The sequence below is a fragment of the Oncorhynchus kisutch genome, linkage group LG9 (assembly GCF_002021735.2).
Source record: "Oncorhynchus kisutch isolate 150728-3 linkage group LG9, Okis_V2, whole genome shotgun sequence".
NCBI classification, from domain to species: Eukaryota; Metazoa; Chordata; class Actinopteri; order Salmoniformes; family Salmonidae; genus Oncorhynchus; species Oncorhynchus kisutch.
Window position 1 is genome coordinate 1,415,558 of NC_034182.2, and position 112,391 is coordinate 1,527,948.

Sequence of the window (112,391 nt, forward strand, 5' to 3'; positions counted from 1 at the left end):
CATACATCAGGGACAGAGCAGAGAGGTTGGCAAATAAAGGCGCCACATGACTTGGTACATGTAAGCAACCCAGCTGGAGAGAAGTCAGACTGCAGCATAAATGCATCATCATATTTACAATATGGTGCAGGCTGTACATAGATATCCATGTACTGAACCTGGGTAGCAGGGTTGGGGGTCATTTCCATTTCACTTCAATTTCGGTAGAATCAACTCAGGAAGTGTCCCCTTGTCTCCTTTCAGTCGTCTGCACTGATGTGGAAGAGTGGTAGTGGTGAATGCTATTCTTTGTTTTCAGATTAGTGCAAATTAAATAGAGTTGACAAGGAGAGGATGCCAGTTAAGACTATTGAGATGCAGCCCCTACATTTTGTATTCATAGATGATCCTCCATAGCCTACTTTCTCACATTGCAACTGTGGTTGACTAGAGCCCCCCAGAGGTCATTTGCAGAACTGCATCTCTGCTGCTTTGGGCCAGCAGTAGCACAACAATCTGGAGTATAGAAACCAAAATCAAGGCTTTGTTCTTAATTCATTTGAAAGCAATGGGATGTGAAATTTCAAAAAGCTTCCCCAGGTTCCTTAAAAGCATCAGATCAGATCCATCCGGTCACACTTACAAAATGATGTCGTCCCAGTCCCGAGGAGAAGTTGTGCCCATCGAAAGGAGAGAGAGCATGAACCACATCAATTCTATCCAGTTAGGCACCATTGAATTTGTCACTCAGTGCCAAGACATTAGATGCATTGACCCCTGTGCCCACAGTGCTGAAGCAGAGAGGCCATAACGTTTCACATCACAAGGTGAGTTTACTGTCAAATGCACATTGAATCTTGAATATCCTCTAACTATTACCAGTCTTTGAAGATCAGAAATGGCAAAGTTGGTGCCATGCGCTGGCGTACCACACACCCCACGGGCTCTGGGAGCATATGAACATGGCATAAACCATGGCAACAAAACATTAGAATGAAAGGAAATGAGTTGTAAAACGTCAACATTTTCTTTCAGCCATAAGGCAAAATGTGAAGAATAGCAGGAAATGTACTATAGAAATGTGTGAAACTGTGGCGGTAGCCCACTGGTGCCCTTCCACCCATTTCAACGAGGTTTGGATTAAAAATAACTAATTTATGCAAACACTGATGGGAATGAGCTAGTTGTTGTTGTGCCTCGTGCTTTAGGTGGAAATCTACTGCCTTCCATGTATCCCCTCCATGTGTGCGGTTTCAATCACTTCCAGATGGAGATTGACGCAACAATAGCGACTGTCCAACTCATGTTGCAAGAGAAGGCGGGTGCCTGCGCTGACTCTGCACAAAACAATCCTCAATTGTAAGATAATGAATAAAAGCTGTCCATCTTTTTGGGAGAAATTGACATTCACTGGTCAGTATGTATAATAGTGTTCGCTTTACATCAGGTAGCCTACTAGTCTACTAATGTTTAGTAGTTCACTATTTATAAAACACCTTATATATTATCCTATTAATCATGAATAATTAATTAATAATTAACATTAACTGTAGGCGTAATAATTCATAAATGGTGAGAAAAGCTGGTGAGAAAAGCTTTAGAAATGCCTTGTCAAAAACAATTCAAAGTAAACTCTAATCTGTAAACTCCCAATAAGAGTATGTGTATTCCTGTTAGCAGTTAGTCCCTACGTTAAATTGATTTCTTATGTTCATGCTAGCCCACCCCCACAGTGGACTAAATGTCCTCACTGCATTACCAGCACCAATCCTCGTTCCATGGAACCTAAAGACTCACCATCCGCTCTGAGGACAAATTGGAAAAATAACTGCCATAAAACACTGATTTATCAAAGGATAACTGTCTAAAACATTGAAAGGACCATGAACAGCTTCTATCCCCAAGCCATAAGACTTCTGAACAAGACTACTAAATAGCTCATCAAATGGCTTCCCAGACTACCTGTCCTGCACTGTCCTGCACTGAGTCTATGCACACACACACGCACGCACGCACACAAACACGCACACACACATATAACATGGACACACATACATACTGATGCCACAAACACACACACACACACACACACACACACACACACACACACACACACACACACACACACACTTTCACACTCACCACATACGCTGCTGCTATTGTCTATTATCTATCCCGTTGCCTAGTCACTTCAACCCTACTTATATGTACATACTCTATTTTCTACTCCCTGTATATAGCCATGTTATTTTCTACTCCCTGTATATAGTCATGTTATTTTCTACTCCCTATATATAGTCATGTTATTTTCTACTCCCTATATATAGTCATGTTATTTTCTACTCCCTGTATATAGCCATGTTATTTTCTACTCCTTATAAAGTATCCCTAGACTTTTTCGTTATTTTGTTAGGTTACAGCCTTGTTCTAAAATGGATTATATCGTAGCTGTTGCCTTGGCAGGAACTAATGGGGATCCCTAATAAATACAAAATGCTGCAGACATGTTTTGGTATCCTTCCCCAGATCTGTGCCTCAACAAAATTCTGTCTCTGAGCTCTATGGACAATTCCTTCGACCTCATTGCTTGGTTTTTGCGCTGACATGCAATTTTTTCTACATTAGTAGAAACATTCTAAAAACCTGTTTTCGCTTTGTCATTATGGGGTATTGTGTGGATAGCTGAGTATTTTTTTTATTGAATCAATTTTAGAATGTAACAAAGTGTGGAAAAGGTCAAGGGATATTTTCCAAAGGTACTGTATAGCCATGTTGTTTTTATTCATTATATTTGTATTCGTTATTTGCAGCGTATTTATTTGTCTTGTCACTATTTCTATTTTTATTTTAACTTCTTGTTCTTTAAATTTGCATTGTTGGAAAAGAACCCCTAAGTAAGCATTTTACTGTCGTCTACAAAGTATGTGACAAAATTTGATATGAAATTAAACTCAAATTGCTCTCCCTGGGTCTATTGCTTTAAACCAGCCTATTCCTGTTAAAAGTCTGGCGTTAAGCCAAGTTCCTGTGCTCGTGCTAACCCACCACCTCATTATTAACAACACTATGCAGTTCTTGTTTAGTCATCTAGCCTAAATCAGCTGGGGGTATTTTTAAACAGCTTCATGACATTTTAATCCATCAATTAAAAGTAGGGATGTGAAAACCCGGATTATATTAGGCCTGTGTGTGTCCCAAGTCCAACCTACCTCATCACAAAATAATGCACCTTTGGTCTCATTAAAACCAGTTGTTCCTGTGCTGTAACCAGGGCGATCAATAACGCTACTGGTCATTAGATACATATGGAGATTGCATATGCAAATTCTTATGATACATGACAAATGGTGAATGCTATGGGTGAAGGTATGTAGCTACACCACAGAGAAAGAGGGGTGTAGGTATGTAACTACTCCACAGAGAAAGAGTTGTGAAGGTATGTAGCTACCCCACAGAAAAATAGGGGTGAAGGTATGTAGCTACCCCACAGAAAAAGAGTTGTGAAGGTATGTCGTGACACCACAAAGAAAGAGGGGTGAAGGTATGTAGCTACACCACAGAAAAAGAGTTGTGAAGATATGTAGCTACACCACAGAGAAAGAGGGGTGAAGGTACAGTATGTAGCTATCCCACAGAGAAAGAGGGGTGAAGGTACAGTATGTAGCTATCCCACAGAGAAAGAGGGGTGAAGGTACAGTATGTAGCTATCCCACAGAGAAAGAGGGGTGAAGGTACAGTATGTAGCTATCCCACAGAAAAAGAGGGGGGAAGGTATGTAGCTACCTCACGTGGTAAATGATTCCTCACACACAATGTAAGTCCAGTGAAGCGGGGAAAAAGAGGGGGAAAGTGAGAAGGGTTTACACTTTTTAATGGACGGTACTGTATGTCATATCAGCTTGACTTTACTGGAAATGGCTTGAGCACATATTACCATAAATGATGTAACATCATTATCAGGCCAAGTTTGTGAATGGAAAAAGCCCCCCTTTCTCCACCCCCCCCCTTCTCTTATACTCCACTCCATCTTCTCTTGTTTAACTTTATCCATCCCCCTCCCTCCCTGCAACTCCTTTATCCATCCTTCTCTCCTTCCCTCCAACTCCTTTATCCATCCATCCCTCCCTCCTTCCCTCCAACTCCTTTATCCATCCTTCTCTCCCTCCCTGCAACTCCTTTATCCATCCCCCTCCCTCCCTCCAACTCCTTTATCCATCCTTCTCTCCTTCCCTCCAACTCCTTTATCCATCCTTCTCTCCTTCCCTCCAACTCCTTTATCCATCCCTCTCTCCTTCCCTCCAACTCCTTTATCCATCCTTCTCTCCTTCCCTCCAACTCCTTTATCCATCCCCCTCCCTCCCTGCAACTCCTTTATCCATCCTTCTCTCCCTCCCTGCAACTCCTTTATCCATCCTTCTCTCCTTCCCTCCAACTCCTTTATCCATCCTTCTCTCCTTCCCTCCAACTCCTTTATCCATCCCTCTCTCCTTCCCTCCAACTCCTTTATCCATCCTTCTCTCCTTCCCTCCAACTCCTTTATCCATCCCCCTCCCTCCCTCCAACTCCTTTATCCATTCTTCTCTCCTTCCCTCCAACTCCTTTATCCATCCCCCTCCCTCCCTCCAACTCCTTTATCCATCCATCCCTCTCTCTTTCCCTCCCTCCAACTCCTTTATCCATCCCTCTCTTTCCCTCCCTCCAACTCCTTTATCCATCCCTCTCTCCTTCCCTCCAACTCCTTTATCCATCCATCCCTCTCTCTTTCCCTCCCTCCAACTCCTTTATCCATCCCTCTCTCTTTCCCTCCCTCCAACTCCTTTATCCATCCCTCTCTCCTTCCCTCCAACTCCTTTATCCATCCATCCCTCTCTCTTTCCCTCCCTCCAACTCCTTTATCCATCCCTCTCTCCTTCCCTCCAACTCCTTTATCCATCCATCCCTCTCTCTTTCCTTCCCTCCAACTCCTTTATCCATCCCTCACTTCTTTCCCCCAACTCCTTTCTCCCATCCTTACCATATTTCCCTTTCTTTAATCAAACACAGTGCAGCCTTCCCACTGGACAACATGTATTATGTCCCAGTCACGTCTGCTGCATCAGCCATTTCTCACACATAACTGGGTCCCGCTGTGGCGTGAATGTGTCTGTAACCAGTGGATTGTTAGACGGCGCGCCAGCCCGAATTACTGTAACACACAACCGGCTTCCAACACTGGCCTATTACTCAGCCAGTTCCCCCCTTCCCCAAAACACACACACACAGACACACACACACAGGGCAGCTGCCATCAATTAAAGCAACGGAAGTCACATGCTGCTGCGTATTCACTGAGAATCAAGCACCAATTAGTGATACACACACAGCACGTACGGTGCAGGTCACATGGAGTTTTACTCATAGGGAAGCAGTTGCACAATTGTGCCCCAGAGACGTGCTCCGGGGACGAAGAGCTTGGATGTTGTGGGGACAGTGCATGTGTTTAATCTGTGACACCTGGTGAGCCTATGGAGGCAGAGGAAACTTTAGAGTACTTGGTACGGAGCATCCATTGGCCCAGTGGGCCATCAAGCAGAGGAAGTATTATCCTGATGAGGATGCTCTGAGAACATACAGCCATAAACCTGGCTTAACTAGTCTAACTCCATGTCAGCCTTGATAACGGGGGAATTCCACAGTCGCTTTTTGCAGCCGCGCTGCACAGATTATTGCGAGAAACGGAGAAGCACTTAGCATCCACATGAACAATCTTCTGAGATGTGCAGCAGAAAAGAAGATGACATGGAACCACCATTTAGCCTCTTTGTCCTCTGTGGACAATCCTCTTCTAATCTACAGTACATCAATGGAAACCAGTGGCTTCCAGCTGACCAATTCAAGTGAGAAACAGACAGCAGAAGACGCAGAGACCCACGTAGAGTGTGAGTTGTGCATTAGAACATGACATTGCAGCACAGACACTCAAGATTGCTGGTCTGCAAAATCATAACAAGCCAGAATGTCTCCAGCATGTCAAATATCCATGAAAACTCACAACACACACAAACACAACGTTTAAACAGACTTTCACTAATCCAGCTTTTGGGTCTGTTTGCTGGTGAGCTGTTGTTGAACTCACCTTCTAGACACAGGATGTTCCAGATAATAACAGGTTTTAATAACTGGTTGGCACTCCGTTTAAATGGTCCCTCGTCGGTATGGCTGGCCCATTGACGTGTGCTGTCGTGTGCTTTGTTGTCATTGGCTGATGGGGTTGACAATGCCTGGAAGTAGGCTGGGTCTCTGTTCACACACACACACACACACACACACACACACACACACACACACACACACACACACACACACACACACACACACACACACACACACAGAGAAACAAAAAAAACAGCCAAAGACATGTACACGTGCACTCACAGAGACACCCAGGCATTGACAAGTGCTAACACAGACACACTTACACGAACCCGAACACAAACACACTGCAAGTGCACACAAACACACATTATGCATAAACACACACCTGTACGTGTCACAGCCAAGATCTAAACCCGGGTCACCCATGGGAGATACCAATGTCTTATTCAGTAGACCAAGAGGAAATGTCCTATTGTGGCTGGAAGGTTTCGACAGGTATACACACACAGTACAGCACAACCTAGAGCTGAACCAACAGCTGAGACTAACTAATGAAAACACAAAGCTTTTATCTGAAATGATTTTCCACCCTGAAGCAAATTCAAATTTCTTTAAATCAGGGGTGTTAAACTTCAATTATGACCTAGACAACCAGGTGAGGGGAGATCCTTACTAATCATTGACCTTAATTCATCATTCAAGTACAGGGGAGGGGAGAAAACCCACATACACTCAGCCCTCAGTGGAATGAGTTTGTTGGTAGCAACATTACAACACACAATAAAGTAATACAAATAAAATGTATTACTGTGGTAACTAGTTGTGATAACTTGCGGTTTCTCATAATTACCCTGGTAATAGATAAGTAACTACATCACAAAAACACAACAAATGAGGAATGACATTTCACATTAATTAAATTAAATCATGGCTGGAAAATGCAGTTGACCCTATATCAGTAGTATTATCATTAGGTTATTCATCAAATCAAATTTATTGGTGTCACGATCGTCTAAATGATTGGACCAAGGCGCAGCGTGCGTAGAGTTCCACATATTTTAATTAATAGAAACTCACCAAATAAAACAAACAAGCACAAATAAAACGTGTGCACACAGGCAACTATCTGTAGACAAGATCCCACCAAGCACAATGAGGAAATGGCTGCCTAAATATGATCCTCAATCAGAGACAACGATAAACAGCTGACTCTGATTGAGAACCATACCAGGCCAACATAAACCAGTAATCACCTAGATGAACCACCCTAGTCACTATCACGCCCCAACCAACAGTACCCCCCCCCCCCCCCCCCCCCCCGGAAGGTGCGGACTCCGACCGCAAAACCTGACTCAATAGGGGAGGGTCCGGGTGGGCATCCACCATCGGGGGGCGGCTCCGGTGCAGGACGAAGTACCCACTCCGCTAGCAGATACGACGTCTTCCTCCATGGCTGCTCTGGTGCGGGGATCGTTGCAGGAGGAACCGGACCGCGTGTCATCGCCGGAGGCACCAGACCGTAGATCGTGGCCAGAGGCTCCGGACCGTGGATCGTAGCCGGAGGAACCGGAACGTAGATCATCGCAGGAGGCTCTGGACTGTGAACCCCTGCTGAAGGCTCTGGACCTCCGACCGTCGCTGGAGGCTCAGGACCGCCGACCGTCGCTGGAGGCTCTGGACCGCCGACAGTCACTGGAGGCTCTGGACCTCCGACCGTCGCTGGAGGCTCAGGACCTCCGACCGTCTCAGGAGGTTCCAGACTGTAGCCCGTCTCAGGAGGTTCCGGACTGTAGACCGTCTCAAAAGGTTCCGGACTGTAGGCCGTCTCAGAAGGTTCCAGACTGTAGACCATCTCAGAAGGTTCCGGACTGTAGACCTTCTCAGGAGGTTCTGGACTGTAGACCGTCTCAGGAGGTTCTGGACTGTAGACCGTCTCAGGAGGTTCTGGACTGTGGACCGTCTCAGGAGGTTCCGGACTGTGGACCGTCTCAGGAGGTCCGGACTGTGGCTCGGGTGGTTGACGTCCTTGGTGATCTTTTTGGCCTTCCTGTGACATCGGGTGCTGTAGGTGTCCTGGAGGGCAGGTAGTTTTCCCCTGATGGGTTGGGCAGACCGCACCACCCTCAAGAGTGTCCTGTGGTTGCGGGTAGTGCAGTTGCATCCATTGTCTGATAGAAGGTGTGAGAGAAAATACTATACAGTAGCAAACAAACTCATCATTTTAAAGCTTAAGGCTAATGGGTTTCAAAGCTGCATTCAGCATTATTTGTATTTTCTTAAGAGAAGTAGCTAGCTAACTAGCTACTAATTGTAATGCAATCAGCCAACTATGGCAGTTTCTTTCAATTCTATGAAAATAATACTGGCAAAATTACATTTTACTAGACTGTCACAATAAACACTGAATCAGCTTCATGTTCCCAGGATGCCCATGTGAAAGGTGAAAGGTTAACATTCACTAGTTCTGGTGATTTACTTTGCACATTGCTGTAAGAAACAGTGCTGCATTGAGATACCAGTGACTTCAGTAAAGGTAAATGCATCCTTCGGTTGATTATAGTCTTTGGGACTATAGTGCCCTTTCATTTTTCATCTTCTAAATTGTGCACCACGTGTCACAGTTTAATCCACAATTCAATTCCATTTCACTGCTAAATTACACAATTACCTATGGCAATAGATGTATTTTTATTGAAATTTGAATTATGGAAACACACCATTGTAATGTATTTTCACATAAAAGAATGAGTCATCATCTACTTCATTAGTAAAGTGATCTATAACTAGATAATTGCCATCTATTATGGATTACTTCATCACATGGTCTCTTTCAATCCTTACAAACAATGAGACGTTGTTAATAGGTAAAAAACTCAACTTAAAACATGAACTGGCTGTCTGGACATGAGCTTAACATTTCACCGTGCAGTGTGTTGGTTCTTCAGGGAGCATAAATACATGTAGGTGAATGTCCTGACCTGCACCATGACGGGCTGGGTGTGTCTGGGCCCATGGGCTGGGTCCGGATGGAGGAAGAAGGTGGGGGTTAGGGGGGGTAGGAGGAGAGGAGCTGCCCAGGACCTGGGGGTGACACAGTGATGATGATTCACCCAGGCTGTGAGTCAACCGGACAGGGCTCCAACCAGCAGCTATAAAGCCAGAGAACCATGCATGGAGGCATGGATGTTTCTGGTTATCACACATTCACCACAGCCTCACAACCACCAGGTAAGACTTGACTCCAGCACTGACTGGGGGTGACGGGGATAGAGCTCTAAGGGACAGATGTGGATGAGGAGATAGGACATGAGATTCTGAAGACGAGTATTTTTGAAGAAACAGACTAATGATGCTTGCATTCAACTTTAGACATATTCAGTCATTTTATTTTTCATGATTTAACAGATTATTTATGATTTTTACATGAACGCAAATGTAATAATTTCAACATTGTAAAGCACATTTTCTGTGCAGTATCTTTGTTGTGGTGAAAAAACTTCATAGTCTTTAACCATGTTTTGAGGCTATATACTGTTTGTTTACATGTATGTTATTTTCGAACACTGGAGTAAAACAAGCTTATATTTTGGGTTCTGATGAGGTACAACAGTTGGACTAATGCATTTCTAAGTTATATTCTTCAATGGGTACATATCATGAATTTAATGCAACTACGGATTGCCCCTTTAAATTGTATGACTTGGTTGATTTTGAAAAACCGTCTGCTAAATGTTATATCTTATTTTATTACCATATACTAAATAGCGTGGTATTTGTATTGTTCTCCAGATAAAACAAGATGCATGTCTCTTTGGTCCTTCTCTGCCTGGGCCTGGTGGTGTCTGTGTCTGTGTGTCACCCTCAACGCGGTCGGCCCCTCAACGGGGACGTCCAGATGAGGAACAACATCAAGTTGCTGGCCATGATCACTTTGGTCCACATAAAGAATTATCTGACCGAGGTACCCCACACACCTCTTACTCAGCTACTCTGTATGAGTGATACGACGTCAAACTATTCTGTGGTCAACGGACATGAGTAGGATCATTTTGTTCAATAGAAATATTGTTGGGTGTACTACAGACCTTTGCTTAATAGCAATGTGTGGGCGCATGTGTATGTGCATGTATGAGTCAAACATGACTGTGGTTAAAGAAAACATGAGGGTATATTTTAATGACTGACACGCTCAGGATAGTATCATGCAAGTCTACTGATTAAAATGTCCATAAAACTATTTCATATTTAATAAATGCAAAGAAAAGAAAAACAAATATACAAATCCCTCTACTCTCCCTCCATTACCTCAGTTTGACGTTCCCCCAGAGATGGTGTTCCACCCCATGAACCCCCCCATCGAGGGCCTGGCCTCCATCTGGGTTCACCTGGGGGGCCTGGAGGAGAGTCTGCAAGACAGCAGGTGTGGTCAGGTGTATGAAGACTTGTCCAGCATGCGGGGGTGGGTGCACTCCTTGTCCCAGGCCCTGGGCTGCCCTGATCTGGCCAAGCCTGGTGGAGAGGCCCTGAAGACGGTCTATCAGAGCCTGGTGGAGGGGCAGAGGTACATGGAGAAGATCAGTCTCAACCTGGACAAGCTCAAGATCTGCTGAGAACCCACGCACGTGCACAGGAGCAGTCAGGCAGCCGGATAACCAGGCACACACAGATGCATAGTTTCTACACACCACACACAGATGCATAGTTTCTACACACCACACACAGATGCATAGTTTCTACACACCACACACAGATGCATAGTTTCTACACACCACACACAGATGCATAGTTTCTACACACCACACACTATGTTATTCTAAATTATGTTTTTTTATATACGTTTTTTTCTCTTAATGTATTTTTGTCTTATCATTATTATGAATATATTGTTATTCTGTTCATAACTATTAATGATTATTTGTTATAATAATATTTAATGCTTAAAAAGTCATATTTAAAGTTTATTGTTGTAGCACTGATGGCTCTTCATGCTCTTTTTGACAGAGGTGCAATACATGTATCTAATGAGTTGTTTGAATATATTGAAAGAATTGAAGCTTTTGTGGCACTGAAGAATGAACAGTTGTAAAAAGGTTTTATATTTGAATCGGAGGGCTCAGGCCAGGGCTCTCCAACCCTGTGAAAACCGACAGGAGGGCTCAGGCCAGGGCTCTCCAACCCTGTGAAAACTGACAGGAGGGCTCAGGCCAGGGCTCTCCAACCCTGTGAAAACTGACAGGTGGGGTCAGGCCAGGGCTCTCCAACCCTGTGAAAACCGACAGGTGGGTAGCTTTCCAGGAACAGGGTTGGAGAGCCCTGGTCTAGGTCAATGTGTTTTAGGGATGCTATTTTTTAAATGAAATAATTCAGCTTCTGTAGTATTGTTACCTAAAGCTTTCAAGGATGTGTTGTTTTGTAATTTTTCAATAAATTATTTTAAAACGAGAGCAAAAGTACCCTATCCCTTAAAAAAAAAATGTAGGCCGATAAATTGTTAATTCTATAGCCTCAATTATCGGCAGCAATGATAGCCACTTTTATTCAAAAGTTCAATTAAAAAGTGGAACTAAAACTCAGCACTATCTTCTATACATGTTGTGTTGGTATTTCCTTATAAAAGCAAGCCACTACAAGAGTAGCCCAGACTACAAATGAAAAGATAACATCATGGATCCATTTTGTAGGTAAAGTGAACTGTTCCCAAATTGGTCACTTTTCCCATTGTCATGTTTGAATAGGCCTAGATATCAAAGTGAAAACCGTCCTTAAAAGTAAATGAAAACAGCGGGTGGACCCGAGACAAACTGTTAGGCAACCTTTCCTATTTCCAGGCAAATCCCTTTTCAACAGAAATTAATCACATGCTACAGAACCTATTTTAAGCTGAGGTTTGAGCCGTTTCAACAGAGCTGCAACCACCGCATTTCATATAGTCTGGGAACTTCAAAAAGCAACCTGGTCTCAGAGTATTTCGTAGTATTCTGTACGTAAATGCGAACCACTCCAATGAGTATCATATGTTACGTATATATTATTTTGTGGATGTTACGAATGGCAATTCCGTTGATATGTTTCGAATTTGCAAAACATTCAATATGTACTGAATTTGTCAAATGTACGTTACGAACTATGATATGTTACAAATTCAAATTTCTTGTGGCTAACGTTAGCTAGGTAGATAAGTTACTAAGGCTAATGTTATCTAGCTTGGTAACGTTGGCTAGGCTAGGGGTTAGGGTTAAGTTTAGGAGTTAGGTTAAAGGGTTAAAGTTATGGTTAGGGGAAGGCATTTGTTGATCACAGACACAGACACCTTAAAAAATAAGGGAAGTGGATCATCAAATCAGTCAATATCTGGTGTGACCACCTCATGCAGCACAACACAACTCCTTTAGAGTTGATCAGGCTGTTGATTGTGGCCTGTGGAATGTTGTCTCACTCCTCATCAATCCCTGTGCAAAGTTATTGGATATTGGTGGGGAACTGTAACTCTCTGTCGTACAAGTCAATCCAGAGCATCCCAAACATGCTCAATGGATGTCTTGGCTGGTGAGTATGCAGGCCATGGAAAAACTGGTACATTTTCAGCTTCCAGGAATAGTGTACAGTGATTATTATTATTTGACCATGCTGGTAATTTATGAACATTTGAACATCTTGGCCATGTTCTGTTATAATCTCCACCCGGCACAGCCAGAAGAAGACTGGCCACCCCACATAGCCTGGTTCCTCTCTAGGTTTCTTCCTAGGTTTTGGCCTTTCTAGGGAGTTTTTCCGAGCCACCGTGCTTCTACACCTGCATTGCTTGCTGTTTGGGGTTTTAGGCTGGGTTTCTGTACAGCACTTTGAGATATCAGCTGATGTACGAAGGGCTATATAAATACATTTGATTTGATTTGATTTGATTTAATCCGAAGGTCAATCCTGTTGCGACGGTACAGTGATCCATTCACTTTGACCAAGTAGGAGTGTGTTGCAACTTTCTGTACACAGGATCCCAGTCTCCAGAGGCCCGTCCGGTCCCCTGGTAGTGGCTTCATTCGCCCTGTTTCACCCACCCTGAGCTCAGATAAGTCTTTGATGATTTGTCGAAGATGAACATGGAGACCTTTCTTCTGTGACCTAGCTTCACCAGCACGTCTGCCATCACACATGGCTCCAGGAGAGTGTTGGCTACCGGCAGAGCTGCTTTTAAGCGCCGTGCCATGAGGCGCTGGGCAGGGCTGCATCCATGCCTTTTGTCGGGGTATTACATCACTGCAGGATTTCTTTCCAGGCATCTTTGCCCTCTCGCAGAGCTTTTTTGCACAGGTTCTTTGAGATTTTGACTGCCGACTCCTCCTTCCCATTAGCTTTTGGGTGTCTTGGTGAGGTGACGTGCTCGAATTCCCATTCTGAATTCCCATTCCAATTCTAAGAATTGGGGTCCATTATCTGAAATTACCCTATCAGACTGGCCGTAGCGGGAAAACTGAGCCTTGCAGCGTTTGATCGTTGTCTCTGCTGAGAGGACGGGGAGGAGGTCAATCTCCCAGAAGTTTGAGTAATGATCAACTAACCAGCAGAAAGTCTTTGCCACTGTGCTGGAAGAGATTTAGACTTACTATCTGCCAGGGACGCATCGGTAGCTCGTGGAACGTCATCGTCTCTCTCTATTGCTCAATGGCATATTCATTGCAGATTGTGCATTTATTGACATAGTCTTTGATTTCACTCTGCATTCCTGGCCAATACAGTGTGTCACATTCTTGTCTGTAACAGGCCTCACCTCCTATGTGACTTGAGTGCACGCGCGCCAACATCTCAGGGCGCAGAGACCAGGGAATAACAATTCTCGGACCCTTGAATATTACTCTGTTTTGAACACTGAGCTCCTCTTTGACTGGCCAACATTCTCTGACGGCTAAAGCAGGTTCTTCCCTGCAGTCGGGCCAGCTCATCAGGATCACAGACCTCAATGCCTCGAGTTGCTCGTCCCTGTCTGTGTGCTGTCTGATTTGTATAAGGCGCTGGTCCATAACATTGAGGTAGTCAGCCTGGTTGATGTTTTCAGAAGTAAGAGCTTTGTTTCAGATACTCAACTAGTCTAAAGAAGGCCAGTTTCATTGCTTCTTTAATCAGAACAACAGTTTTCAGCTGTGCTAACATAATTGCAAAATAGTTTTTTAATGATCAGTTAGCCTTTTAAAATTATAAACTTGGATTAGCCAACACAATGTGCCACTGGAACAGTGGAGTGATGGTTGCTGATAATGGGCCTCGGTACACCTATTTAGATATTCCATAAAAAATCTGCCGTTTCAAGATACAATAGTCATTTACAGCTACAGCTATCCGTCCTGGCTGGATGCCCATTCTAGCCCGGCCGATGCGGGGAGCTGGAATAGAGCGCACAGAGCTATGAATGCGCACTGGAGACACAATGCGCATTACTGCGTAACACGGTGCCTCACCAGCCACACGCTCCCCATGGTAAGCACGGGGAGTTGGCTCAGGTCTAACTCCTGACTCCGCTAATGCCTCTCGGGCTTCCGTGCTAGCCGTGACCCCTCGTATCGTCGCCGTTCCTCTGTAGCTACCTCCGCCTGCTTCCATGGAAGGCGATCCTTTCTGGCCATGATTTCCTCCCACGTCCAGGATCCTTTACCGTCCAAAATCTCATCCCATGTTCATGATGTCTGCTCCTCTTGAACACGCTGCTTGTTCTTTTTGTGGTGGGATCTTCTGTCACGTTTGTTATAAGAATGTACGTATACCACGCTGCACCTTGGTCCGATCCTTATAACGAACGTGACACACACACACTCAGGAAACAAAAACAAACACACAAAACAAACATTATTTGGTTAGGAAAATCTTCCTTTCTTATCATTTAAAAGGAGTAATTTCTTCTCCGTCAAAATATTTTTTTATTACTCTATGTCATTTTTCCTTTTATACACACATGGTAGTTCCTCCTATGCAAATTTCCATGTAGGTTTAAAATGTATAGCTGGTTTCCCAATCATAACCAACTGTTTTACCACTCCACTGATTTATTATTATTATTATATATTTTTTTACCTGCAGGAAAATGTATATTATTTCTAAATTAGGATCTCGTCCTGAAATGTCATCTCATGCATTTACATCTTATGATCGTAGACCATGTAATGTCATGAAATACCCCCAATTCTCTGTTCCAAACAGAGTCTCAGTCCCCAGACTGAGTGCACAACCTGTTCCCAGATCAGGATTTTCTGAAAACTCCCAGAGCTTTCCCCCAATTGTAGGTTGTGTTTAAGAATATCAGTCTCACACTTAACTCTCAATTTCTTTGGGATGGCATATCCATCCAATGAAGCTCCCTGCTGGGTACGAGGCGGGTCCCTTTACTGTGTTAACCTTGGTCTCCCCGGGAATGATCAGCAAGTGGAGTTAGCCATCCCATCCTCGTCGCCAAATTGTCGTGGAAATTCTAACAAAAAGGAAGAGAGACTGTAGATTCTTCAAACAACAACTTTATTATAAGATTTACTAAAATGGAGCAGTTAATTAACAAACACTCAATGGTGCAGAGTTAAGGGCCCAATGAATAGAGTTGCATTTCAGCTTTTATAGAAAAGTACAACCTCCTTATCTATTGTGCAGCTAGCAGATGTGTGGAAACAATGGATGGGTACATAGTTACACAACTAGTGATTATCGTTTCTTTGCACTATCTGCTGACACTGGGTATAGTCTGAATGATTAGATCATGATACTGCTAATCATGCTATTCTCTGTTCTCCTCAGTTTTCCACATAATTGGGATCCTGTAGATGCTGAGTAACAGGATGTGTCACATACTGTGGTTTCACCCAGTCTTATGACCAGTGCTGGATTTAGGCATTGCCAACATGGGCAGCCGCCCAGGGCGGCACCACGCCATGGGGCTCCCGCACAAAAATAATAATAATAAAAATAGAAAACAAAAATAAAGATCAGAATGGTGACATTTACGCAAACTGTTTTTTATCGCTCATTTGCGCGTCACGCCAATGATATCATGTCACCGTGTGGGACTGTGGGTCAATTAACCTTGTCGGACTGAACCCCCTGATTCTAGTTTGTGAGCTAGGCAGGCTACTGCCTGGGAAGGTCTCCCACTTAGAAGTACGAGTTGGGGAGGAGGCAGGTGTAGATTGACCTCAGGTCTCCCCACTGGAAGCCCAAGGTAGGAGGAGCGGGGGAATCTATCAAATAGCACACCTCTAACAGTACAGTACCAATGCAATTAGTAATGCAATTAGTTGTGCAATTTAGTTTGTGTGTGTCACACCCTGACCATAGAGAGCCTTTTTATTCTCTATTTTGGTTAGGTCGGTGTGTGACTAGGGTGGTGATCTAGTGTGTGTATTACTATGTTAGCCTGGTATGGTTCCCAATCAGAGGCAGCTGATTGGGGATCATATTTAGGCAGCCATTTCCTACTGTGTTTTGTGAGATCTTGTTTTTGTGTTGTTACCTGTGAGCACTCCAGAACGTCACGTTTCGTTTATTCTTTATTTATTGTGGAACCCATATCACGCTTTGGTCCGAGTATGCTTCCAACGACGATCGTGACAGTGTGTTTCTTGGTTGAAGTGCAATAGTGTAATAATCAGGTTCTCTTTTTTATAATTGTGTTATTCTATTTGTGTATTTGTGTGATACTGTATAGCAATAGGGTAATAGTGTAATAGTTTGATTCCTTTTTTTATTTGTATTTGTATACTACAATTTGTTTGTTGTCTTTGTTACTTCTTTTTGATATTTATGAGTCTTATTTTTGTATATATATTTATATAGTTTTAAATGTTATGGTTATTTATTTGTGTTGTTCCAAATGTCTGAATGCAGAATGGTGCTGTTTTTTTGGTTCGCCCAGGGAACCATACAAGCTAGAACCGCCACTGCTTATGACTAGAACAGACATGGACAGTCTGTATCGGTAGAGAAACAAAGAATAGCCAGTTCTATAAGTTTAATATAGAATAGACAGAGCCTAGTTAGTAATTTTCCAGCACAGCACACACTGGTTGAATCAAAGTTGTTTCCAAGTCATCTCAATGAAATTACGTTAAACCTACGTGTAATAGATGTTGAATTGACGTCTGTGCCCACTGGATATTATTACATTTGAGAGACTTTTGATGATTTCTGTCCGGGCACACAGAACTAAAGATTTGGGTCTTTATGTTAACATTAGAGGCCTTGGCAGCATGGCAGATATGGACTAAATTGAGGGTTGCACGAGTTAGATAGACTGACAACTGAATCTCTAACCAATTTATTGCAGTTGTCATGACGTTGGTCTGGGGTTAGGTTTATGACAGTCATAAATACCTCTTCCCCCCTTTTTCCTCTCTCTACCCTACTGATGTTACATTTGCAAAACCCTTGGTTAACATAGAGATTCTGGGAAAATCAGAAGGTGGGGGGAAATGAACTATATTCTGGTATCTGACCAATTGAACATATGCGGTGGTACTTAATGAATATGATGTCAGTTCGGTTGTCATCTGAGACATTCTCATCAATGATAAGATGACATTAACTCTACAGTGGAAAGTCTACACATCAGAGTTATCGGATTCACATGGAATTTTGTTCAATTTAAATGTTTGAATATGAAATTATTTGTGAAGGGATGAAATGTGATTTTAGCTTCTAAAATGTGAGATTTGGGTTTTCATAAGATAGGGCTCTGCTCAATCAGTGGCCCGCCCCTGTGAAGGGACATGGGCTATAAAACTTTTCAAATACGCCCTCCTCTCCCTTCCTATATAAGCCCTTGACGACAATATAACCTCCTGTTCCGAGGATGTAGGACGTCGGTCCGATGTCAGAATGTTTCAGATAATAACTACAGAACGAAGACAACATCAGCGTGAGCTTTGGTTGCGAATGGTATGAACTATGAACTCTTATTCACTACAGAAGTGATACCTCCTAGCAGTTGAGTTAGCAACAGCAGATGCAAACGAGGGTTAGGAAAGAACAGACAAAGTATCCCGTCTATTACCCAACGATGTAACTACAACGTATCCAATTGACAACCAGAGACATTCTTCAAAGGACTCGGTTGGGCAACACGGCCTTCCATCTACCACCAACCTACCGAAGCGCAGCTCAGAGTAAATATTTATTGCATTTTCCTTTTCCAAATGGGCGGTAATTTAGAATGCATAAGATACTGTATTTACGACAGCACAGCTTTGGCCTTTGTTCTTCAGTCTTCCCGCTCCTTCACTCAAACCTAGCCCCTTTTCTTTTGTGTAACAAGCTGTCGTATCTGTTCCGCCCGCTAGGGACGTTTTCCTTTATGACGTAATTTGTAATCAAGTTATGATTTAATTATGTGTATGTGTAATTCTGTGTGATTAGTTAGGTATTTAGTAAATAAATTATTAAACCCAATTTTGTATTTCTGATTCAAATTGTTAGCTAGGGTTCGTGCAGATAACCAAGGATTTACAACTTTCAGATGAGACTGAATTAAGATGACGATTAATATTGACTGCTATTGATGTAAAATATTACTAGGTCTTTAAGAGTTTATTCGGAAGATAACAGCTCTATAAATATTATTCCGTGGTGCCTGGCTCTCTAGTTAATTACATTTACATGATTAGCTCAATCAGGTAATATTAATTACGGAGAAATTATTTTATAGAATAGCATGTCACTTAATCAGACCTATGGGTACTAGCAAAAATACAAAACAATTTCTCATGCATGTCGCTTGACCAATGAATCCCAGGAGCAAAACAGTGAGCTATTAAAGGTACAGGGGGAGCCATTGGTCCAACAGAGAACCCCACTGCCTTCTGGAGATAGATGGTAGCAGTACCTGAGCAGACCGGACTACTGGTTGATTTTGAAACCCAGCTTATTAATGTAGTGTCCCCTTCAACATGAACTCTTCAACACGACCATCACAAGTTCATCACACCAGCAAACATAAAAAACGTGGCCAGCTTGTGCAACAAAATCTCAAGCATGTGTAGTCTAGACTTAGATTAGTCCAGAGCTTCTGGTTTTGGATACACACAATTGTGCAAGCAAAGATGTCATTAGCATTGACCACAACATTGGAAAAACGAGGCATTCCTCAATATCAGAAATATCTCAAGGAAGTAATTGTGGATCAGAACACATCCTTTAAGAGGAATAATATACCACAGTTTCAAAAGTATAAGGCAAAGTCAGTCACAAAACAGGCAAAGCAATTACAGTATCAGACTTAAAAAGGGATTGTATACTTTTCAGCCAACTACATTGCAAGCAAGTTATGTCATGGAAACCTGGATGAGTTTCTCTCTCATGAGAATAAACAATTTCCTCCAACCGTTTCAAATACCAGAATGCCTGACCTGCCAACACAAAAATCTGATCTGCTAGACTTGATCGCTGTAGATTCCTGTGCCCTCTTCTTTTGCTGCCAAAATCATTAATGGAGCTGTTATTGTCCTACGCACCAAGTTTCCAATTCTGCAATCAAATGTCTTCCTGCTTTTGGCAGAGCGCCAGTTGAAAAACAGCAGTAGAATCGATATTGAATGAGATACAGATAGTCTAACAGACTCAATGAGAGAGAAGCAGGGAAAAAACAAGCTCCAATGTAAATTCTCTGACTTTCTCAGAAATCCTACTAACAAACAGGAGCTTTTCAGCATGTTGACACAGAAGGTGTGTGCCAAGAATATGCCTTCATAGATGACCTTAAAAAGGGTGCACAGACCATTATCATTGGAACAGTGGATACAGACATCACTGTCCTTGCTTTTCTTCCATCTTACCAAGGATTAGCGAGCCATAGAGCTGTGGGTTACTTTTGATATGAGTAAAAACTACTAGGAGATTTCTATAAGCACCATTTGCGAGGAGTTTGGAATGCAGAAGTTTGGCTTCGCCAGCTTTCAACGCATTCACAGGTTGCGACACCAACAGGTTCATGAAAGGGTGACTGAAGCCTTCATTTCCATGTCAGCTGAACCATTTCAACCCCTGGATCTGGAATCATCCACTTTCCCATTGATTGAGAGAGACACCTGTGTTCTCTATGACAAGACAACCAGCAATCAGGAACTCTTCTCTGAGAAGTCATTCTCAGTGAAGAACATCCCCTCAACACAGGCTGCACTGCTGCAACATTCAAACAGAGCAGTGTACCAAATTAGCATTCGGTCAACAAGTGTGAAAACCATCCAATTGGCACCTTCACCAGAAAGTTTGATTTGGATCTTTGGCTGGGCTAAAAAGTAGATTCCTGGACACCTTTGTTGACACTTACCAGAGGCTGCCAAAGCTTACAGAGAACTCCTGAGGTGTGGCTGCAAAAGTTAGCCCTTCTGTTCTCAGAAGTGTCAATGCCAGGATGCTGGACTATCATGCACTGCATTATGCCATTATACTGGTACATGTTGGCCATGTTCCGAAGTCTTTTATTTTCACCACTAATCAGAATTTACAGAATACATTTGATGTATTATGACTCAATTTCATGTTATTTTATGAGAATTTCACTGAAGTCATTTTAAACATGACTATGGATTAAGTAGCATCTACAGTACATTGGCAGTCCTTCCTGGTTAAGTTTGCAATGAGCAAAGCTTCTATGATGTTTTAATGTCATCTGAGGAATGTTTGTACCAACTTGCATGCTTTTATCTGCAGTATAACTGTTTCTATGGTCAAATAGCAGCTATTATGGCAGCCATTTTGAATTTTCACAAGTTTGAAATAATGCGCATCCATATCACCTGAGGAATTTTTGTACCAAATTGCATGGTCTACCATGTCACGTTTTTCACTATTAAACCCCGGACTATAGAAGTGCCTGGTCTGGGTCAAAGCTTGAAGTCTCCACTTTACATGAAGTTAAATAGTTAGAGGAAACAGAAGTGTTGGTTGATGGCTGCCGCGGATCATGGCAGAAGTGGATGTCAAGAGTAGGCACTCCATGAGGTTGAAGTGTCAAATGTTAGGGCAATCCATTGGATCTCCTATGTGGAGGCCATTAAAAGAGTGGAGGGAGCTAGTGTCGTGAGTATCGAATCACATTGAGTTTGAGTTTATTTTAATTTTTACAGGGACAGTGCACATTAATCAACATTTCAGTAAAAGTGCCGGTTTTAGCCAACCGGCTAATTTTCAACCGCAGTCCCTGGGCAGGTTATTAAAAACAATTACAATATAAACAATAGCAACATAGAACAAGCAAGACATAGCAACATAGAACAAGCAAGACATAGCATACAGACAGAGCAACATAGAACAAGCAAGACATAGCATACAGACATAGCAACATAGGACAAGCAAGACATGGCATACAGACAGAGCAACATAGGACAAGCAAGACATAGCATACAGACAGAGCAGCATAGGACAAGCAAGACATAGCAACATAGGGCAAGCAAGACATAGCAACATAGGACAAGCAAGACATAGCAACATAGGACAAGCAAGACATAGCATACAGACAGAGCAACATAGGACAAGCAAGACATAGCAACATAGGGCAAGCAAGACATAGCATACAGACAGAGCAACATAGGACAAGCAAGACATAGCAACATAGGGCAAGCAAGACATAGCATACAGACAGAGCAACATAGGACAAGCAAGACATAGCAACATAGGACAAGCAAGACATAGCATACAGACAGAGCAACATAGGACAAGCAAGACATAGCAACATAGGACAAGCAAGACATAGCATACAGACAGAGCAACATAGGACAAGCAAGACAGAGCAACATAGGGCAAGCAAGACATAGCATACAGACAGAGCAACATAGGACAAGCAAGACATAGCATACAGACAGAGCAACATAGGACAAGCAAGACGTAGCATACAGACAGAGCAACATAGGACAAGCAAGACATAGCATACAGACAGAGCAACATAGGACAAGCAAGACAGAGCAACATAGGGCAAGCAAGACATAGCATACAGACAGAGCAACATAGGACAAGCAAGACATAGCATACAGACAGAGCAACATAGGACAAGCAAGACGTAGCATACAGACAGAGCAACATAGGACAAGCAAGACATAGCATACAGACAGAGCAACATAGGACAAGCAAGACATAGCATACAGACATAGCAACATAGGGCAAGCAAGACATAGCATACAGACAGAGCAACATAGGACAAGCAAGACATAGCATACAGACAGAGCAACATAGGGCAAGCAAGACATAGCATACAGACAGAGCAACATAGGACAAGCAAGACATAGCATACAGACATAGCAACATAGGGCAAGCAAGACATAGCATACAGACAGAGCAACATAGGACAAGCAAGACATAGCATACAGACATAGCAACATAGGGCAAGCAAGACATAGCATACAGACAGAGCAACATAGGACAAGCAAGACATAGCATACAGACATAGCAACATAGGGCAAGCAAGACATAGCATACAGACAGAGCAACATAGGACAAGCAAGACATAGCATACAGACATAGCAACATAGGGCAAGCAAGACATAGCATACAGACAGAGCAACATAGGACAAGCAAGACATAGCATACAGACATAGCAACATAGGGCAAGCAAGACATAGCATACAGACAGAGCAACATAGGACAAGCAAGACGTAGCATACAGACAGAGCAACATAGGACAAGCAAGACGTAGCATACAGACAGAGCAGCATAAAACAAAAAGCAGCAAGACAAAATTCATAAAAGCAACAAAGTGTTTCCACACCTCACAAGCTACAGACAACAGACAACATGGAGAGCGGCAACACACAGCTAGGGACCATTACATATAGAATTGTGAGAATTGCAGTACATATCCTATCAGTGCCTAAGTACATATTGTGACAGGGACGGATTGCTGAACGGGCCCACAGAGAATGTGCCCCAGGGCCTTTGGGTTGGGGCCCTTCTGGAGGTCGGGGAGCCCCCAGATAGCATATGATAGTAACATGTGGAGAATAGCAGGAAATTTGCTTTAAACTGCAACATTTTCTCTTAGCCTCATAACAAAATGTGTAGAATATCATTATAAACTGCACCTTTTTCTCTATGCACCATTGCAAATGTGTTGCAATGCAGGAAGTTAGCTGATGTACCCCCCCCCCCCCCCAAAAAAAAAAATATATAGAAGCCCCAGGGCCCCCAAGAGGTAGTCCGGCCATGTATTGCGAGGTCCCTGGCTACTCCGAGCCCAAAGAGCAGACTATAGCCTCCTTTTGTCAAAATGTCTGCTTATATTTTGCTGTCAGCACCTTACCAGTAGTTCTGTTATAATGAAGAAACTGACACTGGATTATACATCGTTGCATGAAGCAGCTGTGATAGTTTTAGTATGGAGCATCACTTCGACAAACTGTACTTGCATTGATTCTCCGTCAGTCATGGATCAGCTTGTTCAATACCAGCCTTGGTTGTCTTCATCGTCAGTCCTGAAATACAGGTTGTCACTATTGGGGCGTCAGGTACTGTAGCCTATTTCTATTTTTTCATTTAACCTTTATTTAACTAGGCAAGTCAGATAAGAACAAATTCTTATTTAAAATGACGGCCTACACCGGCCAAACCCGGGCCAATTGTGCACCACCCCGTGTGACTCCCAATCACGACCGGTTATAATTCTGCCTGGATTCAAACCAGGGCGTTTGTAGTGACGCCTCATTCACTGAGACGCAGTGCCTTAAAACGCTGCCCCACTCAGGAGCCTAGCGGTTAAGAGCTTTGGGCCAGTAACCTAATTGTTGATCGCTGGTTTGAATCCCCCAGCCGACTAGGTGAAACATCTGTATGTGCACTTGAGCTAGGCTCCTGTTAAGTCACTCTGCATAAGAGCATCTTCTAGTTGCCACAAAGTCATAGTTATGGCTAAAACCCACCTGTTTCAAAAATGTATATTCTTAAAAACTAATTCTAAACCTAACATTATGCCTAACTTCAAATTAAGACCCCCCAAAAATTTGTGGTTTTCATGTAATTTTATGATAGTCCATTTTGACTTTGTGGCTGTGGTAACTTTTGACAACTGAAATAGGACCAGAGATGGAAGAAGAAGTGAGACACCCCACTTGCTGTTTTTTTCTGGTTCATAAACGTCACAGAGACGATGCGTGCTCATCGATGGGGCAGATGTCCGTGTGTTATGATTCTGGAAGGTCAGATAGCTAGCAACAATGACAAGAAGCTGCCATGTGGGGAACCGTAGGCTCATTGTACATATTGTTATCGATACCATGTCTTGTTTTGAGGTGTTTTGACTCTTGTCTATGCGAATAATAGCTAAAATTCACTAGCTAGCTAACCAAAACTGTAACGATGTATTTGAGGGACAACAAGTACTCATGTGGTGGATGAATCAGAATTAGTTGGGTAACATAAGTAATTAAGATGTCATATCTGCATAATATTCTTATGTGATGTACTTTTTATTAGAATATATTACTAATGACTCTGGTGTTGGCAGTTGCATTTCTTCCCTCAGCTGGGGCTCAGTCACTTAGGGCCCAGAGAGGGGAGAGGTCAGGCTTGTCTTTTACATGTCTCTGGTGCTAAGCAGAATATCAGAAAGGGAAGAGGACAGGATGGAACATGGTTTTCATATGTGAATGTGTCTTTACCTATTCTTAAATCATGTGAAGGGATGGTGTGATTAATGGGGAGCCAATTACTTGTCTCCACAATGTCTGTGCACAAGTCACTCCCTCCTTTGGCAGTGGAGGGAGGTGTGTGGTAGTGTGTGGAACCATTGTATGTCCTCCCTGATGTTGCACTTATCCTGGGATAGTGTATGACCTAGAGGCTCACTCCCCTCAGTGAGTTTGTCCGGGAGAGGGGTCAAGAAGGGGTTTCACTTGAGATGGGAGTATCTAGAGTTGACAATTGTGTTATGCCATTGGATGAGGTAATGGTTCTGTGCTATGAAGTACCAGGAACAAGATTAGAACCTCGTCTTAGGGACCAAACTGAACGATAATTTATAGCGAATGTTATCTGGCTAAGGGATACTCCTTTCTCAATTATAAAGTCCCTTTGTGAACTGTTCCTAAGATCTGTGGTTCGTCATGTGTGTTGAGAGGGGTGTATCTTGGCTATAAAATATCTTTATACTTCTCTGTTGTGACTTCCAATGGTTCATTAGCGATGGCACATCTTTGAAAGTCAAATGCTATTGCAAAGCTCTTACTATTATTAAATATGATGTTTAAGTATAATTCAGACTGGAGTGTGAAGTTTGTAACTCTTGTTGGGGAATAATCAGAATTGTTTGGTAACATAGGTAAGATGTTTTATATTCATCATATGTTTGTAAGTTACTTCTCATCAGAATGTGTTTGTATAATACTGTGGTGGGGTTGCAGTATCTGTTCTATGTCAAGACTAAGTTGCTTGGGCCGGAGAGAGGGGAGAGGTCAAGCGTGTATCTCTTGGCTCCACAATGTCTGTGTGCCAGTCAGTGTGTCTCTGTGATCTTGTCAAGATAGGATGGATTTGATATATGCCTGTTGATATGGGGGATTGGTTTATGGTTTGAGAAAATAACATAGTTTAGGAGACAAAGCTGAACGATTTATTATGTCTATGCTGTCTGACTATGTGTGTTTTTTGCTATTAAAGGATCTCAGCTGCAATGTGTAAGGGACTCTCAAGAGTATTCATTGATAGACACTGAATTGATCTGAGAGTCACAGGGTTGTGAAAGAGCTCATATAATTAAAGATGGACTTTTATAACTAACTCTGACTTGTGTGTGGTTTGCGCTCATGATTTGGTAAATAGAGGACATTTCCACGACATTCTCCTCATTTGGTAAAGCGGAAATAAGCCACCACACTCATTGTGCACATTTATTTATTAATTTCAATAATGTGGAAGGGATCCTTTGATTCTAAGCCAACCCAGCCTGTTTTGCTACATCAGTTTTGTTACTAAACAACCCATCTGTCTATGAAAGTCAATTAACTAATGTTAAGTAGACAAGAACCAGCTCCTACTGCATTGATGTCTGTGCAAGACACTGACTTTTTTGCCTCCAATGGTAAACGGCCTGAGTAAACTCTTAATTTATCCACCATGTTTGATAGGACTAGTGTAATTCGTCGAAGGCAGCACACACATGTGAGGTCAAGGAACTTTGATTACAGATGTAAATACACTATTCTTAACTGAACTTTGGATTAGACAGTAGATTGGTTTGGTGTATTTGAAACTGTAGGAACTGTAAAGTTATAATTTAATTTCCTAATAATTTTCTAATTTCTTAACCTGTCTGTTTGCTTTCATTTTGGCAGAGGAACTGGGCATATCAGCATAAACCACAGACCCCTCCTGTACTCCCTGTCCCCCATGACTGAGTGGCCATGCACATCTCCAACTCAATCATCAAAACGACACAACGGTGGTAGGCCTGATTACCAACGAGACGCCCTACAGGGAGGTGAGGGCCCTGGCGGAGTGGTGCCAGGAAAATACCCTCTCCCTCAAAGTCAACCAACTGAAGGGGCTGATCGTGGACTTCAGGAGACAGCAGAGAGAGCAGGCCCCATCTAGTGTTCATGCATCAAACACGCATAAGACAACATCTGTGCAGAATCCTTTTGGCCTGATGCTCATAGAGTTGATAAGCATGAAGATGTCCAGAGGTCTCATACCCTCCATCGTAGGGGCTGGTGGTGGTCCTCGGAAGAGGTCTCATCCCCTTCCTGTGGTCCACATAGAACATGAAACATGACATAATACACAACATAGACAAGAACAGTTCAAGGACTGAACTACATACATTTAAAAACAGCACACACAGCCTACATATCAATACATTCAAAATATATGGGTAAAATAGGGAGGAATAAGTTGATCATTAGCTAAAATGTTTGTTGTCTGGGATGAGATTTGAACTCTCAACATTTGGGTTGCTAGACTTTTATGTTATACGCCCACCCATCCAGCTACCCTACTTTCATGGTTGCCGTAAGTAAACATCTGTCTTATGCAACCATACTAAACATGACATGGTATACTAAATACTGGATTTGCCTACAGAATAATCAAACTGCTCTAAGACCAGTTGTAACAACAGTGTTCATGCGTCTAACAGTCTACCAATTTTATTCTGATACTATTTGACCCATTCGTTTATTTTCTATCCTTATTCAGTCTTCTTTCTGCACACTTACTGTGTGCAACGTAGGATAAATGTACAAAATACTATTCCTGTAGCCTGAAGTCTCGGACAGGATTTACCAAACACCCAAGGCACAACGACCTTAACATAGTAGAAGGGAACCCCTGACTAAACAAACAGAGCTTACGTAAATAATGTGGGCCACAACTGGGACTGACAGTCCAACAAGGCTACATTCACAATATCAACAGTTCTACCCTGTTACATGTGCATGTGTGTGTGTGCCTGTATTTATGCATGGTTCAAAGTCTCTTTGTGCCGGTGCCCGAGGTTAGGCACAGGTTGTTCCTCGATGCCAAACCCGTGTGTGCAGTCAACATCACATGGCAGTTCACAGCATGTACCCTTGGCCGTGATACGTCGTCACATACTTAACTTTGCTTCCTCATAAAGAACACTCAGTTTTGTGAGACCAAAACAGACTTAAAAAGTTGAATACAAAGTAGATGAAATATGCAACAGGTGCCAGAAATACCTGATAAGAAAACCTCCCACAGATTGTTTGGCACTCACTACTCATTGAATTGACAGGCATGAACTCTCTCTTTTTTTCCCACCTCTCTCATATTATCTCTTCCTTATCTCCTGTGTTTCTTTTCTATTTCTTTCCTTTCGTCATACCCTCACACTCCTTTCTGTATTCTTCCTCTTCAGTTCTTCCTCATCTTCAAAATGTTTCCTCTCCCTCTCTCTGTACTCCCTGTCACCAGCTATTGAGAATGAATATATACTCATGTAAAAACAATTACAATCAATATTTACAATAAATACTAAATAAATCTATTGCGAATCAACGTATAGTGAGTTGTGTCTGTCATGTGTTTCACCATAAACACAGTGACCTTGCTGTTAACTGGTGCGTATGGACTGTGTCATGGACAATATTGTGTAAGCTCACATACAGATATAGTAACTTAATTTGATCACTCTTGTTGCTGAGAATTTTTCAGGAAATGAAGATGAGCTTCGTGATTTACATACATTCACAGAAAATTTACTGAAAACCCACACTAACACAATTATATTAACAGTACTGCACTTTTCATGTCGCCAACTTTTAATAGCCTGACCACTGATCAAGAAACATTATGGACTAAACATTCATTATTTTGCTACGACAATGCAGGTCAAATTAAGATCCTATATCTGTACAAATAGATAATAATACGTAGCACAGTCAAAACACATGCTAGGAGTTAGGATTGGATATGTTGTTATTATAGCAACAGGGAAGTAAAACTAGAGTGTTGAGGGTTTGATTCCCTCGTGACCCATATGCTGAGTATGTGTCAAACAAGTTTCTATGGATAAACGTTTACATGCTACATGACTACACTATGTTATACTATGTTATAATATTGTTATAACATCTGTTATAACATTTGTTTTGGAGCATGAGTATGCCGGAGTTATTGAATTATCAAACCCCTCAATGTGATTAGCACATTAACCATTTACATCTTAGCCCTGAGGGGGGCGATGTTGAGCGAGTGAAAAAATGTCTCCAGTGTTGAGAGGTACTCCTCCGGGTGACAGCGCAGATGAGCAGCGTGCACAGACTCCTTCCACTTCCTGGTTTCCACAGCAACGCCCCGCTTCCTCCAGAAGTCGAGGACTGCCTCCATGGCGACGGGGTCGCACAGCGCGTCGTTCTCGCAGAAGAAGAAGAGCGCCGGGGCGGTGACGGGGCTGTTGTAGAAGACCTGGATTGACTTGTCGTAGTAGTACACCGTCTGGGACTTGAAGAGCCAGAAGTAGAGCAGAGCGCTATATCGCACCAGGGGCTCGATATGAGGGAACAGGGTCAGACCCAGGCCTGAGGCACACACAGACACACACAGGTTATTTTATTTACCAGTCAAGGTTAATTACATTTCAAATGATTTTCTCTGCCACACATCCACACACAAACTAACCCATACACACATCCACACACAAACTAACCCATACACACACCCACACATAAACTAACCCATACACACACACACCCACACACAAACTAACCCATACACACACACACCCACACACAAACTAACCCATACACACACCCACACACAAACTAACCCATACACACACCCACACATAAACTAACCCATACACACACACACCCACACACAAACTAACCCATACACACACACACCCACACACAAACTAACCCATACACACACCCACACATAAACTAACCCATACACACACCCACACATAAACTAACCCATACACACACACACCCACACACACACCCACACATAAACTAACCCATACACACACACATAAACTAACCCATACACACACCCACACACAAACTAACCCATACACACACCCACACACAAACTAACCCATACACACACCCACACATAAACTAACCCATACACACACCCACACACAAACTAACCCATACACACACACACACCCACACACAAACTAACCCATACACACACACACCCACACACAAACTAACCCATACACACACCCACACATAAACTAACCCATACACACACCCACACATAAACTAACCCATACACACACCCACACATAAACTAACCCATACACACACCCACACACAAACTAACCCATACACACACACACCCACACACAAACTAACCCATACACACACCCACACATAAACTAACCCATACACACACCCACACACAAACTAACCCATACACACACACACACCCACACACAAACTAACCCATACACACACAAACTAACCCATACACACACCCACACATAAACTAACCCATACACACACCCACACATAAACTAACCCATACACGCACCCACACATAAACTAACCCATACACACACCCACACATAAACTAACCCATACACACACCCACACACTGTCTCAGCAACAGATCCCTCTCCTTTCTCAGAGTAATAATCCAAACTGACAATCCTACCTCCTTTCCTTCCCTTCTCTCTCACCTTTAGCCATATGCTCCAGCGACCCGACCACCATGCTGTCATAGACATGTCCTACGACCCGTTGGGCCAGGCCTGGGTACTTGTGTGGCTCCCTGACCATCTGGCTGAGCAGCTGGGTGAAGGTGTACCCGCCGATGGAGAAGGAGTGGACGAGAAGGGGGCGACCTTTGAAACGCGGGTCTCCCAGGACCTCCAGGACCTCAGCTCCATACTCCAGCCCCCAGCGAGGCCACAGGAAGTGCCACACAGTGCTCTCCACAGATAGGATGTCCAGGCCGTGTTCCAGGTAGAGGTCCCGGTACTTCGCCATGGCCCCCGGTCGGGCGCCCAGCCACGGGAAAAGCAGGAGGAGTGGACGGGGGGAGGAGGAGGGCGAGGGCGAGGATGGAGAGAGGATTGGTACATCCAAAGTGGAATGGGTGAGAACTGAGGAAACGTCGTGGTGAGAGGGCAAGTCTGGGAGCAAGGGGGTGGAGAGGGAGTACGAGGGTGAGGGAAAAGGAGTGTCTAGATGGGAGGAGGTGGGGGAGATGGTGGGAGGAGAGGGGGCAGGGGTATCGCCCCCTGGTGTCCGGCTGGTGTAGTAGTAGGTGATGCTTCTGGTGACCCTCTGGGCTATGAATCGCCCCTCTCCCACTATCACAGACATGTCTGGCCCAGAGTGGGAGTTACTGTGGTGAAAGAAAAGGGGAAATAATTAGAGCAGGATTGGAAGTTAAGTTACACAGGGAGAAAACTGCCTCAGTGTCAGTCTGTGCCTTCATGCCAACTCTTTGTCACTCATTGTCATGTTTGGCTTGACGATGACAGGTGTTGGCAAGACCATAAGCAGATCTGGGACCAGGTCAGGAAATATGAGCAAAACAAAAAAAATGAAATTCACTTGAGGCATAACCAATATACCTCAACTGAAATGAATGTATACCCTACATACACAGTCATGTGCACACAGACATACATGCAAGGTTGTGGGATCCAGCTTATGGGGATCAGGCTTGACTCATTTGGTTAGATGTAGATAGTAGTCTACAGATACAGACTCAGTTGGTTGTGCAGCTGCTTTCCCCTTTTCTTGTAATAATTGCTCAACCAGTCTGTGACTGCGGTTGTGGGGAACCTTTTTGGGGGGTGACCCTTTTCTTTTTAGCCCACGCCTCCCAAAAGGTCTGTAGGCACAGCCCTGCCTTGGACCGCATTAGACCTCAAAAAAAGCAAAGAAAGTATATGAATTTTGTCAACTTTAGACAGTTCACACAAACGTTTTAAGCTTAGGACAGTTCAACAACACAACCAAGGGTGCAGCCTGTCCATGTGGTGATATGTGTCAGTCTTACAGCAGTCTTCAATAAAGGTTCAATAAAAACACAAATACAGGTCCATTTTGATCAGAAACAGACCTTTGTTAATATGCTCTACTACTTCATGCCAAATAACTTATATTAGGCAAATAATGAAATGGTTAAATAGCTCAGCATCTGTCATTTCAACATACCCAGTTTCATGCAACTTCTTCAAACAAAACTAACGTCACACAGCAGGCAGCGTTCATAGCGTTCTGCAACTGTACCCCATGAAGAATTTGAGAATCCTCATAGCAGTTGAAAATCTGCCCACCCTCCAAGGTCTTCTTTCTGTGAATTAACCTCTTTAATAGATTCGAGCATTCATGAACCGTCCGTTATAAACGAACTCGATAGGGTTGAAAATAACCGCAACTTTCAAGATCCTGAGTTTATTCGATTCTGCGCCACCCCAGTCCTTTTCCGTGTCCTGTTTTTGCTCGTGCCCTTCGTTTCACTTAGTGGGCGCGCAAAATCAAACTCAACTGCATATTTAGATGCGCATTCCCGTTTGCCGTAAAATGTCAAGATATCGGTCGGTTGTCACGGTGTCGCTGTCCACGGACAGAAATAATATTATCGGACCTGTCTTTCCGTTGCATTTTGGTACTGTTTGAACTGTCATCATTACATTGTAAATAATTGTAAATGGATAACCTATTTATCATAGTTTCACAAGTGGCATCGGGCGCGCGCCGCTCTTCCACGTTCTGGCTTCATACATTGTAGACAATGAACTATTGAACAAGAGGAAAATACAGTTTTTCGCTTGGCTGTTCGACAGAAGCACATATTTCAAAAGGACCTCCTCTTCCTGGCAAGAATGTCGGTGTCTATCCTATGTTATTTAGGCCATGACAGCAGATCAGTGCTGACAGGACATACTGGAAAAGTAGGCCTATGTCATTTCACCTAATTTAACCTTCCGTCGTCAAAGTAGATAATAACACGACAGTATGCACACACCGCAGTACATAATGCTGTCATTATGTGTTATTCTATTGGTCATGATGAGGGATTGTTAGCAGACATGGAGAAAAGTACTTGTTCTGTTCTAGATGCATACCAAAGCAATTCCCTGTGCTGCCACATGGTGGTGCCAGACACCAAGTACATTACTTGGTCAATTGTCGTCAAAGTGGAAGTTCAGGCCTCGTTTAAATATAGAAAGGATTTCTCCTTTCCTAAAGTAATGAGGATCCTATCATTACCTCAAGGAAGGGAGGGTGGGCTACTGCATTTTTAGGGGATTTAAGCAAGGCGTATGTCTCATCATTGGTAGAACTGATGTTGTTCAGTTCTGGTCCTAGGGACCGACAAGGTATGCAGGCTTTTGACCGAGCCCAGTACTAACACACATCATTCAATGAATCAGGTGACTGATTATTAGTTGTTTTGTTGAGTCTGCTGTTTTAATGCTGGGTTTGAACAAAAGCCTGCACATGTGGAACTGAAGAACATTGAAAAATGGAGGCATCACAGAGGATATTCTTTCTATGGCTGAAACTATTCCTGGACTATGGTTAAGAAGTTGGAATTAAAGGAAGTTCATATTCAACCGGCAGAATGACTAAGTTTAGGCATTGGGGATCTAAATGATTTAAGGTTAGGGTTAAGCTTAGTTTTAAGAGTGAGGGTTAGATTAAGGTTAGGTATAGTTTCAGTGAGGTTAAGGTAAGGGCCAAGGAAAGGCATAAAAGTTAACATTGCGTTCTCAGGTCTACCACCATCCGTCGCTATTCATTTTATGTAAGTTAAATATACACTGTATAAAGTGTGAAGTTTGAAACTAGAGGCATAATCCAGATGGAACCGATGTTCTCAATGGAATCCTATTTTTAGTCATCGGCTAAACCCCAATTTTACCTTGGATTTATTTAATCTGCTTCTGTGAAAATGGACCATAAAGAATGTAGCTTGTTTTAAGAACCACAGCAACTTAGGCTGCAGCCTTTGAGCTACAACTGGGTCTGGCTGGGCCTATTTAATCAAAAGCTTGAAGTGTGTGTGTGTGTGTGTGTGTGTGTGTGTGTGTGTGTGTGTGTGTGTGTGTGTGTGTGTGTGTGGTCTAAACTCACATCAGAATGAAGTGCACACAGGTAGTCATGTCCAAATGCAACACTCTTTCCGTTGCTTTGAAAGCAAGTGAAACTGAATTAATTCAAACTCCTTATAGAATGTTTTTTTAAATATAGCTACCTGGACACACCCAACCTCTTCGTTTCCATAGAAACACACCAAGTCCCTAGTTACTGTTGCTAAGGAAAGAAAATCCCTCTTTGTTTAACCTTTAATCAATGATGATGTAATTAGCTCCATTATGTTATAACCATTGACATACATTGTTATACTTCATTTGGAGATAATTTACTACTATAAGAATATATTGAAATTGGTTATAACATATGCAATGAGCTAATCCTAATACCATTAATGAGAGGTTTATTTTGTGCTTTAGCTGAGGAGGGTCCCATGTACCTCAAAACCCCCATCCCACTTTATCACTCTACTCATTGGGGTTTCACCAGGGCCATGTGTGTTGTCAGTTGGATTGTGTGTCTGTTGTCAGCGGAGCTGTGTGTGTGTGTATGTGTGTTGTCAGTTTGGCTGTGTGTGTGTGTGTTGTTATTCCGTGGCGTTGACGTGTGTTTTTGAAAGCCTGAGATTTCCTGTGTCGGACTCAGCAGGATCACTTTCAGGAGCAGTCAGGCAGATAAATGTCAGAGTCCCAGAAAACACCTCCTAGTCCCCCTGGGCCCTGTCCCAGAAGTGCCGCCCTCATGCCTTCACCCCACCTCACACGCACACCCTCCAACAACACACGCCCCCTCCAGCCACTCCCTCCGGACTCCCCTCAGCCCCCCACCCCTCCCCTTCCCTTCAACCCAGACCACTTCTGTTGCTTTGGCATATTCAACCAGACTTTTTTCCCAGCAGTCATTTGTAACGCTCGTCTGAAGAAGAGGACCAAAGTGCAGCATGGTACATGTTCATGATTATTTATTCAAACTGAACAATAGAACAAAAATACCATAGTGGAACAAAACCAAACAGTTCTGTCTGGTGGAAACACAAAACAGAAAACAACTACCCACCAAACACAGGTGCCTAAGTATGATTCTCAATCAGAGACAACGATAGACAGCTGCCTCTGATTGAGAACCTACCCGGCCAAACACAAAGAAATAGAAAACATAGAAATAAAGAAACTAGAACGCCCACCCTAGTCACGCCCTGGCCTAACCAAAATAGAGAATAAAAGCCTCTCTATGGCAAGGGCGTGACATCATTGTTGCTCCATGGCCCCTATTGTTGAGAAAGAGAGGGAGGGTGAGAGGGATGGGGGTGGAGAGGTAGAACATTTGCCCTGTCTATTCTTTGGCTAGAGGATCCACCCACAGAGGGGTGTGGACATTCCACTGTGGCTTCCTGTTTTCTATTTCTATCCCTTTCTTTCCCTCTTTCATTCTCCCTTTCACTCTCTCTCTCAATTTCAATTTAAGGGCTATATTGGCATGGGAAACATATGTTTACATTGCCAAAGCAAGTGGAATAGATAATAAACAGAAGTGAAATAAGTAAACATTACACTCACTGAGTCTGTAGATAGTCAAACGTTCCTTTCGTTTGGGTCCGTCACAGTGGTCAGGTATTCTGCCACTGTGTACTCTCTGTTTAGGGCCAAATAGCATTCTAGTTTGCTGTTTTTTGTTCATTCTTTCCAATGTGTCAGGTAATTATCTTTTTGTTTTCTCATGATTTGTTTGGGTCTAATTGTGTTGCAGAGAGAGACAACACAACACTACACAAAGAGAGACCTAAGACAACAACATAACAAGGCAGCAACACATGACAACACAGCATGGTAGCAACACAACATAACAACAACATGGTAGCAACACAAAACATGGTACAAACATTATTGGCCACAGACAACAAAAGGGCAAGAAGGTAGAGACAACAATACATCACACAAAGCAGCCACAACTGTCAGTAAGAGTGTCCATGATTGAGTCTTTGAATGAAGAGATTGAGATTAAACTGTCCAGTTTGAGTGTTTGTTGCAGCTCATTCCAGTCGCTACCTGCAGCGAACTGAAAAGAGGAGCAAACCAGGGATGTGTGTGCTTTGGGGACCTTTAACAGAATGTGACTGGCAGAATGGGTGCTGTACGTGGAGGAAGAGTGCTGCAGTAGATATCTCAGACAGGGGGGAGTGAGGCCTAAGAGGGTTTTTATAAATAAGCAAATGCTGCTGTCAAAGTACTTCTGCCGTTTTGTTTCATACCTGGTAAATTAATCTACAAAGTCAAAGAACTACTAATCCTATTCCACCTCGCGCTGCAACACTGCCTGGCTGTGCCCACGTGAAGAGCTGAGTGAAATATTCATTTTTAGAAGCGCTGAGCACAGGCATAAAAGTTGGTCTAATTTACTTGAAAGGAAAGACTACTGAAGTGAGACGGTGTTGTTGTGGTTCTTGGCTAGTTACATTGTTTTGTTCACAAGCTAGGTTGTTTTTCTATGTTTGAGTTTTAAATGCTAGGGAAGAGGTGACAACGCTTCTAATGGTCAGACTGAAAGTCACAGTCACAAACATGACTCTAGTCGCGCTACCACGGTAACCTCCCGACCTTAAAGGGGGCAGGTGAAATGTTTTGTCTCATCTGTGATATTTTGGTTAAAAGACTCAGGTCACAAAACATTTAATGAAACATTATAAAACTGGGTGGTTCGAGCTCTGAATTCTGCTTGGCTGAAAGCCGTGGTATGTCCAGGCACTCTGTGTTGTGTCGTACTTAGGAACAGCTCTTAGCCATGGTATATTGGCCATATACCACATCCCCTCAGGCCTTATTGTTTAAATATACCACATTAGTTACTTCTTACTAGTAATACATTTATTGTTTTAGAAACATTACAAAGCATGTTAAGCAATTTTCTTTGTCTTTTGGTGTAATTATTGTGGCCCAAAAACATTTTGTCTGGTACTTGCCACAGTGGCTAGTGGACCAAAACGTTTATTTGAAGCCCTGATTATAACACATACATATACACACAGTTAAGCGTATACCAGTACACACACTCTCACATACACTTGCACACAGTACATTAGAACTTACATAAACATAAGAACATTTCTCTCTCTCTCCCTCGGTATGTTATCTCTATCTCTCTCCCCATCTCTCTCTCCCTCTGTATGTTATCTCTCTCTCTCTCCCCATCTCTCTCTCCCTCTGTATGTTATCTCTATCTCCCCATCTCTCTCTCCCTCTGTATGTTATCTCTCTCTCTCTCCCCATCTCTCTCTCCCTCTGTATGTTATCTCTATCTCCCCATCTATCTCTCCCTCTGTATGTTATCTCTCTCTCTCCCCATCTCTCTCTCCCTCTGTATGTTATCTCTATCTCTCTCCCCCTGTATGTTATCTCTATCTCTCTCCCCATCTCTCTCTCCCTCTGTATGTTATCTCTCTCTCTCTCCCCATCTCTCTCTCCCTCGGTATGTTATCTCTATCTCTCTCCCCATCTCTCTCTCCCTCTGTATGTTATCTCTCTCTCTCTCCCCATCTCTCTCTCCCTCGGTATGTTATCTCTATCTCTCTCCCCATCTCTCTCTCCCTCTGTATGTTATCTCTCTCTCTCTCTCTCCATCTCTCTCTCCCTCTGTATGTTATCTCTCTCTCTCTCTCCCCATCTCTCTCTCCCTCTGTATGTTCTCTCTCTCTCTCTCCCCCTCTGTATGTTATCTCTCTCTCTCTCCCCATCTCTCTCTCCCTCTGTATGTTATCTCTCTCTCTCTCTCCCCATCTCTCTCTCCCTCTGTATGTTATCTCTATCTCTCTCCCCATCTCTCTCTCCCTCTGTATGTTATCTCTATCTCTCTCCCCATCTCTCTGTATGTTCTCTCTCTCTCTCTCCCCATCTCTCTTTTTCTCTGTATGTTATCTCTCTCTCCCCCCATCTCTCTCTCACACACACACACACACACACACACACGCGCGCGCGTCTACTTGCATAATCAATCTCACTGATACATATGCACTTTGCCCTTGCATGAGACATAAGCCATATGCTGGAACACTGTTGTGCATTTTAAGAGACCACACACACACACAGTACACACAAACACACACAGTACACACACATATTGGATTTTCCTCCCTTAGATCATCCTTATGAAAGGTTCCATGTACACTGTGACAGTTGTATTAGACCGTGGTAGTGGTGCCACAACTCAGTCACTTGGTTTCATGTGCCTCTGGTGACCTTTTTTAGTTGACTAGTACACACTCACAATGTACAAAGAATATTATATTATTTCCAAAGTATGCATACATATTGCTGTAGGGAAGACACACACCTGTATTTAAGAAGCTTAAAATACCCTCTCCTTTCATTTGACTGTGTTTGTATTCATGTGTGTGAAGGAACTGCATCAATATTCACAGGATATTTTAATATTGAATAGAATCCCATTACATTGTCCGCAGATACCAGCGTATATATTGAGACATGCAGGCGTAAAGCACATACACACACACACACACACACACACACACACAGCACAGCACACACACACAACCCTTACCCTCCTAGACAACAACAACAGATAACATAAAAGCAGACTTCAGGCCTACTTCAACAGCATCAAAACACTACTGAAATAGATCCATGGCAAAAGCGTATGTTATCCTGTGTTCTAATAAAAGGAACAGAGGGAAGGGGCAGTGGAGCTATAGATGGCACAGCTAATATGGACCGTTCCACTCTATTGTTTCCTTCAAACAAAGCAACTTTATGAACCTCACAGGCTGCCATTGTTTTATACTGTCCGGATGCAAGGAGCCTAGGGACGGGTCGGAGAGAGAGTGAACACACACACACACACACACACACACACACACACACACACACACACACTGCCTATTCTCTGGGGGAAACGTCTGTCTACCTCCTCGTGTCCTAAAGACGCCAGTCATTGTCGGGCAGTAGAATCACCCCGACACGCACAACAACTCCATCAGATACCAATCACATGAACATTGGTAGGCCAAAGGGGACTTCCATATCTCAGCAAAGGTTATTGTGTGTCAATGGGTTATGTTGTTGTCTTCAGAAAGTCAGTGCTTTGGTCAACTGTTCAATACATCTTCATACTGTACATACTGTAGATGTGTGTTGGGATTGGATTATGATCGTTGTTAGAGCCATGCCCTAAACACTGGCATTTAAACACACACACACACACACACACAGGCAGATCAATGCTTGTTTGACTAGATCGCTCTAGACAGAAGCTGAAAATTCCAACGCAGACTACTACGGCCTCATGGGAAATATTACATTTTCACCTCACCAGGGACCGCAGGCTGGGCTTGGAGCCCATTGCTGAGCCCCTGGTTACCATTAACATGCTCTGCACAGGAGGTCTACATAACTGCTGTGTGATGTTTAAAATCAAGCCCCTTTGAAGCTGCTTGTACTACTTAGGATTTGTATTACAGCACTATCAGAAAGGAGAGTTTGGGGGAGGCAGACTCGTATTATGTTGTTACAAATATTATATATGAATTAATGAAGAGATGGAGCTGTAGCCAGGTTGGATTTCTTTTTTCTCCCACCTTTACTTAACCAGGTAAGCTAGTTGAGAACAAGTTCTCATTTACAACTGTGACCTGGCGAAGATAAAGCAAAGCAGTGACGACACAAACAACAACACAGTTACACATGGAATAAACAAGCATACAGTCAACACAATAGGAAAAAAGAAACTATATACAGTGTGTGCAAATGACGTGAGGTAGGCAATAAATAGGCCATAGTAGCGAAGTAATTGCAATTTAGCAGATTAACACTGGAGTGATAAATGAGCAGATGATGATGTGCAAGTAGAGATACAGGTGTGGAAAAGAGCAGAAAAGTAAATAAAAACAATATGGGGATGAGTTAGATAGATGGGCTATTTACAGATGCACTATGTACAGCTGCAGCGATCGGTTAGCTGCTTAGATAGCTGATGTTTAAAGTTAGTGAAGGAGATATAAGTCTCCAGCTTCAGCGATATTTGCAATTCGTTCCAGTCACTGGCAGCAGAGAACTGGAAGGAAAGGAGGCCAAAGGAGGTGTTGGCTTTGGGGATGACCAGTGAGATATACCTGCTGGAGCGCGTGCTACGGGTGGGTGTTGTTTTCGTGACCAGAGAGCAGAGATAAGGCAGAGCTTTACCTAGCATAACCTTATAGATGACCTGGAGCCAGTGGGTCTGGCCACGAATATGTAGCGAGGGCCAGCCGACTAGAGCATACAGGTCACAGTTATACCTAGACACGAGAGCTCATACCTCAATAGACAGCTACATCAAAGATGTCCGCGCCCTCACAGACATCCAGTGGTGGGTGGGCTGGCGGCCATGTTGGATGTACCATTTGGAATGCTCAATTCATTTGATGTTCATCAGTAGTGCGTTCAACAAGGCACAGGTCTGTGGAACGTTAGCTAACGTTAACATTCTGGATTGTTCAATCAAACTGTTCAACAGTAGCGACTAGAACTAGCTAATAAAAGCTGAAACAGTTGATGTTGAACAATTACCTGTAATGTTTCGTATGGCACAGCAGATTAGCCTGAACCAGTGAACACAATTAATGTGTCGTACTATTCAACTTCAAGGGGTATTATTCAACAATACAAATCAGCATAGCCATTTTTTAGGAGACCTCTAAGTTGCTACCATAACTGTAATGGAATGGACAAAGGTCAAATGGTAAGAATAGAAAGGTGGCTCAAGGTCAAATCCGTTATTGAGACCATAATATGTCCAACGGGTCCGAACCAGGAAGGCGTTCAGCATGGAGGAGACCTGGCTGTTCAGGAAATGATGTTTCCTTGGGCTGGGAACCTCTGATTGTTTCTATATTTAGTCAATTCCTGAGGATCTACAGACGGGACAGGAACAATCATCTGGGGAATGTTGGACTTCACAATGACATTTCTGATTGGACATCTTAGATCTCAGACTGGCATCAAAGATAAGGCGGCCAGAGTTTGAAAAATTGACCTTTCTGAATCATGTCAAAGGTGAACTTCACAGACCTGGAGGCATGACATAATGTGAGGGTTTAGTGTGGTGTGTGTGTGTGTGTGTGTGTGTGTGTGTGTGTGTGTGTGTGTGTGTGTGTGTGTGTGTGTGTGTGTGTGTGTGTGTGTGTGTGTGTGTGTGTGTGTGTGTGTGTGTGTGCAACTGGATAGCAGACCAAAAGTCCCTGCAAGGATAGTAAAACAAATAAAAAATTCTCCCTCGTGGGGACATTTCCCATGTCTCCATGAGGACAAAGGCTATTTTAAGCTTAGGGGTTAAGTTTAAGTTTAAGTTAAGTTTACAATTAAGGTTAGGAGTTAGGTTTAGGGTTTGGGTTACAGGTTAAGGTTATGGTAAGGGTTAGTGAAAATAGGATTTTGAATGTAAATTCATTTTAGGTCCCCACGAGGATAGAAGAACATAACGTGTGTGTGTGTGCATGCATGCTTGATCATGTTCAATAGAGTACACTGTCAAAGTGTGTGTACATGTACATTAGCTTGCTAATACATTTGTGTCTGTTGTGTACTTGTAAGTGTGTGGGATTGAGTGTACTAGACATTCTTGCCCGTCTAACTATCTAGTGGCCAGTGTCCACACTGTAGAGAGACTCTCCTAATGAACAATTTGCTCAGTGAGGTGTGGCCACAGGCATTGTCACAGAGCTTCACACTGGACTACTTATGCAGGGGGTTAGGGGCAGAAAGAGAGACGGGAGGGAGAAGAGAGGCTGACAGAGAGGAGAGGGAGCAAGAAGAGAGAGAATTAGAGAGAGGGAGCCAACAAGAGTACGAGAGGGAGAGAGAGAGAGAGAGAATATAAGAGAGAGAGATAGAATAGGAGGGAGGGAGAGAGTGAGAGTGAGTGCCTGGAACACAATTTCACACACATTCACACACACAGGGAGACAGATCTCTGCTGCAGCTCCCTGCTGGATTTAGTGGATTCACAACCTCTTCCCTTTCACTTGTGGTTGGGTGAGTGGCTCTCTTTTATTCTGAACACTTTCAATGGTGTGCGTGTGTGTGTGTGTGTGTGCTTGTGTGTGTAGTTTATGATCCTCATGTATAGAGAAAAAAGGTAAAAAGCTGTTAGAGAATGACACACACACCGTCACCGAGACGACACACTCTTCCTCTACAGCCTTTATAGGTAGACTCACTCTTACAGAAAAACACACTTTCTACAAGCTCACATTTGAGGGTGTGGATTCAGCTGCTCAATATCTCCAGATGACATGACACACATTCTTCTATTACAGCCTTTATAGGTAGACACACACACACACCTGTGTAGACAAGCAATCCCAGGCATACATTAACACACACACACGGAGGCAGCAGCTGAGGCTGTTTGACTAGCATCAGGAGGAGTGGAGGGAAGGAATCATTCTGGGCTAATTCTGCAGCACAGCCATGGTCAGCAGTGTGTGTGTGTGTGTGTGTGCGTGCATGCGTGTAGGGTGTTTGAACTGAAGCAGATGTGACAGGGGTTGCCGTGGCAAGCATTTGTGTGTTTTCGTGCGACTGTAGCTGTGTGCATATGTCCCCTGTGTGTGTGTGTAAAGCACATATGTACCATTAGGATCAGCGGTAGCAGCACTCTGGTAAAAGCAGCATAGCAGACCACTAAGACCCTCACATCACAGGATTAGCAAGACGTCTTTTGCTACGGTCGTCACCATGGCAAAGCTAGTCAGTGGAACGCTGGTGTCTGAGTGGGTGACGCTTGTCATAGGCAGGTTCGTCACATTCATTGACTCAAAGGCTAAAACTAACGTTGGTGTGATGTTCTAATAACTAGGTATTCACAGGCAGGTAGGCTATAGTTCACTCTGTCAGTAGTAAGGGCAGTGGGGAAATGGGATACCAGATAAAGGCTGGATGAACATAGGATCTATGATCAAGCAGGTTGAATGGTTGAATACGTCATGGGGGAACGGTATTCAGATTAGGTGAATACCTGAGATGTAATATAACTCTTTGGGGAGTATAAAACGGGTTCTGTTCTTACTTAGATACTAATGTTAATCAAGCAAATTTCAGTCATGATCCGAGATTAACCTAGTTACATTTGATAGACCACAGATGGCAAGATGTTTAGTTGTTCATTTTAGTGCGACACCTGATCAGATTGAAGTACCACTGGATGTAATAGGAAATGGTGTTGGCTCCTCTAGCTGCCATGACTGTGACTCCTCTGGACCTGGTCAGTCGTGATTCAGACCTGTTGGATCCTAGCCTGGTGGTTGGCTGCTGTTCTGACCAGTAGGTAAACCAGGACACAGGAGTGGTCACAGTCAATAACCACTGGGGACTATTGACCGTGACTGCCCGGCAATGTCAAATCCATTCTCTGACATACTGCATCTGCAGGCTGGGGTCTCCATCTCAACACAATTCAACTGACCCTTTAGAAATAGGAGAGTTTACCATTATTTTCAAGTAAGATTTTATCCGACTCATGGATTGGATTTGAAGTTGGAATGAAATGAGGTTGGAACCTCAATTTGGACTATGAAGCATTCAAGCTTCAATGACATACAACACCAGGTGTTTCCCTAAAAGGACAGCCAAACATTGGCTAGCTTGGTTTCAGAAAGACAAGCAGTGATGTGGAAAATTAGATGGTTGTTGATCCTCACTCTGAGTCAACAACATCCTGGCTGCCAGACTTTAGTATGGACCCCCTTGTGTTACGTCAACAACATCCGGACTGCCAGACTTTAGTATGGAACCCCTTGTTTTACATCAACAACATCCGGGCTGCCAGACTTTAGTATGGACCCCCTTGTTTTACATCAACAACATCCGGGCTGCCAGACTTTAGTATGGACCCCCTTGTTTTACATCAACAACATCCGGGCTGCCAGACTTTAGTATGGACCCCCTTGTTTTACATCAACAACATCCGGGCTGCCAGACTTTAGTATGGACCCCCTTGTTTTACATCAACAACATCCGGGCTGCCAGACTTTAGTATGGACCCCCTTGTTTTACATCAACAACATCCGGGCTGCCAGACTTTAGTATGGACCCCCTTGTTTTACATCAACAACATCCGGGCTGCCAGACTTTAGTATGGACCCCCTTGTTTTACATCAACAACATCCGGGCTGCTAGACTTTAGTATGGACCCCCTTGTTTTACATCAACAACATCCGGGCTGCCAGACTTTAGTACGGAACCCCTTGTTTTACATCAACAACATCTGGGCTGCTAGACTTTAGTATGGACCCCCTTGTTTTACATCAACAACATCCGGGCTGCCAGACTTTAGTACGGAACCCCTTGTTTTACATCAACAACATCTGGGCTGCTAGACTTTAGTATGGACCCCTTGTTTTACATCAACAACATCCGGGCTGCCAGACTTTGGTACGGAACCCCTTGTTTTACGTCTAGATCATTATCTGAGTAACATTGTAAAACATGGTCCTGAAGAAGCCATTTCATACTTGGATACACTCATTGATTTAACTGATCAGGTCAAACGTGAAAGGTTTTGTTTAGAAATAGTCTAGCTTTTAGAATAATATATTTGATCATTAGGAAATACTTGTGTACTAGTATGCACATATTAGACACATACTGTACTGTGAAATACTGAGGAAAAATCTTAATATTCAGTCAAATGTAGGATTAAATGATGGATAATAATGTCTCATTATTTCTCAACAATCGCCAGGAATGAAACCAGTAGTATTACCCATAGGGAAGCTTCCCCAGACACAGATCAAGCCTAGTCTGGGATCAAAAAGGATTCGCAATGGAGATTCTCCATGGAAAGCACTTTTTAGTCCAAGACCAGTCTTAATCTGTGTCTGGGAAACTGGCCCATAAAGTATACTTTCAGATTATAATGTTTCTACCTTCAAATGAAGTGTCGCCCACCTACATGACTGAATAAATCTGTACTCGCTAAAGATGACGTGGCCAGTTTGATTCAGTCTGTTTTATTGACATTCCTGTCCAGACCCAAGGCCAGTGAAATGAGCTAGATAGGATGAAGAGACTGGGGTGTCAGGGCTTTGTTAATATAGCCCTCCTCACTCTCCAACTCGCGCTGAATTATTTCTGAAGGCACTGTACAAACACACACACACTTTAGCAAATCAGTCCATTGCCAAGGAGTGTGAAACATCAATCCCTGTGCCTTCATGAGACTATGGTCAACCTGTTAAACATAAGTGGTATCGCCCAGAGTCAAGTCATCTCCATTTGCGAATCCTCTCAAATCCAGCAGAAATCCATTTACATCTCTCAGGGAGGACAAGAGTCCACACCTCTAATTCACTGCACACCCTTCAGCCTTCTTCCCTAACTCTCTCTCTCTCCAGCCCTCTTTCCCTTCATCCTCTGCGCTCTCTTGCTAGCTCTACCTTTCCATAGCCTTTGTTCTCCCTCTCTCTCTCTCTCTCATAAACCTAACCAACATTCTTAATTTAAAATCACTTCATTAGTGTAAAATGTTAAAAGGCTGTTGAAGGACCGGTCTCCAATCAGATATTCATCTCTATCCGTCTCAGTACCACAGCGGTCACACAGCAGACCTTTAAAGCCGTTGTCCTGGAGATTAATGTAAATGACAGAAAGGATAATGACAGAATAATGTTGATAATCCTCATGGGGAAATAGTGTGTTTGAGGATGTGATGTGATTGGCATGGTGATGGGTGGTGGTTAAGAGAGTGGGTGAGGGTACACGCACACGTATGGAAGTGCACACCACATACACACACACACACACACGCGCGCTCACACACACACAAAAGGAGAGATTTAGCAATAAACCGAGTGAAGCATTAGAGAGAATAGAAAGGAGTTAGTGGACTGCCATGAAGTCAAAATGCAACATGTCTGTCTGTCTCTCTCTCTATATATATCTCCTCTCCTTCCACTATCTATATTTCACCCTCTCTCTCGCTCTCCATCTATATCCCCGTCGTGACGTGACATCCAACACTCTCGCCTTCTCTCTCTCTCCATCTATATCCCCGTCGTGACGTGACTTCCAACCCTCTCTCTCCATCTATATCCCCGTCGTGACGTGACTTCCAACACTCTCTCGCCTTCTCTCTCTCTCCATATCCCCGTCGTGACATGACTTCCAACACTCTCTCTAAATCGATATCCCCATCGTGACGTGACATCCAACCCTCTCTCTCCATCTATATCCCCCTGTCGTGACATGACTTCCAACCCTCTCTCTCCTTCTCTCTCTCTCCATCTATATCCCCGTCGTGACATGACTTCCAACACTCTCTCTAAATCTATATCCCCATCGTGACGTGACATCCAACCCTCTCTCTCCATCTATATCCCCGTCGTGACATGACTTCCAACCCTCTCTCTCCATCTATATCCCTGTCGTGACGTGACTTCCAACCCTCTCTCCTTCTATATCCCTGTCGTGACGTGACTTCCAACCCTCTCTCCATCTATATCCCTGTCGTGACGTGACTTCCAACCCTCTCTCTCCTTCTATATCCCTGTCGTGACGTGACTTCCAACCCTCTTTCTCCATCTATATCCCCCTGTCGTGACGTGACTTCCAACCCTCTCTCTCCATCTATATACCCGTCGTGACGTGACTTCCAACCCTCTCTCTCCTTCTATATCCCCGTGACATGGCTTCCAGCCCTCTCTCTCCATCTATATCCCTGTCGTGACGTGACTTCCAACCCTCTCTCTCCATCTATATCCCCCTGTCGTGACGTGACTTCCAACCCTCTCTCTCCTCCCCTCTCTCTCCATCTATATCCCTGACGTGACTTCCAACCCTCTCTCTCCTCCTCTCTCTCTCTGCTCCATTGAGCACAGTGCAGTGGGACAGGACCTGTCGTTGTCAGGTGCAGTGGAACAAAACACCAGTGAAGAAAGAGAAGGCTTGTAAATGTTCCCACAGACACGTTTATCTTATTTTATTACTCTCTCTCATTCTCTCTTTCCACTTGTTCTGCTGCATGTCAGGAAAGACAGAGGGCTCCCTAACAGACAGACATATTTCATGTTTACAACTGACCACAAGCGCACTAAAACTGAGTTGATTGCTCACAGAGGACTAAACGGAGGCAAACTAAAAATCAAATCTTGATTTCCTGTGTTTTAAGCGTTATGCAGTTGACAGTTGTGAGACATACACAATTTCACATGGCAGGATGGTAGACATGTAGATAACATTATAGAATAATCTAATGATTATGTGTGGGAATAACTGAGAACTCCAACCCCCTGTTATCTGAAAATGGGCTGTCTATCTTCCTATATAAGCTTATTAGGGATTCACCATGTGGGTGAAGGGGGGGGATATTTAACTCTGCTCTAGATGTAGCATGGGACAGAGTCGCAGAGAAAGATGTAGCATGGGACAGAGTAACAGAGAGAGAGAGAGAGATGTAGCATAGGACAGAGTAACACAGAGAGAGAGATGTAGCATGGGACAGAGTAGCAGAGAGGGAGAGAGATGTAGCATGGGACAGAGTAACACAGAGAGAGAGATGTAGCATAGGACAGAGTAACAGAGAGAGAGAGAGAAAGAGAGATGTAGCATAGGACAGAGTAACAGAGAGATGTAGCATAGGACAGAGTAACAGAGAGATAGAGAGATGTAGCATAGGACAGAGTAACAGAGAGATAGAGATGTAGCATGGGACAGAGTAGCAGAGAGATGTAGCATAGGACAGAGTAACAGAGAGAGAGATGTAAGCATGGGACAGAGTAACAGAGAAAGATGTAGCATGGGACAGAGTAACAGAGAGAGAGAGAGAGATGTAGCATAGGACAGAGTAACACAGAGAGAGAGATGTAGCATGGGACAGAGTAGCAGAGAGGGAGAGAGATGTAGCATGGGACAGAGTAACACAGAGAGAGAGATGTAGCATAGGACAGAGTAACAGAGAGAGAGAGAGATGTAGGATGGGACAGAGTAACAGAGAGATGTAGCATGGGACAGAGTAAAAGAGAGAGAGATGTAGCATGGGACAGAGTAACAGAGAGAGAGAGATGTAGCATGGGACAGAGTAACAGAGAGAGAGAGAGAGAGATGTAGCATGGGACAGAGTAACATAGAGAGAGATGTAGCATGGGACAGAGTAACAGAGAGAGATGTAGCATGGGACAGAGTAACAGAGAGAGAGAGAGATGTAGCATGGGACAGAGTAACAGAGTAACAGAGAGAGAGATGTAGCATGGGACAGAGTAACAGAGAGAGAGAGAGAGAGATGTAGCACGGGACAGAGTAACAGAGAGAGAGAGATGTAGCATGGGACAGAGTAGCAGAGAGAGAGAGAGAGATGTAGCATGGGACAGAGTAACAGAGAGAGAGAGAGAGATGTAGCATGGGACAGAGTAACAGAGAGAGATGTTGTATAGGACAGAGTAGCAGAGAGAGAGAGAGAGAGATGTAGCATGGGACAGAGTAGCAGAGAGAGAGAGAGAGATGTAGCATGGGACAGAGTAACAGAGAGAGAGAGAGAGATGTAGCATAGGACAGAGTAACAGAGAGAGAGATGTAGCATAGGACAGAGTAGCAGAGAGAGAGAGAGAGAGATGTAGCATGGGACAGAGTAACAGAGAGAGAGAGAGATGTAGCATGGGACAGAGTCGCAGAGAGAGAGAGAGAGATGTAGCATAGGACAGAGTAACAGAGAGAGAGAGATGTAGCATGGGACAGAGTAACAGAGAGAGAGAGAGATGTAGCATAGGACAGAGTAACAGAGAGAGATGTAGCATAGGACAGAGTAGCAGAGAGAGAGAGAGAGAGAGATGTAGCATAGGACAGAGTAACAGAGAGATAGAGAGATGTAGTATAGGACAGAGTAGCAGAGAGAGAGAGATGTAGCATAGGACAGAGTAACAGAGAGAGAGAGATGTAGCATAGGACAGAGTAGCAGAGAGAGAGAGAGATGTAGCATAGGACAGAGTAGCAGAGAGAGACAGAGAGATGTAGCATAGGACAGAGTAACAGAGATAGAGGTATGGGGAAATAAATGGAGAGGTGTAAAGGAGTGAAGGAGATAGAGGTATGGGGAAATAAATGGAGAGGTGTAAAGGAGTGAAGGAGATACAGGGGGAGGTACTGAAAAGGGGGTGAGAGATGAAAAGCAGAGGAATATATTTGCAGGGAAAGAAGGAAAGAGCTTGATGAAGAGCAGGAGAGTAAATGGCTGATTGTCTTGAATACTGATGTTATTCTCTCACTACAGGAAAACTCTCACTTAACCAGAGGGTTTCTCCCCGTTTTAAAGAACAAATCAAACAGGGAATGAAAGAGAGTTGGAGGGAGGTGGGTTCAAACACAACTAGGTTGTTCTCAATGGAAAATTCCATCAGGGCTCCAATCTCTTCACTGAGGCAACTGGACAGAGACTTTGAACCACCCGTTCCTACCCTCCAAGAAAAGAGTTCCCCTTCCATTTCTATACAGAGGACGGACCCCCCCCCCCCCCTCTCCAGTAAAAACAAACCAGCAGACACATTTCAGCTCAACAACACATATCCATGTATCAAGTCAAACTAACTGTACTGTGACAAAGTGAAAGTATGTCACTCAATGTCCTGTGTGCATCTGTGTTTTAGGTCACTTCACAGGAGAGCGAGCCAACGTGCCCTAGGGGGCCCGGGGAATGGAGGACAGTATGTGACCGGTGCCTAACTAGCCACTCCGCTTCACTGTCGGCAACATGCATCACCTTCACCGGATGATGGCTTTGTGCTTATGGTGCTCTCTCCTCGCCATTCTTCTCCACACGACAGTGTTTGCGGATGAAGAGGCGGATCTTATGAAGCCGACAGGACCGCCTGCCAGTAAGGGATGGTCCTATTGGCCCAGGATCCCATCACTCCCGGCAGCGCCGTCGTTTCCGTTTTCTTCGCTCAACCCGTTTGGAGGGAAGTCACAGACTAAGAATGCAGGGCCCCAAAGGACCACACCATCAAAGGGACCAACAAAGGAACTGTCAAAGGGACTGATAGAGAGACCGACAGAGGGACCAACAGAGGGACCAACAGAGGGACCAACAGAGGGACCAACAGAGGGACCAACAGAGGGACCAACAGAGGGACCAACAGAGGGACGAACGGAGCCTGAGATTTCACCGGGACATTCAGGGTCTGTGGAGGAGAGTATTAATAAAAGCCCTCAGTCCTCCACCATCACCTCTTGGACTGAAGGTCACCCGAGCTCCACTGAGATAAGAACAGTAACAAACCCACAGACAGTCACTCCTAACAAGAACACACAACCAAACATCCAAGAGATCTTAGATTCTATAACCGCTGTCTTAGATTCCATATCCTCTATATCTATGTCACAGGGGGTTGATATATCCTCCGATAGTCTCACCAGCTCAAACATAATGCCACAGACAATAACACACGCATACCTGTCAACAGAAACGTCCCAAACGCCAAAGCACAGTTGGAGTGTCACCACTAAATCTTTCCCCAAGGAAACGAAGATCCAAGATGAACTAGTTCCCCAGGGTGACCCTCTCACAGCCTCTGTCCCACACCTAACGTCCCCACAAACCACAGTCCCCACAACCCTAGTCACAACTCCACCAAGGATCACCGTCAACCTAACACAGGTAGAGACCACACTGACCAGACAACCCTTTGACTCTGGCACCCCACCCACGTCTCCACAAACCAGGGTCACCACAAGACGTCTGGCCTCGACCGTAAGCACCGACATTGGAACTAAAGAGGCCCCGGTCACAGAAACCCAGCCCAGTCAGAGTTCACCAGACCTGGGTGTTTCCGAGGCCAAAGCAGGGCCAGTGGAGGAACGACTGGGAGCAAACACCACCACCAGGACAGACGATAGAACACTAAGGGTTAACTCACCAACACCCGGAGGTAAGTCTCCAACACATCAACAGACATATTGATTTAGTATTAGTGATGGGCAGGCTAAATGACAATCAATGGATGTGATCAATCATTCAAACCAAATGGGGGTCTTCAGTCTGTTCAAGAAAAAGGCTGAAGAAAGTGAATGATCTCTGAAATGGCATCTCTGAAATGACAGCCATGAGTCGCCACAAACCTCTCTCTAGCTAATATAGCCCAAGTGCCAGTTCAAATACTTACATCTCTATTGCATCTTTATTATTCTCCTTCCTTGAGATAATCACTTGGTGAACGCAAAGTAGTGGAAACCACACTGTCCCCTATCATGTCCCTATCATACACGATCACTCCAAGGAAGGAGGATCGGAAGGAAGGAAAGACGCAATTCCACCTCTTTAGAACAGACCCTAAAAGTGGTTGTTTTATTTTTTATAAACAGATGATATTGGAACGCTCCACTGTGCCTGAAGGGGTGGGGGAGGAGAGAGAGGTACTGTAGTGTGTGTGTGTGTGTGGGGGGGGGGGTAGTTAGTATCACTTTCACATGACATTAAGGGAGTACCCGTAGCCCGGCGCCAACCCCCACCGCCACTGTAGCGACGCTGGCTCTGTCTGGAGTCTGTATTCATAATAAACCTCAGGACGCCCCTCCCCCCCTATATAGGCGCATCAATCAAAGGGGGGTCAAAGGTCAGGTGATACAATGATGAGACGATTATGGCCAACCAGAAGGCCGTGTCACAGGAGAATGGTACAGGGGCCTACTATTGCATATACAGTGCCTTGCGAAAGTATTCGGCCCCCTTGAACTTTGCGACCTTTTGCCACATTTCAGGCTTCAAACATAAAGATATAAAACTGTATTTTTTTGTGAAGAATCAACAACAAGTGGGACACAATCATGAAGTGGAACGACATTTATTGGATATTTCAAACTTTTTTAACAAATCAAAAACTGAAAAATTGGCCGTGCAAAATTATTCAGCCCCCTTAAGTTCACTTGTTGTTGATTCTTCACAAAAAAATACAGTACTTTCGCAAGGCACTGTATCTATGCACTGGAATGTATGCAATTATCATCATTATTACACATTTCTGCCACTTTCAGCACACCATTACTAAAAGCCAACTACGTATGATAGAGAGCATAAGCATATCGTTGGTGCATAAACCCCGTACCGCCTTTTAATGTTGCCACTTGACATGCCATCAGTCAGTCCCTACAGGATTCCCAGATCGCAAATGTTTTGGAAAATTCAACAGTTCCCAGGGACATTTGACCATATTTTACCAATCACTGCACTATTTTTGCATAAAACAGTCGAATAACCACAATATTATCGCATAACACTGACCCATCGCCGCAGTACAAAAAGAAGGCACACAATTTCAACCAATCACCACCGTACATTTACTGCATAATATGGTTCAATCAACCGACACGTCAACAAACATTTTCCCTCCTCAGCTCTGTTTCACAATAAATTAGACAGAATGTGAAGAATGTCAGAATTGCTGCAGCTAAATCAAGCACCTTAGCCTGCAAATATCAGCAACAATCCTGAGGGACTGATTATCTTTGATGAATATACGGATGAGCGATAGTGAGAAGAATAGTTTATTTGGTTGTGTTTACTGCAACACAGCACACTGTGTTGTGTCTGGGCATGAGCACAACTTTGGAGGAGAATCCCATTGGCAGCTTTCGTTTTGTTCGTTATTTCTAGGGATAGCTGTGGTAGTACGCAGTGTTTTAGGATATTCTTGGTCATGTGTAATATTTGGATCTGGTAAGTATTTGTATGTGTTCTAATTTTGAATCAGTACACTGATGCATTGTTTTGTTATATCTAGGTGTCCCCTATGTGAAATATAGTGTGTTGTGTTGTATTATGACTGTGTGGTGTCCAGGGCTGCTGTTTAGTTACTATTATGACTGTGTGGTGTCCAGGGCTGCTGTTTAGTTACTATTATGACTGTGTGGTGTCCAGGGCTGCTGTTTAGTTACTATTATGACTGTGTGGTGTCCAGGGCTGCTGTTTAGTTACTATTATGACTGTGTGGTGTCCAGGGCTGCTGTTTAGTTACTATTATGACTGTGTGGTGTCCAGGGCTGCTGTTTAGTTACTATTATGACTGTGTGGTGTCCAGGGCTGCTGTTTAGTTACTATTATGACTGTGTGGTGTCCAGGGCTGCTGTTTAGTTACTATTATGACTGTGTTGTTTCCAGGGCTGCTGTTTAGTTACTATTATGACTGTGTTGTGTTGTATTATGACTGTGTTGTGTTGTATTATGACTGTGTTGTGCTCCGGCTCCGGCCTGGTTTCTGCACGGTGTGACAGACAGTGTGCAGATAAAGTCAACCGGTTGGATGGCAAGTACAAAAAGGTTATTCGGCTGTCCCCATAAGAGAAACCATTTTTGGTTTCAGGTAGAACCCTCAGTGGAAAGGGTTCTAAATAGAACCCAAAAGGGTTCTACCTGGATCCAAAAATGGTTCCTCAAAGGGTTATCCTATTGGGACAGCCGAAAAAGGTTTTAAATAGCACCTCTTTTGTTCTAAGAGTGTAGGAGGGAATACTCTGTGGTCTGTATCAGTATTCCAACAGCAAACCCCAATCCTATGGGACCATCCGCTCCTTTCTCCTCCACATCCCCTGTTCATGGATGCTGAACATGCGCCTCGTCATTTAGGCTCCCCTTCTCCCTGTCTACCCTCCCTCCAGCCATCCATCCACCCTCCTTCCCTCCTCCTGCAAGGGTGGTTGTGGAGGGCTAAAATGTCTCTGTCAGGATGAAGCTGGTGATTATCAAAGCAGGGATGAAAACTGAGGAGGGAGAGAACTCTGCTGTTTCCTTCTGTTCCAGTGCAGATACAATCTATGCATTTGTCTTGTGCAGAATCCTGCAGCGACAAAACAAGTGAACCTCCTACGTCGCCAATCACCCCCAGCGGAGATTCAAATGTGAAAAGAGTGCAGGACACTCGGTACTATAATACATTATCGCCTATCCCTCGGGTATGAAGGAGAATGTCCACCCGTCAAAGCCTTCTGTTTCAGAGAGGTGTAAGTAAGGCACAGCTTTTCAATGTTGGAGACGTGCAAATCATAACCAAAACCAATGAGCTTCCAATGATTCAGAATACGCTTGTTGTCACCTTCGCCCTTGACGTGTGTGTGTGTGTGTGTGTGTGTGTGTGTGTGTGTGTGTGTGTGTGTGTGTACGGTAACACTATGCCAATCTCATCCCTTTCAAAGACACACTCCAGCTGCAGAGAGCAAAGCAAGGTCAATGAGATAAGAGGGAAGTGGAGGAGGGGGTAAAGAAAGGCTTGAGTAAAGGAGGAGAAGGGGGGGTTGTGGCTGAGGAGGTGTGGGGGATGATAAATTAGTCTCTTTAAACCCATCGCGGCAATGCTTTAGATCCCCATCTCCACTCATTTCCCCCCCAAACAGATTACCCCTTTACCTTTACCTGTCCCTACATTACCATCAACACTAATGGCCTAAACCATACACACTCCATAACTACCTGCATATGATACAGTGGCACTGTAGATACCATACAACACAGCCGTAGGACAGCCGTAGGACTTATAGCAGAACCAATGTATCATTTATTTTATTTTTTTGCCCTTTTTCTCCCCAATTTCCTGGTATCCCAATTGGGTAGTTACAGTCTGGTTTCATCACTGCGAAGGTCGAGAACCATTCGTTCCTCCGAAACACAACCCAACCAAGCCGCACTGCTTCTTGACACATTGCCCAATTAACCCGGAAGCCAGCCGCACCAATGTGTCGGAGGAAACACTGTACACCTGGCGACCGTCTCAGCATGCACTGCACCCGGCCCACCACAGGGGTTGCTGGTGTGCGATGGGACAGGGACATCCCTGCGGGCCAAACCCTCCCCTAACCCAGACGACACTGGGTCAATTGTGCACCGCTCCATGGGTCTCCCGGTCGCGGCCAGCTGCCACAGATTCTGGACTTGAACCCAGAATCACTGCGATGCAGTGCCTTAGACCACTGCGCCATTCGGGAGGCCTTGAACCAATGTAATTTCAATGGTTGGATTGATTAGTGGTTTTACACACATATATATATATAGCTAGATCTATTTTCACATCAACCATGTGATTTGAACAGTGGCTGATTTCATTTAGATTCAGACCGTGGAGGTCAGCCGGGGTCAGAAATGCAGTACAGTATGGTTAATCTCTTCAATCACAAATAGACCACGAACAAAGCAACCCCGAGGTGATTCAACCCACATGTTTTAATAAACTGCGTGGTTTAGCCTGTTTGTGTTTCTACATTGAAGCACGGCAGCTCGGGGAAAATGACTTGAACCCAGCGTTAGACCCGACATCGTCGGCTAACATGCCACCACTGTGTTACCACGGTAACCCTGATTAGCCGTTGCCATCCTGTGCATCACGAGGCTCATGTGTTTGTTTGGTCCAAAATGTAAATTGAGGGAGTAGACTGTTGATCAGGCAAACATACACACATTTCATCGCTCAAGAGCTTACTAATAATACTCATTGAAATATACATTTAGAGAATGCAACATAACCCCATTAGTATGAAGTCTACAAAACTAACCCAATAAGCATGTGCACAGTGATGCAATATTCTGATTGCATTGAGCAAGAGTGGGAAGGGCAGGAAATTGGAGGATGAGGTATTGTTGCTATATCCAGTTTTAATGAAACCTAATATGACTGTCTGTCTCTCTTCACCCTCCTATCCCTCCTATATGTGCGTGTGTGTGTGTGTGTGTGTATGACAGTGATGGAGATTAAATAGTGTATGCTGGCAGAAGTGAGAGCATAATTATACTGCCTGATCAACCACTGGCGAAATCCCATCACAATGATCTCACGCTGTGTTTCTAATACACAGTGAAATGAAACACAGACTTCCCCATCAGGAAGCTCTTGGGTACAGTATGTTGTGGTGGACTTTAATTACAAGTGCTTCACAGGAACCTGGTAAAATGACGTTTGTCGTGTAGCTAGTCACTGAATGGTTCTGAATTCACTGTCAGCATGCAATCAAAGCTATAACCTCTTTTGGAGCTAACTAGTGCTCTAGTATAGTGCTCTAGTATAGTGCTCTAGTATAGTGCTCTAGTATAGTGCTCTAGTATAGTGCTCTAGTATAGTGCTCTAGTATAGTGCTCTAGTATAGTGCTCTAGTATATTGCTCTAGTATAGTGCTTTAGTATCCTGATGTCGGCAGCAGATGAAAGCTGTATTCATAGCATTGCTAACTTAGCTAGAAAACAAGTTATATTAAGTGGCTAGCTAGCAATATCATTATTTAGTGGCCAATCAGACAGAGCTAACTAATCAGCTGAGCTAGCAAACAATATAACAAAAGTATAATTTTGGAATTGAAAAATACTCCATCAACTGGCTCTGCATTTCAGGAATAACAGTTGCAAGTAGGATACTCCTGGTCCACTGTTCAGTTAGTTAGGTTTAGGGTTAACCTTTTTAGAAGAAAACGGTCACTTTTTGCCACAGGCCTCACTCGCTTTCATGAGATTTAAACGTGAGCTTGTTCAAGGCGTCGGACTCAACGACAGTTGCTATCCATTGGAGTGCTGCGATTGGTTGCCAAAAATGTTGGGGCGGGGCTTAGCAAAGGCTCAATTGGTCTGCCAGACATCATGCACCTTGGAGGGTGAAGTCTCACATGCTGACCACACGGCCCGTGTCGCGTGCGCGAGCGTTGCAAAATAAATGTACACATACAGTGGGGCAAAAAAGTATTTAGTCACCAACAATTGTGCAAGTTCTCCCACTTAAAAAGATGAGAGAGGCCTGTAATTTTCATCATAGGTACACTTCAACTATGACTGACAAAATGAGAAAAAAAATCCAGAAAATCACATTATAGGATTTTTAATGAATTTATTTGCAAATTATGGTGGAAAATAAGTATTTGGTCACCTACAAACAAGCAAGATTTCTGGCTCTCACAGACCTGTAACTTCTTCTTTAAGAGGCTCCTCTGTCCTCCACTCGTTACCTGTATTAATGGCACCTGTTTGAACTTATTAGTATAACAGACACCTGTCCACAACCTCAAACAGTCACACTCCAAACTCCACTATGGCCAAGACCAAAGAGCTGTCAAAGGACACCAGAAACAAAATTGTAGACCTGCACCAGGCTGGGAAGACTGAATCTGCAATAGGTAAGCAGCTTGGTTTGAAGAAATCAACTGTGGGAGCAATTATTAGGAAATGGAAGTCATACAAGACCACTGATAATCTCCCTCGATCTGGGGCTCCACACAAGATCTCACCCCGTGGGGTCAAAATGATCACAAGAACGGTGAGCAAAAATCCCAGAACCACACGGGGGGGCCTAGTGAATGACCTGCAGAGAGCTGGGACCAAAGTAACAAAGCCTATCATCAGCAAGGGCATTGAAGATGAAATGTGGCTGGGTCTTTCAGCATGACAATGATCCCAAACACACCGCCCGGGCAACGAAGGAGTGGCTTCGTAAGAAGCATTTCAAGGTCCTGGAGTGGCATAGCCAGTCTCCAGATCTCAACCCCATAGAAAATCTTTGGAGGGAGTTGAAAGTCCGTGTTGCCCAGCAACAGCCCCAAAACATCACTGCTCTAGAGGAGATCTGCATGGAGGAATGGGCCAAAATACCAGCAACAGTGTGTGAAAACCTTGTGAAGACTTACAGAAAACGTTTGACCTCTGTCATTGCCAACAAAGGGTATATAACAAAGTATTGAGATAAACTTTTGTTATTGAACAAATACTAATTTTCCATCATAATTTGCAAATAAATTCATTAAAAATCATACTATGTAATATTCTGGATTTATTTTCCTACTTTTGTCTGTCATAGTTGAAGTGTACCTATGATGAAAATTACAGGCCTCTCTCATCTTTTTAAGTGGGAGAACTTGTACAATTGGTGGCTGACTAAATACTTTTTTGCCCCACTGTACATGTTATTCAATCATTGCACCCACACTGCTCGCTCACTCGCATCTGCGTTGCCAAGCTCTAAAATAGAAGTCAGTTCTATTTGTGACGCTGAACTATATACAACCTCAGTTAACTCTATTCAACCCTACACTACTGTCTCACTATAGCTGATACAACCTCAGTTAACTCTATTCAACCCTACACTAAATCTCCTCATTAGTTTATAGAAGCAGATACCCACATGCCATCTCCTCATTGGTTAAACCCACGTGGGTGATTGAGATGAACTGAGGTCGGTCGGTCAGTCGTGATAATTCTATGAAAGTTAGATGCCAATCACCACATAAAGTCCAAAGAAGAAAAATCCTGGAAGGAGGAGAGATGACTAGAAACAATTAGGTTGATTGTTTATGTGTGGATTAATTGTCAGAGTAGAGGACCTTGTGCATTTCAGGTAAAATAACAACTCAACGTTTATATCCCAGGACAAATTAGCTAGCAACAGCAATCTAGCAAAATAGGACAAATTAGCTAGCAACAGCAATCTAGCAAAATAGGACAAATTAGCTAGCAACAGCAATCTAGCAAAATAGGACAAATTAGCTAGCAACCGCAAGCTAGCTAAATTGACATAAATGTTTAATGCTTTTCGACCTGTCCCCAAATTAATATATTTTGATATTTCAACCTGCATGTCGTGATCTCGTTTGGTGTAGGGGGACCAAATCTATTTATGAACGTTGGCGGACGCGCGAGTCTGGTCTGGGCATGGTGTCAGAGATCTGATGAAACATTCCTCTGTGGAAGTCTCTAGGGTTTCTCACAGCCTGTCTCTTTCTCTCTCTCTGTGTGTGTGTGTGTGTGTGTGTGGTTGTGTGTCCAACCATGCAAAGCAGAGGAACTGAGCCAGATCCTTTTAATACTGGAGCTGTGGCAAATCGCACCTAAAAATATGCACTTGGACACACACACACACACACCACACACACAGAGAGAGAGAAAACCAAGTCAAGAGGGTACACAAACAAGATCTATAAGTAATCCTGCCACCCATTATACACACACACACATTAGGAATCTCCTCTAAGAGTGGAGAGAGGGATAAACCTTAGCACTGCTAACATACAGATGGACATCAGAACCTAGAGACAATCAATGTCTTAACAGATCAGTTCAGGTAAAGGTAATAACTAAGCAGAAAATGATATGGATACAATAAGCTATGATTATAAGAACGTAGGCACAGTGTGATATATATTCATCAGGATAAGAAGATAACAGCCCTCAACACCCCCCCCCCCTCTCTCATTATCCCTAACATTAGCTGATCACCAGGATCTTCCATGTGAGGTGCTAATATAGTGGTTTATGTAACATTGTGATGACCAGGCAAAATGGTATCAGCAGTGTGAGTACAGTTCTAATAGCCCTGCTCCACACTGTGTTTGGTGCAGAGAGAGAGAGAGAGAGAGAGAGAGAGAGGGGTGTGTGTGTGTGCATGCATTCCCTTGTTCGCACCCTTGGGGGTTTGGGAATAAGCAGAGAACTCTGCCAATTGTAAAGGATGTGTATGTGTACTTGTGTGTAGTGGGAGTACCAGCCCCTCGTTAACTGTCCCCCTCTCACTTTGTGCAGAGCTCGTTACTCAGTAGTGTAGTTGTGTAGTGTAGTTGAATAGAGTTAACTCAGGTTGTATCAACTATAGTGAGAGAGTAGTGTAGGGTTGTATATAGTGAGACAGTAGTGTAGGGTTGAATAGAGTTAACTGAGGTTGTATCAGCTATAGTGAGACAGTAGTGTAGGGTTGAATAGAGTTAACTGAGGTTGTATATAGTGAGACAGTAGTGTAGGGTTGAATAGAGTTAACTGAGCCTGCTGAGGGTTGTAGATAATACTCTCCTGACAGGGATAAGACCTGTCGGCTTCTGAACCAAGAGCCCACTACCCAGTTGGTGTGTGTATTGATGCCATGTGTGTCTCTGTGTATGCCAGTGTGTGTGTGTATTGATGCCATCTGTCTCTGTGTATGCCAGTGTGTGTGTGTATTGATGCCATCTGTGTCTCTGTTTATGCCAGTGTGTGTGGGTATTGATGCCATCTGTCTCTGTGTATGCCAGTGTGTGTGTGTATTGATGCCATCTGTGTCTCTGTTTATGCCAGTGTGTGTGTGTATTGATGCCATCTGTGTCTCTGTGTATGCCAGTGTGTGTGTGTATTGATGCCATCTGTGTCTCTGTGTATGCCAGTGTGTGTGTGTGTATTGATGCCATCTGTGTCTGCCAGTATGTGTGTATTGATGCCATCTGTGTCTCTGTGTATGCCGGTGTGTGTGTGTATTGATGCCATGTGTGTCTTTGTGTATGCCAGTGTGTGTGTGTGTGTATTGACACCATGTGTGTCTCTGTGTATGCTAGTGTGTGTGTGTGCGTGTGTGTATTGATGCCATGTGTGTCTCTGTGTATGCTAGTGTGTGTGTGTGTATTGATGCCATTTGTGTCTCTGTGTATGTCCGTGTGTGTGTGTATTGATGCCAACTGTGTCTCTGTGTATGCCAGTGTGTGTGTGTATTGATGCCATCTGTCTCTGTGTATGCTAGTGTGTGTGTGTATTGATGCCATTTGTGTCTCTGTGTATGCCCGTGTGTGTGTGTGTGTGTGTGTGTGTGTGTGTGTGTGTGTGTGTGTGTGTATTGATGCCAACTGTGTCTCTGTGTATGCCAGTGTGTGTGTGTATTGATGCCATCTGTCTCTGTGTATGCTAGTGTGTGTGTGTGTATTGATGCCATTTGTGTCTCTGTGTATGCCCGTGTGTGTGTGTGTGTGTATTGATGCCAACTGTGTCTCTGTGTATGCCAGTGTGTGTGTGTATTGATGCCATCTGTCTCTGTGTATGCCAGTATGTGTATGTATTGATGCCATCTGTGTCTCTGTGTATGCCAGTGTGTGTGTGTATTGATGCCATCTGTGTCTCTGTGTATGCCAGTGTGTGTGTGTATTGATGCCATCTGTGTCTCTGTGTATGCCAGTGTGTGTGTGTATTGATGCCATCTGTGTCTCTGTGTATACCAGAGTGTGTGTTACCACATCTGCACGGCTCATAATTCAGCCTCTCATTTGGCCAAGGTATGGATCTAGCTGTGCAGAGGTCAACAGAGGGATGCAGTGATGGGTGGGCTCTGCTTTAGAACCCTGTCTGTCAGGGAATGGGTGGACCCTGCTTTAGAACCCTGTCTGTCAGGGAATGGGTGGGCCCTGCTTTTAGAACCCAGTCTGTCAGGGAATGGGTGGGCTCTGCTTTAGAACCCAGTCTGTCAGGGAATGGGTGGGCTCTGCTTTAGAACCCTTTCTGTCAGGGAATGGGTGGGCCCTGCTTTGGACCCCAGTCTGTCAGGGAATGGGTGGGCTCTGCTTTAGAACCCAGTCTGTCAGGGAATGGGTGGGCTCTGCTTTAGAACCCTTTCTGTCAGGGAATGGGTGGGCCCTGCTTTAGACCCCAGTCTGTCAGGGAATGGGTGGGCTCTGCTTTAGAACCCAGTCTGTCAGGGAATGGGTGGGCTCTGCTTTAGAACCCAGTCTGTCAGGGAATGGGTGGGCTCTGCTTTAGACCCCTGTCTGTCAGGGAATGGGTGGGCTCTGCTTTAGACCCCTGTCTGTCAGGGAATGGGTGGGCCCTGCTTTAGACCTGTCTGTCAGGGAATGGGTGGGCTCTGCTATAGACCCCTGTCTGTCAGGGAATGGGTGGGCTCTGCTTTAGAACCCAGTCTGTCAGGGAATGGGTGAGCTCTGCTATAGACCCCAGTCTGTCAGAGAATGGGTGGGCCCTGCTTTAGACCCCAGTCTGTCAGGGAATGGGTGGGCCCTGCTTTAGACCCCAGTCTGTCAGGGAATTTAGCCCAAAAGGTTTATAGATTAAGAATAGATTAAGAATTAAGAGTTTGGGTTGTGGTACGCTGATACTAGATCAGTGCTTAAGATCCATCAAGAGGTGAGAAGAGAGAAGAGAGATGAGAGAGATGGCTTTAGAATAAGGCAGTCTGTTCAGTCTGTTCAGTGCTTTGACTTGAGATAAATGGAAATTGTTTGCCGTTGTTTTTCCCTTGTTACATCTGTAAGATGGATGATGTGGCAGAGACATTGATGTCAGGCCAGGATGTATATCCACACACACACACAGAGAGGAAGAAGTCAATGTGATTAGACTAAACAGGCCCGACTACTGGACCACGGATGGCTGGCTACGGCTAAACGGATGAGAGAAGGATGCATTTGACATATCTGGGTTATGAAATCTTCCTCCCATTCTGCCATGCCCATCTCTCAACTGCCTTCCAAGACAAGTCAGTATTCCCGTAATCTGTGTTGCTCTAACGATCTCAGAGCGGTCGTGATTCAAGTCATGTGCAGTACTTTACTCTACAGTATGTTGTTTTTATTGTCTCGGAGTTTGAATTGCGTAACTCTATCTCCTCAGTGGTTCCTGATGAGGAGTGGCACGATGGGGATGAAGATGGGGTGGATCCTGTACCGAGGACACCACAGGAATGAGTTAGTCCTTTACATTTCAAAAACTAAAAGCATTGTATTCGGGACAAATCATTCACTAAACTCTAAACCTCAACTAAATCTTGTAATAAATCATGTGGAAATTGAGCAAGTTGAGGTGACTAAACTGCTTGGAGTAACTCTGGATTGTAAACTGTCATGGTCAAAACATGTTGATACAACAGTAGCTAAGATGGGGAGAAGTCTGGCCATAATAAAGCGCTGCTCTACTTTCTTAACAACACTATCAACCAGGCAGGTCCTACAGGCCCTAGTTTGGTCGACCTGGACTACTGTTCAGTCGTGTGGTCAGGTGCCACAAAGAGGGACTTAGGAAATGACAATTGGCTCAGAACAGGGCAGCACGGCTGGCCCTTGGATGTACACAGACAGCAAACATTAATAATATGCATGTCAATCTCTCCTGGCCCAAAGTGGAGGACAGACGTTATCACTACTTTGTTAGATGTATTGACCTGTTGAAAACACAGAGCTGTCTGTTCAAACGACTAGCACACAGCTCAGACATCTATGCACAAGACATGACACCACAGGTCTCTTTACAGTCCCCAAGTCCAGAACAGACTATGGGAGGTGCACAGTATTACATGGAGCCATGACGACATGGAACTCTTTTCCACATCAGGTAACTAATGCAGCAGTAGAATCAGATTTAAAAACAGGTCAAAATACACCTAATGGGGACTGTGAAGCAACACAAACATGGGCACAGACACATGCATACAGACACGATAACATACGCACACGTACACATGGATTTTGTGTTGTAGATATGTGGCAGTGGAGTAGGGGCCTGAGGGCACACACTTAGTGTGTTGTGAAATCTGCTATGAATGAATTGTAATGTTTTTAAAATTGTATAACTGCCTTAATTTTGCTGGACCCCAGGAAGAGTAGCTGCTGCCTTAGCAGGAACTAATGGGGACCCATAATAAACCCCAGGAAGAGTAGCTGCTGCCTTAGCAGGAACTAATGGGGATTCATAATAAACCCCAGGAAGAGTATCTGCTGCCTTAGCAGGAACTAATGGGGATCCATAATAAACCCCAGGAAGAGTATCTGCTGCCTTAGCAGGAACTAATGGGGATCCATAATAAACCCCAGGAAGAGTAGCTGCTGCCTTAGCAGGAACTAATGGGGATCAATAATAAACCCCAGGAAGAGTAGCTGCTGCCTTAGCAGGAACTAATGGGGATCCATAATAAACCCCAGGAAGAGTAGCTGCTGCCTTAGCAGGAACTAATGGGGATCCATAATAAACCCCAGGAAGAGTAGCTGCTCCCTTAGCAGGAACTAATGGGGATCCATAATAAACCCCGGGAAGAGTAGCTGCTGCCTTAGCAGGAACTAATGGGGATCCATAATAAACCCCAGGAAGAGTAGCTGCTGCCTTAGCAGGAACTAATGGTGATCCATAATAAACCCCAGGAAGAGTATCTGCTGCCTTAGCAGGAACTAATGGGGATCCATAATAAACCCCAGGAAGAGTATCTGCTGCCTTAGCAGGAACTAATGGGGATCCATAATAAACCCCAGGAAGAGTAGCTACTGCCTTAGCAGGAACTAATGGGGATCCATAATAAACCCCAGGAAGAGTAGCTGCTGCCTTAGCAGGAACCAATGGGGATCCATAATAAACCCCAGGAAGAGTAGCTGATGCCTTAGCAGGAACTAATGGGGATCCATAATAAACCCCAGGAAGAGTAGCTGCTGCCTTAGCAGGAACTAATGGGGATCCATAATAAACCCCAGGAAGAGTAGCTGCTGCCTTAGCAGGAACTAATGGGGATCCATAATAAATACAAATACCACCAGGAGTCATTACGACGACAACGTCAAAGCCACTGATCACAGGTAACTGGATTACACTTAACATCACACAAACACAAATAAGATACTGGACACACAAAGATAGGCACACACAGGCACACACACACACACACACACAGGCACACACACACACAGGCACACACACACTTGAATACATCACAAGCCCTCCAATCACTCCTCGCTTACTTACTTCCCCAATCTAGCTCAACACACCGTCAGTTTGAAGAGCAAAGCAGCCTATTACTGTTACAATCTGTCTGAGAGTCACAGCAGCCAGGCAGAAACATTTCCCTCAGCCCTTCCTACAGTCTCTAATTGCCTCCAAAGGGAGGTGACTGTTGGCTGGAATCGTGTTGTTGAACATTTACCAGCCGGAGTCTAGCTAAGGACCTCTCTCCCTCTCTTCGTTTGATTAGTAGCAACCCTTTTCAGAAGAACAACTCAGGTAGAGAGGAAGTAGAAACATCTGGTGGATGGTCAGTAAAGATTCATTAATCATGTGATAATTAAGAGGTTCATTTGAAATCCACTTCTCCGCAGCAGATGTAACCCACATTACTGCCCAGAAATAGCAGACCTATTCAGCCAAATAGCAAAAATAGACTAGTTAAATGTGCTACTGCAGATGACGTGACACCACAGAGGCTTGTGTGTGTGAGAGAGAGAATCTGCTGCCTCCTTATCATGCAAATCAAATATCAAATCAGTCCATAACATGTTCCTATGTAGGACTGTAGCAGGCCAGGGTCTGTTGATGTAAAGGAGTTTTGGGATCATATCAGATCTTTCCACTAAACCCATTTTGCCACAAAATACAATTCTCTCCTCTTCAATGTGCATGACAGCTCCTCCAACAGTCGTTCCGGCTGAATTGCCTTTCTGAGGACAGTGAAATTGAAAGTGAAGGAAAACAGATGAAAGCTAAATGAAGCCTTGGCGCGGGGACAACAGGAGACCAATTAGAAAGATGGAGGGGAGGATGTCAGTGGGAGTTGAGTTCTGCAGTCAGGTGTCAAGGTTTACACTGGGATCCTGGAACAAATAGTCTTCAACTGGTTCCTTTCCTCCTATTTCCTTGATGACCACTGATGTTCTAATTTACCTATCAGTTGATGTGATGAAAATCAATAAAGGCAGAGCATATTAAGAGTATTAAAGGCCCAGTGCTGTCAAAAACATGATTTACCTGTGTTTTATATATACAGGTAACTGCCAAAATAACGGAAACCCTTGAGTAAATGAAGGTTCTGGTGGCTCTGTGGGGTGCATTTTCCTAGCATGGTTTAGGTCCACTCGATCCTTTAGAGGGCAAGGTAAATGTCAATTAATACACAGCCATTCTGAGTGATCACCTTCAACCTATGGTGAATCATCTCTATCTATCCTGATGGGAGTGGAGCCCCCATCCACAGGGCACGAGTGGTCACTGAATGGTTTGATGAGCATGAAAACGATGTAAACCATATGCCCTGGCCGTCTCAGTCACCAGATCTCAACCAATTGAACACTTATAGGAGGTTCTGGAGCGGCGCCTGAACCAGCGGTTTCCACCACCATCAACAAAACAACAAATGATGTCATTTCTGGTGGAAGAATGGTGTCGCATCCCTCCTATAGAGTTCCAGACACTTGTAGAATCTACGCCAAATTGCCAAGGCACATTGAAGGTGTTCAGGTGCCTCGTGGTGGCCAACTTGCTGAGGCACATTGAAGGTGTTCAGGTGCCTCGTGGTGCCCAACATCCTATTATGACACTTTATGTTGCTGGTTCATTTATTTTGTCAGTTACCTGTATTTCCACACTATGAGGTTGGAATAATAGTGTGAAATTGTGAAAATGCTGATAATGCCGTATTAACGTAAGAGCTGTTTGACAAGACCGGCTGTGATTTCTGCCTGTTCAGGTGGGATGGATTTTGGACTGCCTGGCGACAGGCAATATTGAATAATAATTTGGGGGTGCTTATATTTGTCCTGTTACACACAAGTGTATAATGGGAATGTGTTTCTTGCATATCCCAACTCTCCCTGAGACACCCACAGAGAGTGGGGTCACATACAATGCCCCTGAAGCAATTAGAGTTAAGTATCAAGGGCACAGCACAGACTTTTCTCCTTGTCGGCTCCGGTACTCGAACCAGCGAAATTTCGGTTACTGGCCCAACACTAACCTTGAGGCTACCTGCCGCCCATAGACCAATAACAAAGAGAGTTTTAAACCTCTCCGCCAATAACAGCTAGTTTTGAGGTTCCATATCCCTACCATAAAGCTTAGGCCCCTCACTCAGACCACTACCATAGTCCTAGCAAAATTCTTGCTTGAGAAATGTGTCTTTGCTAAGAAGCAATTTTTTTATATATTTTTTAACCAATTTTAATTGAAAAAAATAACAATAAGGTACTTAATTGTTGCCCAGAAATGATTTGATATTGAGATCAAAACAGATGCATTGGGCATTTAAGGCATAACCTCTGACGTAAGTCTGAGACAAATCGCTCAACTTCTGTTGAACTATGGGAACCTTACAGTATGTCCGCAACTCTAGTATGTTTCAATGGCGATTTAAACTGACGCACAAAAAAGACAACCCTTCGATCCGAGTTGGATCTTTGTCAGGTCATCTTTTTCTTGAATACGTTCTTCTGTCCTGCACCTGATGAGTTGGAATTTCCTTCTTTTTCTCTATTTTCTAACCATCTACAAACATCTCTGTCCAAGCTATATTGTAAAGTAGCTTGTTATTGATTATAGTGTCTACATACATACATACGCACGCTGTTGGCATTGAATCCGGGCAGTACCATGACATCCATATATGTGACTGACTGTAAACCTGAGGGGGTTTGTCACAAGTGGAACGTAGACTGTAACTAGGCAGCAACACGCGATGGAACTGACCGGACTTCGCTGTCCCCGTCACACGGCCACATTCCAAAAGGGGCGGGTATCCAGGACGGCGGACTCGCTGGACGCTCCGATGGGCGATTAATTGACCCGAGCGAGACAGGCAGGAACCTTTGGCTCTAGTCCAGAAACCCCAGTCACGTTTTCCACTGTGCCCGCGGGGCAGCTAGGGCATCGCCCAGGAAAGTAAACAAACGGGTGGAACAAGCGACTGGCCTGCCACAACATGACCGCCCTTATCTGTGGCAGTTGCCTCGCCTGGCACTTCCTGTTTGTGTTAAACTCCGCCCACATCTCCCACACTTTTGCAGACAGGGTGTCTGGTATGACAATATTACATCATTATTGTTAGGACACTGCTTCTCGTCTCTCCTGTAGTAATAGCCATCTTCAAAAGGAATCTTTTAGTGACAGATAAGGAACATATCAGGCACCACCTCTTTAACCAGTCTGTAGGTGTCATCATCAGGGATGGTTCCAATGAGTTACTGACTCATACAGGTGGCTGAAAAATAGTGGGCTGAACCAACATTAATATTCTATGGGGGTGCCATGTTATTGCTTTTGGGGAGGGGCACTGATTTGTTAAGGGAGTGCCCAGAACCCCTGGCAGCCAGTGTAATTCTAACCCTGTCAGAACAAATACAATTTATTGTTCATTTCACCCTCCAGATTAGTTGAGTAATAAACTGTGTCAGAGCTGTTAGTGTGCTGATTCACCTCAGTGGATTTTAGACGTGTACAAGACTGTTGTAACTGCAGAGTCTGCTATATATTCAGCTGAACGGACACTCATTATGTGCAACTGTGCAAAACCTAAAGGGAATGTATCAATAGCCATGTTGTGCTAGGGTGTACTATATCTTACAGGGGACTAGAGAGAGATAGAGAAACATCATGGAACGATGCACGGAGGAACCTCTTTAATAAACACGTTTCCTTTCTGCCCATTAAAGATTCAGCGGGCCTAATTAAAAAACCCTGCATCGGGGGAAAACAAAGCCTCTTAAAACATTGGCAGTCAGTATTTCACTGCATTAGCGCCATGATTAAAGCCCCGGTCGCCCGTCTCGTAACCGTCTGTCAGAGGTATAAACAAAAAAAATGGTGATGTCGTGCCGCGAGACAGATCGCTCACTCAGGTTCATATTTCCCAGAGCTTGACGGGTCCGTCATCAACTCACACCGAATGAGCACGGAATGAGGACTAAACGAGTGCCAAAAGAAGACAATCAGTACTCTGCAGGACAGCGCTGAGGTTTATGTTGAAGCCCCTCTTTAAAAGGATCAGCCACTCGAGTCAGGCTTTGATAGAAATGTTCAGGAGTCCGTGTTGTGGTTTGGGCTTCCTGAATAGAGTGGAGAGGTTTCTTTGGTCGGCGAATGAGAGGGACCAGCGAGGCTGATGGGAGGTGGAGAATACAGTCTTAATAACAACCTTTCTACAACACACCATGTTAACAGGAAGCACTCTTGCATTAAACTGAGAGAAAAAGGCACTGGGTTTTGTGTTTCAGCATCCTCAATATGGTTGCAGGGCCACATGCATGCACACCATACCCAAAGCTGTTCACATTAGAGCTCAATTGCCAGGCAGTGTATTTAGACAGGGAGAGAGTGAGAGAGAGAGAAGGAGCAATGCGGGAGGAAGAGAGAGACACACAACGATGGGGTAGAGGTTATGATGGGGTAGAGGTTATGAGAGGAAGAGAGAGACACACACAATGATGGGGTAGAGGTTATGAGAGGAAGAGAGAGCGTGTGTGTCAGAGAGAGAGAGAAAAAAATAAGAATGGTCTTCGAGGGAGGAAACAGGACCAGTATAGAAGAGACGTCACAAACAAAACAGTCCATTACGGATCTGGGACTGAGACGGGGTGGGGAAACAGACAGCTACCATACAACACAATCAGAGGAGCTAGGGTCTCATATATCACAAACAGAAAAGGGACAACTTAAATGTATAAATACATGACTTAGTTTTGTGGTACAAAAGTTTGTACATAAATTGAGGTTGCATAACAACATGCAATCAAGGTGCCAACAGACATGACGTATTCTCATTTTGCCACACGTCTATATCATCCAAACTGCATTTTAGTACCATAAAGACCACATTTTGAGACCATTTGACAAATGCCTGGGCTGTATTATACAATATTCAAAAGCATCCTTATTTTAATCAAATCCAACCCACACAGTCCACTTCACACCACTATCACAGAGAGACGTTTCAGAGTCACAAGGTACTCTACATCTAGCAGCCCACAAATCACGCAGCTCTGTAACTGCTAGTACCTCCCTGTATACCGGGATATCCTGCTCGTTTGTCTCCGTCTCTGTAGCCCAATAAGGAGCCTGGTGGGAGGACGGCTCATAATAATGTCTGGAACGGAGCAAACGGAATGATACCATTCCATAGATTCTGCTCCAGCCTTTATCTCTCAGTTTTCACGTCTTCAATAGGAGGAGTGAGGAGAAGCATGGAAATAAATGGGTGCCCGCTGGTCTGTTTGATGTCCTAGCTAATCTGTTTTACTGAAGTGGCATTGATTGAAGATAATGCTTTGCCTAATGGCTATTATGGAAGCCATGTAAGATGTTGGCTGTCGAAGTCTGTAAAGCTCGCTTTGAAAAGGAAGAGCCTAAAACCGTGCGAGGGAAACTGTCGCTGGTGCCCATCCGTGATGCATTTGTTTGTGTGTAATGACTACTAGGTACACACATCCAAGTCATCTTCCATATATTGATCTTACCAGTATACATGCATTGATCTTACCCACATGCTTTCACAGACTTGGCGCTCAGCCCACATGCTTTCACAGACTTGGCGCTCAGCCCACATGCTTTCACAGACTTGGCCCTCAGCCCACATGCTTTCACAGACTTGGCCCTCAGCCCACATGCTTTCACAGACTTGGCCCTCAGCCCACATGCTTTCACAGACTTGGCCCTCAGCCCACATGCTTTCACAGACTTGGCCCTCAGCCCACATGCTTTCACAGACTTGGCCCTCAGCCCACATGCTTTCACAGACTTGGCGCTCAGCCCACATGCTTTCACAGACTTGGCCCTCAGCCCACATGCTTTCACAGATTTGGCCCTCAGCCCATTAGTGTCTAGGCTCGAATGTTGAGTAAACATTGTGTATTCTCATGTGTGCCTGTTTAGAATGGACTCTCTTGGGTGTTGCCCTCTGCTGGTAAATTGTATTACTATGCAGTTATCAGAAAACAGCATCCTGAGGACGATGTGGCTGTGCAGCATTGCGCTGTATAGACGCTGCTGCATATGGCATTGATCTATATTTGGGACGGTCAGATGGCCACAGGTGGATTTCACATGTCAAACCTCATGACAAATTGCTTTTTAGGAAGCGATCAACGTTTTCTGGAATCGAAATTGAAATTCAATATTTTCCCATGTTTTTTTCAGGTAACCTTCCTGATCCTGAAGACTGGCTGTCCGACCCAACGGGCAGTGAAGCCACCTACCTACCAGACTGCAATCAGGAACGTTCGGGAATCTGCAACATCTCCGACACCTGGGCACCGCCCACCACCTCTGACGTCCTCCCCACCGCCAACACCCCCTCCACCAACCAATCAAATAACCCCTTCCTGATTCCGGCCCGGCCCATGTTCGTATCCCTGCATTCTGATTGGAACAGCGCCATGGCCGCCTGGGGGTTAGCGTGGGATGCACACGTGTACGGTCTGGGCTCCATCTTCGCCATGGTGACCCTGGCCTCGGCGCTCAACCTGCTGTGCCTGCCCCTGCGCTGCCCTTCCGGCTGTGGCTACTTCGCCCTGGTCAGCGTCTTCCTCCTGGCTGCAGGGTGTACCAGGGCTTTCTCCCTCCTCTACGATGCCTACGGCCATCAGGACCGGCTGCCCTCCACCGAGGCCTCCCTGCTGCTCTACGAAGCCCCGTTCCCCTGCCTGACTGCAGCCTTCGGCCTGGTCTTCCTGCTCCTCTCTATGCGCTCCAGGATGCAGCTATCCTACTCAGCCTTCCAGAGACCCTGTTTCCTGGCCTGTCTGGTGTTGCTGCACTTCGCAGCAGCTTTTGGTCCTGTAGCACTGCTGAGGCTCTACCAGAGGAGGGCACCCTTCTGCCTCTTCATCTCGCTGATCTCCCGGGGAACGTTTGTGGCGCTGGTTTCTTTTCTATCGGTCGCCTATTTTGTGTTTTTCTGCTACGTACGGGCGGACTCAAAGCACATTTACCACCTGAATAACACCTCGCCCACGCCAGCTGAGCGATACAACCGCTGTCCATTCGCAGAGAGCAGGGACTGGGACCGTGCGGCTGCGACAGTGTGCCTTTCGGCTCTGTTCTGCCTGGCTTGCGCCGGGCTGCAGCTGTACGCCATGCTCCACTCTCTGGGGCTCGCCGGAGGAGCAGATGTGTTCCGCCCCTGGCCTTGGTGGACCTTCCAGCTCAGCTGCAGGGTTTGTGAGGCCGGAGTTTGTCTCACCCTAGCCCTGGTGGTGGCCCAGCCAATCTACTGCTCTGATCACCTTCCCCAGCCTGGAAGCTGCTGGACGGAGCTGCTGGCGATCAAGTCGCCCATTATGCCGGGAACCTACCAGTGGACCCTGAGCCAGCAGGAGAAGCTGGCCATCTGCGACATTGGGCACGGGGAGACAGAGTGCCTGCCCCTCTACACACTGATGGATGAAAGGCTAGGCAGCAGCTTGAACGGCCTGGACCTCCTGTACCACAGCAACCGGGCCTTGGCTTACAGAGACCTGGACCTGAATTTGGATCTGCCTGGCTCCAGCAAGCCCGAGGACAGGTGTGGTGGAGAGGCGTCCGGGGGTTCCTCCTTCACCAGCGACTCCACGGCTGACCTGCGGCCGCCATCGCCCATCAACCTGCGCCGTAGTATTGATGAGGCGCTCTTCAGCGAGGACCTCTTTCCCATAAGCCTCTTCAGACCGTCCATACCCTTTTGCTGCAGTGACCTGTCACTCAACATCCCCTATTCCACGTCCACCTTGCCCAATGGTGGCCAGGTGCTTCGAGAGACCCTCTCAACTGACCCAGGCCTGTACCGGACGACCTCCTGCGTGGAGATGCCCCCTCCTCCCCCAACCCCTCTACCAAACCGACCTATGGCAGGCGACACCATCCTGGGTGCTCCACCATCTCCCTCCCTGTCCTCCAACTCCTCTTCCCCAGAACGCTGGAGGGAAAGTTCCTCCTCCTGCTCCCTGTACAGACCCTCATTAGGGGGGTCCTTTCTGGTCCTCTGTTCCAGCCCAGAGGGGCACGCCCAACCCTCATCCCTAGGCGGCAGCTCAAGCCGCATTACAGTCTCCAGCCACCAGGGCTCACACATGCAGAGATACTATCGCACACTGGGGTCAGCCTCACAGGAGAGTCTTGACCTAGAGTCTGAAGCGGACCGGTCCGTACAAGAGGAGTTCATCAATGTCTGCAGACAGATTGATGCGATGAGCATCTGCAGTGAGACAATTGACCTGTAGGCAGAGCTCTCAACAGTCAAGGGCTAAAGGCTGAGGACTGGACTGAAATAAGGTGTTGTGAAGAAGGATTCAAGATGGCGTCACAATCTGTAAGGAGCAACGAGCGGTTTGATTCATCAGGCTAGCCTTCATTGTCACGAAAGGTGAAACAGTGCGTAAATGAACTGAGGGTTTGTTTGAGAATGTTGACAAGAGTCTTAAGTGCCACATGCCAATGAGAAATTTGTGAAATTTTTTCCACATTTGCTATTGGATGATGAAGTTTGATACGTTAATAAAAGTTGCGTTTTCCTGTGCATTTCAAGAGGGGCACAGGAAAGAAAAATACATTTGTACAAAACGTTTTGCATTCAAATAAATAATACTGTGATTGAAATAAGCACTTAATAAACGACTACTGAAATCTTGTTTTAATATTTTAGCATACTCTTATCCAGATTGTGAGTGCATACATTCTCATACTTTTTTCCCTTCTCCATACTGGTCCTCTGTTGGAATCAAACCCTGGTGTTGCCAGCACCATGCTCTACCAACTGAGCTACACGGGACTGTACTTTACATTTTCATAGTGTAAGATTGTTATTCAATGCCAAGTTGTTTCAATTCAGTCAAATAGAATTGTGTTTGTGAGCCTCTACATGAAGAATTAGACATGTTAGAGATGTGCTTTAAGATCCATCCAATAAAGGAAAGCTTGATTTGAACTAACAGCAACATTGTAGCGGAGCAGCAGTGAACTATACTGGTAGGATAGCACCGATACTATTGTGCTTTAACTTCGGACTGACACACAGTACATTTTATATGAGCCGCTTTATATTTTATTAATGTTAAAAAAATACTTTACTCAAAACATGATTAAATAAAGAGAAATGTCAACATTTACGTGTGCATGTTTTGTTTCCACCAAGTTTCAGGTCATGTAGAACGTATCTTCTATAGTTACATTTGGGGATATTTTTGACAACGCAATAATATTTTTGCACCAGTTGGCTGTACCTGCCCCAATACACCAGAATTTTTTACTTCATAGCTTGATCGCAATCTTTTTAAATTAGGTAGACAATTTGTATCCAACACTTACTTCCACGACTGAGCAAAACTCATGACTCTTGTCCCTCTGCAGCAGACACATGATGAGAAATATGTTTGGAACATTGAATCGCAATACATATCGTATCAGCACACAAGTATCGTGACAATATATTGTATCCTGAGGTCCCTGGAAATTCCCAGCCTTAATAACAACCCACAAATCAACATATTTGGACTTTTATTGTTTTACAGCATTAGGGACCGGTTTCTGTTGTAATCCCATTGTAAACAAGGCCTGTTTCATATTCAGTGGGGATTTTCAGAACTAAAAAGGTGGGAGACTGCAAACAACCATTTCAAACAGGATACAGGTATATAATTCTCCATACATCTTCATGTACATATTTACTTAATATTCATGTCAACTGTAAGAGTACTGTTAGTCAAGTGAGGTCCCGGTAGGGCAAAGTACATTAGCACAAAACGGAAAGAAAGTCACTCCTACAGCTTAGAGACATCCTAAAAAAAACATCTGGCAAAAAGGACATTGTTTACGAAAAACATTAGAAAAATCTATTCCTACACAAGCTGAATGATATAGATACGGCATCTCAGTGGGAAAGGGGGTGAGGAGGATGTATAGCGCCATGCACATACACAGTTCTTATGGGAATTTAAGACTTTCCGTCTTGTGCGGTCATCATCGACCCCCATTTCAAGGCATATCTCTGGTAATCAGAGCAGGTCAAAGCTGCTAGCAATTGGTGCCACAATCTGGGACAGGGGTGGAGCGAGGGACTACATTGCTGGCGATTCGTAGCTTTAAATTTGGGCTTTTAGTATTAATAACACCAAAGTGTAACAGAGAGCATGTTGATACATTTGGCAGTATGTACGGAATTAGAAAAAAGCGGAATATAAATAGAGCCGTGTTGAGGCTTTAAAAAACATACATATCAAAACCCTTCATGCTCCTTCGAGCCGCTGGGTCTTTCTTCAGCAGAGATCGTCAACTAGATTCAGCCTCGGGACGATTTCTTGGGTGGATGAGCAGGGGCCGGAACATAATTACAAATCATTTGTAGACTGCAAATTCACCGCAGGAGGTCCAAACAGATATAATATAACTTAACCAATCATTTCAAACCTTGTTTACATTTAGTATACGATGACATCTCTGTATTATCTGTAGGAATACTTGGGAACAGATATCCAAAATTAAAATCACTTGGTTCTGATTAACTGGTGTTTTTACACCCTTTTGTTCCAAGCATAATAATCATTTATTTATTTACTGTGGGGGGGGGGCACGGGGGATGCCAGTTGGGGAACCCTGCTTTACAGCTTTTAAATCAAACCATTTTCTCTAAACTCGTTTCATTCCAGTCTAAAAGATGATCGTATTACCCATTGTTTACCGGCACTGTGGTTTTAAAAACGTTCCTTGATCTATGGCCGATGTCTATCTTTTGGCCCCAACCGTGCTCTCAACACACTAGAAGCATTGTGATAGGCCACTAGTTGATTGGTTCACGTCGAATAAGGGGGGTATGGACATGGCCACTACAGCGAGGGAATGTCACCTAGTCTAGAGTCCCAGCCAATGAGTCTGTCAGTTGAATCAGTCAAAAGTTTAACAGAACAATATACTTTTCTCAAAGCAGTTACCATCTTTCTGCATAAACAGAGCTAACTACATAGATAAAGGAGGATTGCCAGAATACACTTGCACACAGAGTAGCAAGACAAGTGTTTTTCCACATATATAGTTTGATTGGGATGTTTGTGGCTTCTGATGTGGAGGTGTCGGTACGAGCAGATCCCAGGGAATACAGAGGGGTGACAGTATGGCTCTCTCAGTTTCACCAGGAAGAGGAAGATAGCATAACAGCACCTTCTTCACTGAGTTTGTCCTCACACACACTCTCTCTCTCTCTCTCTCTCTCACACACAGACACACACAATAAAATACTTCCTTCAACACGCTCTCACACACCCCAAGGGGACCGGTATTCTGGGAGGGGGTTATGGTGAAAACCCTGATGTTCCGCTTCGTAAGTGCAAAATCCTATGTTTCCCAGGTGATGATGTTTGTTTTGCAGGTGTTCCCCCCAGACCTCTCCCATGGGGTGTGTGGGGAGTCGGCAGGGAGAGTGATGAGGTGGGTGTCAGATGTGGCGGGTACGTTTGGTCACAACGGGGGTGGGGGCGTCGGGGGCGGCCCTAGTCCGCTTCTTTCTGGCCCCTCCATCAGTAAAGTCGTTTCTCGTAACTGCAGAGAGAGAGAGAGAGGGCATCGTGAAAACACAATGATACCATCAATCAGTTAATGATAATCAATAATATAACGACCACACAAAACAATTCCTATCACCTGCTCTAAAACACACAGAACAATTCCTATCACCTGCCCTAAAACACACAAAACATTTCCTTACACCTGCCCTAAAACACACGGAACAATTCCTATTACCTGCTCTAAAACACACAAAACAATTACTATCACCTGCCCTAAAACACACAAAACAATTCCTATCACCTGCCCTAAAACACACAGAACAATTCCTATCACCTGCCCTAAAACACACAGAACAATTCCTATCACCTGCCCTAAAACACACAGAACAATTCCTATTACCTGCCCTAAAACACACAGAACAATTCCTATCACCTGCCCTAAAACACACAGAACAATTCCTATCACCTGCCCTAAAACACACAGAACAATTCCTATCACCTGCCCTAAAACACACAGAACAATTCCTATCACCTGCCCTAAAACACACAGAACAATTCCTATTACCTGCCCTAAAACACACAGAACAATTCCTATCACCTGCCCTAAAACACACAGAACAATTCCTATCACCTGCCCTAAAACACACAAAACAATTCCAATCACCTGCTCTAAAACACACAGAACAATTCCTATTACCTGCTCTAAAACACACAAAACAATTCCAATCACCTGCTCTAAAACACACAAAACAATTCCTATCACCTGCCCTAAAACACACAGAACAATTCCTATCACCTGCCCTAAAACACACAAAACAATTCCAATCACCTGCTCTAAAACACACAGAACAATTCCTATTACCTGCTCTAAAACACACAAAACAATTCCAATCACCTGCTCTAAAACACACAGAACAATTCCTATTACCTGCTCTAAAACAACCGGATGGAACCCTTTCCTACTACATCAGCTATCAATCTGTCTAAGCAATAAGATACTGATTCAACTTTAAAACAAATTCCATTCAATCCCCCACCATCTTGCCAGTATACTTATTACAGGGTTATCTGCCCTATGGATAACTGGGGAAGGAGAGGATAGAAGGAGGCTAGTGGACAGAGAGAGGAGACTAACAAAGCTTCCCATAATTCATCCCCATTCAAAGATGAAATACGTAATGGCGAGCACCCCTCCTCCCACTAACAATATAATAGTCTGAAGGGGAACGTCACATCGCCATATTAGCCGTCCTTATAGGCTAGCTGCCAGATTCAAACATCAAGATGGGAAGCACTTATCTAAAGGTAAGATTTACATTTCCCACCTGGATCATTTAATCAACAAGATCAAACTTAACCATTCAATTTAGAAACAAGGGGAGAGTTGTTCTACATGCAAATGGCGATGTGGGGCCCACCACTAGGCCACACCCTTCACTTCACAGGTCTATGTATGTGTACTTACATGGAACAACAGAACATCTATGGTGAAAGAGAGAGAGAAAGAGGACTGATGTCTGAGAAAGAGGCAACACAGTCGTAGAAAAGTCACGTCTATCTACTGCTACACACACACATTTAAATTCCACTGTGTGTGTGTGTGTGGGAGACAGAGTCCAACGTACGAGTGAAGCCCATGGACTCCTCCTTCCACCTGAGCAGACGTGGTCCTCTTTTCAAACTTCAGCTCTCCAGAGTACATCATGGAGCTGTGGAAAACAACACAATATCAGAGATCACTCAGTCACACTACTATCAGAGATCACACACTGGTCCCCTCTCCCCTCTACTCTCACCCTCTCCCTCACAAACTCACCGTAGAACAGAGAGACTCTTGGCGCCGATGTCCTGACAGCCATGTTGGATGCCAGCGATCAGGTAGGGTATAAACTTGTGGATGGAGCCCTTGTCCTGAACAGAGCCGGACACACCCTGAGCCACCTTCACCTTGTCCCCTTCACTGTGGAATCAGCCAGTCAGAACACAGAGACGGGTTAGACACGGCTGTGGAATCAGCCAGTCAGAACACAGAGACAGTTTAGACACTGCTGTAGAATCAGCCAGTCAGAACACAGAGACGGGTTAGACACTGCTGTGGAATCAGCCAATCAGAACATAGAGACGGGTTAGACACTGCTGTGGAATCAGCCAGTCAGAACACAGAGACGGGTTAGACACGGCTGTGGAATCAGCCAGTCAGAACACAGAGACGGGTTAGACACTGCTGTGGAATCAGCCAGTCAGAACACAGAGACGGGTTAGACACTGCTGTAGAATCAGCCAGTCAGAACACAGAGACGGGTTAGACACTGCTGTGGAATCAGCCAGTCAGAACACAGAGACGGGTTAGACACTGCTGTAGAATCAGCCAGTCAGAACACAGAGACGGGTTAGACACTGCTGTGGAATCAGCCAGTCAGAACACAGAGACGGGTTAGACACGGATGTGGAATCAGCCAGTCAGAACACAGAGACGGGTTAGACACTGCTGTGGAATCAGCCAGTCAGAACACAGAGACGGGTTAGACACGGCTGTGGAATCAGCCAGTCAGAACACAGAGACGGGTTAGACACGGCTGTGGAATCAGCCAGTCAGAACACAGAGACGGGTTAGACACTGCTGTGGAATCAGCCAGTCAGAACACAGAGACGGGTTAGACACTGCTGTAGAATCAGCCAGTCAGAACACAGAGACGGGTTAGACACTGCTGTGGAATCAGCCAGTCAGAACACAGAGACGGGTTAGACACGGATGTGGAATCAGCCAGTCAGAACACAGAGACGGGTTAGACACTGCTGTAGAATCAGCCAGTCAGAACACAGAGACGGGTTAGACACTGCTGTGGAATCAGCCAGTCAGAACACAGAGACGGGTTAGACACTGCTGTGGAATCAGCCAGTCAGAACACAGAGACGGGTTAGACACGGATGTGGAATCAGCCAGTCAGAACACAGAGACGGGTTAGACACTGCTGTGGAATCAGCCAGTCAGAACACAGAGACGGGTTAGACACTGCTGATGGACAGCGAAATTCTCTAATGAGAGCACAGAGAGCAGCTTAAACACAGGAAAGTTGGCATCATTTGTTTTGAGAAAATGACTTACATTTGTCATATATTGTATTACAATGTGAACCGTCTGAATGAAGGACAAACCAATAAATACATGTATATAATCAGACATAAAATATAAATTTCATTCAACAGCGATTAACAGCAACTGTTGATGTGCAACAACTTTGTTTACCTGGTCTTCATTCCAACCCTCCTATGAATTCTAGTAGTGTCTGATCAAGAGGTAGTCCCAAATGGTACCCTATTCCCTATGGCCCCTGGTCAGAAGTAGTGCACTATACAGGCCAGGGAATAGGATGTGATTTGGGCTGCAGCTCTAGTGTGTGATGTCCTCCCTACCTGAAGTAGCGTTTCTGGCTGCTGGTGCTCTTCTCCATGGCGTCCAGAGAGCCCATGCCGCGGTACTTCTTCAGCCGCACGCCGTCCGAGAAGAAGTACTCCCCCGGAGCCTCCGTGGTCGCCGCTAGCAACGAGCCCATCATCACTGGGGAGGGGCGGAAGAGGTCATAACTCAAGGTCATTGGTTGGTAAGCATTTCTCCAACTAACTGTCGGTACGGCTAGTGTTTTGTTACATCGACTAGCTTCACATTGGCTTTACATTAGCTTTGATTACCATCAATCAGCTTTGAATGAATTAGAGGAATAGACGTGAGATCAACAGTGGATTAGAGGAATAGACGTGAGATCAACAGTGGATTAGAGGAATAGACGTGAGATCAACAGTGGATTAGAGGAATAGACGTGAGATCAACAGTGGATTAGAGGAATAGACGTGAGATCAACAGTGGATTAGAGGAATAGACGTGAGATCAACAGTGGATTAGAGGAATAGACGTGAGATCAACAGTGGATTAGAGGAATAGACGTGAGATCAACAGTGGATTAGAGGAATAGACGTGAGATCAACAGTGGATTAGAGGAATAGACGTGAGATCAACAGTGGATTAGAGGAATAGACGTGAGATCAACAGTGGATTAGAGGAATAGACGTGAGATCAACAGTGGATTAGAGGAATAGACGTGAGAGCAACAGTGGATTAGAGGAATAGACGTGAGAGCAACAGTGGATTAGAGGAATAGACGTGAGAGCAACAGTGGATTAGAGGAATAGACGTGAGAGCAACAGTGGATTAGAGGAATAGACGTGAGAGCAACAGTGGATTAGAGGAATAGACGTGAGATCAACAGTGAATTAGAGGAATAGACGTGAGATCAACAGTGGATTAGAGGAATAGACGTGAGATCAACAGTGGATTAGAGGAATAGACGTGAGATCAACAGTGGATTAGAGGAATAGACGTGAGATCAACAGTGGATTAGAGGAATAGACATGAGATCAACAGTGGATTAGAGGAATAGACGTGAGATCAACAGTGGATTAGAGGAATAGACGTGAGATCAACAGTGGATTAGAGGAATAGACGTGAGATCAACAGTGGATTAGAGGAATAGACGTGAGATCAACAGTGGATTAGAGGAATAGACGTGAGATCAACAGTGGGAAATAGAAAACTAGCCCAAAGACATCAAGATACTGTAATACTATAGACCTGGGCTGTTCAATTCTGTTCCTGAAGGGCTGAAAAACTTCTGGTTTCTGGTTCTACCTGGTAGTTAATTGCACTCACTTGGTGTCCCAGGTCTGAATTAGTCCCTGATTAGGAGAGGATGAAAACCAGAAGTGTTTTGGCCCTCCAGGACCGACATTGGACAGCCCTGCTATACACCTATTCTAGCCTATGAAATGAACCACATTGACCTAGTGCATACTATAAAAGGGGTTCATGAAGGATTAAGCTAATGAATGAATGAATGGGTGAATAAGTGACAACAGAAGAGTGAATGGTAATGAATGCATGACAATGAAAGAGAATGAATGACTATGAAAGAGTGAACGCATGAATTAATAAGTGAATGAAAGGTACCTGTGGATGCCCCGAGTGAGAGAGCCTTGACCACGTGGCCCACGGTCTGAATGCCGCCGTCTGCGATGACTGGCACACCGAAACGTCTAGCATACTCTGCCACCTTATACACCGAGGTGCCCTGAGGCCGCCCGCACGCCATCACTACGGGAGACGGAGACAGGAAATGAGTCACCTTACCATGGTAACATATCCTATGACCGGTGTAGTCAGGCGGTGTTCAGTTGGGCCCGATGGATGGATGGATATTTTACGGAAGTAATATCAGAATCAAGGTGTTCAGTAAAAAATGAAAAGGACTGAATATGTTCTTCCAATAAGGATGTTTGTTTTGTGCTTGAAAAACGTTTGCCATTATTTGCTGAACGTAATGCTGTGGAGAAAGTCGTCGCCATGGTAACCAAGAGCAGAGCCTTCATAAATCACCACAGCGACAGAGACTAGCAACCAGAAGGATCAGAGTAGCGTTGGTTACTCGCTACTCTGATCCTTCTCCAGTTTTGCTGTGTAGCTTCAGCGGTTGACCTTACATTAGAACTGATCCAAAGACAGCTATGTGTATTATCACATTTCTATTTAACATCACTACACTCATATATCATAACATTTAGAAGTAATACTACAATTCCAAATCGTACATTGCACTCAAGGTGTAGATTCTGGGTTGGGTCAATTCCATTTCAACTCAGTCAATTCCGCAAGTGGGTTGAAATATAAAACCAGCAACATCCTCTCCTGCATTCAGATGTGAATTGATCCTGTAAGGTTGATAGTATCAGGGGGTGGGGTCACTACCTTCCTGGGTGATACAGATGGAGCCACAGCCCATGCCCACTCTCAGAGCGTCCACTCCTGCATCAATCAGGTTCTTGGCCTGGGCTGCCGTCACCACTACAAGAGACAACACCACATCATCAGAAGGCAGGAAAAGAAAGGTTTGGTGTGTAAGTGTCTAATGTATTTTCCCCCCAAGACCGATCTTGATAGCCTCTCAAAGATCTGAAACTGGATGGCTGGAAGTGTCATAGTGATAAATCCTGTCCCAGCGCTCCACTCTCTCACCGTTCCCTCCCACCACCTGCAGCTCGCTGTACTTCTGTTTGATGTAGTTGATCATGTTGACCTGATACACAGAGTTGCCTTGTGAGGAATCCTGCAGAAACAGAGAAAACAAGTCATGTCTGCACTGCAGTGACACGGTCTACTGCCATTTAGACCTGAAACCCAACCGTAACTCGCCCCTAACCACCATGTCCACCAAAACTGTATGACTGGGGCCTCCCGGGTGGCACAGTGGTTAAGGGCGCTGTACTGCAGCGCCAGCTGTGCCACCAGACTCTGGGTTCGCGACCAGGCTCTGTTGTAACCCGGCCGCGACCGGGAGGCACAATTGGCCTAGCGTCGTCCGGGTTAGGGAGGGTTTGGCCGGTAGGGAAATCCTTGTCTCATCGCGCACCAGCGACTCTTGTGGCGCATGACTTTCAACCTTTGTCTCTCCCGAGCTCGTACGGGAGTTGTAGCGATGATAGTAGCTACTAAACAATTGGATAACACGAAATTGGGGAGAAAAAGGGGCAAAAATTCTTTTTTAACTGTATGACCAGGTCAACCACTAACCACCATGTCCACCAAAACTGCATGAAAAGGTCAACCACTAACCACCATGTCCACCAAAACTGCATGAAAAGGTCAACCACTAACCACCATGTCCACCAAAACTGCATGAAAAGGTCAACCACTAACCACCATGTCCACCAAAACTGCATGAAAAGGTCAACCACTAACCACCATGTCCACCAAAACTGCATGAAAAGGTCAACCCCTAACCCAACCCTCCCATCTACCGCAATCTAAACCTAATCTGGATCCTAACCATAACCATAACCCCAACCTCAAACCCACCAGTACGACCACGTCGACCCCAGCCTGCATCAGTAGGTCCAGTCTGTACTTGTCGTCGTCCCTGGTGCCGATGGCGGCTCCGCACAGCAGCTGTTTGCGAGAGTCTTTGGAGGCCAGGGGGTAGTCCCTGTTCTTCTTCAAGTCTGTCCTGGCGATGATGGACACCAGCTCATCACTGTCATTCACGATGGGCAGCTTGCCTGGTGGGGGGGGGGGGGGGGGGGGGAAGAGAGCGCGAAGAGACTTTGTAATTCTGCCATCTAACCTCAAACAGTTCATAAATGACCTTGTACAGCAAACCAAAGACAATCTAATCAATAATAAGTTGAGGATGATACAATAGAACAATGTACCAGAAAACAGGCCACAATAGACTCCTAGGACTGTACCGACTGGCTCACCTTTTTTGCTTCGCTGTAGAATGTCGTTAGCCTCTTTCAGCGTGACACCGGCTGGGGCCACCACTAGCTCCTCCCTCTTAGTCATGGCCTCCTCCAGTGGTCGGCTGTGGTCCTTCTCGGAGAGGAAGTCGATGTCTCTGGAGGTGATGATGCCCACCAGCTTGCTGCCCATCTTGCCAGTCTCGGTGACGGGGATGCCAGAGAAGCCGTGGCGAGTCTTGGCCTCGAACACGTCCCCCACCGTGTGACGCGGGCTCATTACAAGAGGGTCTGTGATGAAGCCCTGCTCAAACCTCTGGACAAACAACAAATATCTGTTAATAAACCATTGTGTGTATAGATGCACCGCAACCCATTTAATACCAATCAATATAAAATGATGCAAGTCATTAACTACAAAGGGTAAATGCTTCCATAGGCGTTTATGGGGTCTCACCTTAACCTTGCGGACCTCGTTGGCTTGGAATTCAGGGGTGCAGTTGTGATGGATGAGGCCGATGCCTCCCATGAGCTAAAGGCATTCAAAAACACCCGACAAATAAAACACACTTTTGGGAGACGGAATACTGTTTATGGTATGTTTCCCCCCAGCAACACAAAACACTTAGAATGTGACGGATGTGGAAAGCGCACAGTCATTTCTAGCACATATATATATATATATTTTGTACTGGCTCGAATGTCAGGCTGCAAGGTCTCACCGCCATGGCGATGGCCATCGATGACTCTGTGACTGTGTCCATGGGGGAGGAGATGAGAGGTGTCTTCAGGGTGATCTTCCTGGTCAGGGCAGAGGTCAGGTCCTGGTGGAGAAAGTAAGGAGGACATATTGGCTCAATAACCCACAACATGTTTAGGAAATCAGTCATTCAGCACACTAGATAATATTAAATCAAATCGAAGTTTAAGTTTACGTGCTCTGAATACAACAGGTGTAGACCTTACAGTGAAATGCTTACTTACAGGCTCTAAACAATATTGCAAAAAAGGTATTAGGTAATAAAAATAAATAAAACAACAGTAAAAAGACAGGCTACATACAGTAGTGAGGCTATAAAAGTAGCGAGGCTACATAGAGACACCGGTTAGTCAGGCTGATTGAGGTAGTATGTACATGTAGATATCGTTAAAGTGACTATGCATATATGATGAACAGAGAGTAGCAGTAGCGTAAAAGAGGGGGTGGTGGGTGGGACACAATGCAGATAGCCTGGTTAGCCACCGTGCGGGAGCACTGGTTGGTCGGCCCAATTGAGGTATTACAATCTGTTGCAGTGAGTGTAAATGTCCACACAGGAAATATACTCAATATTATTCATTTCTAATACAGAGTGTAAGTCATTTACTTCATAAAGAAAAGAGAACCTTGACCATCATTGCTTGTAATAGTAAAGGTTGCTTTCTCAGTTGTCCACTAGGGGGCAGACATGCTCCAACAAGCAAGTTTGTCCTATGTGGATTGGCCTAAGGAAAATGACAGCTTTTGGTAACGTTTCTCAAGCATGCTTTCAATGGCTGACTGGACGATGAGTCTCAAAGTCTCAGACGAGAGTTGCAACAGCAAGTAAAGAACATGCAACTGGAAAGCAGACATCGCCATCTGGCCTAAATGGAAATTATCAGGTTCTACATTCTATATGGGCTCCCGAATGGCGCAGCTGCATCACATCCGGCAGTGATTGGGAGTCCCATAGGGCGGCGCACAATTGGCCCAGCAACGTCTGGGTTCGGCCAGGCTAGGCAGTCATTGTAAATAAGAATTTGTTCTTAACTGACTTGCCTAGTTAAATAAAATAAAAATATATATTTAAAAAAATCTGTCATCAGAGAGACGAGACTGATGTTGCTTTGACTAAACTGATGCATGTGACTGAGGGGACCCACGTCTTTCTGGAGACGTTTTGCACAATCAGGCTGTGACCTTGTTAGAAACTATCTGCCAACACACTGGGAAAGTTCCCTTTTGTAAAAATAAAAAAGTCTTGGCCACTTCCAGTCTTCTCAGCTGGGAGGGAAAACATGGCATTCCTCACCCATGAGAAAACCAGAGCATGCATTTTATGACGTTAAGAGCTTCCCTCCCTTATCTTTGGCAAATGTAAACTACCATACCAACTATTGTGTTTCTGAAATGGGGGGGAAGAAAAAGACTGGACACTGGCAGCCATTTTGTTAGCTCAACTGCACCACTACAAAGGGCTAACCTTTAAAATTGAGAGACCACCTCTGCACATGGTGTGACCAGCAATAATTTCCCCATTGAAACACCAGTCAGAGGCCCACCTCACACGTATAAAACATCCCTGTGTGGAAGAGGGTGGGGGGGGTCTATTTTAAACTAGTGTAAACAAATATTATTGCATGAACTTTGACTGTATTCACAGTTGAGACAGACAAACACAGGCTCGTCCAAATTCCCAGAGACTGACTCCACCGTCAAGAAAATAGACCAGGTTACAACCCTACGGAGACTACCTACAACGCCACGGCAACAACGCAGACAGGCACCTTCCACAGCAACAAGAGCTGTGTTCTAGTCTGGACAAAAAAGGAGATTAGAGATATCAATTAGATTAAAAACTCCTGATGGACGAGAGAGAAGTGCAGGGTGGATTTCACATAAAGCCTGAGATTAACGCTCACATCATCCCCTGAGAGAAGAGTGAGCAACCAACCAACCAGGCACAACCGTATACAGAGAGAGAGACAGAGAGACCAGGCGTGGGAGGCCATCTTGGTAAAAAATAGGGTGGCTAGGAGGTTAGGGATGACGAAGGAAGCTGAGAGTAAAAAGTATTTTTGGAAAATCTGCAATTACAGAATGAGGTTTTGGCTTTGAATGCAGAGGGTGGTTTGGGCATCTGTGTGGACACAGCATACTGTAAAGAGGCTTTGGTTTCAGAAGTGGCTCTGGCAAGGAGTGTCTGCTGAAATAATAAGGAATGTGTAGGAAGCAATACTGCTCCCATAGTCATTATCCCTGTAGTTTTCAGAGATCTGGAAGAACCAGTCTGGGACGGCCTAGTGGTTAGGGCGTTGGGCCAGTAACCAGCAGGTAGCGGTTAGAGTGTAGGGCCAGTAACCAGCAGGTAGCGGTTAGAGCGTTGGGCCAGTAACCAGCAGTTAGCCTAGTGGTTAGAGTGTAGGGCCAGGAACCAGCAGGTAGCCTAGTGGTTAGAGTGTAGGGCCAGTAACCAGCAGGTAGCCTAGTGGTTAGAGTGTAGGGCCAGTAACCAGCAGGTAGCGGTTAGAGTGTTGGGCCAGTAACCAACAGGTAGCCTAGTGGTTAGGGCGTTGGGCCAGTAACCAGCAGGTAGCCTAGTGGTTAGAGCGTTGGGCCAGTAACCAGCAGGTAGCCTAGTGGTTAGAGCGTTGGGCCAGTAACCAGCAGGTAGCCTAGTGGTTAGAGCGTTGGGCCAGTAACCAGCAGGTAGCCTAGTGGTTAGAGCGTTGGGCCAGTAACCAGCAGGTAGCCTAGTGGTTAGAGCGTTGGGCCAGTAACCAGCAGGTAGCCTAGTGGTTAGAGCGTTGGGCCAGTACCCAGCAGGTAGCCTAGTGGTTAGAGCGTTGGGCCAGTAACCAGCAGGTAGCCTAGTGGTTAGAGCGTTGGGCCAGTAACCAGCAGGTAGCCTAGTGGTTAGAGCGTTGGGCCAGTAACCAGCAGGTAGCCTAGTGGTTAGAGCGTTGGGCCAGTAACCAGCAGGTAGCCTAGTGGTTAGAGCGTTGGGCCAGTAACCAGCAGGTAGCCTAGTGGTTAGAGCGTTGGGCCAGTAACCTGCAGGTAGCCTAGTGGTTAGAGCGTTGGGCCAGTACCCAGCAGGTAGCCTAGTGGTTAGAGCGTTGGGCCAGTAACCAGCAGGTAGCCAAGTGGTTAGAGCATTGGGCCAGTAACCAGCAGGTAGCCTAGTGGTTAGAGCGTTGGGCCAGTAACCAGCAGGTAGCCAAGTGGTTAGAGCGTTGGGCCAGTAACCGAAAGGTTGCTGGATCGAATCCCTGAGCTGACAAGGTAAAAATGTGTCATTTTTTATTTAGTAGTTCTGCCCCTGAACAAGAGTTAAACCACTGTTCCCAGGTAGGCCATCATTGTAAATAATAAGTTGTTCTTAACTGACTTTCCTAGTTATATAAAGGTTATATGAAGAAAAAAAACTGGAGAACACTAACCAGTTCAACAGGCTAAGAGCAGCCTTCATCGTATGGCTTGTACCTACCCATTACTCTATCCCATTACTCTGAACACTTAAGAGGAATGGGCTAGGGAAGAGGGTCTCAGAACAAAGTGGAATTGAGCCCATGAACAGAACAGTAGGCTGAAGATGGGTCGAAGGGTAGCCTGTAGCTCAAAACCCATATTGAATTGTCTTAGCTTTCTGGAAAGTCTTGACAGTCAGAGAAGAGAGGATTACTCACCACATCGTCCGAGGCAAAATCAATGAAGCCCGGCAGAATCAGGAAGTCGCTGAAAGAGACAGAGCAAGACGTCAGGGGTCAAGGTTCACAGGTAGTCATGGCTAAAGAAAGATGGCTTAAGACAAGAGGACTACAAGATTCATAGTGCAGTGCAATGCAACTGCCAGCCAACTGGTGACAGTGGGTCAGAAGTGGCCTATTATAAACCCCTCACCCTTTCCCCCGACCCATTTCAGCGTTTACAAGTACCTCCACCATGTTGGAGTTGGGTCCAAAGCAGGAAGTGTAGAAAACCACAAAGGGAATATGTGCAAATTAGCCCCTAGAACTGCTTCTTTGACCGAGCCTGGTAACGACATAGGGGAAACTAGTTCTCGCAATGGTTGAGGAGTCTGACCCGAAAGTTGCCTGTTGTATAAATTTGAATAAACTAAACTACAAGTGAGTTTGCGTTAAGAACTAATAGAAAATGTCTTGATCCCAAAAATTGTACGTTCATATGTTCGCCCGCTAGTGATCGCTGATCAAGATGCCCCTTCCCTTTGCCTTGTACTCTAGTCTAAAGAGAAACACTGTCTCACCCTGTTAGTCCAGTGCTTGACAAAAGCATCTGGGGTTCAACTTCATTTCTTACACTGTATGAACACAATGGCAGGCAGAGAGAGAGCGGTAGAGAGCATATGAGACAGAGGGAAAAAGAAGGATGATGTGTGTTTTTCACAGATGGGTGGATCTGGTGGTTTGGCAGATGGGTGTGAAAACACAGACAGACTGGACAGAGAGGGAGAGACGAATAAGTGAGTCTGTCAGAGAGAGAGAGAGATGGGGAAAAAGTGAAAACCAGAATAAGAGGGAGGAGTGCAGGAGAGAATGTGCTCTAAATCAGATAGAATGGGAAGAGCGAGCGAGAGAAACAAAAACAGAGAGAGAATGGCCCCCTGGCCTTTATCATCCGTCAGACAATTCCCCCCCTCTCCTCCGCCTGTGTGGGTGAAAAGATGGGGCCTAAAATATGTCTACCAAACGGGACAGGGAGGGGTCCGGCTGCAACCGCCAGACACCTCACAAACATCAACACAGTCTGGGACAGGGAGGCAGAGGGGAAAACATCTGCCAGTATTTAAGGAAACCACATAACTCTGCAGATTCTGGATCAGCTCGCAATAGCCAGACCTACCCCTAACCAGCATGCGCCAAATGGTAAAAAGTGTCACTGGATCAGTTGATAAGTAGCCATTTCATTTATTTCGAGTTTTTGGATTTGCCACCAATTTCCATTACAGAATACAGTGGTCACTTGGGTTTAACCTGTAACCTATACTTTTAACTTCTTAAGGCTAGGGGGCAGTATTTTGACGTCCGGATGAAAAGCATGCCCAAAGTAAACTGCCTGCTATTCAGGCCCAGAAGATACGATATGCATATAATTTGTAGATGTGGATAGAAAACACTCTAACGTTTCTAACACTGTTAAAATTATGTCTGTGAGTATAACATAACTTATTTGGCAGGCGAAACCCCAAGGACAAACCACCCAGGAAAAAACTTTGAGGTCACTCTTTTCAATGGGTTTTCTATGTGGATCTAGATTTCTAAGGCACTTGCTTGCAGTTCCTATCGCTTCCACTAGATGTCAACAGCCTTTAGAAATTGGTTGATGTTTTTCCTTTGAGAAATGAAGGAGTAGGGCTGTTCAGAACGAGGGTCAAGTCTAGTGTACTGTTGTGGTTTGGGCGCGCGACCCGAAAGCTCGCTCCACTGTGTTTTCGTCCGGTATTGAACACAGTCTATCCCGTCTTAAATTGTATTGATTATTTACGTGTAAAAAATACCTAAAGTTGGATTAGGAAAGTTGTTTTAAATGTTTGGATCAAATTTACAGGTAACTATATTAGATACTTTGTAGTCATGTGTGTTGGAAACAGTGTTTTTCTGGATCAAATGCGCCAAATAAATTGATATTTTAGAGATATAACGACAGAATTTATCGAACAAAAGGACCATTTGTGATGTTTAATGGACATATTGGTGTGCCAACAGAAGAAGATCTTCAAAGGTAAGGCATGAATTATATCGTTATTTCTGACTTTTGTGTCGTGCCTGGCGGGCTGAAATGTGATTTTCATGTGTTTGTTTGATGGGGTGCTGTCCTCAAATAATAGCATGGTTTGCTTTCGTCGTAAAGCCTTTTTGAAATCTGACACTGTGGCTCGATTAAAAAGAAGTTAATCTTTAAACCGATGTATAACACTTGTATGATTCATGAATTATTATTATGAGTATTTCTGTTTTTGAATTTGGCACGCTGCTATTTCACTGGGTTTTGTCAAATCAATCCCGTTAACGGATTGGCGTGCGAAGGGATCACTAAGAAGTTAAGTGGCCAGGTTGACCCAGAATGCAACAGAAAATATGTGGAAAATGGGATCTTGATGAGTAAGACCTAGATTAGGACTTCCCTTGTGGAGATGGCACACCTAAAAGCAATGGAATTGTTTTTTGTCCAGGTTCAAATGTATGTTTTGTCCACAGGAGTAAATAATTATATACGGCATTCGAAAAGAACTAACTAGAGTGTGACTTGGCACACGTGACACATTAGGGTTTTAAATACTAAAGACAACACTGGCTACCTTTCAATATGGTGTGCATTCGAATGTTGAATGTGGACAAATGCATGATGCCATTTCGGCCACACAAGTGCTGTAGACAACCACAAACTGCCCGATTTAGACATTATTATGACCCTTCAGTCACTAAGTAGAGAAAGTGGGTAGGTCTGATTTAGAGTGCACTTACCTGTCTAGTCTTGCATACTATTAATGTTTAAATATCTATTGCCTGACAGTTCTGTTATTAAAACCGCTTCGGGCCCTAGTAATGCTGGGTGCGACTTGATTCATCTTCATTTCATGCAGACAATTTGACAAGCCTGGATAGCACTACTTCATAATGTGGTTCTACACTTCTGCAAAGGCAGTGCACTACACATGAAGAATTATGTCACGATTGTAATCTTTTCATTTCTCGTCCCTTTGCCACATAAGTGGATTGAGAATACAGACTTCTACACCAATGTCCCGGGGGAGAATTGCGTTGGAGAGATGAGGGGGCTTGAATGGGGCTAATTAGAAGCCGAGGATGATTAGGTGGCTGTGATCATAAGACATCATCATGGAATCCTCCCATGAAGCCTTTGAAAGGAAATTACTGCATTGACAAATTCTTTATGACAGGGGTAATATATGATAATAACACTCAGCAGAGTCGTCTGCTGTACTAGAAAATGTTGAGTTGCTGAAAGAATATTGATCCAGCTTGGTGAAATGGCCTTGAGACCCTGACAGAGCATCTCAGCTCACCCTGATCCAGCTTGGTGAAGTGGTCTTGAGACCCTGACAGAGAATCTCAGCTCACCCTGATCCAGCTTGGTGAAATGGCCTTGAGACCCTGACAGAGCATCTCAGCTCACCCTGATCCAGCTTGGTGAAGTGGTCTTGAGACCCTGACAGAGCATCTCAGCTCACCCTGATCCAGCTTGGTGAAATGGTCTTGAGACCCTGACAGAGCATCTCAGCTCACCTTGATCCAGCTTGGTGAAATGGCCTTGAGACCCTGACAGAGCATCTCAGCTCACCCTGATCCAGCTTGGTGAAATAGTCTTGAGACCCTGACAGAGCATCTCAGCTCACCCTGGTGAACACTTTCATAAGGGAGCGTGTATTCAGCTCCAGCGTGTTTGTGTGGACAGTAAGCCTGCCAGATTACAGCAGCAACAGGTAAGCAGACACCTCAAAGCCAGTAGGCCTTAGAGCCAGTGAGAATACATCTGGCTTTCTCAATTTATCTTGCCTTCGATTCCTTGCATCCCCGCCTCCCTCTCAAAATACATTGGAGAAGAAAGTCAGAGGGGAGTGACTTTAGACCTCCTTTAATAGGGTTAAAAAGGAGCCGAGGAGATAGGGAAAGACGAATTGAGAATGAGCCACCGTCGCTACCATCCTGGGTTGCCATGTTTGTGAGGCAGTTGTCTGTGGTTGCCATGGTGGAGACACAGCTGTATGATACAGGTAATACGGGAACAGATGTGGTGAAAAGGAGGGCATCCTCACGTCCTCTGATGTCGTCCCCCGAGACGCTCACATGACAGTACCTCGGGCTAGTCATGTGCCCTGCCTTGCCTTTAAGCAGGACGTGCTTCATTAAGGAGTGGAGGGACTCGCCGGTATCACACACAGATACATTACCTAATCAATTAACCCCTGTGAACTGGGACTAACTCTCCATTCAAATGTGTAATGTAAATAGTGAATACCATTATTGTGTGGATGTTAAGTCTGAACCATAACATTTAGTCATTTAGCAGACGCTCTTATCCAGAGCAACTTACAGGAGCAATTAGGGTTCAACTGTAAGAAACAAAATGGTTGATTATGTGGCGTTGTCTCACAAACGCCACATAATCGGTTTAGAATGAACAGGGTATCCATTTAATATAGATTTTTTTTCAACTTTTACACCCTTTTTTCTCCCCAATTTCATGATATTCCATTGGTAGTTAGAGTCTTGTACGATTGCTGCAACTCCCCTACGGACTCTGTTTAGGCGAAGGTCGAGAGCCATGCGTCTTCCGAAACACGACCCTGTCAAGCCGCACTGCTTCTTGACACACTGCTCGCTTAACCCGGAAGCCAGCTGCAATGAGTCGGAGGAAAGACCGTCCAACTGGCTACTGTGTCAGCTTGCAAGCGCCCGGCTCGCCAGAGCACTGCTGCACCACTTGGGAGGCCCTACGGTATCCATTTAATCTGTAACATAGGTTCCGTACTAAATGGCACCCTATTCCCTATGGTCAAAAGTAATGCACTATGTAGGGGACAGGGTACCATTTGGGATGCAGACACATATAGTCAGAAGACATAGGCTACAACATCAACACAAGGACGTGAATGTTACTCTATTTTGTGTTGGAAGCATTTTTATAGCAGTTAGTCATTTTTGTCAAGTCCTCTAGCCAGAGGTATATTCAAGAAGCAAAACGATGCAAAGAATTTTGGGCAACAGTCTTGGGCAAAGGGGTGAAATTAGTGAAGTAGCTTGCTGTGGCAACATACAATGCAATGACCGCCTGCCATATTGGGGCAGTCCAATGCTTCACTTGTTGAAATCAAGTTAGTTTTAAACAGAGTGAAAGTGAATTGAGGGTTATTCTGTGAAAGTAAAAACAAGTGAATATGAAATGAGCAGATAAAGGGCCTTAGGATATGAGTGCAGTCAGATGTCATTACTAGATAGATTAGATAGTGATTGAATGTCTCAAAGAATCAAATAGCAGTTCATGCAGTTCATGATTCTTCAGAGCAGTTAAAGATGCAGTCATATCATTACCGGAAGCAAATATCATCCTATGGTGCAGATCAGGTTAATAAGCAATCAACCCCCACCACCACTGTCCTACTCATTCATCTGTACAGATCAGGTTAATAAGCAATCAACCCCCACCACCCCTGTCCTACTCATTCATCTGTACAGATCAGTGTTTTTCTCAGCCAGCTAAACATTTAAATAATACAATTGGTGACGAATGTGGTGTTTACTTCTGCCAAATTCATCAACAAGGTACTTTATTGATTCAAATCTATTTTTAATGGGACAATCATTTGCTTCCCCTATATGAACTCATCGTTTGGAGACAATAGGTTTTTACAGTACAGTGTATATAGTGTCAAAATGGTTGAAAAGTCAACCGTTTTACTCACTTGTAAGTCAACCCGTCGCCTTTAGAGCATAGCTCTTCTGCCGTTTGACCATCAGCGACAACAGACTGTTGTTGAGCAGATCTGCGATTCAAAACGTGTTGGCCATCATTACAAAGCGCCGCCCGCATATCGTCCATCATCGCTTGCGCTTAGGTTTGGACAGTACGAGAGCGTACTTGCACAATACGGTTCTATTTGGCATTTGTATTGTGGTTGAACTGAACTTACTTGTAGGTGAGGCCGTCTCCAACGGAGAAAAGCTGTTGTGCGGAGAGTCCGTCTTCTGGGACATAGCCCGTACCACCACTGATCAGGTAATCAGCCATGCTGTCAAATGAAAAGGACGACAAGCAGGCATTAGATTGTAGACATTGTTTAAAATGTAACATTAGATGCATTTTCAAATATAACTAGCTATCAATAGATGAAGGGTTAAAAGGTGACGACGCTTTGCGCCTGTGAATGACTATTAGTGCTGAGTGATTAACCCGAAACCCAGTTGTTTTTTTTAAACAAGACATTTCGTTCATGTTTTTTCTGTAATATTAATGCGCATACTGTGCAGTTTCTCTAGAGACAAATGATATCAAGCCCGAACTGTTCGATGTAGTTGGGAGTTGTAGTTTTCAAAAGGCCAATATTCTACATAGTTTAGCATGGAAAATATGGTATTTACCTATAATGACCATAATCCATTGCATGCCTACTTGTCCATCTGTGTTTCTTTTAGCTTGCTACATTTAAGAGACAAGAAAGCTCGATTGAAAGGAGAGCAGTTGCTTCACGAGGTACACTACACGACCAAAAGTATGTGGACACCTGCTCGTCAAACATCTCATTCCAAAATCATGTGTATTAATATGCACACATTGCTGCTACAACAGCCTCCACTCATGAAAAACAGCCCCAGACCCAAGGTAGCGTTCTCCTGGCATCCTCCAAACCCAGATTCGTCCATCGGACTGCCAGATGATGAAGCATGATTCATCATTCCAGAGTCCAATGGCAGCGAGCTTTACACCACTCTAGCTGACGCTTGGCATTGTGCATGGTGATCGTATGCGGCTACTCGGCCATGGAAACCCATTTCATGAAGCTCCCGACGAACCGTTCTTGTGCTGACGTTGCTTCCAGAGACAGTTTGGAACTTGGTAGTGAGTGTTGCAACCGAGGACAGAATGTTTACACACTATGCGCTTCAGCACTCCTGCTTTGTGTTCTTGTGTGGCCTACCACTTCGTGGCTGATCCGTTTTTGCCCCCAGACATTTCAGATGACCCGGGCAGCTCTAGCAAGGCAGAAATTTTACTGACTTATTGGAAAGGTGGCATCCTATTAAGATGCCACGTTGAAAGTCACCGAGCTCTTCAGTAAGGCCATTCTACTGCCAATGTTTGTCTTTTGAGATTGTGTGGCTGTGTGCTCGATTTTATACACCTCTCAACAACGGGTGTGGCTAAAATAGCTGAATCCACTCATTTGAAGGTGTGTCCACATACACAAAAGTATCTCTACCTGAAATTGATAGTTGTTATTCAGCAGTCAAAAAAGTATGCCTTGTTTACATTGAAGTACACTGTCTGAAATGAAATAGTCATCAAATAAAATATATGTAATATACAGAACTGAAATATTGTATTGAAGTAAAATAATGTGAATAAATGGTTAAGTGATAAGCAGTAATCTAGTCACTACCATCATGGACATTTTATTCACTGTTTCATTATGTGTTGTTATTATCGAACCCAAAATCATTACATTTTTTTAAATAGTCAAACTGAAACCAAACCTTACTCACAAAAACAGATCGCTGCGCACTAACGACTATGCGTTTTCATCTATAAGAAACCTTTCTATTAGAGGGGGCATGCTGGCAAAATATAGCCTCGCGAAATTAACCCTTTCATGCACGGTTGTGTAAATATCCATGCCTAAAATAGCAGAAGCACTAATGTTAGCTACATGTTTAAATAAAACACGTTGCTTTACATTTTGTCATGTTTTATATATATATCCCCGGTATATATACACAATAAATACCGGGGATATATATATATATACACAATAAATACCGGGGAAGATAGAGCACATCTATATTGCTTGTGGTGGCTGTCCATGCGAACAAAACAGCCATCAAGCGACACTATGAGCTAATAAGTCATGTTAAACAATGATCTGTTCAGCAAAAACGTTTACTTCAAGCACATATTTATCCAGACTACTTACAGTGTTCTGGGTAGCTGCTGAAAGGCAACCGTGAGCAATGCCTGTCAATACCGTAGCTAGCTACAGTATTTAGCTAGCACTTACTAACGTTAACCGGCTACTGTACAGCTGAGTACCTAACAATGGTTACAATGCCTTGAGCCCAAAATACATGCGGGGAGAATAAAACATGGCTATATTAACGATTAATGACTAATCTAGCCAACTGTCCACAGCCTAAGTATTTATAGATTTCCATCCATCATGATGTCTTTAGCATATCGTTTGCAATGTATTTTATCACCAAAGCTGCACTATAAATTAGCCATCTAATTTCTTGCCACGCAGGTCAAAATGATCAGTGCGTTATTCAGCAGGAGCATGTGTCAGCTAGCGGTAGCCAGTTAGCAAGCTAACTAACATGTTTCAACTCATTACTGAAGATGCTCTGTAATTATATGCAATTAGCCACCTCACCACGTCCTTAGTCTTACTTACAGTTACCTAATGGTAGTTACGTTAAGAAAATGTGACACAAAAAAATCAATTCCAGACCGTTTTCTACCTCTTGAAGCTGACCACGTTGAAGGTGTTCGGAAATGCGAATTTTCCAGCTCTAGCTAGCTAGCTAGCAAGTCCAAAATGAGCGGAAACAATGTGTGCTTTCTCTATTGTGGAGGTAACCAACCCACAATTAATTCCCCTACTACAAACTCAAGTGATGATGCGAGGCTGGTCCAAATTTGATTGCCTGTCGCTGCTACAGTGTATTCGCGTGATGAAGAAGAATATGTTCGCAGAAGCGTCGAAAATGGATGCGTCACATCCCCTCTCCTCCCACGTGGGGCACTCATTGAATTCGGAAACATGAGGGTAAACGTCTCAACTCAATCACAGACTTTACAGGTTAGTGAGATTATGTCCTTGTAATTTATGTAATATACCTAATATCTGCACTGCAGATCTTTTGGAGGAGAAAATCATGCATTTAGGCTACAGGGAAATTGGCACTATAGTCTGGCAGTGCCAATGTCCATATATTATCATTTTATAACCCACATATAACCACATAAACAGCAGGCTCTCCTACCATCCGTTTTTGGAATACTAGGCCTTGGGCTTCTATTATTAGGATCAACAAGAATCTTAAATCGTTCAAATGTGTAGAAATCAACTTTTATAATGCTTATCTACTTATCAATCTAATGTGACTTTTGTATTTTGACACAACCCACAAATCAACTATTTTCAGATGGTTCAGTGAGGTGCAACGTTTGGAGGTATTAACTGAACAGCACCACTGTCAGATTTACAAGTCACATGCAACCAGTTACTAGTAACCAATTATACGGACGACAGTGGCATTTTCTAGTCTAGATAGACCTCAACTGACCAGTAGAGCCAGCCAGGCTACATACCTCCTTAAATAGCCTAGATCACATTGAAAAAATTTACAGTAGATGAGGCTACACGTTGATGGAATTTGTCTTATATATCATGGCCTATGACTTTCACTTTCAAATACAGGACAGACTGTTTAAAACAGAAAGAGAGAATGGCCCCCTCCTTTATCATCTGTCGAGACCATTCAGATAATAAAAACACAAAAGTCAATAGACCATTGGCGTTCAAGCTGACGGATTTGGGAGAATCAGACTGAATTATTTAGGCTTGGCCTATTGTGCTGTATGTTGACCTGTGAATCCACAAGCATTGCGTACCGAACAGTTCCACACTCTCCCATGTCTGTGATGGTTCAGGGTTGGGAAGAGGAGCACACACACACACGTACACAGACATACACAGACAGATGAAGTAGACCTCCCTCACAAGCACACACCTTTGTAAAAGGAGGACGGACAGCACATTGCTGTCAATACCATCAGTGGCTGACGGTAGTCACTGACAGACAATTGCAATCTACCACCACGCAAGCAATTTCGCAATAAAGCGAGTTTTGTTCTTCCTTCTCACCATCGTTTCCTGGAGAGTGGGGCATTCTAACCCATGCACTCTTGATCCTGTGCATGAAATTGTGTGGGACTGCTGTAGCTGTGTGCACTCAACCAACACACAGATATTCAGAGCAAATAAAACCAAATGCATTTGTAATGGTGACTAGTGATCCACCCTGCATTAAAACAGAATTCGCCCCAAGTACATTTATCATGGGAAAGTATTTAGTCAGCCACCAATTGTGCAAGTTCTCCCACTTAAAATGTTGAGAGAGGCCTGTAATGTTCATCATAGGTACACTTCAACTATGACAGACAAAATGAGAAAAAAAATCCTGAAAATCACATTGTACGATTTTTAATGAATTTATTTGCAAATTATGGTGGAAAATAAGTATTTGGTCACCTACAAACAAGCAAGATTTCTGTCTCTCACAGACCTGTAACTTCTTCTTTAAGAGGCTCCTCTGTCCTCCACTCGTTACCTGTATTAATTATCACACTCCAAACTCCACTATGGCCAAGACCAAAGAGCTGTCAAAGGACACCAGAAACAAAATTGTACACCTGCTGTAACGGCGTTCTTCGTTTGTTGAAGGAGAGGACCGAAATGCAGCATGGTGGTTAATCATGATCTTTAATGAAAACAAATGACGGAAATGATACATGAACAAACTAATAAATACAAAAACAACAAACGGAACGTGAAACCTAATTACAGCCTATCTGGTGAAACTACACAGAGACAGGAACAATCACCCACGAAAGACAAAGCGAAACTCAGGCTACCTAAATACGGTTCCCAATCAGAGGCAACGAGAATCACCTGACTGCTGATTGAGAACCGCCTCAGGCAGCCAAGCCTATACAACACCCCTAATCAGCCGCGATCCCAAATACTACAAACTCCAATACGAAATACAATAACATAAACCCCTGTCACACCCTGGCCTGACCAAATATATAACAAAAACACAAAATACAATGACCAAGGCGTGACAGAACCCCCCCCCCCCCCCCCAAGGTGCGGACTCCCGGACGCACCTCAAAACCATAGGGAGGGTCCGGGTGGGCGTCTGTCCATGGTGGCGGCTCCGGCTCGGGACGTGGACCCCAATCCATAAATGTCATAGTTCCTCCCCTTCGCGTCCTGGGATAATCCACCCTCGCCGCCGACCATGGCCTAATAGTCCTCACCCAGAACCCCACAGAACTGAGGAGCAGCTCGTGACTGAGGGGCATCTCGGGACTGAGGGACAGCTCGGGACTGAGGGGCAGCTCGGGACTGAGGGGCAGCTCGGGACTGAGGCAGCCCGGGACTGAGGGGCAGCCCGGAACAGAGGGGAAGCCCAGTACAGAGAGGAAGCCCAGTACTGAGAGGAAGCCCAGTACTGAGAGGAAGCCCAGTACTGAGATGAAGCTCAGGTAGGTAGTAGGCTCCGGTAGATCCTGGCTGGCTGGCGGATCTGGAAGATTCAGGTTGACTAGCAGATCTGGAAGATTCTGGTTGACAGGCTGATCTGGAAGAATCTGGTTGACTGGCAGATCTAGAAGATCATGGCTGACTGGCGGATCTAGCTGCTCTATGCAGACTGACAGCTCTGACTGCTCCATGCAGGCTGACAGCTCCTTGCAGACTGGCAGCTCCTTGCAGACTGGCAGCTCCTTGCAGACTGACAGCTCCTTGCAGACTGACAGCTCCCTGCAGACTGGCAGCTCCTTGCAGACTGACAGCTCTGACTGCTCCATGCAGGCTGACAGCTCCTTGCAGACTGACAGCTCCTTGCAGACTGGCAGCTCCTTGCAGACTGGCAGCTCCTTGCAGACTGACAGCTCCTTGCAGACTGACAGCTCCCTGCAGACTGGCAGCTCCTTGCAGACTGACAGCTCTGACTGCTCCATGCAGGCTGACAGCTCCTTGCAGACTGGCAGCTCCTTGCAGACTGGCAGCTCCTTGCAGACTGACAGCTCCTTGCAGACTGGCAGCTCCCTGCAGACTGGCAGCTCCTTGCAGACTGACAGCTCCCTGCAGACTGGCAGCTCCTTGCAGACTGACAGCTCTGACTGCTCCATGCAGGCTGACAGCTCCATGCAGGCTGACAGCTCCTTGCAGACTGGCAGCTCCTTGCAGACTGGCAGCTCCTTGCAGACTGACAGCTCCTTGCAGACTGACAGCTCCCTGCAGACTGGCAGCTCCTTGCAGACTGACAGCTCTGACTGCTCCATGCAGGCTGACAGCTCCTTGCAGACTGACAGCTCCTTGCAGACTGGCAGCTCCTTGCAGACTGGCAGCTCCTTGCAGACTGACAGCTCTGGCTGCTTCATGCAGACTGACAGCTCTGACTGCTCCATGCAGGCTGACAGCTCCTTGCAGACTGACAGCTCCTTGCAGACTGGCAGCTCCTTGCAGACTGGCAGCTCCTTGCAGACTGACAGCTCTGACTGCTCCATGCAGGCTGACAGCTCCTTGCTGACTGGCATCTCTGGCTGCTTCATGCAGACTGACAGCTCTGACTGCTCCATGCAGACTGACAGCTCCTTGCAGACTGACAGCTCCTTGCAGACTGGCAGCTCCTTGCAGACTGACATCTCTGGCTGCTTCATGCAGACTGACAGCTCTGACTGCTCCATGCAGGCTGACAGCTCCTTGCAGACTGACAGCTCCTTGCAGACTGGCAGCTCCTTGCAGACTGGCAGCTCCTTGCAGACTGGCAGCTCCTTGCAGACTGACAGCTCTGACTGCTCCATGCAGGCTGACAGCTCCTTTCTGACTGGCAGCTCTGGCTGCTTCATGCAGACTGACAGCTCTGCCTGCTCCATGCAGACTGACAGTTCTGGCTGCTCCATGCAGACTGACAGCTCAGGCTGCTCCATGCAGGCTGGCAGCTCTGGCTTCTCCATGCAGACTGACAGCTCAGGCTGCTCCACGCAGGCTGGCGTCTCCAGCTGCTCCATGCAGACTGACAGCTCTGGCTGCTCCATGCAGGCTGGCAGCTCTGTCTGCGCTAAACAGGCGGGAGACTCCGGCAGCGCTGTAGAGGAGAAAGGCTCTGGCTGCGCTAAACAGGCGGGAGACTCCAGCAGCGCAGGAGAGGAGAAAAGCGCTGGCTGCGCTGAACAGGCGGGAGACTCCGGCAGCGCAGGAGAGGCGAGGCGCACTGTAGGCCTGATGCGTGGTGCTGGAACTGGTGGTACTGGATCGAGGACACGCACAGGAAGCCTAGTGCGGGGAGCTGCTACCGGAGGGCTGGAGTGTGGAGGTGGCACAGGATGGGCTAGACCGTGAAGGCGTACTGGAGATCTTGAGAGTAGTGTTGGCACAGGACGTGCAAGGCTAGGGATGTGCACAGGAGGCCTGGTGCGTGAGGCTGGCACCAACTTCACCAGCCGACTAACACGCACCTCAGGACTAGTATGGAGCGCTAACTCAGGTGCCATCAAATCCCCAACACGTTCCGTCGGGCGAATTCTATGCAAAAAGCACCAACACAGCAACTCCCTCATTTCTCTCTCCTCCAATTTCCCCATTAACTCCTTCACAGTCTCTGTTTCGCTCACCTCCAACACCGGCTCTGGTTCTGGTCTCCTCCTTGGCTCCTCACGATAAACAGGGAGAGTTGGCTCAGGTCTATCTCCTGACTCAGCCACTCTCCCTATGAGCCCCCCCCCCCAATACATTTTTGGGGCTGCTTTTCGGGCTTCGCTCTGCGCCGCCGTGTCTTTCTTTTCTCCAACTCCATTCGCCTATAGCCTTCTTCACACTGCTCTAGCGAATCCCATGCGGGCTCAGGCATTCTCTCTGGGTCGGCCGCCCACCTGTCGATTTCTTCCCACGTCGTATACTCCATGCCATTGCTGTCCATAACGTCCTCCTTTCGCTGCTCCTGCTGTCGCTGCCTGTTACCACGCTGCTCGGTCCGAGTGTGGTGGGTGATTCTGTAACGGCGTTCTTCGTTTGTTGAAGGAGAGGACCGAAATGCAGCGTGGTGGTTAATCGTGATCTTTAATGAAAACAAATGACGGAACGATACATGAACAAACTAATAAATACAAAAACAACAAACGGAACGTGAAACCTAATTACAGCCTATCTGGTGAAACTACACAGAGACAGGAACAATCACCCACGAAAGACAAAGCGAAACTCAGGCTACGTAAATACGGTTCCCAATCAGAGGCAACGAGAATCACCTGACTGCTGATTGAGAACCGCCTCAGGCAGCCAAGCCTATACAACACCCCTAATCAGCCGCGATCCCAAATACTACAAACCCCAATACGAAATACAATAACATAAACCCCTGTCACACCCTGGCCTGACCAAATATATAACGAAAACACAAAATACAATGACCAAGGCGTGACACCTGCACCAGGCTGGGAAGACTGAATCTGCAATAGGTAAGCAGCTTGGTTTGAAGAAATCAACTGTGGGAGCAATTATTAGGAAATGGAAGACATACAAGACCACTGATAATCTCCCTCGATCTGGGGCTCCACGCAAGATCTCACCCCGTGGGGTCAAAATGATCACGGTGAGCAAAAATCCCAGAACCACACGGGGGGGCCTAGTGAATGACCTGCAGAGAGCTGGGACCAAAGTAACAAAGCCTACCATCAGCAAGGGCATTGAAGATGAAACGTGGCTGGGTCTTTCAGCATGACAATGATCCCAAACACACCGCCCGGGCAACGAAGGACTGGCTTCGTAAGAAGCATTTCAAGGTCATGGAGTGGCCTAGCCAGTCTCCAGATCTCAACCCCATAGAACATCTTTGGAGGGAGTTGAAAGTCTGTGAACAGCCCCAAAACATCACTGCTCTAGAGGAGATCTGCATGGAGGAATGGGCCAAAATACCAGCAACAGTGTGTGAAAACCTTGTGAAGACTTACAGAAAACGTTTGACCTCTGTCATTGCCAACAAAGGGTATATAACAAAGTATTGAGATAAACTTTTGTTATTGACCAAATACTTATTTTCCACCATAATTTGCTAATAAATTCATTAAAAATCCTACAATGTGATTTTCTGGATTTTTTTCTGATTTTGTCTGACATAGTTGAAGTGTACCTTTGATGAAAATTACAGGCCTCTCTCATCTTTTTAAGTGGGAGAACTTGCACAATTGGTGGCTGACTAAATACTTTTTTGCCCCACTGTATATTGTCCCTTGGCCTACTCCCTGTGTGGCACTATTCCAGGAGCCCCTCCTCCAGTACTAAGCAAAGCACAGAGGGTCTTCCCAGCCTTGACAAGTACCAAGGTGATCTGGCGGGTACTGTGTCTGTGCATGAGTTCACTGCTTTAAATGTGGGTCACCCACAATATGGGTCAGAGATTCCTCTATGCACACTGGTGGCTATTTCAAGCATTGATTCAAACCCGATCCCATTAAGCTCTCCACCTGCTGCCCTAGCTGCAAGGCATAAGGGGGACCTGCCACTCCAAAAATAGCCTTGAGGCAGTTTCTGTTGTTTTGGCATCAGAGTACGCCACTGAATCATAGCTTTTCAATGTGTTTAGGGGCCGCGCTCAGAATGACTCGCCATAAACCATATAAGACACAGGTGTCCTAGAGCTTCATTATGGGCTAACAAGGAGATTTAACTTCAAGGTTATTGACAAGCCAGGCTAAACACAGGGCTATGTGGCAGTGTAAACTGATACTACTCAATGGGCTGTATTTACATATTGTAACCATGGTGAAAGCAGAGCAATGAAAAGTAGTCAAAACAAGTGGGAGGAACTAATGCTACAGTTTGAATGCTCACTAGTCAAATATACACTGAGTGTACAACAAATTTGAAATACCTGCTCTTTCCACGACGGGCTGACCAGGGGAATCCAGGTGAAAGCTATGATCCCTTATTGATGTCACTTATTACATCCACTTCAATCAGTGTAGATGAAGGGGAGGAGACAGGTTAAAGAAGGATTTCTAAGCATTGAGACATTGATTGTGTGTGTGTGCCATTGTGAATGGGCAAGTCAAAATATTTAAGTACCTTTGAACAAGGTATGCTAGTAGGTGCGAGGCCACCGGTTTGAGTGTCTCAAGAAGTGCAACGCTGCTGGGTTTTTCATGCTCAACAGTTTCCCTTGTGTATCAAGAATGGTCCACCACACAAAGGACATCCAACCAACTTGACTGTGGGAAGCATTGGAGTCAACATGGGCCAGCTTCCCTTTGGAACGCTTTCGACACCTTGTCCATGCCCCGACCAATTGAGACTGTTCTGAGGGCAAAATGGGGTGAAACTCACAGGAAGTGCTGAGGGCAGGACAGCTCATAATAATGGCTGGAAGGGAGTAAATGGAATGGCATTAAACACATTAAAACCATGTGTTTGATATATTTGATACCGTTGGCTCAAGCCAATACCATGAGCCCGTCCTCCCCAATTAGGTGCCACCAACCCCGTGTGGTGCAACTCTAACTCAGGTTGGATTTCAACATGAGTCAGCTCCAGAGTTGCTACGCTAGTAAACTATTCTACATTTCAGCAAGTATCTAAAAATCTTCTTTGCCTGGCCCTTCACTAATATGTTGTTCTTTTCAAATGGATGCCAGTTTATTTCACTAAGTAATACTCTAGTACAGCTTTAACCATAATCTTGCTTTGCCCGACTCACCTCTCGGGGCCAAAGCCAGCCTGGATGCGGGTGGCGCTGTATCGCTGGGCGGCCGTCTCATGCCCATGCCCATGCCCATGCCCATGGGGGCTGAGGCGGAAGAGGTGCTCTGCGTCTTGGGGTGAGGGGTTGGAGCTGGGACGGGGTAGCTCTGTGTCCCCTACGATCCTCCGGTAGTCCATCTGGTGGCTGTCCCGCTCTCCATCCACCCCAAAGTGTTCGTAGCCGTACCCCTCCATGTTGGGTCCAATTGCCAAGCTCTCTTGCTCCAGTTTCTCACTCTGGTCGGTGACCTCACCGTCGCCCTCTGACCCTTCTGTCGGTGACGTCCCTCAAGTGGACTCAAGTCACGTAGGGACTGGGTGTTCCTGAACCGGGCTACCAGCTCAAAACAATTCCCACAGAAGAGAACGAATTAGAAAGATCTCAGCCAACCAACCAGACGAGTCAAAGTCGCTGAGGACCTGAGTTGGAAAAAGAGAGCTACTTGTGAGAGACACAACACGTTCTCTGGTTCAACACATTCTTATCTTGGTCTCATAGCTCCAGTGTTGTCTTTACCGTCAACTTTGTTTTCGAATCCCAGGTCAGATACAAAAATACTCAGAGAGATATGAGAGAGAGAGAGAGACAGAAAGAAGATAGTTATGTCCCTCCCTCCCCCGTCTCTGCGCAGGGTGCACCTGCTAACCAACCCACAGTGTCCGCTAGGCGTGTCAGGAGAGGGTGTCACCGTGGTAATGCTCCTGCCGAGATGGCGTCGTCGTGGAAATGATGCCGGAGAGGCTTGTCGTCGTGGAGTCGTTGCCGTCCCAACGTTCCCCTTGCCCCTGTGGGAGAACTAATGCTCACTGACCTGAAGGGAGATTGTGGTGGGAATGGGAGGAGTGAGATGGCAGAGAGAAAGGGTCCAGACTAATAGAGGGAGGGAGAGGTGGAAAGAAAGAAAGAAAGACAGAAAGAGAATGCCTGCAGGGATAGAGGAGAAGCAGAATGGGATACTCAGTGTGTTTTTGTCTAGTCGAGTGCTGCTCTATGAATCTCTCTGCGTACAGCTTAACCCTGTTTCCTGTCAGTGGCACACGTCGCTTTCACAAAGAGGATTGGGGAATTAGAATACAGTGGGCTGGAGATACATGCAGGAGGCAGAGAGGGCACTTAAACACACTCCAAATAGACTAGCACTGTCGCCAATGTGCGTGTGTCTGTGTGTGTGGCCGTGGGACAAACCCACAGTAATATAAAATAATTCCACAAACTGCTTGAGATAGTACCAAAGTATGGCCTTGAGGAGGATGCCTGGCTTGCCTTGGGCACAGACAGGTTCAGGGAGGTACAAACAGTGCTCACACTGCACCACAGGAGAGAGTGTAGCTAACACAAGGGTGACAGCTTCTTACATAGCCCCTGAAATACGCCTCAAATGTTCAGTACAATCTACTGTATATGCACAGTACAAACCATTCTGCTCCCAAAAATGGTGTGTGGATGTACCTTTATATAGGACAGTTTGAGGCCTGCACTCTTAACATCTTCCAGACAGTGTTTTACAAGCTTACAAAATAGAACGTTAAAGGCTCATTTGACTGGAGCATGGAGCTAGCTATAGCAACAACCAAGGTAGTGGGTTCAATTCCGGCATGGGCTCCACATAATGAATACTGTATAGTAGGCCTATACCGTGCATTCAGAAAGTATTCAGACCCCTTGACTTTTTCCACATTTTGTTACGTTACAGCCTTATTCTGAAATGGATTCACATTTCTCCCCCTCATCAATCTACACACAATACCCCAAAATTGCAAAGCAAAAACAGCATTTTAGAAATGTTTGCTAATAGAAATGGAATGATCACATTTACATAAGTATTCAGACCTTTTACCCAGTACTTTGTTGAAGCAAACTCCCTCGAGTCTTCTTGGGTATTACGCTACAAGCTGTATTTAGGTAGTTTCTCCCATTCTTCTCTGCAGATCCTCTCAAAATCTGTCAGGTTGGATGGGGAGTGTCGCTGCACAGCTTTTTTCAGGTCTCTCCAGAGATGTTACATCGGGTTCAAGTCCGGGCTCTGGCTGGGCCACTCAAGGACATTCAGAGACTTGTCCTGAAGCTACTCCTGTGTTGTCTTGGCTATGTGCTTAGGGTCATTGTCCTGTTGGAAGGTAAACCTTCGCCTCAGTCTGAGGTCCTGAGCGGTCTGGAGCAGGTTTTCATCAAGGATCTCTCTGTACTTTGCATTAATTTTTCCCTCGATCCTGACTAGTCACCCAGTCCCTCCCGCTAAAAAACATCTGCACAGCATGATGCTGCCACCACCATGCTTCACTGTAGGGATGGTGCCAGGTTTCCTCCAGATGCGAAGCTTGGCATTCAGTCCAAAGAGTTCGATCTTGATTTCTTCAGACCAGAGAATCTTGTTTCTCATGGTCTGAGAGTCTTTAGGTACCTTTTGGCAAACTCCATGTGTCTTTTACTGAGGAGTGGCTTCCGTCCATAAAGGCCTGATTGGGGGAGTGCTGCAGAGATGGTTGTCTTTCTGGAAGGTTCTCCTATCTCCACAGAGGAACTCTGGAGCTCTGTCAGAGTGACCATCGGGTTCTTGGTCACCTCCCTGACAAAGGCACTTCTCCCCCAATTGGTCAGTTTGGGCAGGTGGCCAGCTCTAGGAAGAGTCTTGGTGGTTCCAAACTTCTTCCATTTAAGAAGGACGAAGGCCACTGTGTTCTTGGGGACCTTCAATGCTGCAGACATTTTTTGGTATCCTTCCCCAGATCTGTGCCTTGACACAATCCTGTCTCGGAGCTCTGCGGACAATTCCTTCGAATTCATGGCTTGGTATTTGCTCTGATATGCCCTGTCAACTGTGAGACCTTATATATACAGGTGTGTGCCTGTCCAGATCATGTCCAATCAATTGAATAGACCACAGGTGGACTCCAATCAAGTTGTAGAAACATCTCAAAGATTATCAATGGAAAAATGATGCACCTGAGCTCAATACTGAGTCTTATAGCAAAGGGCATGAATACTTATGTAAATAAGGTATTTCTGTTTTTTATTCTTTATAAATTTACAAACATTTCTAAAACCGGTTTTCGCTTTGTCATTATGGGTATTGTGTGTAGATTGATGAGGGAAAAATGATTTAATCCATTTAGAATAAGGCTGTAACGTAACAAAATGTGGAAAAATTCTAGGGGTCTTAATACTTTCTGAATGCACTGTATATGTCGACAGAAAGTTGCAATGGGGAAAACATCTCTTAAATGGGCTCTTCTCTTCATTTGTAAAAAACAATGTCAGAGGAAGAGGCTGAGAAAGAGAAAGAGAAAGGGAAAGAAATAGGTACCAGTGAGAAAGAGGTATCTCCCCATCCCCCTTTCTCCCACTCCAGACCTGGTGTCTGAATGGGGTCAGGAACAGGTGACTGAGTGTTTGTGACAGTTGCTCAGACTCGAGGACGGAAAATCTTCTTATGCTGCCCGTGGAGAGCATAGCAACGCCCCATCCTTGTTCGTGCAGTCAACCCCCCCAGTCAACCTCTCCATGGAACCCTCTTTTCACAGCTAGGTTAACACTGGAGCCGAAGCCTAGCGTGAGTTCAGCACGCTTGTTACTCTAAACTTTCGTGGAAATCACACACTGCTATCTATGTGATATGTGTGTCAATTCAAGATCAGATGTGCCCCCCCCCATGCATTCACTGGATTACCATGGGTCTCATGTGCATCTTGACATGAAAAACACAAGCAATACTGCCTGGGGAAAGAACCTAATGGAGTGCCAGATAAAGGGGAGGTAATAAATGAGGTAAAGCTCCTGAGGAAACAGCGTTAGAACTTAGAACTTCGCAAACCACAAAAAACGTAACTCTTTTATGGTGGTTGGGACTGGCCATAACCTGACTGCATCTACCTTCTTGACGTCCATCTTCACTCCTTGCGGGCTGATTTGGTAGTCTAGGAAGGAAACAGCCTCCTGATGAAACTGGTACTTCTCAGCCTTGACAAACAGGTGGTTAGCCAGGAGGCATTCCAGGACTACTTGGACGTGAGCGATGTGATCCTCCAAGATAGCCAGGATACCGTTGATATACACAACCACCTGGCGTTCGAGCATATCCCGGAACACCTCATTGATGAATGCCTGGAACACTGACGGAGCATTGGATAAGCCAAATGGCATCACCAAGTACTCGTAGTGACCAGACATCGTGCTAAAAGCTGTCTTCTATTCATCCCCCTCCCGGATGCGGATGAGATTGTATGCACTCCGCAGGTCCAATTTGGTAAAGAACCGGGCCACACGGAGCTGTCCGATGGCACCGACGGGAGAGCGTAATGGTACTTGGTGGTGATGTCATTGAGTCCTCTTGTAATCAATACACAGGGGTAACCCTCCATCCTTCTTGGCCATGAAGAAGAAGCCTGCAGAAGTGGACATGTGGATGAAACCTTGTTGGAGCACCTCATGGATGTGCTCCTCCATGGCCTTGGTTTCTGCCACCGACAGAGGGTAGATGCGTCTGGGTGGGGGCACAGAGCCTGCAAGCAGGTTGATGGCAAAGTCCCAGGGGCAATGAGGAGGGAGACAGGTGGAACAGATTTAGGAAAATACCTTCCCCAGGTCCTGGTATACCTTCGGGATGTTGGGCTGAAGGGCAACCACAGGACTCTCAACCGACGTGGATCCAAAGGGGATGGGAAAGCAGGCCCTTCGGCATTCGGGTGCCCAGTCCATGATTTTCATCCTCGACCATGAGATGGTGGGGTTATGGCTTTGAAGCCAAGGGAGGCCGAGGATGATCTTGTGAGCTGGTGGTGAAGGGAATGTTCTCCTGATGGATGGACTCCACAGTGAAGGTGAGTGGTTCGGTGATGTGTGTGACGGTCCCGTTACCTAATGGCCGATTATCGAGGGCTTGAACATGGAAAGGAGAGGAGAGCAGGTATGAGGTGATGTTAAGAGAGGCGGCAAGAGTCTGGTCAGTAAAGTTCAACACGGCACCGGAATCCACTAATGCTGTAGAAACAGACGCTGGGAGTCGAGAAGCAGGTGCAGGTGGTAAGTTTAATATAACAAATAACTATACAACATAGGAATAGTGTATTGACATGAAACACAGAAACAATACTGCCTGGGGAAAGAACCTAAGGGAGTGCCAGATAAAGGGGAGGTAATAAGTGAGGTAATGGAGTCCAGGTGTGCCTCATGATGAAGCACAGGTGTGCGTAATGGTGGTTGCCAGGACCGGTGGTTAATAAACTGGCGACGTCAGACGCCAGAGGGGATTAGCGGGAATAGGCGTGACGGTGATGTATATAAAGTGTAATATTGGGATGTAAACTCAAAATGTCAACTCTATATCTGACATGGTACAGGTGTCTTCTTTTTCTTAAGCCCATAACCATGTGTGTGAGGTGTATACTTTTGTTTCAAAGTGTATGTCACTGTGTGTGACCCTGATTTAGCCCACTGCAGTAAAAGGTTATTAACCTTCTGTCTTATGTAACCATACCAAACGTAACATATCATACTAATTTGAGTGCCCTTGATTTACATTTACTGTTACGTCCACTCTACACTGACTATACAAAACATTAAGAACACCTTCCTAATATTGAGTTGCACCATCCCTTTTGTCCTCAGAACAGCCTCAATTCATCCAGGCATGGACTATACAAGGTGTGGAAAGCGTTCCACAGGGATGCTGGCCCATGTTGACTCAAATGCTTCCCACAGTTGTGTCAAGTTGGCTGGGTGTCCTTTGGGTGGTGGACCATTCATGATACACAGAGGAAACTGTTGAGTGTGAAAAACCCAGCAGCATTGCAGTTCTTGACACAAACCGGTGCACCTGGCACCTACTACCATACCCCATTTAAAGGCACTGAAATATTTTGTCTTGCCCATTCACCCTCTGAATGGCACACACACACACACACACACACACAATACATGTCTCAATTGTCTCAAGGCTTAATTTGTTTGATTTGACCTGTCTTCTCCCATTCATCTACACTGATTGAAGTAGTATAGTGACATCAATAAGGGATCATAGCTTTCACCTGGATTCACCTGGTCAGTCTCTGTCATGGAAAGAGCGAGTGTTCCTAATGTTTTGTATACTCAATGTATGAGACCAGTCTTTGTGTGGACACTCATTCAGCAGAACTAAGACAAACGTCGGGCACGAGACTCCTCAACCCAGCGATGACCGAGCCCGACAACAGAGCCCTGTGTGTGTGTGTGTAGACTGAGGACATCCTCCATCAGATGACCTGAATACAGAGTCCCCCTGCCTAACTCATGTCACATTCAGCCACTTTGATAGAACAGTGCTCTCTCTTCACAGAACACTCCCTAGGCCAACACTAGGCTACTTTGTCAAATTCACTTTCTGCTCTTTTATTCTAGACATAATCCTATCTGTTGGCCTTCACATCTCTCAAAGCCTAAGTTACATATGCATGCAATGCAAGAACTACAAGTAGATAATCAAAACGATGTGGTCGTAGCAAAAGTACACAGAGGTGCAGCCCTCCAATTTTAAACTCAATGCGAGTACTGGTACGCTGGATCGCCATGAGACGCAAACATTCTGTCCAAACACTCACTGCTTGATCCTCATGTTTGCGGCTTTGACCATGGTTTGTCTAATGTTGGGCATTGAATATGTCCCACCATCTTGTGCCCATCATCTCTCCACCAGAGGAGGCTGGTGTCACGGGCATCTGAAGAAGAGGACCAAGGTGCAGTGTGGTGAGGGTACATTTATTTTTATTTAAGATAAATGTCGCCAACAAGACCATGAAGCTGAACAGTGCTAAGTGCCTCAAACAAAGTTAACTACCCACACTGAAAGGAGGGGAAAAGGGCTAGCTAAGTATGATTCCCAATCAGACAATGATAGACAGCTGTCCCTGATTGAGAACCATACCCGGCCAAAACATAGAAATAAAGAAACATAGAATGCCCACCCCACATCACATCCTGACCTAACCAAATAGAGAAATAAAACGGCTCTCTAGGGTCAGTGCGTGACAGCTGGTGGGAGGAGATATAGGAGGACGGGCTCATTGTAATGAGAATAGAATAGAATAGAATAAATGGAACAGTATCAAAAACATCAAATATATGGAAACCACAAGTTTGACTCCACTCCATGATTCCATTCCAGCCCGTTCCTCCCACCAACCTCCCCTGCAATATAACCTCATTGAATACAGTATTTAAAATGTGTTGTTGGGGATTTTATTTTTCCTTGAGTTACTGCTTTAATGTATATTGTGTTACAGTGGGTTATTTTGTACCGCACAGCCATTAGGTTGTCATCGTTTTACCCCAATGCGCATCTTTATTCGCCTAATGGCATTAGCTGGAACAGAAATATAGTAATCTGAGTCAAATGACTTTGACACCCCTGTGCCAGTATTTATCACAAGTCTCAGAGCTGGAGTGTGGATCTAGGAGCAGGTCCTCTACCCCTGTCCATAATAAGCTGATCCACTGTGATCTGAAAGACAAAAGTGATACTTGATCATCATTCGTACTCTGAGGCATTGTTAAATATAGACCCTGGTCTGATGTTGCACTGCATTTCACATCTTGACACTCTCTACCAGATGGCACAGGTAGGTGTATAAGAGCCCCCTGTTTCAAGTGTCTCAGAGTAGGAGTGCTGATTTAGGATCAGTTTAGACTTTTAGATCACAATGAATAAGATTACATGGATAGGGGAACCTGATCCTACACCAGCACTCCTATGGATGTCGATTAAGGAAGCCCCCGAACCTCTCTCATTCAGAGGGGTTGGGTTAAATGCGTTCAGTTGTACAGCTGGTTGAATGCGTTCAGTTGTACAGCTGACTAGGTATTCCCCTTTCCCTAATACACTGAGACGCTTATAAAACGGGCCCAGGTTGGTGCCCTGGTGTTCTACTGTTAATCATCGCCATCTAGTGGTCATGGACTTTTAATGCAATTTCCCCTGTGATTTCCTCCACACATTCCTTCTGAGGACAAGCTACTAATCATTGGGCATTCCCCAGTCAAATCGAATCTATTTTTTTTTTCTTTTTTTTTGTCACATGCGCTCCAAATACAACAGGTGTAGACCTTACAGTGAAAAGCTTACTTACGAGCCCCGAACCAACAATGCAGTTTAAAGAAACAAAATAAGAATAAGAAATTAAAGTAACAAGAAATTAAAGAGCAGCATGAAAATAACAATAGTGAGAATATATACAGGGGAGTCAATGTGTGGGAGCACCGGTTAGTTGAGGTAATATGTACATGTAGGTAGAGTTATTAAAGTGACTTTGCATAGATGATAACAACAGAGAGTAGCAGAGGTGTAAAAGGGGGGTGAGGGGGGGGGGGCGACAATGCAAATAGTCTGGGTGGCCATTTGATTAGATGTTCAGGAGTGTTATGGATTAGGGGTAGAAGCTGTTTAGAAGCCTCTTGGACCTAGACTTGGCTCTCCGGTACTGGTAGCAGAGAGAACAGTCTATGACTAGGGTGGCTGGGGTCTTTGACAATTTTTAGGGCCTTCCTCTGACACCGCCTGGTATAGATGTCCTGGATGGCAGGA

At 44.9% G+C, this 112,391-nt stretch overlaps 3 protein-coding genes across 13 annotated transcripts; 1 reads left to right on the forward strand and 2 right to left on the reverse strand.

Annotated features, from left to right (window-relative positions):
- Nucleotides 1-25,939: 25,939 nt before the first annotated feature.
- Nucleotides 25,940-67,034, reverse strand: LOC109882103 (uncharacterized). Of its 5 annotated transcripts, none has more exons than XM_031831433.1 (3): nucleotides 66,629-67,034; nucleotides 30,215-30,885; nucleotides 25,940-29,102 (listed from the first exon to the last, which is right to left on the reverse strand). In XM_031831433.1, the coding sequence occupies exons 1-3, from the start codon at nucleotides 66,661-66,663 to the stop codon at nucleotides 28,741-28,743; spliced, it is 1,068 nt and encodes a 355-aa protein (XP_031687293.1). In that variant the 5' UTR covers nucleotides 66,664-67,034; the 3' UTR covers nucleotides 25,940-28,740. The 5 variants fall into 5 exon arrangements, with proteins under 5 accessions (XP_031687293.1, XP_031687291.1, XP_031687294.1 ...); XM_031831431.1 differs by having other exon boundaries at nucleotides 66,753-67,018; XM_031831434.1 differs by lacking the exon at nucleotides 66,629-67,034 and adding an exon at nucleotides 31,707-32,316.
- prrt4b (proline rich transmembrane protein 4b) lies at nucleotides 41,460-73,136 on the forward strand. The gene is made up of 3 exons (XM_020474191.2): nucleotides 41,460-41,611; nucleotides 49,213-50,493; nucleotides 70,194-73,136. Exons 2-3 carry the CDS (start codon nucleotides 49,317-49,319, stop codon nucleotides 72,251-72,253), a joined length of 3,237 nt encoding a protein of 1,078 aa, XP_020329780.2. The 5' UTR covers nucleotides 41,460-41,611; nucleotides 49,213-49,316; the 3' UTR covers nucleotides 72,254-73,136.
- A 373-nt stretch (nucleotides 73,137-73,509) lies between these two features.
- Nucleotides 73,510-104,819, reverse strand: LOC109882102 (inosine-5'-monophosphate dehydrogenase 1b-like). 7 transcript variants are annotated; one of them, XM_031831423.1, is made up of 15 exons: nucleotides 103,796-104,819; nucleotides 93,229-93,327; nucleotides 93,001-93,081; nucleotides 87,242-87,290; nucleotides 83,533-83,634; nucleotides 83,268-83,342; nucleotides 82,832-83,126; nucleotides 82,431-82,630; nucleotides 81,591-81,681; nucleotides 81,324-81,419; nucleotides 80,529-80,672; nucleotides 78,941-79,085; nucleotides 77,343-77,486; nucleotides 77,152-77,235; nucleotides 73,510-75,560 (listed from the first exon to the last, which is right to left on the reverse strand). In XM_031831423.1, exons 1-15 carry the CDS (start codon nucleotides 104,032-104,034, stop codon nucleotides 75,539-75,541), a joined length of 1,866 nt encoding a protein of 621 aa, XP_031687283.1. In that variant the 5' UTR covers nucleotides 104,035-104,819; the 3' UTR covers nucleotides 73,510-75,538. The 7 variants fall into 7 exon arrangements, with proteins under 7 accessions (XP_031687283.1, XP_031687288.1, XP_031687285.1 ...); XM_031831425.1 differs by lacking the exon at nucleotides 103,796-104,819 and adding an exon at nucleotides 95,771-96,048 and having other exon boundaries at nucleotides 74,579-75,560; XM_031831427.1 differs by lacking the exon at nucleotides 103,796-104,819 and adding an exon at nucleotides 95,761-96,025 and having other exon boundaries at nucleotides 74,579-75,560.
- Nucleotides 104,820-112,391: the final 7,572 nt, after the last annotated feature.

Excerpts from the sequence above, each read along its gene's own strand:
- prrt4b (XM_020474191.2), top strand. The coding sequence starts at position 49,317 with ATGCATCACCTTCACCGGATGATGGCTTTGTGCTTATGGTGCTCTCTC. Across the intron at positions 50,494-70,193 it reads TAACTCACCAACACCCGGAG|GTAACCTTCCTGATCCTGAA; the intron begins GTAAGTCTCCAA and ends TGTTTTTTTCAG.
- LOC109882103 (XM_031831433.1), bottom strand. The coding sequence starts at position 66,663 with ATGTCATGGTACTGCCCGGATTCAATGCCAACAGC. Across the intron at positions 30,886-66,628 it reads CCGGATTCAATGCCAACAGC|TAACTCCCACTCTGGGCCAG; the intron begins GTGCGTATGTAT and ends CTTTCACCACAG. Across the intron at positions 29,103-30,214 it reads GCTGGAGCATATGGCTAAAG|GCCTGGGTCTGACCCTGTTC; the intron begins GTGAGAGAGAAG and ends TGTGTGCCTCAG.
- LOC109882102 (XM_031831423.1), bottom strand. The coding sequence starts at position 104,034 with ATGGAGGGGTACGGCTACGAACACTTTGGGGTGGATGGAGAGCGGGAC. Across the intron at positions 81,420-81,590 it reads GCAGGTGGTGGGAGGGAACG|TGGTGACGGCAGCCCAGGCC; the intron begins GTGAGAGAGTGG and ends TGTCTCTTGTAG. Across the intron at positions 77,236-77,342 it reads AAGAGTCTCTCTGTTCTACG|CTCCATGATGTACTCTGGAG; the intron begins GTGAGTTTGTGA and ends TGTTTTCCACAG.